At 35.5% G+C, this 123,569-nt stretch overlaps 1 protein-coding gene across 2 annotated transcripts; it reads left to right on the top strand.

Moving 5' to 3' along the window:
- The first annotated feature begins 1,923 nt into the window (after positions 1–1,923).
- LOC149531209 (Protease-associated (PA) RING/U-box zinc finger family protein) lies at positions 1,924–90,458 on the top strand. Of its 2 annotated transcripts, XM_089811959.1 has the most exons (5): positions 41,381–42,210; positions 42,615–42,778; positions 42,878–43,108; positions 88,893–89,285; positions 89,490–90,458. In XM_089811959.1, exons 3-5 carry the CDS (start codon positions 42,964–42,966, stop codon positions 90,014–90,016), a joined length of 1,065 nt encoding a protein of 354 aa, XP_089668085.1. In that variant the 5' UTR covers positions 41,381–42,210; positions 42,615–42,778; positions 42,878–42,963; the 3' UTR covers positions 90,017–90,458. The 2 variants fall into 2 exon arrangements, with proteins under 2 accessions (XP_089668084.1, XP_089668085.1); XM_089811958.1 differs by lacking the exons at positions 41,381–42,210; positions 42,615–42,778 and adding an exon at positions 1,924–2,218.
- Positions 90,459–123,569: the final 33,111 nt, after the last annotated feature.

The raw sequence follows: 123,569 nt of genomic DNA, 5'->3' as shown, positions 1-123,569 counted from the left end.
TCCTACTTATCAATTGATGAGCTTAAGGGGCTTTCTAATGAATGGTTCATAAGGCACAACACTTGGTGAAGGTTTTGCAAATGGGGTTGCAAGCTTTGGGTTTAACTGTGGAGGAAACTCTGTAGTTAAGTGCGCTTAGGCTGGAGTAGTACTGGGATGGGTGACCTCCCGGGAAGTCCCAGTGCTTCACCCCTGTGAGCATCACCTAGATCCAATGAGTGCTAAGTGTTCCATTTATTCTCATGAGAGATGGATTCATGTTGAATCACTACTCATGAAACATGGGTCATCGAGTTTGACTCAAAATCACACAGTTAAATCCTGATATTCACATCACAATTTGACTAGCTGTGGAAATCATCTCCTACTTATCAATTGATGAGCTTAAGGGGCTTTCTAATGAATGGTTCATAAGGCACAACACTTGGTGAAGGTTTTGCAAATGGGGTTGCAAGCTTTGGGTTTAACTATGGAGGAAACTCTGTAGTTAAGCGCGCTCAGGCTGGAGTAGTACTGGGATGGGTGACCTCCCGGGAAGTCCCAGTGCTTCACCCCTGTGAGCATCACCTAGATCCAATGAGTGCTAAGTGTTCCATTTATTCTCATGAGAGATGGATTCATGTTGAATCACTACTCATGAAACATGGGTCATCGAGTTTGACTCAAAATCACACAGTTAAATCCTGATATTCACATCACAATTTGACTAGCTGTGGAAATCATCTCCTACTTATCAATTGATGAGCTTAAGGGGCTTTCTAATGAATGGTTCATAAGGCACAACACTTGGTGAAGGTTTTGCAAATGGGGTTGCAAGCTTTGGGTTTAACTGTGGAGGAAACTCTGTAGTTAAGCGCACTCAGGCTGGAGTAGTACTGGGATGGGTGACCTCCCGGGAAGTCCCAGTGCTTCACCCCTCTGAGCATCACCTAGATCCAATGAGTGCTAAGTGTTCCATTTATTCTCATGAGAGATGGATTCATGTTGAATCACTACTCATGAAACATGGGTCATCGAGTTTGACTCAAAATCACACAGTTAAATCCTGATATTCACATCACAATTTGACTAGCTGTGGAAATCATCTCCTACTTATCAATTGATGAGCTTAAGGGGCTTTCTAATGAATGGTTCATAAGGCACAACACTTGGTGAAGGTTTTGCAAATGGGGTTGCAAGCTTTGGGTTTAACTGTGGAGGAAACTCTGTAGTTAAGCGCGCTCAGGCTGGAGTAGTACTGGGATGGGTGACCTCCCGGGAAGTCCCAGTGCTTCACCCCTGTGAGCATCACCTAGATCCAATGAGTGCTAAGTGTTCCATTTATTCTCATGAGAGATGGATTCATGTTGAATCACTACTCATGAAACATGGGACATCGAGTTTGACTCAAAATCACACAGTTAAATCCTGATATTCACATCACAATTTGACTAGCTGTGGAAATCATCTCCTACTTATCAATTGATGAGCTTAAAGGGCTTTCTAATGAATGGTTCATAAGGCACAACACTTGGTGAAGGTTTTGCAAATGGGGTTGCAAGCTTTGGGTTTAACTGTGGAGGAAACTCTGTAGTTAAGCGCGCTCAGGCTGGAGTAGTACTGGGATGGGTGACCTCCCGGAAAGTCCCAGTGCTTCACCCCTGTGAGCATCACCTAGATCCAATGAGTGCTAAGTGTTCCATTTATTCTCATGAGAGATGGATTCATGTTGAATCACTACTCATGAAACATGGGTCATCGAGTTTGACTCAAAATCACACAGTTAAATCCTGATATTCACATCACGAAAGGAATACTACTAACACCCTATAACAAGCCACGTGGGAGCTACCACTATAGCTATCGCAAAAAACAAGTCGGGATGCGGGCTCACCGTGTTGCAAGAAATAGGCTATACTAATAAAATAGCCCTGAAATAAATCCACAAGAAGATATTTGTATTATTAAAATTATTCCGACAGTCCCTTTTGCAGACAGTTTCTCAGCCCTGAAATAAAATGGCATGTAATGTGAAGGCCATTCTGAAAATCGATCTCTAACAATGAGGATTCGTCCCCAAGCGTGTGACTGATTTGCCCAGGGGTGCCAGCCATGCATCTGACTGTAGCTGCGGGAGTGCTGTTGACATTCCTTGCAATCACCACCCCATGCTCTGCAAATGTTCTTCTCATTGGGATCAATTTAACTCTGTCTTTCGAGGACAGGGAAGCAAATTTCGGTATGAACAAATTGGTTCTTCGAATACCGTTTTTCTGAGCTTTGAGTTCAAGTTAGCAGGGGATCACTGTGTGTTGCTGTTATTTGATTTGATGTATTTTGAACTTTTTAATTAGTGAATTAGGGTTACTAAATCAACCGAATGTATTTTGTAAATTTCACACAAATCTTGCACCCAGTTTTCTCCACCGAGTTATACCGTGCACAATCCCATTTGTTTTTCTCAGATTTCGATAGCCCTATGATAGTCACTAATATAGACTGACTTGGTTTTGGAGGATTTGAACCTGGGTTTTCGCATTGAAAAGACTGTCGATTTACTGGTGTATTGCATCCCGAGTTGGATACGACTCCTTAAGATTGGCGAGCCCAGTTTTGCCCAATTCGGGTTTGCTATGGTGCTCAGTATTACACATTTATGTGGCGTTCTTTGATTTGAACCCGGGTCATTTCTATGAATGTCTGAGCTTATTATTACCATTGACATTTTGCTTTGCGAAGATTTTTTCTCTTCTGAATCAATAAAATATATTATTGCTGGAAGAAGGAAACTAGTAAATTGCATATGCCCATGGGTCACATTGCGGCTCCAGTTAGAGTATCAGAAAATAAAAACAATAGAATACCCCATAGGAGGTCTCGTATAACAATATTTTGCCCTTCGAAACATTCAACTGTGGATCTGGTGTTTGCTCCTAAAGGTGAAAATTTGAAACAGGTCCATAGCACCAGATTAAAGCAAGAATTACGAAACATAGGGCTTAGGGTAGCCTTGTGAAGACTGATGCGAAAATGTCATTGGGTCAATTTGTGTTGTCCAATGTCCAACATACAGGTTGAATTTAAAAATCCGCATCGAGAAAATTCTTCAAAATAATATATCACCTTTTGGCATCTTACTTTCTTAGATGGTTTTTGTCGGCCCGACTATTGAAATTATATTAGTTGACGACCTTAGATCTCATGTAAACCTGGGAGACATTAAGCAATTCACTATTACGTGCTAAAGGAGCACCTTATGATTCATTGAAGTGCATGTTAGGGGGTGGCTGATTTAATTGTTTAGTTATTTAAAGCTTATCAAATCTCCATTTAAACCTGATAAAACATATAATCGTTTGGTGCTACTTCTTTTCACAGTGGAGAGGTACTGTACAGGGGAAACACTAGCTCTCAGAGATAATTTCCACACATATAAATCCATATATGAACATGTTAAAAATATGAACCAGAAAGATAACAAATTAAACTTCACAAATAGACAACCACAAGAAGATATTATCCTGTGAAAAACCCTCCTCACCGAGGCAAACAACCTGGCCCACTCAAACACATATCCTTTATTAGCTAGCTCAAAACTGATACAATATCTCTGCAAGTTTTTCAAACTCAACGATCATTAATTGATCAGAGCCACATTCATCTCATAAAGATAATAGAGTCCTTGTGACAAACAGAACAGGATTAATATAATGCATGAAACAAACAAAGAGTCTGAATAATTGAGTCACAATAACAAAATCTTTAACCCGATACAGTTCTCAAATACAGATACAAAAAACTTTATCACACATTGAGAATTTGAAGAACTCCTTGATCAAAATAGATAAGTGACTTACTGCTCTTAGATGTCTGCTGTATGATGGACTTCCCCATGACTATTCTGTTCCAGAAAGCGCACAACCGCACAAGTATATTATATGAATATTGATAACAAAAAATGAGACATCATGTCCAAATAGCAATCAACCAAGACTCTCAACTGATATCAGTTACTGATGGAGACACAACCCAAGAACAAAATGGACACAACAGAAAAGGGGAAAATCATATTGACTGAGAAAATAAGTTAGTACAAACAGTACAGGAAAATAAACTTCAAAACATGCCCTAAGGGCTTACAATAGCATAAATCTGGAGATAATTTCTCCTTTCAGTACCTCCTCTCAAACTCCACTCCGAACTGCCTTTTACAATGCTAGAAATCTCCTTAAATAGACCCCGGAGGGTTAAGGACTAGGAGTACATTCTAGAAAGTGCTAGTAGGCATCCACCGACCAAATAGAAGGTTCCAGAAGTTGCGTTAGAAGTCGTGCAAATCTAGAAGAATCCAGAAACGGTAACCGAACTTCCGGGAGGCATAACTTTTGAACCGTAGCTCCGATTAACGAACCGTTTACATTTTTGGAAAGCTCTCGAAGCGCTCTATAGCCCTATGGACAAGCTTCGCTCGTCCCCCATTTTTCGGTTCTTTTCGAGATCATTTAATGCCCCTAACCTGACTTTGAAGCATTCTTAGAAGGTCTTCAAAACCCGAAAGCTGCAATAACTTTCAAACCGTGGGGCCTTTTGACCTGATTCTTTTTCTGGAATGCTCTAAATCACAATTACATTCATCTAGACAATTCACACCTTCTAGGTCACCAAAATGATGGCCAAATTGCATGCTCCTATTTTTTCGGGATTTTCTAGCACACTGATAGTTGAACTGTGAGAGTTGGAACCTTTATTTGACCCAAATGAGTATCCAAAAATGAAAAGACATGAAACAAAAACTAAGTCTAAGTACATTTTTTTGGGTGACACAGGATTGCCCTTATACCTCTGGATGCTCCTGCATCAGTTACACACCAAGGAAGAATAGCCTGACAGTTTGAGAAGACAAATAGACACCAGTTCAAAAACAAACCATAACTGATAATAAATTAATAAGTACATGATTATAAATAATATTGCAAGCTCAAAAGGTAGTCACTGAATGCCATCTCACACTGACTGCCAAGTAATATGAATAACAACAAATAGGTTTCAACATCATCAATGCAACAGTCATGAACACACGGCAATAGGGCCTCCATAACTCGCTGACAGAAATGAACAAGCAGCAGAGATGATAGCAAAAAGAAGAAGAGGTACATGAGCAGCAGAGATACGTATAGCTCAAGAAGATACAGCACCAGAATTCAGAGGTAATCGAATTGGATCTCTATTTCAGCTATATTTTCAACACTCCCTCTTAGCAAGAGAGAGATCTTCAAAGGGCCATTTTACGACAAGTCCACATAGATGCAATCAAGAACAAATTGTCAATTCAGTTCTCATAATAAACAAATTGTTATCTCATCATAACAATTAAACATATTTTTATCTCATAAGAATCACCATAGCTGCTCCTTGAGGGTGAGAAACAATTTAAAGACAAAGAATCACACCGCCATGCTTACATGTAGAGGGTGGATTCACCATGCATACATGCAGAGGGTGAGCAAACTGATGGCTTGCACCTCAATCTTCTCCTAGAGAAGACTGCACTTCCACCATGCCTACTTGCAGCTGGAGGAACAAGGGCTTCAACCTTAATCTTCTCCCAAAGAAGAATGCACTTCCATCATGCCTACCTGTAGAGGATGGAACAAAAAGATCACCTTGGACTTCTCTCACAGAGAAGGACACATTATGAAATGAATCACTGAAGCTGAGACTCTTTCTCAGCAAGAACATCATTCTCCGCAATGCCAAGCTTATACCGAAAGTAGCAGAACTTCACCCTAGGAAGAGGCTTGCTGAGAATGTTAGCGATCTGTTCTTCAATAGAAATGTACTTAAGCTCAATAACCTTCCTTTGAACCATATCCCATAGATAAGGGTATTCAATTTCTACATGTTTAGATCTCTCATGAAGACCAGGATTGATTGAAGTCTTTGTACAACTCTAATTATCACACATAATCATAGTAGGATCAACAAGATGACCAAATAAACCAACGAGTAACTTGCGAAGTTGCATAGCTTCCTTTGCAGCCACACGTGCTGCAACATACTCTGCTTCAGCAGTGCTTTGAGCCACACAAGTATGCCTCCTGCTGCACCAAAAAATCATGACTGAATCCAAGCTGAAACAACAACCTGAAGTACTCTTCTTGTCAGTTACACACCATGCCCAATCTGAATCAGAGAAGCTTTCCAAAGTTAGCTCAACATTAGATGAACATTTTAATCCATAACCCACTGTGCCACAAATATATCTCAGAATATGTTTAGTAGCAACAGGATGGATCTGCCTTGGCTCACAGATGAATTGGCTCAACGTATTTACTAGAGAGCAAATATTAGGCCTTGTGTTGACTATATACATTAATAAACCAATTAGCTATCTATATATGGTAGGATCAACCAAATCTGGAACAACTGCATCCTCATGTAATTCTTTCAGATTTGCTTCCATAAGAGTGACCATGATTTACAAGATTTACAATCCAGCATACCGAATCTTTTGAGAATGTTTATTTGCATATATACCTTGACTTAGAATAATACCATTTGGATTTTGCCATATCTCAAACCCAAGAATGTAGTGTAATAATTCAAGATCTTTCATTTCAAATTCTAAAGAAAGTTTACTCTTACATTAAATGATCAAATCATTATCACCAATTACAAGTAAATCATCAACATAAACTACAAGAATCAACACTTAGTTATCATTTATTTGGAAGTACAAATTTGGATCAGTATCATTTTTTTCAAAACCCAATTTTAGAAGATAGTTATCAATTCTTACATAACAAGATCGAGGGGCTTGCTTAAGCCCATACAAAGCCTTTTTTAGCTTACATACATGTGATTCTTTATCATGAATTACGGATCCTTCAGGCTGTGATATGTAAACTTCTTCAACGATTTCATTTAAAAAAGCTGTTTTAACATCCATTTGATGAAGTTTCCAGCCCTTCACTGCTGTAATTGCTATACTTGTTCTAATAGAAGAATATCGAGCTACAAGTGCAAAGGTTTCCTAATAATCTATGCCTTCTTTATGAGGAAAACCTCTAGCAACAAATCTGGCTTTATGCTTCTCTATACGACCATCAACATGCTTAATTTCAAATAACCATTTAGAAGAACTCACAAATTTACCTTTTGGTCTTGGAACAACATCCCACACATTGTTTTAAGAATAGATTGTACTCTTCCATCATTGCATCCTTCCATACTTGCTGATTCGAAACTTCTTCAACACTAGCAGGTTTTGGTGCAATTATGTGACTCATTGATGCAACATAACCAACAAATTTTTAAGGTCTCTTACTTTCTCTTAAAGTACCACAAGGAGCTGCATAGTTTTCAGCTTCTTCCATAATTTGCATAGCCCATAAAGGTCTTTTTTTATTCACTGGAGAAGCACTAGGACCTGCTGAAAAATCAATGGGATCATGTAGATTAGATGGACCAGCATTAATATCTGAATCTGCAGTCCCCCTCTAAATTTCTGAATGTGATTTTGGATCAGCCATAACAAAATCTTGAGAATTTTCAACATTTTCTTCATCATGTACATATTTAGAATCTTTGGATGATTCGCAAGCTATAATTTTATCAAATGTGACATCCCTGCTTATCTCAATTTGCTTTTGTCTTGGAACATAAATCCTAAATGCTTTTGAGGAATCACTATAGCCAACAAACACTCCTTTCTTTCTAGAAGGTTCCAACTTTATAAATCAGATTCCCAACCAATAAAACAATGATGCACAGCAATAAGAAACCATGCTCCATAACACAATGATTTCGTTGACTAGGGAAACCCTTGATCATAGGGGAAACTTTGGTGGGGATGGTACCTATAAGATGGTGTACTAATACATAAATTCCTTGCGGAAGGATGTGACCGTGGTAGGAGTCAAATATAGTGCATTTAGTATACCAATCCTTGTTAGAGGGAAAGTCCCTATTAGGAGAACTTGAACTCTTGTTAGAAGGTTCCAACCCTATTAAAGGCTGATAGGAATCAAATAGACCCACTGCCTAAATGCTCCAACAAAGTCAACTGTAATATTGCGGGATAACATGTCCAATTACATGAACTGACTGATCTGCAACTTTCTTGCCAAAACAGTTCCTTTGAAGCTCAACTCAATCATCAAACTATAACGCTGCTCTGCTTTGATATCCAACATGAAGTTCGTATGCATGCACATTATTTCCACCGAATGCATCATTCTCGACCAAGGAAATTATCTTTCCTTTATACCCCTTACAATTAATTAATTAGGTCAGCTTGTTAAGGCTTCCCCAGTATACATGTAATTGCATATGTCCATGTTAAGGCATACACGCTTTCATAAGCATCATTACAATCATTACAATATCGTTTCCACACGTTATGACATAATTATCCCATTCTACAATGATAAAATAAACTCTTCCTCAACAGAGTTGGCGGCTAGTAAAATATACTACATGGTATACGACAACAACATATATCGAATGATCCAAATGCTTCCCAATCACGAACATGGATGCACATACAAGTCTTCGATCACATCCCAAACTCGTTGACATCAATTCCAGCTTGCCAATAAGAGACAACAAAAATGCTACCAAGTGTCTCTGTCATAATTATTTGTGGACTGGTTTGTTACCATCCTTCACCAAATGAACTGTAACTCATCCATAATTGGACGTAAAACCCAACAAACATAGATATGATGTCTACACTCATCCTGCTACACAAAAGTAAGCCGGCATACCAAAACTTGTCACATACCAACTTCAATGATCAAATAAATATCCCACGATATACATAATTTGTGTCTATCATGAACATATAAACATATCTTGTCATCAATGACAAGACTTGTCTTCAAAACAATACATATGAGACTCATCCACGTGCCAACAAGATCCCAACTCCTAACAATCTCCCCCTTTGACATTGATGGCAACGTATGGTGAAAACCCATCAATCCAAACACAGTTTGTAACTTGTAGAACACTTGATATAATTTTCTAAGTCCTCAACATATACAATTCTCAAGCTTCTAATACAATTTTTTGAATATCCCCAAGATATACAATTTTCCCTTACTGCTACTACTTCCCCTTTCACTTAGGATTTTTCATTGTGTAGGTTTTTCACTTGTACTCTCCTCCATTGACATCAATGGCAAAGGTGCCAATATGCCAAACAACTGTTCTTTTGAAATGCTTTCCCTTTGATGAACACCTCCATCAAAGTACCTATATTGGATCATGCCAATCTGCAACCAAAAATATGTCAAGTGCTAACAAACACTGTTATACCAAAATTCATTACCTAAGAGCTCTAGAAATAGCTCTGCTCAATGCGAGCTATACCAAGCATCACGTCCAAATGAATAAATATGTTCTAAATATATGGGCTGATGCAAATTTGCATCAATTACTCTGCACTAGGTAGGGCCATTACCCGAAGCATGCCTCTGAGGTACGCAAAGGCGTCCTTAGCCAATGGTTTAGTGAATATATCTGCTACCTGTTCTTTTATACTCACATATTCCAATCTTATTTTCTTCTCAATGACTTTCTCAGAAAATGATACTTAATTGCAAAATGCAGTCTTAGAATGTAAAACTAGATTCTTAAACATTATTTGTGCTTGTATTGTCACAATGCATGATAGTAGGTTTTGATAATTTAATTCCAAAATCCTTTAGCACCTGTTTCATCCGCATTATCTGATTACAATTGTTTTCTGCTGCAATATATTCTGCTTCTGGCAACAATAAAAAGGATATTCAAATATTTGAAAGGAACATTGGAATTTGGCTTATGATATGACAAATCTAATGATTTTACATTGCATGCCTATACTAGTGCTGATTGGGCAGGGAATGTAGATAACAAAAAGAGCACAAGTGGACGAGCATTTTTCCTTCGAGGAAGGCTAGCATTAGAGTCATACTTAACTGTTCTCTCATGTACTTGAAATACTTAACTCTAGGTGTATGTCCAAACTATGGGTCAGAGGGTGTTTTACCTGTTCCTTTTGTGATCTGAACTCTATTAATGGTGTATACTGCAGTATTAACTGCTTCTCTCCAATGGACATCTAATACCTTACCCTCAAGTAACATCGCTTTTGTTGCTTTACTCACTGTAATGTCCCCTCGTCTAGATCTTGGAAGGAATGTTGGATTCTACAACAAATCGTTAGTACAATAGAAAATGTATAAAATTATGTTAGAAATATTGAACTAATAGTATAAAGACTACCCCATCTAACCCTTCCTAATCCTTCCGAAGAAACTCTTCTCAAATCACCTAACCCTCTAGTGAGAATTGCTTCCCAATTAGGTAATCGTCATATAAAGAGCATCTTCCTAAGGCCTCTTTCAGGATCTTTGATTAATCACTTGGTAGAGATCCCACCTCTACCAAGTCTCTTGTCTCTGACATATGCATATGTTTAACCACTACAATACATATTGTCTCTAAGAGATTCTCTATAAATCTCTCTCTGGGTTAAAATTTGGAATCCCAACATTCAATTAAGAATGCCTTCTAATTCTTGAGTTCTCTTCAGAGAAACTCGACATTCAAATGAATGCCCTCTACCAATCTCTTACTTGGTCTTAGTAACTATGAGGTTCTGCTAATTTAAGAAATCCACATCAACTAGTAATAACACTCAGTATTACTCTTAAATCATTGATGATAAATAATCAAGATTGTATGTACCTTATTTTTGATATTTTTCTCATTCCCAGATAGGAAAGGCTGTATGGATAATATACTTCTTTTATTGTCCACCAGACTACCACTATTTAGTCAATCTGTGGTTGTCCAAGTCTCTTAATTTCCTTAGTTTTTCATGATGCCTTTGTGAACTGTGTTCTGCTGATGATCCTGTGCTCATTCCTGTTTATCTTGAAATAATCTTGTGCAGCGGCTTTGCATCAGTATTTCTCTGTCTCTCCTTCTTATTGCTATGGTAATGAATCTTCAATGCTTTCCCTTTCTATTCCTGGTTGGAACTATTGTTATCGTCTATTGCTTATATGGTCTTTATTCTAGCAAAGTGTTTGTCCCTTATGTAACTCTTGGTCTACTCTTGTATTTCAATTGACTTATTTGTGTGTAGCGTAGTCATCCATTTTTGTCTCATTCCCAAACTTTTTTAATTTATATCTCCCAATTATAAATGTATTTGATATACCTCATGACTGCGATGATGCTAGCTCTGTCTGCTTATTTCAGAGGTGATAGAACTCATTTTTCTCTATTCCTCAATGATGCCTTCTCCTTCAATTTGATTGGTTGATGCTTGATGGATATATGTATTTTGTTTGGTAATATTTTTTTTTATTGGATTGAGAAGGCTCACATACATGATATTTCATGTTCCTTCAATACTCAGTGATGACATATCTTGCTTGTATTTGGTAGATAAAACTTGACTTGGTGTCTCCTCGTTGACGATTCTTGGTGTGATTATGTTTGTAACACAATTTATCTTATTCCTGTCAAGTATGTTACAAACTCTAGGCGCTAATGTGTTGTTTGAATCATGCCCTTTGATGCCATGTCTGCCCTTCATGTTTGTTTTCCATTATCGTCATTACACATTCCATTTTATCTCTCTCTCATAACCTCAATCCTCTAATGGTCGATGCTGCCCAAGTCTCTTCATCAGGTCTCTAAATCAACGTTGGTAGGAGATGGGTTGTCTTTTTATCTGTTGAAGTAATGAAAGGAATAATTTGTTTATTTCCTTCCCCTCGTGAATCCATTCGTATCTTCCCCAAATTATATGAATATTTCTATAGTTCTGAAATTATCACTTCTGTTGCAGTATAATGACCTTTATATATATATATATATATATATATATATATATATATATATATATATATATATATATTTCTGAGGATCTTCCTCCCTTATATTGTTTGCTGACTGTATTGTACTGAACATATATGTGAACGTCTTCATTTATCTTCCTATTCTTTTCTCTGAGATTTTGCTCCATCTCCTCTTCTTCTCATATTCCTTTCCTGCCTGTATCGTCCTCTCCCTAGTTGTGTTCTGATATTTGTTTTCCCTTCCTTCCTAGCCAATCATAATATTTTCTCTTTTCTTATATATTGTTGACTCTATAGATTCAGCAGTCACAACCTTTAGTGACTAATCAATCAAGTTTGTATTATAATTCAATTTGTTATTAGTGTATGAATATATATTATAAATGTATAGGTTTATATAATTATTTAAATATTGGTCTTATATATATATATATATATATATGAAATCATATCTCAAATTTATTTAAATAATATCAGGTATTATCAATACATAATTATCCTATAATTATCATAGTCTCTTAATCAATCAATTTGTCATAAATATTATTTCTTCTGATTTCAAATTGTTTATAGATTTATATTATAATTAAATTTCATTATTAGGGAGGATATTACACTCACTGTTTTGTTTCTTCTCTTTGCTATACCATTTTGCTATGGGGTTTAGGTGTTGAATATTGTGTGCGAATTCCATCATCCTTGTAATGTCCCATTTTTTTTGGAGGAATTAATTGTAAAGTTATCAATTAAAAAAAAATATATTACAAGGTAACTTTATAAATTAAATTAAAAAAAAAGCTTTTAGAGGTTGCTGGAAGAAGTGGAGAAAAATTAAAAAAATGAGGCCGACCTATCAAAGAAAAAAGAATAAATAGGTATTGAGGGCTCATTGCCTATCATCGAGATTTATTATTGATTTTTGCTTATGTGCGTTGTGGAGCCTAGGGTTTCTGCAAATAGTCACAATTGACCATTGAGAACGAAAACTCTCAATTGGTACGCAATTTTGAGGGTGTGAGAGATCACCTGAATTATTGCAGTTGTGGGAAGGATATTTCAGTCCTTTCATTTGTGCTTAATTGCTGATTTGGAGTTTCAGTTGGAGTTGTACTTTCACCATATCATCTTCAGCATTCAGTCTCCACCATTTGATCAATCCAGGTTCTTCATTTCAATCTGTAGTTGCAACAAGTTCTCAATTGTATACAGCCAGTTAGGGTTTCTCTGTAAGGTGCTATGTCATAATGTTTTGGTGCTGAAATTTTCCATATCATTTGTAAAAACATTTGGTTTTCATTGAATGAATACATTGGCACTATTATTTCTTTTATTTCAGCAATATACTTTAGGCGTGCATTAAATTTAGGGTTTTGTTTAGTGGCCTATTGGTACGGGTCATTACAATCCTCACAAAATGCATTGAACTGATTAGAAGTAAACTCCACCTCTATCAGACCTCAAACATTTTATCCTCACTCCTGATTCATACCCAACTTTTGCCTTAAAAAATCTTGAACTAATTAAAAGCTTCAGATTTTTTTTCTCAAGAAAGCAGCCTGCTTCATCCTAGTGAAATCATCAATGAAGAGAATAAAATACCTCTCACCATAGAATGTTTTTGTCTTTGTAGGTCCAAATAAATCTGTGTGAACAATTTCCAACTTTTCTAAAGTAGTGAATACCGTGCTCTGAAATGTACTCCTTTTTAGTTTAGCCTTTGTACATTCCTTACACATCATGTTAGATGGTTTCACAATCTTAGTTAGATCTCTGACTGCATTAGAATTACTCACCTTTACTATATTATCAAAATCAATACGACAAAATCTTCTATGCCATAACAAATTGTCATCAACTTTTGTAACTAGACAACTTTTCTCAGTGGGGTTCAATTGAAATACTTTACCTTTGGACCTTGTTCCTGTGGCATTCTCTTTTCCATGGTTATCCTTGATTACACATGCTTGTTAGTGAATTGTAGATGATAACCCTTGTCAACAAGCTGTCCAATACTTAACAAGGTATGTTTCAATCCTTCAACAAAATATACATCTTCAATGTTTGTCTTACCATCTAGAGTAACAAATCCCTTTCCCTTTATAGGAAAAGATACATTCTTACCAACCCTAACAACACCTCCATCATAGCTCTTAATATCAACAGACTTATCTTTGTCACCTAACATGTGATGTGGACATCTAGTATCTATAATCCATTATGATCTTTTCTTCTTCTTTAATTTTTTTTTTTCTCTTTATTAGCAATAAAACCTATGTTCCCCCGAGTTTCCGGGAAGTGGATGACAGGGGACAGCAGAACGGTAAAAAAATTTGCCGAGTTTGGGGACGAGGGGGAACAACAAATGGGGAACGACTATATAACAATAGGGAAAATTAAAAAATATATAGAATTTTAAAACATTTATATGACAAGATGGATAAAGTATGTACTTATACATAATAGAACCTTAAAATATAAGAATCAACATAATTCATATGCCAAATTTGTGTTACTTTTAGAGTCAGAGTCTAATTTGTTCTAGAAGTCAAAGTCAAAGGCTCCTAGGTGTCTTCAAGTCTCTAAGACGTTTCCGAGACGAGGATGGCTGAAAATATATTGGGGACACGTCCCCAGGTAACACTGAATAAAACCAATATCATCTTCATCATCACTATCTAAGAATTTGATTTCTTTGACCTCAATCTCATCATCACTAACATAGAGACATTTTTTAGGAATTTTTGATTTGTAGGGTCTAGGTTTTACCTAGATTTTCTTGTAGGGCATCTACCAGAAAAATGACCAATCTTCTTACAATGCCAACAAACAAAAGGTGCCTTGTCCTTAAACATTCCCTTACCTTTAGGTTCTCTTCTTGCAATTAGGGATACAAATTCATCTATCTTTCTTTCTTCTTCTCGTAGTTCCCCCCAATAACTAGCATAATATCCAAGATTCCTCCTACTGGTGCTTGCACTTTTGGTTAGTGTTCGTCATTATGTGCCCTAGCTGTGAAAGCGGTTTTAACTCTATGCAAGGCATCTTTCAATCTACTAGTTTCAAAAGCTTGTAGTTTTCCAATTAGCATTTCTCTGTTAAAATCTTTAATAAGAGGAATAACTTCTTCAATTACATTTACCTTGTTCTCATGGTGTTAAGGATCTAAGAATCTTCTGAATAATTTCATCTTTTGATATGGTTCCTCTTGAACTTTTTATACTTGTAGCAATTGAGCAATTCTTTCCACATATACTGAAACAATCTCATCCTCTTGCATTCTGACATTTTCAAGCTTAGTTTTCCAATTTTGCAGCTTAGTTTTCTTTGTATACTCATCACCTTCATAAAACTTTTCTAATTTAATCCAGATTTCATGTGCTAGGTCAAGTTCTTTTATCGCAATGAATTCCGACTCAGATAGGGTGCCAATTAGTGTCTCCCTTGCAATCATGTTACACTGGAATATCTTCTTTTCCTCATTTGTGCTCGAGGATAGCTCATACTCTCTGTACTTGAGTCTTTAGTTAGTTGTTAGTTACTTGTTAGCTAGAATAGAATGTTCCTATTCTTGATGACTATTTCCTAAGGAAACATTGTCTATTCATTTGTATATATTTGATATTTTGATCTTTGCTAATTTGAATCAAATTTTTTATCAATTACTTCCCGTAATATGGTATTAGGGCATAAACTTTAAATTTTTTCAAAAAATAAATAATTTCCCACAAATTGTCCAAGAAAATTTTTCAAAATTATTTTTTGCAAATCGATCTAGAAGAATTATCTGTAATCAGCTATTTGTCCTGCAGTTTTTGGAGTTTTTTTTTGAACCATTTAGGTTTTTTCCTTCAAAATCCCTAATTTTTGTACCGGTTTCGATTTTTTTGCAATTTCTTGGTGGGTTTTCGAGAGCTCAACTGGGTTGTCATCCTCTTTTGGGTGCCTCGATTTTTGAGCCAGCAAATCTAGAATTTGATAGTAGATTCCTTCTGGGTTTTTTGAGCTCGAAATACATGCCTTCACAGATTTTCACATTTTCATTTAAAAACGTACCATGACATTATTGACAAATATTCTACTTGAGGGAAATCAGAAACTCAATGGTCGAAATTATGACACTTGGAAGCAACATATGCTAATCATCTTCGAATATCGCAACAACGATTAGGTGGCATTGGGCAGTGAAGCATAAATCACAGAGCACTTGCGATTAGTTGCCACTAATCTGCAGTCAGCCAAACTCTTGATTTTTCCTTGGTAATCGGTTGATCAACGATTTTTCACATCTATTTAATCACAATTAATATGGCGTTTATGGATGATATTTGCATCTTACGCAAGTATAATCGCATGGATAAAATTGTGTTGAAAACAACCTAAATGGCACTCAATAAAAACATAGACAATGCCAAACCCTTGTGTTTTTTTCCTATAGATCATTGATAAAAACGTAAACGGTGCAAACACTGCATTTTTTCCCGTAGACCAAATTAGAGTATTTCTCTTCTTGTGTGAGCGTTTCTCTACCCCCGTTAGAATTTCCCAGCCCGTGTAAGCATTTTCTAATCTCAGTCTCTAATATTTATCTTTGCTTTAAACATGCTTGACAAATTCTTCTAAAAATTCAAGAGTCGACATTGAATAAAGATAAATGAAAGCAGACAAATGATGAGTATGAAACTGATGTTCTTTCTCTATTTGAGCCTGCAATCATCTATGATTGATTATTTATTTGCAGGCTTTAGTTAAACTTGTGTTATTTATCATCATTATTTAGTTGCACACTCCATAGACGTTATTTGTCATAATTTACATCATCTTTATTTAGTTTGTAGTCTTCACTTTGACTATACATTATGTGATTCATGCTAAGTATATAAGATAATAAGCTATTTATAATAGTTAAACTTGTGTTTCATCCATATCTTATTATGTGATTCATCAAGCTTGACTTGTTGAGTTTCTCAGATCGTTGTAAATGTAATTGTATTGCCTCTTCGGTATATATTTTCCAAATGGCAGTGATCTCTTATTTATAAAGAGCATAGACCAAGAACAAACATGTCCCTTCATGGGTCATGTCTATTCGATTAATAGGAATTAATATAATAATATAATTATATAAGTTTTAATATATATATATATATATATATATATATATATATATATATATATATATATATATATATATAGGATTTCCAAGATATATTATTATATTAATTTCTCATACAATAATACTTTAGATATATATCTATATATTTATATCTCATTTTATATATATATATATATATATATATATATATATATATATATATATATATATATATATATATATATATATATATATATATATATATATATATATATATATATATAATAAGTTTATTTGATAGAAGCTACCAACCATCAACACTCCTTAGCTAGGGATGATAAACATATGACCATATGTTACCTCAATGTAATATAAGAATATCTTTGATTAGAAGATATCCAACATTTTGATATCACATTTGATATCATGAGTATTGGCCTCTAGAATATTAACATATAATATTCACCAAATTCTCTGAGTAATGGTGTCCAGAATATTAACACATGATATTCACCATTTTGAAATCACCTGAGTATTGGTCTCCAGGATAACAAATATATGATATTCACCAAATACTCTGAGTAATGGCCTCCATAATGAGATGCAAGATATTCACCAAGTACTGTGAGTAATGGCCTTCAGAACATCAAGTCATATGATATCCACCATGTGCTCTGTGTAATGGCCTCTAAAACATCAATTTGTGTAACATTCACTATATACTCAAAAAGTGTTTATAAGGTATGCGCACACACATTCTCATAATGCTTACCATATAAACATCCAACATGCAAAATATTGTAAGATATAAGTCTATTATGATCTACATAGATATCGTAAGATATCCATCATGATAGAAAATGAAGTTATTGTAAGATTGTCAACTTTCAATAACTTCTATAGATACAAGTGACATCATTTGGAAGTCATCACATAGTCACGAGGTATTTTCATGAATCACAGTCTTCTTGACTGCTACAACTTAATGATTAGTGGAGAATCCATCTCAACATGGTTTACTCCCTTCGAACCACCAAAGGTTGAATTATATCCTCTATTTGCTCCCTCTCTTTTAAGGTTGCTTGAAATGTCAGACTTCCTTTTTATCTTAATCTCCCTCTTCCTATAATAATATTCTCAAAGGAAAAGATCAAGGCACATAGCTCTTATAATAAAATAAAAATAAATTAAGAGAGAGAGTACTCAAAAATAATAATTTTGCATCAATCCAATATAAGATAGATAGATATCTAATTTAAATATATATTCTCCTAAAGAAGATTATGAGAGTTCTAATCTTTATAGATATTTATTAAATTAATCATTAAATTATCAATGAGGAACACCTACATTAGTTCCCATATATAATAATTGATCAATTTAAAACATCTATATTCATTGGTGAATATTTAAAATCATATTTATAGACGTATTCCATACCTTATAAGTTGGTGCTTGTATGTCTCCTTTAAAGCGTGCCTTCCAAGGCCCCTTTAATATCTTTTAGAATTATATAGTATGCGAATTTTTTTGATTCTTCCAAAGATATGAAAGTCTCTGATGCATAGTGGTAACCATATCCCATATCATAGATGAGAGATGCCTCTAATATTTTGATACCCCTCAAACATCGATGATCTTAGATTTAGGCTTTGGCCCCATCTTCTATGTTTCAATAAGGAAACCCCGCTACTCCCCTATTAATAAGGTTTGACCCAATCATGATTTCGGGCCCAAATCGCTTTATGCAGATCATAGTTTCCATGGTTTATACTTGTTATTTTATTTGTCAACTGCCGCTTGCAAGTCCACTTGGTTCTTTGATGTTAATTCTTTGATTTAAGTATTGGTTGTTTACTTTTCATTCAGTGGGTATGATGTTCAATGAACCATATGGACACGTGAATGCCACTTTGAATGTGCGCTCAGAATTCAAGTTGCTACACCATGTATGGATGGATTGAACCTTGTATCATGTTCAGTTTGTATATTCTTTTTGGTCCTTGTACTCCATTGTCAAAGTCCTTTCAACAGGCTGATTTATCACCCCTGATCTTGTGCATAACCCTTTCCTTCATTTCATCGTGCCTTGTTTATGTCTATCTGCCATTATAGAATTCTCATTCGAGCATGCAAGCAAAGAGTGCTCCATAGGTTGTTGAAGGTTTTACATGGGTCGATTTCACATGTGGTTTAAAGTTTCTAAAGCGTTTTCAACAGATAGTTGGGGCACATCTTAGTTTGAAGCCTCCCATCTAGCACAAATGACATGGCAGCAATAATTATAGAATTTGGCTTTATACCAGTAGAGTGTAATTATTCAAGGCTTTCCATAAGTTGGTTCAACGAATATTTTGTGCATTATTTTGCAATCACTTTCTTTCATTCCTTGAGATGACATATCTTAGAGGCTTTTTGTCAAGTGCTTTTGGTAGAGAGAGCAACATGCAAAATACGTATTGCTGTTCAATCTCAAATCTGCAACTTCTATTTTGTGTATACTAGACTATTCTTCTATACCATGCAATGACATCTCTATTCCATACTACATTCCAAAGCTTCCATTGTTGGTGCAGATAAGGATGGTATTGGCAAAATTTGTGGAATTGATTTGAAACTTAACAGATGTATTTGTTAAAAGATCAAATTCATATTCTACATATATTGATGCAGTTTTGAAGGTAGAATTTGGTTCAACAACTACTAATTGCATAAGCTTGAAAGTTGGTTAAGTCTGTCCATGAATCCATCACCTGTAAGTCCTTTGATACCTGCAAAATTTGACCATCCCTGTCAAATAATTCATAGCCGCATTCTCCCTCCACCTTTCCTTGTTCTCCGTAAGTGTCTTCCTAAATGTTCACATAAGAGTTTCTCGCAGATTGAGGTAACCATTTATGTTTGTTTCTTATTTTCCCTTTTGATTCTCTAAACTAGCGACTGTTATAAATCACTGTGATTTGAAGGGAAAATATTATGTTATAACATTGATAATAGTATATATTTTGCTGAGGATTTTTATTCAACCATTTTCCTACATTTGCAGTATGGCTCTGATACCATGTTGAGTTTCTCAGATTGCTGCAATGTAATTGTATTTACCTCTTTGGTATATATTCTCCAAATGGCAGTGTTCTCTTATTTATGAAGAGCATAGGCCAAGAAGAGACATGTCCCTTCATGGGACATGACTATTCGATTAATAGGAATTAATATAATAATAAATTTAAATATAGTTAATATATATAAATGATTTCCAAGATATATTATTATATTAATTTCTCATACAATAATACTTGAAATATATATATATATATATATATATATATATATATATATATATATATATATATCAAGTTACGGGACTCGGACTTGCCTTTTACTCGGAAAGGTCAAAATCGGACTCGGACTCGGACTTAGCGACCAGACTCGGCAATGACTCGGAAAATTGAAAAACCCATGAAATTCAAAGATTTTTAAGAATTTTAAGATTGTTTCATGTATCTTTTAGTCAATTAACATCAAATACATAGTAATTGAGATAAATAGAAGCTACTTAATACACATACACAATTTTGCATAGATCACATAAGTATAAAAGCGAATTTCTTAAGGAAAAAAACTGAATAACACAATATAAAGTTATAACTATAAAGTAATAAACATAGTGTCAAAGACTCAAATGTCTACAATATTCATGGATTACAAATTCCATGATATCAAATTCATAAGTTCAAAAAATATATCATAATCAAAATAACAACTAGAAGACTAAGGCTCATAGTAGTCTATGTCCTCCTATGAGTGCGCCTAAGATAAGTCATGGAAGACTCTAGAGCCATCCTCTCTCCCTGTGTCTGTGGCTAAGCCTAAACCTCATCCTCATCCTCACCCACATAATCCTCGTCATCAGACTGGGATCCATCACTCCTAGCCTCAGGGTCCTGCACTCTATCTCCTCGTGCTGTAGCCTCCTCAATTGCCATCGCTACTGCCTTAGCCTCTCGATCCACCTAATCTACCCACTCCACATCTTCATCACTAAAGATAGGATGAGCCATCTCTGTGTTCCACTCTACATGAGGATCAACATTCTCTAATACAATCGGTGATGTATCGGTGCCAAGGATCTGTCTATGGCGAAGGTTGTAGTGAATAAAGACAAGATCATTTAATTATTTCACTGCCAACCTATTGCGCTTCTTTGAGCGTATGTGCTCAAATAGGCTCCAATTACGTTCGCATCCTGATGCACTAGATGGCTGGCTCAAGATGCGAATCACAATCCTCTGTAAATTTGACACCTTTGTGCCAAACATCTCCCACCATGCATCTAAAACAAGAAAATTTTGAATCATATCAATAACTTTGAATTTATCAAATTAAAGTAGTAATACCGTAATAGAATTACTATTAGAAATTAGCAATCTAGGATGTAGAATCAAAGATTTTTAGTATTTACCAAGCTTCAATTCTGTCCTACTTTTCTTGCACAACTCTCGTGCAAATAAGTCCCCTTGAGCTTTCTTAAACAGCTCAATCTCACTGACTATATCTGTTCCAATTGCTGATTCAGGTGACATTCTCTCTATAACATCGTAGAGGCTGCTCCACACCTCATCATCAGTCTTGAAATGTCGGTTGAATTGGTATGCTGGATTAAGGAAGTAGGCCGCTGCATGTATAGGCCTGTGAAGTAGATTGTGCCAACGTCTATTAATGACATCCCATATAGGCCCATACCTATCTCGATTCCCTACAAAAAAAGAGCGAATGGCCTCCTTCACCCTATCCATGCCCTCATAAATGTAGCCCATTGAGGGCTTTTCTCCATCAGCAGTTCGTAGAACAACAAACGGCTTTACAAACTACAACCATTATGAAAGTTGGAGAAGAAATAATTAGCTTTAAGTTTTTCTTTAAAAAATGAACAATAGTTTATAACATAATTTCATAAACAAAATAAAGTTGAAATGAGGACAAAAAGGAAAATTACCGTCACAATATCAGCAATCAGTGTCTAAAAAGAAGCCTCATCAAAAACATAATCAGCTGTAGCAATCTCCGCAGTGGTCTTTGCATATGATGATGTAATTCACTCTTCACTAACAAACATGCGTCTCAAACCTCCCTTTGAATCGAGCAAAGATTTCAATGTGAGAAAATTGGTTGCAAATCTAGTGACCCTTGGACGAGACAACTCCTTTTGCCCATTGTGTTTCCTAATGAGGTTGAGGACCCATGTATGATTATATATGAATTTGCATACACTCCTTCCTCGCTCTATAACTGTTTTTATCGAAGGTATTTTAGCAAGATCCTCTAAGATGAAGTCAATGCAGTGAGCAGTGCAAGGGGTCCAAAATAAGTGAGGGTGTCTCTCCATAAGAAGTTTTCCTACAGCAACATAATTCGTTGCATTATTTGTAACTATCTGCACCACATTCTCCTTACCCACGTCCTTTATCACTTCATCCATTACCCCACAAAGATATTCAACATTCTTTGTTTTTTTCAAGGCATCAATTGATTTCAAAAAAACCGTGGCACATGAAGAAAAAGAAACAAATTAGTTTAATGATTAATGATGAATGATGAATCATAATTTATAAACTTAATCACTTAAGTATAAGTTCTACTTCTAAATTTATAATGTCTAAGACTCTAAGTACAATTACAGTTTACTTGATGAGGAGACAAGAAAGTTGAGGAGTGTTCTACTCCTTCTATCAGTCCAACCATCAGTCATGATGGTGCAACCCTTCCTCTTCCACGCGTCACGCTACTCTTTGATTTCAACTTCTACATCAGCCACCCTTTGGTTCAAAATAGGGCCTCCTAGCTCTTCAGCACTAGGGGCTTTGAACCCCGGACCACAAACAACAACAACATCGATTCCAATTTGCCAATAAGGGGACTTAAAACAAATAGAATAAAATTTAAAGTTAAACAAATTAGTATTTTATAAATAAATTTGAAACCAAAATACAAATTAAAATAAACAAAATAAGCATATTATTGTCTCTTGAAAGTTGAAGGTTGAAAGTTGAAACTTTGAAAACAAGAGAAGACATAAATTCAATTTTAAATAGATAAGTACCTTGCTGCATTGAATGAAATGTTGTTGTAGATGAAGAAGTCTCCAAGTGCCAATTTTGCATAATCATGTTTATCCTTGTTGCAACCCATGCCCTCAAGCGATGGTTATGCACCTAGAGCCGTGCGTGGAGCAAACATGGAATCAAGTGTCAATCTTTGCTTACGAATGTGAGGCCCAATGGTCCCACTTGTAGAAGTAGTGGCATCCATTGGTGGAGTAGGGGATAATGGAGAGCGAAAACTAGAAGATCCCTGTTGGGCGCCGGCTAGTTGTGCCATTTCTTCATGTTGCTTCTTTTTCAATTCTCTTTTCTCCATTTTTTCTTCTAGAAGAGTTTGCATGTCTTGCATAACATCTTGGGGTACATCTTTGCATTTTTTAGTATCACGTCTAGGTATATGTGCTAGGTGATACTTCAATCTATCTATTCCTCCCCCATTATACACTACACCGCAATGCTAACATGTAACAAATCCCTTTTTGTGCCCCGGGATGGCATGTTTCCAAGCCCTATCCCTTGCTATTGCACTTGGGTGTGCATTAGGGTTAAATAGAGGCCTAGTTCCACTTTCCTTACCTTGAGACATAATGTTAAAATTCAATGTGTTTGCTGCTAGCCTGCTGCAATATGAATGTAAACAAAATTAGAAGTAAAAAATAGTAGATAGTAGTAGAGAGTAGAGACCAAACAAATTTAAAACAAAATGAGCAGTAAAAATACTAAAAAATGCGAATGTTAAAGTTCAAAACATAGTACAAAACAAGTTAAACAACACAAAGAAATGCAACTTGTAGCTTACCTCTTCAAATTTGCACAAATAATGGAAATGCAAGTTTGTAAAAACCTCCTCCAAATGCTCCCTTAAGCTCCTTTCAATGCTTTAATGCAAGCTACAAAGATGCACAAACCATTAACAATCAATACGGGAGAGCCAATCGGTTTGCTGATTTCTCTCTCAAAACCCCAATATTCTTCTCTAACTCTTTCCTCTCTTGTGAGCACAAGCAAATGGTGGAATGGCCTTTTTAGGTCAATAAAATGTTATAAGAACCAAAAAAGTCAACATAAAACAAAGCATTTTTTATTTTTTTGCCTTTTTCCTTATTAGCCGCCGGCGAGAGTCCTGGGATTGGGACTCGATGAGTCCATGTGGACTCTGCCAGGACTTGGCCGAGTACGAGTCCGGAGGCAGATTGCCTCGAAAATCAGGACTCTGCCTCGGACTCGCAGAGTCCTGGTCTGACTCGGCGAGTCCCGTAACAATGATATACATATCTCATATATAACAAATATATATATGTATCTCATATAACCTATCTATCTATTTATTTATCTATCTATATAAAAAAGGTTTATTTGACAGAAGCTACCAAACATCAAAATGACTCCCAGAGAAATTTTCATCATCTTTGTTTAGTTTGCAGTCTTCACCCTGATTGTACATTATCCTGTCGAAATAAGTTGAAGGCTGTAAGTTTGTTTATGCACTCCAATTAATCCAACATGGCTACAATCACAATATAACTATGAGTCTTTTGAGCACTATTAGCTTTGATAGTTGTTCTAGATAAAATGATAGGTATTGATCTTAGTGGAACTTTTGTGAGCAATTTAATACTCTCTATAATGATCTAGCTATTTTTTGATCATCCCTCAAAAAGCTATTTTTTGTATCTTGCATCAATTCGATATCTCTTTATTTCGTCAATGGGCCCTTGGTCTACTGGTGAAGTTGAATGGCTCACAAAGAGCCCACCAGGGGTCAAGTCTTGTCGAGTGCAAGGTCTGAAGACTTCATAAGGGATGAGGCCGAGATCATGCTCTGAGCAAATTTGGCAACGTGGATGCTCCTTAGTCCTTGGCTCTTAGTTGAAGAGGTTTCAGGCACATGTGGGCCTGTATCGGGTACCTAAAACTTGTTTGTGGATGACCTCCATCAAAAAAAAAAATTCTCTTTATTTCTGTACAAATTACAACCTACTGGCTGAAATTTGAACTTCTTAGCATTTGATACTCAGTATCTCTGTTTTGCTCCTCCTTTGTTATGTAGGTTTGATACTCAATGACAATGCCATGCGAGAAAGACTTTGCATGGATGCATTGTACATTGATTGTCGGTAGCACAACAAAGGTTAAATGCAATTGGTGTTTGAATACTGAGTGGTGGAATTTACTGCTTCAAATGGCATCCGTCAAAAGAAAAGGGAAATAACATTACAATTTGCAAAAATTGCCCTACGAATGTTACATACCAGGCCTAAAATTCTCGTGATGGAATTGCTGAGAACAAGGCAAAAAAGGCAAGAACTGGAATTGAATTAGGTTCCTGTTCTACAAGAATTAGGAGGAATCAATTGAATGAAGATGATGATAAGGGAGAGGGTTTCAGGGAGGGAGAAAACCTACTAAGGCATGTGGCCCAAATACAAGTGGAGGGAACATGAATGATTTCTTTGCACCTCGTACTACCCCAAGATCACAAACCACTTTGGAGAGGACAGGGGTGGAAGAAAGTTGTTTATGATCAAGCACTGCAAGGGATTCAAAATTTTTGTTTCTCCTCTACCTTGGCATTCCATGCTTGTAGATCTCCATATTGGCAAGCTATGATGGAAGGCATTGCAGCTGTAGGGCGTGGGTGTTAGGCCCCATCTTACAATATGATGAGGGGTGGTATGCTTGATGATGCAGTAAAAAACATTGATCCCTAAGTCATGTTGTCTATTAGTGTCAAACACTTAATCATTCACAAGGCAGGGTTATTTGGTCATCACTGCGACCGAGTCATCCTATATAGGCTGAGCTAAGTATTGAAGACTTGTATATATTTCAACTTATGTGCCAAGCAGTAGTTACTGCCGAGCGAGCTAGAGTTGGCGGAGTACTCTAGTGATTGCCGAGTTTATCAGGGATAGTAGTTAACGGCGAGTGATACAGAGGTCGAGTAATCTAGTTTATGTCAAGCACAATTAAGGCCAAGGGACATCATGATGAAACAATTTATGTCGAGCGTCAATATGGTGTTAGTGCTGAGTAATACAATTTTACATATTTGTTTCAAATGACACTAAATCTCATGTTAGCCATTTTTATCGAGCTAGAAGCATGTTTTGAAGATCGAGAAGGTAATCAAGGAGGTGATTACGCATCTAATGGAAGATCATTAATCCATATGTGAGGCAATCCACCAATTAGAAAGTTGCAAGGACTAAGCGGCAAGAGAAATGAATTTGGATCGTTGATTTGGATCTAGAAGGTTCACCTAAACAACTATTTAAGGAGGGTCTATGACCTAGTTCGCGCGTGTGTGTATGAATGAAGAGTCTTGTTGCATGCGAAGTTTTGCAGGTGAATCAGAGTGGTAAGTCAGAAGAGACTGAGCAATGCTGTGAGCAGTTTCAAGTAGAGATAAAGAATATCAATCACAGTAAGGTGATTTTACATTGCATAGAGGAGATTTGTTATCAAGCATTGAAGTGCTAACCGAAGGATCAAGTACTAAACATTTTAATAGGTGTTTTAGGGCTTAAATCTCTTAACAGAGTAGCTTTAACAGCTTTTTGTAAATCTCCTAATAGAGTACTCACTTAGTTGTGATGTAAAAATCCTTTAACCAAGGTAGAACCTAGCAGTTCTTTAAGCCTTTAACAGGGTAGACCCCTCACAGTGTAGATCATCAGAAGTGATCAAACATTGTAGCGTTAACAGGCACAATGTTATTGCTGTAGTAGTGAAGATCTTGTGGGTGTCATCCCCACTGTAGTTTTATCTTCACCTTGGAGGGTTTTTGTGTTACCAAATCTGTGTGTTAATGTGTTGTGTTTATGAGTTTTCATTCATGCAGTTAGAAGGTAGATCTAATAGTATGTTGATATGAGTGCTTACATTGATATGAGATATATGTTCAAATGAGGGTTTGTGTGGTGATATCAAATATGTTTCATGTTTTAAGTGTGAAAAGTTTTATATAGATCCTAATTCACCCCCCTCTCTCAGTATCTCACCTTCCCTATTAGATTTGGAACAAAAAGTGTTCAACATATTGTTGACGAGCATTAATTAGAGTGGGCTAGTATAGGGTTCACCATTATGTCAGATGGGTGGACAGATAGGAGGAATCTGTCCCTCATCAAATTCTTCATTTCTTCTGATAAAGACACTACACTTGTAAAATCTGTAGATGCATCACATATTATGAAGACTACAGCCGCATTGTTCGAGATGTATGACTCAATAGTCATAGATGTGGAGCTAGATAATGTGATTCAATTTATTACAAACAATGTCGCTGCTTGTGTCGCTGTCAGGAGACTTCTGATAGACAAATACCCCTCTATGTTACCAAATGTGCAACACATTGCCTTGATTTAACCCTAGAGGATAGTGGAAAAATTGCATGGGTTGAGGCATTTGAAAAGGCTCACACAGTTACCAAATTTATCAACAATCACACGAGGGTATTGAGTTTGATGCGCCAATTCACAAGTGACAAGGAGCTGGTTTGTTCGGGGGTGACAAGGTTTGCAACACACTTCCTTGCATTACAGACTCTAGTTCAACAAAAATTGAACTTGAGACGCATGTTTGTTTTAGCCAAATGGATGGAATTATAATTTTCAAAGCGTGTAGATGACATAAGAGTTGGAGAGTACATGTATATTCCCAACTTTTGGGAGGCAATTGAGCAGGTGGTAGATTCTCAGTGCCTCTTGTAAAAGTTTTGAGACTAGTGGATGGGGATAAACCTCCAATGGGAAATTTATGAGGCCATGGATAGGGCCAAGGAGGTGATGAAGGCTAGGTTGGAAAATGACAAGACAAAATATCAACCATTGTGGGACATAATTGACAGGAGATGGGATATACAAATGCACTCTCCTTTGCATGTTGTAAGATACTTTCTGAATCCCTCATTGTTCTACAACAAAAGGTTCACAAATATTGATGTTGAGATCACACAAGGCTTGTTCAAATGCATGGAGAAAATGTTTCTAAACACACAAAAAATAAAAGATGCTATGTTAGAGTGCAAATGTATGAAAAGGGAAAGGGTTTTCTCTCTTCTAGGGCTGCCAAGGAAGGCAAAGCATCATTCCAACTAGGTAAACTCTTATTGTATGAACTTTTGATAGTTCTTCTTTTTTGGTTGACATGATCAACAATTTTTTTAAGATTTGAAGATATTCTTACATGTTACCATTTCCTTGTGATCTATTTTTCAGCTCAATGGTGGGAATGTTTTGGTCACGAGTGCAAAAATCTCGGGTGGATGACAATACACATTTTGACCCAGCCATGTAGCTCATCTACCTGAGTGTAATTGGAGTATTTTGAACACATACATTCCAAGAAACGTAACCGTCTAACACAAAAACGGATGAATTACTTGGTGCTTGTCCACTACAACATAAAATTGAAGTTGAAGAAAGCTCAAGGTAGGAGTTTTAGTATCTTGCATTAGATTGAAGATGTTTTCATTGTATTTTTAATTTATAGGCAAAGACTAATATCTGTATGGAAAATAATAGGAAGTATTGAGGATGAATGCCCAGTTGATATTGACAAGATAGATCTAGAGTCTGAGTAGATCATTGCGCATGATAGTGATGATAATGTTTTTGAATGTGTTGATGACGATGATGTTGCTGCTGTTGACGCTACAAATATTCAAATCTTGGAAGAGGCAAACTTTTCTCAAAGTTTTGTTAAAGGACTTAAGTTGAGGACTTCTCAAGGAGAAGCATCAACATGGCCTCCTACCCCCTAGCACGTCATTACCTACTTTTGAGTTTTTGGAAATTTGTATTTAGTTTATAGGTTGACTTTGTACAAAGTCACAAACTATATTGTAATTGACATTTGACATTTGTCTCCTAGTTATTTTTCATGCTATTGTGCTATGTTTTTTGCAATGAAATCAGTGACATCTATATGAAATTGTAAATAATGAAAATCTATTTTCTACAATCTACTAGATGGAATCTTTATTTTATTTACCCTCAATATATCTGTGATGTTGAAATGCTCCTTAATTTAAAAAAAGTATACTTTTTACCATTTTAGTACAAGTTTATTTTCTTTTTTGCACATACGCTTTTTTCCCGATTAATTCCAATTTTTTTCAAAAAATCTTACTCTTGATTTGCCGATTTTTTTCCAAAACGATTTTCACTTCTATGGTTATGGGGACTACAACTTGTCCTACTCAAGCTTGTCCTGATCGGACTGCCTATGATCAATATAATCAGGAGACAATGATGCTTTTTAAATTATAAGTAGTTGATGAAAAACTCCCTTAGATTCCATTTGACAAAGCAACTCTTGAGATATGGGAGCACCTAAAGAAACTACACGAGACTTCCGATAAAAGTAGAGGTTTCTCTTTCAAGAACACTCTGTTTTCTATTGTTATGGATGAGTAGAAATCGCTCTAGGAACACCTGAATAGGATTAAGGAAATCTGTGATTAATTGCTTGCCATTGGACGCAAGATGGAGGAAGAGAACATTGTGGTAATCACTCTCAAAAGCTTACCCAAGTCCCATGAGCATTTCATCAAGACTCTCAACATCACTTCTACTGGTGTTGATCTTAAGGTTGCAAATCTCTACACACTTCTGCTTCAACAAGATCGGTGGAGACAACAATTTGGTAGCAATTCCAACTCCACCTCCACAGAGCAAGCCTTTTCTACTACATCCTTTCAAAAGGATAGGGGCAAGTTTCATTTACAACAGTATTCTCAGCAGTAAAGTCCTCTGCTCCAGCATCAAAAGGCTCCAAGAAAAAGAACATTTAATGCAACTACTGCCACAAACATGGTCACATGAAGGCACAATGTCAGAAAGGCTTAGCTGCCTTTTCTAAGCAATTTGGTTCGCAACCCAAAGTGAACAGTGCAAACCATACTGGGCATACATAATTTGCCTTTTACACCTTAGTGGCTAGAAGACTTGCAGACCATGTCAACTTGTTTGCCTGGTACATTGCTTCAGGTGCCTCTTGTCATTTCACCCACTGCAAAGACTGGTTCACTGACTAACAACCTTATTCAGATTTAGTTATTATTTGTGGAGGGGAAGAGTACACTATTGTCGGCAAAGGCAACATTCATATTCGATTTAGGGATGGAACTAAATCTACTCTCAGTCAGTTAGTTGCTACAACATTCTCCATGCTTGGATGTCACCTTTAGTTCACATCAGTGCTCCATCACTGATAGGGAGACTTAGATTGTTGTTGCAGTTGGCCTTGAGGATCATGGTCTTTTCAGACTTATTGATTTTGGTGATTCTCAAGACTTAGCTATGTCTGCTCAACGGTCTTTAGTTCACTTTGGCATCAACGGTGTGGGAACTTAAATGTGCATTATCTCTCAACTTGCTCGGGAAGAGCTTGTCCTCAGATTACCAGAGATTCAGAGGCAAGAACTTCGAGTTTGTGATGCATCCCAGGTTGGGAAGCAACATCACACGCCTTTCAAAAGTGGCGATTCATGGTGGGCTTCTTAGGTACTTTAGCTTGTTCATGTCGATATTTGTGGCCTTATGGCCACTTCTATTCTTGGGTCCAAGTATATCTAGTTGTTTGTTGATAATTTTAGTAGAAAGATGTAGGTCTATTTTCTTAAAAAGAAATCAGAAGTGTTTACCATATTTTAGAAGTTTAAACCTCTAGTGGAAAAAGAGTCTGGGAAATCTATTATTGCTCTTAGGATAGATAATGGGGGGGAATTTTGTTCTAAAGAATTCTCTAGCTTTTGTGATATTGATGGCATCAAGTGCCAGTTAACCACACCACACACACCACAACAAAATAGTGTACTTGAATATCATAATATAACAATCACTGAGATGGCTAGATCCATGCTTGATCACAAACATGTTACGAAGAAGTTTTGAGTAGAAGCAGTTCACAATGTATTCTACCTTTTGAACTAGTCACCCACTGTAGCAATCATAGGCAAGACTTTAGAAGAGGCTTGGTCAAGCTGCAAGCCCAGAATTACTCACTTGAAGGTTTTTGACTCTCATGCCTATGTTTGGGTCCTTGATGCCAAGAGTCGGAAACTCATGTTTGTTGAATACAATAGTCTTCACAAAGCCTATTGCTTGAGACACTGAGACATCTCGCCTCCTGTTCAATCGTGATGTAGTCTTTGATGAGCAATGAGGACCGCTCATGCTCGTTTTTGCTATTCCTGATCCATGACATCAGCCTATGCAAGCGCATGATTTAGGAGTTCGACTTCCATTAGGTCTTCTTGATGGGAGGGCTCCAACAACTCTAGTAATACCAGTAATTCCTATACAAACACCTCTCTTTCTCTTGCAGGATCATTCAAATATGCAGATGCTTCACTTGATTTTGATCCTTATTCTTCTATGAGGAACCTGATCATAGAGAATTCAGTCAAATGGTTATTTGCAATGAATGGGGTGTATGGAAAGCTTCACATTCAGAGAGGGCCCTAAAGGTCAAGTCATTCTTCTTGGATGACAATTGGTGGGCTCGTGTGGAGTATGTATTGGTATTCATCGAGCTTATCATGACTATGCTCTGATTTGTTGAATTTGAAACAAATGCACCTTGTTTAGGGATGTCTATGAGGCATGGACACAATGGTAGAGAAAGTAAAATTGGCCATACAAAAACATGAGGAAGACCTTGTAGAATGTGAAACCTAATCCAATAAGGTGGAATCAATCATTCATCTTTGGGAAAAGATGACCACAACCTTGCACCTACTTGCATATGTCCCATCTCTGAGGTACTATATTAAGAATTTACTTTCTATGCTAGGGAGATTAGCACCATATAAAGAAGTTGCTAATGGGTACAAGTGGGCATTTACTACTCTTCCAAGGTGAAAAAGTGGGGAAATAAGTAACGAATAATTGATGGTGGTATGTCCATGGTCAAGGATTTGGGTACCCCCAACTTCTTGCAATCAAGATTCTCTCACAACTAAGTTTTTTTTGTTTTTGTTTACCACATGTATTCTTCAATTTAGTATTTAATATTCTTTAATTTACTTTGTATCTTAATTTTTAATTTTGTGAAAACAATCTAGGTTGCAAACTAAATAGAATCGGAGTACATACTCCTTTATCCACTCAGTGAAGCATAATCGGTTGGGTTCAATAAAAGCTTAAGACTTGGTTTATATTCATTCTAATTTGTGTCTTCTATTCACCTAAGGAGGAGCACTACAAAGATTGGCCAATGAGGCTTTAGTATGTAGCCTCAAAGTTTGCAAATTTGGTTGCAACCACTGAAGATCTCACTAGATTCACTATGGCTTATGATGATGATGATGATAATGATGATGACGATGATGATGATGATGACATCCCTACACATGGTGCACCTAGTGCATGAGGAATTGCTTTGTGTTCAAATGATCCTGAACTTGCAATAACTAAAGATGAAAATCCAATAGATGATTTCTTTCGATAATCCTTGAGGTGATTGATGAATCGTGAACTACATTTTGTAATTGTAATAGTTTTTGATTTTAATCGGAATTGTGAACATGATGTATATGATATGGCTTATTTGAATATTTGTGAACTATCAAATCACATTTAATATTTATCTTTGACATTTGACATTGATCAATGACGTAGTATCATCCTTTCAAATGGTTTAATTCTGTACGTTTCTTCAAATTTATAGATATATGTTTAGTGTATGACTGAAGCCTTAATTTTATTAATTTTACATTTTTTTCTTGTTACAAAGTGCAAGCACCATGGGAAAAAGAATGGGGGAAGAAAACCCTTTATCTTGCTTGGGATGAAAGCATCCTGAATACTCAAGTTCTATAGAATGCCCTTTGTATGTTTGGGTATTTGGATGGCATCCCTTTCTTTGTATTTCTTTAAGTACAATTGCCCTTTTTATAATCAGGGGACTTGGAGAAGGCATACCCTTCCTTACGAATAAAGGATCAAAGATCATCCCTCAATGCTTCATAGGGTAAATTATTACAAATGTGAAGTTATTCTTTTAATATTCACGTGGGACGGTTTCTAATAACTTGACATTGATTGTGATGTGCCTGGATACTTCTCTTGAATTGAAGTCATATTCTCTATAACTTTTGGTCTGCACACAAATGTCATTCAAATGGCTAAAGGTCCATATGAGTGCTTCATTTAGATGATAAACAAATGAAAATAGTAAATTAACTAAATATCCAAACCTTTATTTGCCACTTATATGTGTTATAAGATCAATTGATTGAGACCAATAAATAAAATTGATATATGATCGAGACTTCTGTAGGCCTTGCAACATTAGTTGTGTTGAGTACAAATTAATGAGACATACTATGCATGATCTATTGAAAAGCCTTATCACTTAAATGCCTTGAAAACAATTAAAATATGTGTAAGTTTATGGGTTAGTTGTGATCACCAAGTTTTGTGATCATATGTTAACCATGCAGGAGGGGAGCAGGAAAATAAACTTTGATGAAGATCAAGGCCCAAAAAAAGAGGAAGATGAACAAAGAAGCCAATTGAAAAAACAACCCCAAAACCAAAGCAAGCTAAGGAGAGACACTTGGAGGGGGAAAAAGAAAAGCCACATAGGAGAACAAAGAGAAGAAACCCAATGAGACCAACAAAATAAAAGAAAAAAAAGAAAAAGAAAAAGAAAAAAATGTGTATATATAAAAAAATTAAAAAAAAACCTAAAAATAAAAGAAAAAAGACTAAAAAATAAAATAACCAAAATAAATAAAATAAAAAGAAGCAGAAAATAAATTAACACAGAAGCCCAACTAGAGAATACACACGGTTGAACACCCAACAAAACATAGAAGCTGAAATCTCTGAGAGGAAGACACGCCAATCTCCAGAAGACAAACTAAGCAAAATAGAAAGGGCTTATGCCTATTGAGAACTAGCAACAACAAACAAAAAATCTGCTCCCTAAAGGAGCAAACAACCAAGAAAGAAACTTGCCAGAGCCGAAGAAGGAAAAGATGCAGTCAAGTAGAAAAACAACTAAAAGAACAAAAAAGCAAAGATGAACACACAAAACCCCAAGACAAAATCAACAAGAACTTGAAGCCGCCCAAAGGAAACCCAACAAATTCAATAGAGAAAAAAGAGAGAAAGAGAGCTCTACAAACATAAAAAAACAACCACCATCACTAATCAAAGGAGAAACCTTAGAGAATATAAACAAAGAAAGAAGCCAAAATAAGTCATGTCGAAATTTGAAGATCCTCAAGAAAGAATATTGAAGAAACAATATGTTGGTTAACAGTTTGTCTCCCTTAATTCTTTGGTTTATACCTTGACTCTTAAATGCCGAATGGCTAGTGGAGAATAATGAAGTTAACAATAGAATGGGTCAATGTAGTAATTTGTCACATACCCCTGAATTGAAAGGTACAACTCCCTTTAGGTGCAAGATTTGCAATGGATTTTGTTTTTAAGTTTTCAGGGGTATGCTCTTAACCAAAGAGTTGAAGAGGCCAATAACCAGATTGTTCAACACTTCAAACAATCTAGATAGTTTTAGAAATATGGACTAACTCATGAAATGCAGTATATTCTAACTCAAATGCAAGGATGGAAACATGTAAGAGTAGCTAGGACAACAAGAGAGTAGAAGGAACGACAGAATAAGCAATTTGTGGATTGCTGAGTTAATTGATATCCGACAATACCCAGATTGTCCCCTTTTCAGCTACTTCATTAGTCTAATTCCGCTCTCATACAATGAAATAAGCTACTCATACAAACTACAATGTATCACATAAAGAACAAAATAATGCTTATGCTGAAGAGAGTAAAGCTTACAATTCACTGAATGAAGGAGATAATACCAAGTTTACTTGTAATCATTCAATTTTCAACAACAACAGATTCATTCCACATATTATATGGTAATTAAATGAACAACACAATTAAAAATGGACTCAGAGTCACACACAGTAGTCCCAGCTACAGGGGTTCGCCCATAAATAATTTTCTGATCTTATTAACTTCTCAAAAAGTTACATATATAGGCCTCTTCAAAATGGCCAATTACATTTGATGATTGCAGTATAGAGCATCTCTAAACGAAATAAACTAAAAATAAGACATGATTGAATCATTGTCCGTTACAGAGACCAAGCTTACTAAGAGAATGCCATAAATGGCTACAAAAAGAGAGAGAAGAGAGGGAATGAAAAATGTCCGGAAGAATGTCAGAGCATCATGACCTCTTAGGAGTAACTACCTTAGCTCTATAAGCCTTCATTGCATCTGTTACTTTGTCTAGCTCCTCAACACTTGGGATGATGATATTATCAGCTTGAATCATCTAGTAGTCGTGCATCTCTGTCAACTCATCCAACTCTAGAGACTTTTGATTGGAACTTCTCCGATGCACACCTTAAGATTGAATCAATTGATGAAAGCTCCTAGATTTTTGACATCTGGAAATTGAGTGAATCAGCAACTTCATCAACAAGTGCCAGGAACTTGGTCTTCATCCTCTCAATATCTACCAAGTTGCCATTGGCAGACACATAGGACTCTGTGTGCAGCACTTTCAAGTATTCAAAGAGCTTCTCTATGACCTTTGCACCAGGTCATGGACATCCTTAAGCTCATTTGCAGATCTTGTAGAGATTTTTACTATAAATTCCAAAGATTGTTTCCAATGAAACAATGGCTCTTTACTTGTTTTAAGGATCCCATGGGAGATGGCAACATTGGTCTTCATATCGACCACTTCTTGCAATAGTTCCAATTGCTTTGTAAGTCTATCTACTGCGTTTTGCATGGTAATTTGATGACTAGAAGCTGCCTCCCTTAAATTGTGAGCATCTAGTAGTAGATTTCCCAAATTCTCAATGAGTGGGGGACCTTGTGCCTTTATTTGATCAACCCATGCTCGGCCAATTTGCCCAAATTGCCTTTCTTTCTGTAGCTTCATAAGCAAGTTCTTATTCTCTTTTGCATTTGGGTCAAATGCACTAGTTAAAGTGCTTCCAAGTGCAGATCTAATGTAGTCCATTAACTCTTTGTTTGAGGTCTTGAGCACCTCTTTCTCCACCCTTAACTCTTCTAGCCTGTCCTCAATCCTTTCATTAGTAGACTTCCATATATTTACCATGGAATCATGAACATGGACACCAAGGTCCAGTGTTCTGATTTGAAAGTCGTTTGCAATGAGCTCATGGAACTTGCCCTCCTTTTGAGGCTTTGTTATCTCCAACATGTGGCCAGTAGAAGGATTTGTAGCCAATGCTGCTACGGACTTTTGCTTCTTTGTTTTCTTCAATGGAAACTAAGAAGAAGTTGCCTATGTGATGAGGTCTTTTGATGGGGCAGCTTCGTACCTCCGCTTTTTTTGATCAATGGTTTCCTCCAACCATGAGTCGGTTGAAAGGACATTGAGTGTTAATTGTAGGGCAGGAGGATCAAAGAGTTTCCTTGGGACTAGGGGAGTTTGCTTGTTTTGAGAAACAACAGGAAAGACAACCACTTTGGTTACTAAAAGGGCCAAAGTATCCCCTTGCTGTGATGTATCCTGTTCTTGGCCATCCATGGGGTTGGTGTCACCATCCAAATTGATGACTTGGACAAGGGAGGTAGGCTTAGCTACTGACTTCTCTTGTTCTAGCTCCTTTTCCTTCCCCTTGTCCCCTTCCTTGTCCCCAACTCTTCCTGTATCTGGAAGAGATCCACCTCCACAAGTGGGGGTAATTGAATTTTTTTTCTTCGGGGGTTGTTCTCCTCCTTGTCTTATAGATTGAGTTGGGCTTGTAGATGTTGAAGTGGCAGTAGTGGTGGAGGTCATTGCACCTGATTGAGCAACTCCGAAAGTCACTCTAGCAGTGGATCCAGTGCTTCCCATTCTCTTCTTTCTTGCTTGAGTCCACTCTACCCACTTGCCCATTCTCTTGATGATTCTCTGCATCAAAACCTCCATGGTATCGATGATGGGACCTGCAGGCGGGGTAGACACAATGCGAGTGCCTTTAATTTGCTTGTAGGATGAGGGATGCATATAGGAGCCATCATCTGGAAGATTAGGAACATCAATAGAGTCATTAAATAATTTTACTTCAATTGTCAATCGGGACCAATACTTCTCCCGGGTTTGATACTCATTAAGACATCCAACCCAGAAATCTTCAATGTTCGGAACGTGTCTGTAGGCATATCCCAACTTCAAATGATCCTGCACAAAGTTTACTAGGTCATGCTGAGGCCTAAGTACCTCATAATCAATCAATTTGATTTTACTTTCAAAGCTCTTGATGAGATTTTGAGCATCGAATCTAGAGGCACATGAATAGGGTCCAACCACTATGGGGAAGAAAATCTCGATTATGTTCTTCACGTTTGAACACAAGGTGTTCACTTCAAGAATTTGCCGACACAATTCGACAAGAACAACCTTGTCTTTTAGGTGCCTAGGAAGTCTTTTGGGAAATCCATCAAAAGCACCTGTCCGTAGGTAGGAGAAGTATCCAAACTGGCTTATAGCTGAAATTGCTTTTGGGGAAAATCTTCTCTCAGGGCAGCCCTAAAATTCCCGACACAATTGCATTGTGAAAGTGTCATTGACTGTACATACTCCTCATAGCTTCTCTGCAGCTGAAGGTGCAGGTAGAACTCATACACCTTTGTATTTTCATCATAGACTTCAGTTTTGGGAAGATCCGACCATAGGTGATGCGTAGCCAAGGCCTAGATTAAGTACAAGACATGTAAAATTTCTTGAATCCCCTAGCTGAATTCAACCATGAGGCAATCTCGTTGCATATGATTTCGGCCTAGTCAATTTACAGACCTTTGACATAGATGGTTTGCACCGGGAAGAAGTGGTGCTCAATGAATTCCAGGATTTCCTCTCCTTTTAATCTGAGAAGCAGTGCCAGGATGTCAAATCTCCTTTTTTAAATTGGTTCCAAATAGGGTCTTCGACATCTTGCTCTTCTTTGAGCATAGCGTTTGGAACTAGTTCCTCTGCATATCCTCCCTTCTCAAGGTCTTCTTCTCGTTGAACAGGGATGTAGAGGAGCCGAAGTCAATGTCACAATATTCCTCCTTCATGGCATGCCGAATGCAGACTGCTTTAAAGCCTTGTTGATTGAGAGGAGGATAGATTGGTCAGGAAGTAGAATTTGCTTTGTCTTTGGATCATATCTCTCTATGCACTCCCTTACTAGCTTTGGAGCCTGTACAACAATGCGAAAACCAACAGCTTCCACCAATCTGCTTTCTTTCAACTTCTGAGTAATTGGGTGGATAGGCTGAGAGTTAAGTCTTGTGTGAAGATCACCTAAATCATAAACTTGAATGATGTATCTGTTAAATCTTTTAACTCACTCTCCAGGCCTATAAGCTTATCATAACCTGCAGCTCTGATTGCCATTTGCTATGATTTCAAAGGATGTGATTCTCGATAAATAGCTGTTTGAAATAGCGAGGAAACAAATTAGAGGCAATTCTGATGAAATAGATGCAAAAATCTGAACGTTGGCATCACATGAGCGAAGTTAAGTTCAGCCAATGATCATAACGGCAGAATTTGCAATAAATTTCATGATCAACAACTATTTAAAATTTTTTCGTTTCTATGCACATAAAAATTCATAATCCTGAAAGCCATATTACTTTACCTAAAGTAAAGTCATATTATTAAAAGCCACTTACTGAAACAAGGTTTTTAGTTTAGTGGAAAATGCCTTGTTTCCTTCAGAATCCAAAATGAAGATTCATTCGATAACTTACTATGTGTGGGGGAGAGCGCAGATCAGCTTTTCTGTAAGCCCAATTTTTCTTTGATTCGGAATCGCAGTGCAGGGAATGTCCTTTTAGTACCTCGGGCACTTCATTCTTTCATTATCCACATTAAGCACTTAACACTTGATTTGCATATACCGGGGTTGCACCTCTACAACTGACTTTATTGGAAGCATCTATTGGGCATTTCCGAAGAATATTCGCACATTAAAGTCACTTAGCTTTTTATGTTCCAAGCCTTCGGAGAAGTTGTCTTTTACATTTCTTAGGGATTGAAAACCCCTTTGAAAGTAGCATTTTCCGAAGAGAGGAAAAGTTTATGACATCTTCCCTTTGATCTCGATTTGATGGCTACGAGGTGAGATTTCGAGTGTGGATCTTTCATTACAGGCTCAAAATAATTCCTTTTAGCATCATGCTTGCCTTGCTTATGCACAAAGACTTTAGAATTGGGCACTAGCCAAGTTAGCATCGGAATTAAACAGAATACCTTTGTTTCCATTAGTGAGCAATTGGAAACCCGCAAACCTGTCCTTCTTCATAAAAGTAGATTTTTACCTTTGCAACTTGATTCGAGTGAGACCTACCTAGCTTCGACTTACACTTTCATGGACCTTTCCAAAATGACACAACCAAGTGTACTGTTTGTTAGCAGTGTCGTGACTTCGTTCCTCGGGTACATACTTGTTGAACTTCGCCAAGGGGGAAAACCAACCCAATCGTTCAAAATCCGTAGGAAATGGAATGCTGGTACAAGATGGCTGTTCGGAAACATTGGAGAATTACTTCTCATCGGGAAGACACTTGAAACACATCCCAACCCAACCTAAACTACCTAAAACCTAAATGCATTAAGACAACAAGAAACCTGCATGGAGGGATAAGGGGAAGGCAAAGCAAAGGATACCTAGAAAAGATACAAAGTGAGAGCCTTGGGAATTAATGAGAAGTAAGTCACCTAAAGACTACTTGATATGCAAACTTGGACAAAGACTCAATGAATACCAACAATTATAAGGGACAAAGGAAAAACTGAAAGTTGGCAACACAATACCATGAATGCAACAGACTGAGAGCGAGTAATAGAGAGGAAAACCTAAAAGCCCGCTAGAATAAAGAGACAAGCCTTAGATGTTGAAGATTGTAACTGCGATAGAGATCTTTATCTGGGATTTATAGAAAAATGATCGATATAACCATTATGGTCATCTTTAGTTGAAGAAGGCATTTGTAATAATAATTGAAATAATATTAAGTATAGAGACATGTGTCACGTGTTATGCATGGGGGCATGCATTTGGAAATATGAGGAGACTTGTTTTGAGAAATTGAAGAGACCTTCGGTTGTAATGTGATGAGTCTTTATTCTTTATATATATTTTTATCAAGCAAAAAATATTGTACATGAGAACATTATCTTTATCAATAGAAGTGATATTTTTGTTGTGTGGTTGAGTTTTTCCCTTCAAGTGGAAGGGTTTTCCTAGGATAATATTGTGTCTTTTTTTGCATTCTTCTCTCTCGTCTTATTGCTGTTTATCATTATTTCGGGGCAAAACCTTAACATTGGAAACATAGGATTGAGAGACATATATGTTAATAAAAGCATAAATAATATGCTAATGTCTTCACCTATACATTTGAGATACATAACTGAGAACAAAATATCTATGCTTGAATAAACATATATGTTGCTCAAACCATATTTAAAAAAGCTCATTGAAACCCAAAACAAAAGGAGCAAATAGTTTGAGAGGAAATAAACCCAAGACGAGATAAAAGTTCAGATTATGACATAAATAATAGAAGAGTTTAAGTCTTAACTGCTTCAGAGTTCTTAAAACGTTATCATAAATTGGTTCTATAATGCTATATGTAAATACAAATAAAAAATTGTTAGATATCTAGTTCAGATACTTATTCTCTTCAATAGATTATTCTAATATCTTCATCAGACTCTTCTTCCTTCTCAAAATTTCCTTCCATTAGCATGGATTTCTCTTCCCCTTCTTTATGCTTGGATCCAAAGCTCCTTTTAATGATAATTGGTAGGATGACATGAATTTTGTCAAGGTCCATGTTCTTTATTGCTTCCGATATTGAATAGCTTTATGCCCTTAGGTATTGGAAAAGCTACATCGTGTCAGAAGATGAAGTAATTTTCATGCATTGAAGGAGGAAATGGATGTTTCGCTTGATTTCGTCCCAATGGGTTTTAAAAATTGCTGTATCTTTGAAAACCACTTTGGGTTTCCTCACAATGTCTTCCAATTCTTTGAGCATTCCCACATTTGCTACTATGTAAAGTTCATGATGTGGGATTTTCTTTTTGTTGTTAGTACCATAAACAACATTTTCTAGACTTCATAAAATCTTTCCCACAAAAACCTTCCTACTCAAATTGATAACATCCTCCTTTCTTATATTTGCTAAGATCATACATGCAAAAAATGACCCTACAATGTCCCCATCCATTCTATAGGTAAAGCTGTAATCAAAGTGGGGTTCCCCTAAGACCAATTTGCTTGCCTGCCTTGCAAGATCATCAAGGGGGCTGAGAATACAGTTCCATCGCTCATGATAGATAGTACCGTAAAACCCCATCTATCTAGGTTGGAAGATATGGACGGTACGCATTTGTCTCGATAGGGTAATCCTAAGCAATTAAAAATAAAAACCCAACATATATTAAGTGAAGATACGAAAAGGACCCCAAAAAACAAAATATAAAAGACGCACTCATTGTTAAAGACCTTTTAGCTCCCATCCTTTAGCGACCTTATGGACCATGGATGGATTTATGCTCAATCACCTTTTTCTTTTGTTTTGCCCCATATCTTCCACTTTCACCAATGCAGTTTCTGAGACCTCAGAGCTGGTTCCCTGAGGGCCAACCCTGGAACAGGTCGAACTAGGTCAACTTCTTCCTTGGGGATTTTAAATCCCAAGGCTAGTTTTGTCTCCAGGTTATCAAATTTAATAATCAGGTAATCTTGTTTGCTTGCTTTGTTTTCATGCCTGAAAATTAGTATAAAAGGAAGTCTAGACACCTTATTTTCACATCCACAAGCTATCCACAATCATTATAGCAATCACATGTGCAAGTTCAAGCAGTCAAGCATTCGAGCAAGGAGATTCTCATCAAGCATTAAGACATTCAAAGATTCAAGGATACTTTGTGAGCATTTCCTCTTCAAGATGTAGTATTTGGTTGGCCATCAAGGGAGGAAATCTACATTGAGGCATTCATCATCTTCTTCATTGATGCACATTTACTTCTATGGCTGCATGATGTGGTTTTGGTAGATCCATTTCATTCGTGGAGATTTCCTACATCCTTCATTGTGAATTTGACATCTACGACATACAAGCATTGCAAATCCTTATTGACAAGGGTTTCTACACGCAAGGTGAATACTTACATTTGTCTTGCTTTCCTTAACATATTTACATTTCAATTCCAAGGTTGATTCCTCACTCTAGGGGTTGACTGAGGCAAGCCCTCAACCCACAGCAAAAAAAATAAGTTTTTCTATGTGTAGGAGCAGGATATTAAAATTGCGACCACAGATCTCAAAAACTTGTAGAGGCAGCTTGGACAGTAGATAATCACTTAAAATTATGCTAATTCTTGCATGTTTTGGTTAAAAAAATACCAACCTCTGGAATTGCAATCTAGGCTACTTTAATGTTTAGTGTAAGCTTGGGCCTGGACAAAGCAAACAGTAAATTTCTTTCTTTCTTCTTGTGTATTTTATTTATTCATATTCTTATTGAGGCCATATAATTTTCTTTGATTTGGATTGTACTACAGATGGGAAAAATACCTTATATGGTTGAGAACATGGTAGCAGAAGGCTTACCAGTTATTAGTTTTCTCCACTCGATGTTGAAAGCATAAGATGTTTCCTTTGTAATGATGTTATGAGGAGCCCCTCTTAATTAGTGCTTTGTTGTATGATACCATAAGAAGATTATGTAAGCCCTACTGTTTCTATTTTATTAACTGTACATACACACCTTTTTAGAAATATTTGCCACTATTTATGAAAACTCCTTTCATTTTTTGTTTTTCAGCTTCCTTTGTGACACAGTCAGGAGTTTGTGGAACTGTACAAGTGACAGAGCCTTTTGATGCATGCTCACCTCCTGTGAACAAGTCAATGCCAGGAGAAGATACAAGCACACAATTTGCACTTATTAAGAGAGGAAACTGCACATTTGACTTAAAAGTACGGAATGCACAGGCAGCTGGTTTTCGTGCAGCTATCATCTACAACAATGAGGGCGGTGATCATTTGATTGAAAGTACGTTATACTATCTAGTAGTGCTCTCTACTTTTGGTTTATGTTATTGTTTTAATTTATTCGGGTTTACTTTTCAAGAAGAGCTAAATTGGAAGTCAGCTGGATTGTCGGAAAAGATAATGCAAATGTTGTGTATTTCTTTATTTGATGGAATTGTACATGTTTTCTAAATTCAGGAGGCTTCAAAGATCCATGCATTTACTTTGCCAATCATTTCATAATGTGTTATGTCTAGTAACCTAGTTTCTATTAACTGTTATTTTTTGTACCAGAAAGTATGAGGTGTGTATGCTGTCATCTGCAAAGGCTTTTACTCTCATGCTTTCTCTTATCATGCATTGCATGATTTAGTTTTATTTTGATTGTATAATTTTTTCCTATAGATTCTGAATGGCATTAATGTCTTGAGGGAAACAAAAAAAGGGGAAAAGTAAGGTTAGCATCATGTAGTCATATTTGGATAATTTAATTTATTTACTACATACTTCCTTGTTTTTTAGGCAGCCTGTTCAATAAGGGAACTAGCCTGGGCTGGTCTTGCTTGCTTAATGTGATGCCTCTGACCTGCTGGCTCGGGCCTTTTTGGCTGCCTTGCCTGGCTGGGCTCAATTAGGTGAGATGGAAATCCTCTAAGCTTTTGAGAGAGTGCTTTCCTGTTGCTGGAAAATAAAATATACCTGTCTTCCAGTGTGGACAGCTCAATAGAAGGGAGATTTTGGTTTCCACTAAAAGAACAAAGCGGTGGAAAGAATACCTTAAGAACTATTCTTTCAAAATTCATTTCAGTTAGTCTGCTGTGGTCGCTTGTGGAAGAGGTTGATGAATTTCTTTTGCGACTTACTGTTGAAAGTGAGTAAGGTTCTCAATAACTGAACATAGTTGATGATGAGCCAGTGTTAGTGCTTACTGCCATGGGTGATGACCATGTTTTTCCCGAGTCAACATCATTATTCTTTCTAGGATTTTCATCACTGCAAGATTGAATCATATTATCAGAACTTTCATTGTTTTGTAGAATCCTGTCTGTGACAGAGATCTCTTAGTTAGGAAATAAATTCCATATTCCCATTTAAAGTTCTTGCATTAAAAGGATTCCCATTGGTAATCTCTTGGACCATGAGTTCCTTCTGTTCATATTACAATTGAATATGCCCGTTTTGCAACTGTAGTTAATCTCTAATTGTAACCAAGAGAATACTTGGTAACTTGGTTGCAATTGTAAATGACCAAAAACAAAAGATGTTTTTTCTTCTCACGGAGAACATGTTGAGTCCATATGGTAAGTCACAACTGCAGATGCATCACAAGGTGGTTCCCTCATGGTAAGAACCAGCATGACTTGAGAAGGTACAACAACATAGGAGTAATGAATCTATTGTATGGTGTTGGTATTAGAAACAACAGAAAAGGTGGTTCGAGAGTAGATTCAAGTGAAGTAGTTGTTTATTTGGTTGCAACCATCCAAGTTTAGGGCAAAAGGATGGGGTAATGCTGACACTTTGTGGAAAGCCAATTCCAGGTTCAATGGCGATTTCTAAATTTCTGGAGGCATATTATCAGTCTGTGACATGTTGATGCACTTGTGGGCAGCGGTTCTCACTTTCTGATTTTTAACTAAAAGTCTTTGCGTTTGTTGTATTTTCATTATGGGTGAGTGAAACATGTATACATGTTCTCTCTTCCTTGAGAAGCTCCCATTTGTTATTTAATTTTGTTCAAGAACATACATCTGAAAGGTTATGATCTTTGTCTAGTGTGCTTCCATATGTACCAGAATAGTGTGAGCTTTATTAATCAGAAGTTAGATGCTTGGGTTGTCTATGTTGGTGGTTGAGATGGTAATGTGGAGTGCTTTTGCATATATATATCGCTTGTTTTATTAGTAACGAGATATCGTACTGCTATTATCTGAGTAATCATTTTTTTGTTAATCGCTTCATCTTGTGTATTTATCAAATTTATCAGTGCTAGGGGAGCTTTTTTTGAGACAGTAATAATCAACCCTAGCTAGTTAATTGCACAACCATGCAAAAAAAAGTTGTTGAACATAGAGGGTGAACACGTAATATCAAAACCAAGTTAAGAGTGACCAAGAATGTGATTGGAATTTCGGGCATTAGACAGATGTCTGGTATAATTAGCATTCAAGAACAAGAGAAAGGCAACTTCTCTCTTTTCTTTAGGTTTACCCTAATTCACTGTTCTGGTTTTGGTTTGGTTTTTGGGTTCTTTCTAATTGTTGTTGGGGTTGGGTTTTGGGTTCATCAATACAAAAACATATAAAAATCATAAATTTATACATATTTGCAGTGCTAATAAAGTTCAAAATACCAGACATAGCATCATATGTCTTATAACAAAAAATATGCCATTAAAAATTAAAAATAGTACAATGCCAGTTCATCAAACTCTAATTGCATGATATTTATAATATATTTAAATTAAAAAGTAATAATGTCAAGTGTCAACAATCAACTATCACTGTTCAAGTATCATCTTATGGTTTTTCAAAAATATCATCACCATCCATATTAGATTTTTAAGTATTGGTAAATTAAAAGAACCACTAGCATTAGCTCCTCATCAACATCAAGTGCAAAAATATGTAAAGTGGAAGCATCCAAGTCAATATATTTTGGTTAGTTCATTGTGTCCCTACTCTTGTAGGCACATTGTGTGAGAGAAGCCTTAAGTTTGAATGGACATACTACCAAGTCCACTGCCTTTTTTGAGAGCAGTTGATTGAGCTTTACTAAGTGGACGGAGGAGTATATGCTTCAATTTCTCTTAGAGATGTTGATGTTTGGTAGCTTTAGTCGGATAAACCTATCAGATTAAACTATTGAAGATTATATATATATATATATATATATATATATATAGAGAGAGAGAGAGAGAGAGAGAGAGAGAGAGAGAGAGAGAGAGAGAGAGAGAGAGAGAGATTAATATAATAATGATCCATGGAAATTTTATATGTATATATAAAATTCTAAAATTATTATCACTATATTAAATTCATAAATAAACAAATATGTGTTAATGAATAGAGTCTCTCCATGTCTCATCCACAATATAAATAAGAGAAAGATTGCTGCCTTTGGAAAACACTTAAAAACAAGAAGTGCTATTACATTTGCAGTGATCATAAATTCAACATGGTATCAGAGTTGGGCTGCAAATGTAAGAAAAAGAAAGGGGTCAAGTACTTAAAATCGAGGATATATCTGGTCACCTATTTTGGAGTGTAAGAACATGCAAATGCAGCATATAAAACATTCAAATTGGTGGTATTCAAATGATAAGAAAAAGAGATCTATAAACTGCAAGTGCAATTAAAGGCATTCAGCAATCTGCTTACGATGTTATTACGAAGGGACAAGGAAATTATTTATTTTGTCTTGAATAATGTGATGGGGAAATCATGTGTTTAACATTCTTTGATTCAGAAATGTATTTGGAAATTGTGATTCACATGTGAAAAATTTCTCAGAGGTTAATTTCAGCTATTCTATTCATAGAAGATAAAAATGAGAATCAATGAACATTTCGTTTACCAATTATGATTCACATGCGGAAAGTTTCGTACAAGTTGACAATTGTTATATTGTTGATATAATAAACAACATATCTGTCGTTTACTTATGTGAATTGAAAACCCCTCATTCCATCTCATACAAGGCCAAAAATTTCCTATGAAGTTGAACTTGTTGAACATGATGGGTTCTTGTACAAGCCCATAATTCTGTGAGGAGTGATGAAAATGTACAAAGAGTTCAAAGCATGTGAAGACAATGTGTTTGTGTGCTCGGGAGTGAAAACAAGAAAGAATGCCAATAAGTGTTTTTGTTTGTGTGCCATTTGATGGAGATAATTAAATGACACGAAGGTAAGAAATGGAATTTAGGGGAGTAAGATACAAAATCAATCCTGTAAATTGGAGAAAGAGTGAGACAGACCTTCTACAAATAATACACAACAATCTTTCTTCCTTAACATGGTATATATAACCTTAACACATAGTGCCAAGTTATTCCATGCAATCTGCATATATCCTCTCTACTTGTGACGTGGAAAATTCAAAATGGTGTTTCGGTAGATGGCCATATTCCACAATCTTAGCCACGATTCTTTGTTGTGTGTACTTGACTGGAAGATTTGGGGCAGGTTAAACATTCATTAAAAGGTGAATACAAGGCATGCAAACTAGTGTGAAGTAGCACGAGTCACAATCACGTACCTTAACAAAATAATAATTTTCAGCATAGACATCAATAAGTTGGATCAAACTCAACACCGGGTCCTACTGTACGGACCAAGAGCTTCCCCCATTAAAAAACAAGCATTGATACACATTTCTAGCTTGTAGATATTGTTTCAATTAACATTGGGCATATTGTCCTAAAGTTTTGTGCTACTGCAAGAATATCAATTGCTGAGAGATTGCATCATCATAATTTCTCCTAAGGTTGTCAAGGACAGAAGTTGGAAAGGAACCTTGTCAATATTTATTTTGTGTAATGTTGAAGTGATTCCTAATGTTGAGTGTCCTCTCATGCTAAGGTCTTGTTGCTATCAATTGGATATCCCATATTTCATCAGCACATAGAAGAATGAAAGCGACTTTAGTGATAGTCCCTTAAGGTGAAACCTCCATTCCTTGTACAACAAACAAACCGGTTCGTGAAGGTTTGCAGGTTGGTCTTGAGTAGTATGGAGACAACTTACATCTAGAAGGATGTTGATGAAATTCTATTCTAGAATACTAAGCTACGTATTTTTTCTTGAGAATAGTTTTCAATTTGATCATTTATCATTATTTCTATACGTACTATAAAATCTATTTGCCTTGATCTTTTCCTTTCTCTCTAGGGATGCTTTTGCAAAAAAAAAGGAAGAAGATTGATATCAGATTTAGAGAGTCTGACACTTCATTAGAGGCAACCTCAAAAAGAGAGGGAGCAAGTAGAGGATATACTTTAGTCAACTTTTGATGATCTTGGTCGTATTGATTCAAAGAGAGTAGGCCATGTCGAGATGGATTCTCTAGTGATCAAGAAATTGTAGCAGTTAGAGGACTATGATTCATGAGTGTTATTTCATGACTATTTGGGCCTTGTGTACATTATGAGGAAGCAACGACTTCCAAATGATTATCACTTGTATTTGTTAAAGTTATTGGAAGGTGACAATCTTACAATAACTCAATCTTCTATAATGATGGATGTCTTATGATGATTAAGCAGATCATGATATTAATTAAGCTCCTTAAATAGACCATGAATGTTCATATGTTAAGTATTATTGAGGATACATGTGCACATACCTTATGAACATTTTGAGTATTTGGTGAATGTCATGCAACTGGATGTTTAGGAGGCTATTACTCAGAGTACGTGGTGAATATCTTCTGACTTGTTGTTCAATAGGCCATTACTTAGAGTACTTGGTAAATATCATGCATCTTGACGTTCAAGAGGCCATTATTCAAAGTACTTGGTGAATGTCATGTGACTTGACATTCAGGAGGCCAAACAATATCTAAATGGGATATCTTTTGATTAAAGATATCCTTGAAACTTGCCATTTCTGATTTTACATTGAGGTAATATTATATCTTGTGTTCATCCTCCTTAGCTAAGAGTGAGTGTTGATGTTTGGTAGCTTTAATCGGATAAACCTATGAGATTAAACTATCAAACATATATATATATATATATATATATATATATATATATATATATATATATAAAATTAATATCATGTGAGATATAACAAATAAATAAATAAATATACATATATATAATTAATATCATGTGTGATATAATAAATAAATAAAATGTATATATATATATATATATATATATATAGAGAGAGAGAGAGAGAGAGAGAGAGAGAGAGAGAGAGAGAGATAATAATAATTCATGGAAATTAGATATGTATAATAGACATTTTCCATGAAGGCACATGGCTTTCCTTGTCTCATACACAATATAAATAAGAGAGAGATCGCTGCCTTTGGAAAACACATAAAAACAACAAGTGGTGCTAATACATTTGCAGCGATCATAAACTCAATAGCAACCTATTAAGAAAAAAATTGTCTCTCGATATATATAAAGAATATGACTGAAACTTAAAAGATCTTTCTATAAAACCTACATTTAAGATTTTATTGAAAGAATTATGTGTGTGAATGATTGGCCGTGGAAGTTCCACCAACTATGAGCATTGATCTTATAATTGTCATGAAGAGTGTCAATGCTAAACCAGTTGGATCAATGATCTCAATCCTCATTGCACCTTGCATGTCAAGATCAATGAAGAGTTTACAAAATGTGCCTTTGTATCATTGACTGATTTCAATACCTCTTTTTGGTAAATTCTTGTTGACACACAAAGGAGCTTAACATTGTAATATTTGTAGCTCAATACAAAGGCAAGATGTAGTGGAGTGGCCAGTTTGTTCCATCTCTGTTCATTGTGTAGTTCGTGTACGTTCCTTAAAGGTCTTTCCCTTTTGCATTTAGGATGCCTTTCGTTTTCTCAATCATCGAGTCAATGCTATCACATATCTTTGCCAAAAAGACCCTTCTATGTCAGTTTAATGGATCATACTCAATACAAGCTTAGTGAAATCGAGGAGATATTAATATGATCCCATCAAATGTAATCTAGGATCATCTTCTTAATATTTTCTACTCTTTAACTACTAGATTACCTCCATTGGACCTATTTGGGTTGATGTTTATGTTAAAAAATGCCTCATGAACCTTCACAATTTATTTTTACTCAATTTTGTTTGAGGCAAAATGGGTATTAGTGACTTGTATGAAAATCAAAATAAGATCAAAATTTATGAGAACTAATTTTTTTTTTTAATAAGTGGAACATGTTTATTAGAAATAAACCTTATTGGTTCACTCATCTTCAACAATATTTGAGATTTTTTTTTGAATATGCCTTGTGACATATGGTGGTACTAATTGGTGATAAATACTGTCGTCATCAGCCTCAAGATGCACCTATTTTGATCCAATCAATTGCGATGCCTATTCTTTGTAGCATAAGGTAGAGTGAGTGGATAACATTGCCACCTAGTGTCCAAAAAATGTGTGAATAATGCTCCTCAACCAATAACCTAGCTGCTCTAGAATTTTTGGCATTGTTTGTTATTAGTTGAAAAATGTTTAGAGGGTCTACTTCCTCAAAGGCTATCATGAGATCATTAGCATGAAATTCAGCATCTTTCACCTCTCCTTTATACTCCATCATTCTCAAAATCATTGCTCTTTTAGGGGTCACTATATTAATAGTGATCAATGGTCGATTTCTTCCATTTTTCCAAATCTATGGAATTGATGGACATCCTTGTTCTGGTCTACGAATCCCTTATGGGCTTTAATGACTCTCCTACAAACTTTACCTCTATTGCTAATATGGTGAATGAACAACATTGAAGCCATTCCATTTGCATTGAGGCATCTTTTGGAGTCTAATTAGTTGCTTTCATGATTTGTTTCCAATATGATAAGAAAACAACACTGAAAGTCAATCCATTTGCATAGAGACATCTTAAAAGATCTTGTTGTAAAACCTACAATAAGATTTTATTGAAAGAATCATAGGTGTGTGAATGATTGGCCGTGGAAGTTCCACCAACTATGAGCATTGATCATCAATGCTAAACTAGTTGGATCTTATAAAATCCATGAACTCAATCCTCATTGCACCTTGCATGTCAAGATCAATGTAGAGTTTACAAAATGTGCCTTTGTATCATTGACTGATTTCAGTATCTCTTTATGGTAAATTCTTCTTGACACACAAAGGAGCTTAACACTGTAATATTTGTAGCTCAATGGAAAGGCAAGATGTAGTGGAGTGGTCATTTTGTTCCATTTCTATTCATTGTGTAGTTTGTGTAAGTTTCTTAAAGATCTTGCCCTTTTGCATTTAGGATACCTTTTGTTTTCTCAATCATTGAGTCAACGCTATCACATATCTTTGCAAAAAAAACCCATCTATGTCAGTTTAATAGATCATACTCAATACAAGCTTAGTAAATTTGAGAAGATATTAATATGATCCCATCAAATGTCCATCTAGGATCATCTTCTTAATGTTTTCTACTCGTTTAAGTGCTAGATTACCTCCATTGGACCTATTTGGGTTGATGTTTATGTTAAAAAATGCCACATGAACCTTCACAAAGTTATTTTTAGTCAATTTTGTTTGAGGCAAAATGGGTATTAGCGACTTGTATGAAAATCAAAATAAGAAGATCAAAATTTATGAGAAACTAACTTTTTTTTTTGATAAGTGGAACATGTTTATTAGAAATAAACCTTATTGGTTCACTCATCTTTAACAACTCCATATTTGAGATTTTTTTTGAACATGCCTTGTGGCATATGGTGTTACTAATTGGTGATGAATATTCTGATGTCATCAGCCTCAACAGACACCTATTTTGATCCAATCAGTTGTGATGCCTATTCTTTGTAGCATAAGTTAGAGTGAGTGGATAACACCACTGTTAGTTTTAGAGATCTCTGTAGATAAAACTATTATAACAGATTTGAACAATAATGAATATCCTTACTTGATCGATTGCAGAAACAGAGATGCAGATCTTGGTCTTTGAATGACAATCGATGTATCTTGATCTTCAGTCTATAACACCAATGGAGAATCAACAAATCTGAATGTATTAACCTGCAGAGAGAAGTAGGCAGATTGCTGGGACTTGTATTGCTGTGGATTGATATTTGTCCTGACGATTTGCTTGGCATATATATAATACTGTGGAGAGTCATGTCTCCGTAGAGTCATGCCTCTACGGATGCATGACTAAACATTAGTTTGTTTAATGAAACAACTTTCACACTGTTGGTACCCATATAGACCTAGTAATTAAAATTTTCAATTTATGGTCTTGAACTCCTTTGAACAATGGTTCAAAGTGGTTAGAAGTGGTTTGAAGTGGTTAAATTTTATCATGCTGGTTCAATGGCTTATTCTGATTCATCTTGCTTCAACAATTCAGAATTGAAGTCACAATTTGTTATTTCAGAGGAACATTTCAGATTGGGTTGGGGATGGCTTAATAAACTTTCCCCAAGTTCAGATTAGTTTGGGTATCTATATTGAAGTTAATCATGATTCCCATAGGTTTAGTTCAATTCAAGACTAGGTTCGTTAATTCAAAAGCGCAGCCTCGTTTTCAGAGAATCAAATTCAGAAGTTCAAAGCACAGGTTTAAGAGCACAAATGGTCGGTTAAAGTTCAAGGTTCAGTTCACCATTTCAAAAGTGCATCCAATAGTCTTGGTGTCCCACTTTGCCATAACACAACTTCCAGAAGAAGATTGAAAGGCAAGTTCGTTGGTTCAGAAGTTCAACCTCAAGGCTCAATACCAGAAATCAGTCTGGATCCAAGGTGCCAAATCCCTCTAGAATTCTTCAATTGAAGGTTTTATTTAGAATCAAAGAATCCCAGTTCAAAACTTTGTTTTGTCAAATAGTTATCAATGAGAACTATATAAGATGTGCATATGGTCAAATGCTAGTGGATAACAAGAAATCATCTTCAGATGCAAGAGATTTCAAATTTGACGACTCGCATGTGTGGTTGAAATGTTTTGGATTAAGCTCAAAAAACCCCAATGAATAAAAATAAGGGGTATAATTGTATCTAGTGCATAGCCTAACAATTTGAATATGTAGGTACTCCAAGTTTGGGTTATGCATATACCATTTGAAAATATCAGCTAGCATAGTTACGCAAATACCTAAATCCAAATGAAGCCGATAAACATATGTCATAATGATCACGAGTCATTCCATCATCAAATATTTAATGAAATTTTCCTGTGCAACATTTCGTGGTCCATGATTTTACAAATATCACATTTGACATAATGTTTTGAAGCAGGTATGTGTTGAGTGACCCACTATCTTGCTTTGAATAAGTATGGTGAAGCTCCTGACAGTTGTCCATGAAGAGCCACGGGTTGTGGAGATAATTTGATCCAAGGGCTTTAGATTTTGAAGATCGCATTTCATATATGCAAGGCATAAAGGAACTCAAACCCGACATGCATGTGAGCCGCAATCATAAAAGAATGAAGGCAAGGGTGAGCTTAGGTCTTTAGGGTAAAGGCTACGGATGAACACATGGAAATTGTACATGCAGATTTGAGGAGTTATTGGGCACTTCTCAGTTTAGATTGATAATGTTTGGGATTAAAAATATGTTCCTCACACGCTTGAGCCTAAGAAAGTAGTGTTGAAACATGGCATCATCTCAGATGTCCTCCCGTGATATGGTTTTGTATGACAAGCATGAACCAGTCATGAAAGAATATTTATTGCCAAAAATCATCTCGAAATTGCACATGGTTGATATACGTGAAGTGTTTGACAGAATACTTGATCCCTCGTCCCTTGAATCTATACACACACGATGAATGTGTAAGCGTCGATATAGAAGATGGAGGTTTTCCAAAGTTGACAAAAGGAAGATCGTATAAATGCAGTGGATTCATTGTAGAGGCATAAGTAAAGCACTATGAATTGCAGACCACGGTGGCTATGGATACGTGTGTCAACTTCATGGGTAAGTTGTGGAACTCCATTTGAGAGACACGTTAGGGCACCAAAGTTATCAAAGCGACATAGGAGGAGGAGCAACCAACAAAATGGTTGGTTATTGAATCATGCCTCAAGCATTTGTTTCATACCACACTTAGCTGAATATGGCGTCCATTATGGGAATAAGATATGATCAAGATAAACATTAAAAAAGCTCTATGTGCATGGAAATATAGCACCTATCTTGTGCAGTGACAACAAGGAGGAGACATAATGCATGATGAAATATTAGGAAGTTCATGCATCACCGAAGCACAAAAGGTATGTGTATCGGGTTAAGAATGGTAGTGTCTACAACAAGAGGAAGTCAGTCAATTAAAGACCTTGTGAAGCCATCTAGTGCCTTTTGTATATTTTAGAGGTCACAGAAACATTGCCTACACATATTTGACAGAATGCCAATCTAGTCCAACAATAGCTAAAACAAATTTGGGTGTATAGCTTGAGCATTATGGTCATGTACTTTGAAGTACCTACCGACCATCAAAGTGGGATGACAGGTATTATAGAGGGGCATATATGAATGGGAAATTATGAAATTTAGAGTAAAATAAGTCACTGACACTAAAGCCACGAAGCTAGACATGGGGGGTCATCATACAAAACATCTTATGCAAAATATTGAAGGCAATGTCTTGATGAGTATCGTGCCTTTGTGTATAGAATGGCAGTTATGTGGACTAAAGTAGTCCCCTCAAAAAAACACGAAGAATATTCACTAAGCCACTTGTCACTATATGTATGTGGAGAAAAAGAGATGACAAAACTGAAAGACTTGATTCGATTATCAATCCAAAATCATCCCTTTTCAAGAATTAGTTATATAATTGAATGGTTACGAGGATGGCTAACTGTTAAATAGACCACAGAAACATGGTCTTGGGGTTCTAGTTTTTTGCCAAGGGAGAGATTACCTTTTTCTGTAGACTTTGGGCTTCTGAGAGGGGGAGTTCTCTGCTCTTTTTTGTTCTGTTTATAATGTAGAGGAGGGGGATTGTATTTTTCTGTGGATTTAGTGCTACAGGAGGATATATAATTTTCTGAATGAATGATCAGTGTGTGTCAAGGGGTAGATTTTTCTTTGTTTTGTTACTTTTAGAGGAAGAGGGTTTTAGTATACCAGAACTTTGGGTTTGTGCATTAGCTTTCTAGTTAATGTTAATCTTTGAGTTAGCTTAATTGTCTCTAAATGCAGTTTTGATGCATACAGTTATTGCCACGATTATTATTAAGACTTTGGGCTTTGTTATTCGTGTGTTTGGAGAGAACAATTCCTCTTTATTTCTGCATTTCTTCTTTAATGTAATGAATGAGTAAATGAGCTTTGTATCATTTGCTTATTTTTTCCTTTTAGTTAATCAATTTCTTCACATCTACGTCATGTTTACGAGTGGATGTTTGTCTACCTTTTGCACTTTCTGGTTAAAAGCATCCATATTTGTATTTCTGTGAATTCATTGTAAATTATAGACGAGGAGCTATACTTGGATAAATTCAGAGGGCACTTACGTTTTCCAATAGCGAAGTGACCCGATTGTAAGTGCATATTTAGTCTTCTTATTTGGGCTTTTGGGGTTAATTTGTATGTATTTCTTTGGAGTACAATTTGTTCACTAACACACACATAACCTTTTTGTAATCGACGACAGACTATAGAGTCCCCTGATAATGATAATAGCCTTCTCATAACATCAGCCCAATAACTACACAGATTGTTACGTGAATAATTCAATATGTGTATATATATGTATTTTATCTGAAGAACAGGATTCACATAAAACATAAACATTAACATTACTTCAACTAATGCTATACATCAACAATCTCCATCTAGTTTCCAAAAAATGTGTGAATAATGCTCCTTAACCAATAACCTAGCTGCTCTACAATTTTTGGCATTGTTTGTTATTAGTTGAAAAATGTTAGAGGGTCTACTTCCTCAAAGGCTATCATGAGATCATTAGCATGAAATTCAACATCCTTCACCTGTCCTTTATACTCCATCATTCTCAAAATCATTGCTCTTTTAGTGGTCACTGTATTAATAGTGATCAGTGGCCGATTTCTTCCACTTTTCCAAATCTGTGGAATTGATAGACATCCCTGTTTTGGTCTACGAATCCCTTATGGGCTTTAAAGATTCCCCTACAAACTTTACCTCTATTTCTAATATGGTGAGTGAACAACATTGAAGCCATTCCATTTGCATTGAGGCATCTTTTGGAGCCTCATTAGTTGCTTTTATGATTTGATTCCAATATGATAAGCAAACAACATTGAAAGTCAATCCATTTGCATAGAGACATCTTGCTATTTGTTGATCGATAATCTCTCGAAACTTGTTTCAAAATGCATGTCCAAGGATCCCTTTGATCTTATATATATAAGGCCATGGGATGTTCTTCAGGATTGACAAAAATGGGTGGCTCGTTATAGGTTGAAGATTAAGTGGCGGAGGGGGCTTCATTCCTTTAGATCCTTTCTTTAACAAATGTTGATTTGATTTGTAGTTTGTTGCTTTATCTACTTTATTTACTCATTTTTATATGCCATGTTTGTGCTTATGGAATGGGTACACCTTTTTTTTAGGCAAGCTCTGATGCCTGGTCTAGGGATTTGGCAAAAACAACCTCTCACTCTATTTTGAGGTAGGCTCAACCAATGGAGCTAGAACCAATTGCGATTATAGTATCTATGCCAACAAGTTCAATAAACAACACAAGTTATACATCTTGCTATGTATTGATTGACAATCTCTCGAAACTTGTTTCAAAATGCATGTCCAAGGTTCCCTTTGATCTTGTATATATAAGGGCCATGGGATGTTCTTTAGGATTGACAAAAATGGGTGGCTCGTTATAGGTTGAAGATTAAGTGGCGAAGGGGGCTTCATTCCTTTAGATCCTTTCTTTAACAAATGTTGATTTGATTTGCAGTTTGTTGCTTTATTTGCTTTATTTACTCATTTTTATATGACATGTTTGTGCTTATGGAATGGGTACACCTTTTTTTTAGGCAAGCTCTGGTGCCTAGTCTAGGGATTTGGCAAAAGCAACCTCTCACTCTATTTTGAGGTAGGCTCAACCAATGGACCTAGAACCAATTGCGATTATAGTATCTATGCCAACAAGTTCAATAAATGACACACTTTGGGGCAATTTTTTTATTGAAGTTGGATCTTAGATTAGGTTATCACCAAATCTGAGTTCAAGGGAAAGATATTCCAAAACAACTTTTTGGACACGCAAAGGTCATTGAGTCCTTGGTGATGCCCTTTCGCTTGATCAATGCTCCCTCTTTCTTCTAGAGTTTAACGAATCAAGCTAAGTTGCCAGTATGGGTATGGGTATGAGATCTCGGTACATGGGTATGAGAGTTCTTTTTGCCCTCAGGTACGTGTGTATAGATACATATAAAAATAAAAATATATATACACATACATTTGTACACACACACATATATTAATTACATTGCCTTGGGAGATGTGGGGACAAGTTTTTGAGTAGGGGGTACACAGAGGCCTCAATTTGGGGACAGTAGGAGGGTGACAGGGGACAACAGCTGGGGACAGGAGGGGGAGGTCGAGGTGTATATACTAAATACTAAACATGTGGTACTTAAAATGCTAGTTATGAAAAAATATATAACAATATAAGAGATAAAGATGTAAAATTAAAAATACTATTTTTTTAAAATTTAAATAATTGAAGATTGCATTGTAGTTGAACACTGAACATTAAAGTAGAACATTGAACATTGAACATTGAACAATAATTATTTAAATTTTAAATACTCGATTCAACAATAATAATAATCATAGATATCAAATTTTTAGAATTATCTCATTAATCATTGTAAAGATGATTACATTGAGGAACATAAAGTCAATATGATTTTTAGTGTTCATATATCAAAACAAAGAAAAACTACATACAAAATGCCAAGGCCCAAAATGGAGTGAAGGAGGCCTCTAATCATCCTTCGCAAGACATTAAAAAATGTTACATTTTTTCAAACTTAATTTTTTAAAGTGGATGGGAGACGCCTAGCCGTCCCTTGGAGGGGTTAAGGGATGTATTCCTATCCCCTTGTTTCCTCAGGGGACGCCGAGATGTTCCCCCATCTCCGTCGGAACGACAGTGGACAGGTGGTGCCATTGGAGATGCCAAAATGATGTCCCTTTGTCCCCGGTGCATCCCCATCTTGGAGACGAGGTTTTTTTGAGGGGGGACGCGTCCTCATATTACTATGCTATATATATATATATATATCTATGTATATGTCTATAAGTAAAATATCTATAAAAATAAAATAATTTCATATTAAATTTAAAAAACATTATAATATAATATCTTTAAAATTTTAATCTAAATTCTATTAATATATATGTTAATGTTATAATTCTGTCTGATAAATTATATTATATATATGAGATATATAAATAATATATGGAAAATATTATATTTGAAATAATTAACTTATATATATATATATATATATATATATATATATATATATATATATATATATATATATATATATATATATATATATATATATATATATAACCATTATAATATATTGAGGATATATTACTTGTGTTATAACTATAACTAATGTAAAAGAGACATGTCTCTTCAAGAGACATGCCTCTTTATTACACATAAAATATCCACAAGTGCTATTACGAGTTACATAATAGATTAGTCGATCCCATTTCACTAACGATATATTTAATCAACATATTAAATATTTGATTTTAAAATATAAATATTTGGGTCATTATATTAAATATGCCCATTAATAAGGCTTCAACATATATTTGACATTTTATTTACATTTATGCAGCTTGACGTAAACGCTTTGCTCCAGGGCTTAGTAAAAACACTCACTTTGCTGATTTGTGTATGTGAATGGCGAGGGATTTCTACCTGAGGCTTACTCACCTATGGTTACTCTCTTCTCAATCTCTGACATCCCTACTAGAGGATTTCTTCGTCTGTCTTGGGCTTTGTTAAATTGGAAACACCACCTTTGGTTGTAGTGGGAAAAAGTGATATCTACATTAATCTTTATAAAAATATACTATTAATAGGTTTAGGTTCGCACCTAGAGTGAACCCAGCCTTGTGCACATTTACATGTGCACCTAGCCTCGTTTGAACCCATATTTGCACTTTGCTCCATGGGCACTCACAGCCGCACCTGCACCAAACCCTTGATCTACGTACTTGATAATGTAGGAATCAAGTGTTCAAAGGCTACCTTTGCACATCCATTATGACATGTGCTAAATTCTACCTCTTAGAATTTAGAGTTTTGCAAGTTTTGTTACCATGCAATAGGTGTAGTATTTGGGTCAAATTGCTTTACAAGTGGGTGTGAAATTGGATCCAAAAGAATATTACAGTGCAAGATAGGTCCAAATTCAAACTTCAAGAAATTCAGAGGTTTCTTTGTCTTGATAGGATATCATTGGAAATTTGTTGGGAATTATTGTAAATTTCAGAGCGTCTCACGTCGTTGCTTAGAGATATTCTTTTGTGTGGAATGAGGACATATAAAATTGCTTCTATGCCCTAAGTCATCCTATTCCATCCAAGTTTGAGCAATGCCATTTTTTTCGAAAATCATTTGCCCTAGAGTGTGAGGCCTTGCGGGTAGGTATAGGTTTTATCACGATGCAAGAGGGTTAACTACTTGCGTTTATTAGCAAGCAATTGACAAGGTGAAATTTTGCTAAATGTACTTATGAAAAGGAGACGATGAGAATTCTACAAGTCATTCAATGATGACATCCTTTGTTGGGCTAGAAATTCCAAATAATTAAATATTTCTTGTAGTAAAGAATGTTTTCACTGAACAATGTAAGTGGGTGTTTAAGATACTAGGTTCTAATTATGATATTTCTTATAAAACGGACATTGAAAATGTAGTGGCTATTGCACTTTCCTGTAAGTATGAAGATGGTTCACTATTCCATTTCTTAATTTTTGTACCAACTTGTATGGGGGCTATTCATTTAGAATGAGAAGTTGATACCTAGTTTTTTGAGTGTTAAACAATTAGAACAAGATCCTTTCACTATAGTGGCTAGGATGAGTGTTGAAACACAATGACTATATATTTATGCAATAACTCCCAACTCAAATATTAGTTAGGCCATGCAAAACTTCTTTAGGGACAAATGAAGGATGCCAAATCTCTTATGGTTGAGTGTGAAGAGAATTAGTACAATAAAGGGAGACAATCAAACTTCTGGGATCCCTACAATTGCTTCCTATTCTAAAAATGACTTGGGTATATATTTCTTTGGATTTTATCATTGGGGGCTTCCTAAGTTTAGTGGTAAACAACTTATTTTGGTGAATGACGATCATCTAACAAATGATGCCTTATTTTTTGCCAAAGTTCACCTTAGATAATATGTGTGGCACAACACATCTTGGACATAGTCTTCAAGGACATGCCATTGTCAATCATAAACAATCATTGTCATACCTTAATGAGCACCTTCTAGTAGGATTCACTCAAGTTGTAGGGCTCTCAATTCAACATGAGTACCATCTATCATCCTCTAATTGTTAATACATGCAGGTAAAGTTTCATGACAAGATCAAATGGTTTTGAAAATATTGGATTTTTTGTTTTGACGAGGTGGTACAAACCCTTCAAACTTGGTTTTGAAGGCTTTAGAGGCTCTAAAGGGAGGTCAAAACTTCTCCACAATGGTGCTTTGCAATCAAAGTTGTAGATTGCAATTGAGAGGTTTCCCTAAGATGGTTATAATAGAAAATTGGCTATACGGTTCACAAGATATGGCCTCTCAAAGTTGCGCTAATTTAGGTGAAAAAATAAAATCCCTTCAAATGCTCCAATGAGTGCAAAAACCCATTTGGTGGATATTCCCAACATATTCTTATTTAAAGGTGTTTGACCTCAAAAGAGGGAGGTTTTGCAATTTCTAGAAACTTTTAGTGTGGTTAAACTTCCAAATATAAAGAAGACAAATAGGACTTACTAGGGCAGTTTTAATTGTGCATAAGGTGGCTCTAGTTTGCAAATTGTTGCAATGTAAATGCCCTTGTGGCTGTAATATGTTCTTTTCTGAATATTGCAATATCATTTCATTGAAGATAATAGAAAGCATGTGTTTTTGTTTCTTGCAATTGTATTTCATGTGTTTGGGTTAGTAAGGGGAGTACCCTTCATCAAGTGGTATCAAAGCAGAAGTTCCGGTCTACAATTTTTTTGAATGTGAAACAATTTGCAGCAGGACCACGGTTGTGGGTCTTTGAGATAAGTGTGGAAAAATGCCTCCATGAAGGCACTGTGGTGGAAGAATCACTGTTGTGATAGAAGAGGGTTTTAGAGTCCTCTAGAGACAAAATATAAACACTGCAAGAGGAGTTGTGTTGAGGAGCCATATTAGGGAAAAAGATAACATGAGATGAATTTGAATGACAGTTTGAAGAAGAGAAGTAAACGTTCAAGGATCTTGATGAAGCCATGTTTTTGAGGGTCATTTCTAAGATTGGAAAGAGACTAAAAATTGAAGTTTCCACATTTTTCTGAAAATCTTAATCCACAAGAGTTGATTGATTGGATCAATGATATGGAATAGTATTTTGAGCATGAAATCGATCTTGAGGGGGTTTAGATTTGCAAAGGCCAAGACGAAAGGTCATGCTGAAATTTGGTGGAAAGAGGTTCAATTGGAGCGAAATAGAAGAGGGAAGGAGAAGATAACAAGATGGGATTGGATGGTGGAAAAATTGAAGAGATAGTTTATTTCTATTGACTATGAGTTTGATTTGCTGAAGAAAATGCATGGGTTGAAGCAAGCAGAACGATCTATCTAGGAGTACATAGAAGACTTCTATCGAGTCCTTATTAGAATGAGCTATTTTGAAGCCAACAATGAGAAAGTTGCCCATTACATAAATGGCTGGAGGCCATGTATTGGAGAAGAGTTGATAATGGTAAGAATTCCTACCATGGAAGATGCATATCAATTTGTTTTGAAGGTATAAGGAAAAATTGAACAAGAAGCTTGAGAGCAAGTGAAAAGGAAGAGGTCGTGGTTAAGGCCTAGTGGATGGTCTTATGGAGGCCAAAATGAGGATCAAGAGAAGAATGATGTTTCTAGTAGCAATCAAAATCAGAGGGGAAATAATTCTTATTGTCCTCATGACCAAAATAATGAAGATCAAAGAGGAAAAAGATCGAGAAGAGGAGGCTTTCATGGAATGTGTTTCCAGTGCAATGACATGGAGCTTATGAGTGTCCTCAACATCAAGGAAGGACAAAATAGGAGACCAGAGGGGGATGCACAAGTTGCACATGTAGAGGAGGATTCCGAGTCTTCACATTTTGAAGATGTTGAAAGACGAGAGGTCCTTGTCACTAGAGGGGCCTTGCTAAATGATGAGAAGGAACCCGAGCAAAGGAATAATTTGTTTCACAGAAGAAGTAAGTGTAATGGTAAAGTATGTAATGCCATTAATGATAGTGGTAGTATTGATAATCTTGTTTCAAAGGAAATGATTAATAAATTGAGGTTATAGTGAAGGAAGCATCCAAATCCCTACCAAATTACTTGATTGCAAAAGGATCCCAAGGCTTTGGTCAAAAAACAATGTCTGGTACAGTTCAAAATTGGAAACTATCATGATGGGTTATTATACCTATGGATGTTTGTCATTTGTTGTAAGGGAGACCACGACAATTTGATCATCATGCTGTACATGATAGGTATGCAATTACCTATTCTTGGAAAAAGGATGGAGTCAAACACAAGCTAAGGCCATTGAAGAAAACATATTCAAACTTATGTAGTAATACAAGAACATGTTTCGTTGATGGAAGGAAGTTTATAGAATGCATGAAGCATGAGCATATGTGTTTTGCTTCAATTCCAAAAGCTGACGAGGAAGTAGAAGATGTACCTTGAGAAGTTGCAAATTCGTTGGACGAGCTTTAAGATATTGTATTTGATAATGTACTTAATGAATTACCACCAATAAGTAATATAAATCATCAAATGGACTTGATTTGTGTAGCCAGTTTGCCAAAGAAGGCAACCCATAGAATGACTTCAATAGAGTGAAGAGTTAAACAAACAAGTGCAAGAGTTGTTGTTGAAGGGGTTGATTTGATAGAGTTTGAGTCTATGTACTATACCAGCAGTACTAGCACCAAAAAAAATGGAGAAAAATGGACATGCATAGATTTTTGGGCTATCAATTAGATTACTATCAAGTATAGGTTCCCCTTGCCAAGGATGGATGACATTATGGATTGTTTTAGTGGAGCTAAGTAATTCACGAAGAAAGATTTGAAGACTGGATACCACCATAGTTGGATTAGCGGCAACCTTACGACAAAGGAGGGTTTGTATGAGTGGTGAGTCAAGCCGTTTGAGCTAACTAATGCATTGAGCACATTCATGCGACTCATGAATGAGATATTGAAAGAATTTTTGATAAGTTTGTTATTGATTACTTGGATGATATTTTGATCTTTAGTAAGACATTGGAAGATCATATAATGCACATATGCGTAGGGTCTTTAAGAAGCTAAGGGAAGAAAAGTTGTTGATTAACTTGAGAAGTGCACATTGTGAAGGTGTTAGTTTACCTGGATTTGTTTCCTCACAGATACAATTAAAATGGACCTAGAAAAAGTGAAGGCTATCCTTGAATGGCATATTCCAAGGAGTTTACTAAGGTAAGATCTTTTCATGGCTTTGCTAGCTATTACAAAATGTTAATCATAAGTTTTAGTAGTAAATGTGTACCTTTAATTGAAGTAACGAGAGGGGATAAAAAAGAGTTTAAGTGGATTGTTAAAGCAACAAAGAGTTTTGATTTGTTGAAAAGAAGTGTTATAGAACGACATGTTTTGACATTTCTAGATTTAAATGAGGTATTTTAAGTGGACTGTGATGCTAATGGAAATACCATTGGAGTTGTTTTAAGTCAACAAGGTAAACCCATTACTTATTTTATTAAGAAGTTAAATGATGTTGATAGAAAATATTTTGTTTATGATTAGGAGTTTTATGCTATAGTTTATGCATTGAGAAAGTGGAGACATTATCTTTGCCTAAAGAGTTTTTTTGTTAATTGATTATCGAGCTATACAATTTTTCAATAACCAAGGAAAGTTGAATTAAAGAAATTTAAAATGAGTTGAGTTTTTACAAAGTTACACTTTTTCTTTGAAGCACATGAGTGGAAAGTCTAGTAAGGCTAGAGATGCCTGAAGCAAGAGGCAAAATTTGCTAATAGATATGTAGATTGAAGTTGTTGGGATTAAGGTACACAAGAGTTTTTATCTTGAGGATCTAGATTTTGGTGAGGTCTAGAGAGCTTGCATATAACTTGTTACTCTTGTTAGGACTAGGTGGTTGGGTTTTATAATCCAAGACATTTTATTATTCAAAGGTAGCCAATTGTGCATCCAAGGAGTTCCATGAGGGAGAACCTAATCAGAGAAAAGAATAGCAGAGGATTAGCTGGATACTTTGGTTGAGATAAAAGAATTGCTTTGGTTAGTGAGAACTATAATTGACTACAATTGCAAGAAGACATTAAGAAGTTTGTGCAAAATTATGGAATATGCTAGTTGGCAAAAGGAACCAAACAAAATATAGGGTTATAATCAGCCATTGCTTGTACCAGAGAGGTCACAAGAGGATATTAGTATGGACTTTGTTGTTGGCTTACTAATGACTCAAAGAAGACATGATTCTATTTTTGTGGTGGTTAACAAGTTCTCAAAGATGACACAGTTCATTCCTCGTAGAAAGACTAATGATGTTCATGTGGTAGAATTATTTTTCTGAGAAGTGGTGAGATTACACGGTCTTCTCAAAATCATAGCTTCAGATCGGGATAGTAAGTTTGTTGGATACGTCTGGAGGGCATTGTGGAAAAAGATTAAGATAGATTTGAAGTTCATCTTAGCACACCATCCACAAATTGATGCACAGACAAAAGTGGTGAACATGAGTTTGGGAAATCTATTTTACCAAGGGGTGGGATCTGATTTTACCATAGGTAGAATTTGCATATAATAATTCTGTCAATAGGAGGGCTAGTAAATCACCAGTTGAGATTGTCTATGGAAGAAGTCCTTGAAATGCTTTAGAATTAAGGAAGTAGGACCAAGGGAAAAAAACTAGTGGCATGTTGGCTAAACATTTTGTACCTCATTGACTACAACTTACAAAATTGTGATTTTAGGCAACATTTCATGAGATTTCTCTCTCCTCTCAGCAATAGGGGTGGCTCCCTTCTTAACGTAGGTGGCTCCAATAGAAACTTAATTGGAAATTAGAGCAGTTCTTTTAATCAATTCCTATATTTTTAGGAATGATTCGCAAGAAACTATGACTTTCAAACAAAAAAAGGTTCTATTGCTACGGTAAGGCTAACGGCTTGGGGGTTGAAGTAAGAACAACACCAAGGACAACAATTTACTTATATATCTTTGTACAAATACAATAACCCAATGTATCTTGCGCTTGTCTTGTGAGGATTCAAGCAGAATAGCTAGTAAGGTACAAAGTCTCTTACTGGATACTCTCAAATTTAATTAAAACACTTACTGAAGCCCAAAGTCTTCAACTCTAAGCAATTGTAGCCACTACTATCACAACTTGTCCTTCTCCAACACAAAGTCTTCAAAAGTTCAAATTGGCTCTGAATGCTACGTCCAACTCAAACTCTGCGCAATTGAATCCAAATCCCTCTCGAATCAAAGCATTAAAAATCACAACCAACTCAAGAAAATGTCATCACATAACAATTGGAATTGGCACAAAGTCTCAAAACAACCTGCCTCTTTTGTTGAAAGCAATCTGATTGACATCCAAGCACAAAGTCTAAGAGTGCACAATACAAAATGGTAGAATTTTTTTGCCTTGCCAAAAGATGATTATTTACAATGAACTCCCTTCTTTATATAGGAAAAAAAGAGAGAGAAAGTTGGAGAGAATAGAGGAAACCTTTAACCACCTTGACTTATTCAAAAACAAACTCCCAACTAACTTTGACTTATTCAAAGTTGCATGCCTAATTTTGTTGCAACTTGATTACATGTTAGAACTTTGCACAACTTTGCATGTGATACTATCACATGCAACTACATCTTGTTTTTCCATTACATGTAATATGGCAATTAAAAATACATGATGAAAATATTCTAAGTGCTTGACAAGACACAACTTCTATCAGATTATCCTTTTTGGTCTTCATCCTGCTACAGGAATGCATTGTGAATGACATGCTCAAGTTTTGTGAAACCATCTCAAACTAGAATATGAATATGCATCTTTGATTGTTTATATGACTATTTTTGTCTTAAAAGCATTCAATGCTTGTAGTCATTTTTTCACCTTTTTGCAGGCTCCATTGTGGGATCATACTTTTTTGCCTTGTGTCCTTTCTTTCTTGCATGCATTAAAATCAACTCTTTAAATCGGGGAGGAAAACTTAAAAATGGGGTTTTCTAGGAGCATTGATGTGGAGTATGGCTGGAAACTTATGGGGCAGCACATGGATACATGCATTTAAGCTCAAAATATGTGCTTATATGGTCGAAAAACCCTTAAACAGGTTTTTGGAGGGCAATGACATGTGTGGACAGAAAGCTTTACCTGTGGAAAATACATGGAAATATATCTACTTATAATGAGATTTTGTGTTTTCATCATAAGTAAACATGCACATGCTAATGTTGTAGCCTCAATCGGAATGAATTGACATAGAGACAATTCTTCTATGGTTATTGGTCAGTCATCAATTAGACAAACCCTCTTATGTCTAGTTATATTATATAGTATTATATATAATATATATAATATATTAATATTAATCGTGTCCAAGTAATGATTGATTAATTTATTACCCAAAAGACATGTCTCTTCATGAGACATGTCTCTTCTATGGATATTTATATAACCTTCAAAAATGCATTTGGAACACAGAAAAAAACAGCAGTGCTTAGTACATTTGCAGAGATCCTTTCACTTAACATGGTATCAGAGCTAAATTGCAAATGTATAGAAATGAAAACCAAAATTAAAAAATGATGAGGGCTATATATGTGTAGTGTATAAAATCAACCAAGAAAATTGACAAATTCCAGTTCAGAGTTTTGAACAATATGCATGAGGAATACACTTTGTGGACTTGGAAATTATTGAGACATTTAGTTGAGATTGCTTTTACGGAAGGATTAAAGATTTGAAATTGTAAATCTTGCAAAGGTGCGACATGAATGTCATCCTGCTTTGTAACCATTGATAAGCATTTGACAGTGAGAAATTTTTTTCATCCATGCTTTCCATGGGTAGATTGGCAACGAAATTCATCGTCAATTTCCAATTGAAAACAAAAATAACTTAATTTCATTTGAAGGGCATACATCTGAGATCGATCCCCTTGAGTTGTTTGGGAATTGGGTAGAGAATTTGATGAAGTGATCTTACTCTTTGTAATATAATGATGGAATTGTGAATTGCTAGTTATTCCACTGTTGGAAGAGAATGTTTGATCAATCTGAATTATTCTATCAAAATTTTGTTGGAAACATTGGTTTCAAGTTGAAAATGCGAAATTAGCCTTAATGAACAGCGGAATTTTTGGGCTTAGAATGGTGCAGCCATCACTAATTTCTGCAAAGCAATATTTAGTGCGAAATTTAGATAGTGATGTCTATGCAGCTGGTAGGTTGTGTTCGATCATTGTGTATTTCATGTATATATTTAGTGAAAGTGCATTGTGTATGGAGTCGTACCCTAAATCATATTATAGTCTATGATTCGTCAACCAACTTAGTTGGGTATAGAGGATTTAGTTTTACAAAGGAGAATCTTAGATACAAATCTGGTATAGACGATGAAATTAAGGTTTCTGGGCACGAAGTTAATGAAATGCTGGAGGATTTAAAAATCAGACGTGGCTAGTAAGTCTTTGTTTTCATCATAATACAACACCTCTACACAAAAGAAAAAGAAAGACGAGGTTCAAACCAATATTTCCACCCTGCAAGGAATGCATGTGTATATGTGGCTCGGGTTTTGAAATAATAGAAACAAATGCGATAAGATATTCCACCTTATATAGGAACATCATCTTTCGATGGGAAGGAACTGTAATTACATATCTGTCAAGTACATGGAGTAGTGGAGATCATTTCGGGAGTAAAGTGGAGCATCGTGAAATAAAATAGAGAATACAAAACAACAGACATGGGCAAACATATACAAAGGAGAAATCACATATCATAGGAATGTGAAATATTTATTTTGTCATGAAGGAAAATATCGTAGTTTGATAGCCCCATCGTTGATGAAAAATTGAATAATTAGTACCACAATTAAGATGATAATTGGAGTATAGTATTAGAACATGAATACTAGAATTTTTAATTGAAGAGGAATGTAAAGTTAGGATATAATAGTTATTGTGATTAGTAGCACTTCTAGTTGCATAAAATGGTTCAAAATCAAGCCTTGCATTGCAGAGGAGCTTGGTTCATTCATTCCACAATCATCTCATGGAATAAAAAATAGGACATGCAATTATCTTATCAATGTTCCAGAGAGGAACTGATCAACATCAAACGAAAATATACACTCTATTACCACCAGTTCTTGTCTATAGCATTGAACAAAGATTAAACGCGATGTTTGGAGGAAGCTCGATTAATATGAGGAGAAATACTTGTTCGCACGGGCTGAGTATAAGATCATTAAATTAGATTTTGAAGGATATCAAAGCTATATTCAATACTGCATAGGTATTACTCGGTTCACATCATTGAGAGACATAGAGCAAATTATTATTAAGAATATTATAAATGATATATTAAGATGAAAGCATTAAAGTATATAATAAGATGATATAAGGTGACTACTATGACATGTCTAAAGAAAAATAAAATTTAAGTTAGGGAGAATGCACAAAAAAGAACAAGAATATAATGTATAGACTTTTGTCAACCATGGAATGTTACGAGCACGTAGAAGAATTGTCGAAGAAGAGAATAGAGATATGGATTATGAACTAGAGCAGCAGCACAAGAACCATCCCACGAGGATTGAATGGGAATATAATTATGGATATTCATCTGCAATTGGAAGCGATTTTTTTTAAAGCTACTGAACTAGACCATTTGATGGTTCAAATTGATTTAAGTATGTGGGATTTTTACACTGTGGGGGGGGGTGAATAATTACCTTAACCAATGTTCATTCCCATTGGAGACATTTTCTGATTTGATGCATATGGACATTCATTGGAACAATTAGTATCAAGTATGTTGATGTACAGATAAGTATATTATTCTTAAGTATTAAATTTATCTATTCATTATAGTCTCTCTACTATTTTGTATTTTTATATGTACTATGTGAGCAATTTCCCTTGATCTTTTCCTTTGTATCTGAAGATGATCTTGCAGGAAAAGAATAATGGTACATTAAGCATATTGTATAGACTCAATCTTATGATAGCAGCTCCATAGAAGTTGTGATCTTGAATTCATTAGTCATCTGATGATCAAGCTGGATAAAGCATGTAGGAGCTCAGGAGATTGATACTCAGAGGGAGTCTTACCTTGTGTACATCATGAGGAAATAAGAACTTATCATCAGAAAGTCATAAGTTGGATATTAGATTCAGACGGAGTTCAAAAGGCATCCTTAGGCGAAGAGAGCTCTATGGGAGTAACTAGAGGACATGACTTTCCAAGATCATTGTTTATAGGGAGAATTTTGAAGTGTGATCTCTTCTCTTAAGGCAAAAGTTCAAAGTGAAATTCCTTGTAATGGATTCTTCTCTGTGAGAGAGAATTTGAGGTGAAAGCCCTTGTTCTACCCTCTGACTTGATTGATGGTGGTTACTATTTTGTATATGAGGATTATATCATGAAAGGTGACGATCTTTCATTGATATATATATTTGGAAGGTAGCTATTGTAAGGTGACGATCTTATGAATAGCTTGACTTGTTGTCATAACAGACTTCATTAATTTGTTGTCTCGGAGTACTGGAAGTCATGGTAACGAATGTATCATGATCAGACTTCATTAAGTTGTTGTCTTGGAGCGGGAAAAGATAATGATAGTTCTTACGATAGAGATCATGGCATTGTGATTTCTTGTTATATGATAAACTACATCAAGTTGTCCTAGAGTGCCGGAAATGAGATAACTCATATCCTAATAGGATATAACATATTCTTTTGGTAGGCATCAAGGATTTGATGCCAGTGCACATACCAAAAGAATATAAGTATGATGAATTACATATGATTGATATTTCGTGTTGAATCATACTTTGGATGATATTGAAAGATAACATCTAAATTGATGGATATATGTTGATATCCTTAAATATGTCATTCTAAGAATATCATATTGAGATGATATCTATCTATATGATTGAGAGTGTAATGTATTCTATAACAATCCTCCCTAGCTAAGAGGGAGTGTTAATGTAGTAGCTTCAGTCGGATTGAATTGACGTAGATACAATTCTTCTATGGTTATTGGTCAATCATCAACTAGACAAACCCTCTTATGTCTACTTATATTATATAGTATTATATATATATATATATATTTATAATATAATATATTAATATTAATATTGTCAAATAAATGATTGATTAATTTATTACCAAAGAGACATGTCTCTTCTATGGATATTTATATAACCTTCAAATCTGCAATTGGAGCACACAGAAAATAAATGACATTGCTTAGTACATTTGTAGAGATCCTTTCACTTAATAGCACACACATGCAAGCAATCACCACCACGTGTTTTTAAGTCATGTTGCAGCGGTATGCAAGGTATGAATGGAGTGTGTGCAAGCATGAAGGTGGGCTTTTTGGATGCAAAAGCTTGTTGTAAAATGAGCTTGCTTTCCTTGGTAGTTTCATTTGAGAATGGATTTTTTAAACTCGACTGTATATGCAAAGAAGATGAAGCATTTGCATACGCAACTTGGAGAATTCGATGGAAGATAAGAGCACATATTATATACAAAACAAATGCATATCTGAGAATGAAATAAAGATATATGCAAATAAAAACAAAAGAACACAACTTTGCCTCTATGAAATTCACAAGAAATTTTACCTCTTTCCACCCAAACAAGGGAAGTCTCTCCATATATTTTTATTTCAAAATTTGAAGCAAATCTAAGAGATTTTCGGATTTAGAAAAGATTGCAGAAAAGAAGCATATATAGACATCAAATCTTGACTCAATCCTTGCCCAATGAATATATTCTTAACTCAAAATTTGTTGCTTGACAAGTGTAGGAAGTAAGAGATTAAAATTGCACCATTTTAGCAACCGTTTTGACCAAGTAATGTGCAAAATGCAAAGCATATTGGAAATGGCATCCAAAGCATAATAAGTAACTTGAAAGAGTTGTATGCAAGCTAAGAAGGATAGGAATGTTTTAGAACTTACCTTGAACCAAATACTTGATAATTTGATGAAGACAAATGCTTAAATTTAAGGCATTTTTGGATAAGAACATGCCCTAGATAGGTTGTGAAATGAGCAAAACCCTCAATAAACTACACTTTTTGAGTAGCTAGATGTGATCCTTGCACGATTTCATGCAACAACAACCTAAAGACCTCCAAAAACTACCAAGTATTGCTCAAGTTCTGAACGATTCAATGCTTCAAATCACGTTTTTCATGAAAGCACCCAAAAAGGTGGGTTTAAATACCATATTATTGCCACTTCCCTTTAGGCAAACATAAAAGCCTTCAAAAAGAAGTAGAGGCACACTTTTTGGAGCTAAAAACATGTGTTTTTGCACCAAAAATTTCCACCTTTAAAAAATGCACATATTTGTGAGTAAAGAATTGTTTTTTCATTGTAAAAGCATGTGCTTTTGAGGGAAAAATTTCCACCATTGTGCTCGTTGGTCATAAAATCACCAAGGACACTTCATGGTGGACAAAGCATTTTCTTTTGACACAAAAATTGCCGCTCTTAAGCAATTTTAACACTAACATGAGTAATGATGCACTTTTTGAGATGAAAAGTATGTGTTTTAGATCCCAAAAAGCTCACTATATGCATAAACACATGTAAAACCTCTTATAGAAAATGTAAGTGTTTTTGGGGAAGAATAATACATGCTTTTGCAATTGCATGTGCTTTTGAGTTCAAATGCCCACCTATATGCATTTTGACACTAACTCAAGTTAATAAACACATAATAAACTTTAAAAACACAATAATACAAGCTTTTGGGTTCAAATTCCCCACTCATAAGCACTTAAATGATTAACATGTTATTGCCTTAAAAGAGTCCACTTTTATGCTTTTAGGACGCAGATTTATTGGTAGTGGGGTTTGAATAGGTGTTTAGCATGTTGATATATGCTTTGAGTGATAAAAACCCCACCATTATGTATTTTTAATGTCTCGTGTAATTAAATTTAATAAAATAAGTATAGTCTTCAATAAAGTAATATGAAACTAGATTTAAAAAGGCTATTTTTCATATAACATTAAAAACTATGGTCAAATCAAACTTAGAATGAGCTAAAATTTAAAATAGATGTCAAACTCCATTTTAAATATTAAATATAATCTTTATTTCGTTCATTTGTCAATAAAAAACTCCATTTTTGGAGGTCTTCTATGTTGAATATTGTAGCTGCGATAAAGACCTTTATCTTTTGAAATGTAGACATTATTATTGTTATGGTCACCTTTAGCTAAAGAGGACAGTTATAGAAATAATTGTAAAATTAAATATAAAGAGATTTGTCATACGACATGCGTTGAGGCTTGGAAATATGAAGAGTTGTGTATTTGAAAATGAAGGCTCATGTTTTGGGAACTTCAAGAGACCTTTGGATGAAATGTGAAGAGTATCTATTTGTTATAAATATCGCATCAAGTCAAGAACATTGTACACTTGAACATTTTATGATAAATAAAGTGATATTTTGTTGTGTGGTTGGGTTTTTCCCTTCAATTTTGGAAGGGTTTCCTAGTGTACATTTGTGTCTCTTGTATCTATTTTGGATATTCCTTATTGTTGTTTATCTAAAATTCTAGGTTAAACTTAACATAATCACAACTTGTTATTGACCTTAAAAAAACCCACCTTTTCCTTCATATCTTGAGCTAGACAAGTCTGTTTAAGGCCTAGTTAGCTTGCAACAAGCGAGATTGCAGGGGCTATTAACATAAGGCAAACGACACTCAAACTATTTACAATAAGAAGAAAAACAGACAAAAGACATGAAATTCTACAAAAAATCAAGCGTTTACAGTGAGAGAAGAACAACTTTTTCTTGCAATATTTGGGGATTAAACTTGATGTTAATCTTCACAAAAAACACACCAACAAAGTTTCATAGAGTACAATTTAGGGATAACGAATTACCTCAATGACACTTATCAGCACGTTAAAATGAAGAGGCTATATATATGAATTCATGAGAAAATTGCATAGGGTTGCCTCAATTTGTGATGTCAAAATTGAGGACAACATGTTGAAGCTGAAGTTTTTGCAAAACACTTGAAGAATTTGCATGAAGAGGTGAGAGTGATATTCATAAGATGAAGATTTAATACAAGGCTAAGGCAGATCAGAAGAGGTGATATAAGGAATTTCAAATTGGAGATGAAGTCATGGTTTATCTATAAAAAAGAGTTTTCCGATGGGAACATATAATAAGTTGAAGATGAAGAAATTTTGATTGTGCAATATTGAAGAAGCATGATTCAAGAAATGCTTGGGTAGTCTAGTTTCTTAGTGAACTCAATATTTCACTTTTGTTTAATGTCTTAGATTTGGCAGAGTATCTTGAAGGAAGTATTAAAGATGAGATAGCAAAAGTACAATGGAATATTCCAACACCTATATTAGATAAGAGTGGAGATAGAAGTCATCTTGGATAGTCGTGTTGGCAATAGCACAAAGAACAAGATATTTTAAGAGTACTTTGTCAAATGGAATGGAAGGTCTATTGAAGACTCTCGTGAATATCGAAGGACAAGGTTGACCACCTTGGTTTTCCTCTACACACTTGAGATGTGACAACTTCCCAAATTACCTTGGTTGTTTGGTGTGGGAGCATCTAGCGTGTAAGAGTAATCTTGCATCACCCAAAAATATTGTCTAGTATTTCAATAAGGACTATTTTGGGCTAGGTTTCTTTTTTTGGCAAGTTCACTATTTTTAGTAAGTTTTCATGTGAACATAGATAACCTCTATTACTTCCTTGGAGTTTCATTTTAGATATTTAAGCATATCGATAAAGTTTCATGATAAGATCAAGCTTGGTTTTGAAAATTTTGTTTTGACGGGGTGGTACAAGAACTTCAAACTTAGTTTTAAAGGCCTTACAAGGTTCAAAAGAGGGTCAAAACTTTTTCACAACAATGCTTCTCAATGTAACTTGTAGATCACTCTGAGAGGTTTCTGAAAAGTGGTTATAATAGAAAATTGGGTACATGGTTCACAAGATACGACCTCTAAAAGTTGCACTACTTTAGAAGAAAAAAAATAAAATCCCTTCAAATACTTGAATGAGTGCCGAAACCCATTTAGGGCATATTCTCGATATATTCCAATATCGGGAAAAATAATATTAAGGTGGCCAACTTCGAAAGGGGGAGGATTTACAATTTTTAGAACCATCTAGGGTAGTTAAACTTCCAAATATAAAAGACAAAGAAGGCTTATTGGGGCAGTTCTGATCATGCATATGGTGGCTTTGGCTTACATATTATTGTAATGAAAAAACCGATATGGCTGTAGCATGTTATTTTTTGAATACTGTAACGTCATTTCATTGAATTTAGTAGATAGAAAGTGTTTCTATATCTTGCAATTGTTTGATTCTTCCAAATTTCTATTTATTTCGCTATTGTGTTGTGTGTATTTGGGTAAGGGGAGAACCCATATCAATAATCCCCTCTTTAAACGTGCACTTGGTCATTCAAGTCTTTTGCCTCAAGAGAGTTATTGGGCAAGCCATGTGGTGCTAATGGACATTTGAGCATTAAATGAGGGGTCCATTGTTTTGGGACTAAAGGCAATCTTAGAGAAGTGTGAAGGTAGTACTTCACAATCATGCCATTGACGAGATTTTGGTGTAATGAAAAGGAATGTGATAGAAGCCTAATAACAATCTGTCCAAGGTTCTTCATGTCAAGTTTTGAGATCAATTTGTTTTTGAAGTGGGGGAAGGCAGTGTTATGAATGCCCATTATAATATATTTATTAGGTATTAGCTTGGATTGGCTTGGGTGCACATTCTTTGCAAGTCTTGCCTTATGCTAAATTGTCTATATGTAGAGTTCAATTTGATATAGGCTCAAAATATCGGAATGACTTAGCTAGCGAGAAGCTTATTGAGTAAATCATGGCTGGAGCTATTGCTCTATTGGAGGATTGCTTCCTTGAAGTGGTGCTTCAAACATTAGTATATTCTAATTTTTGATGTTGGATATTATATTCTAGAGGTCCTTGTTCATTTTTGCAACCTCCTTACATTCATGTTGGCCCCATGATATGTAAACTATGTTACCATGTTCCTTCTGAACCCTTCCATACTTGTATAAATTTGGTTTGGGTCTAGGTCTTTAGTTGGCTTCCTCTTGGACTCACGTGGTTTGGTAAAATTTTTTAAATCATTTTTTTGAAGGGGGAAGGCAATGTTATGAACCCCCATAATGATTTATGTATTAGGTATTTGTTTAGATTGGCAAGGGTTTACACTCTTTGCAAGTCTTCATTTATTCTTAATTAGAATAACGATATTATTTTTATCTATGGGGCAGTAATAGCTTTCTTTAGTTAGACTCTATATATTGTATTTATCCTACATGTGGGCTTATGTGGTTTTTATATAGACTCACAATATCGCAATGACTTAGCAAGTGCAAAGCTAATTGATTAAATTATTGTTCGATTTGTTGCTCTATTGGAGGATTGCTCCCTTGAAGTGGTGCTACAAACGTTAGTATATACTAATTTTCAATGTTGCATAGTATATTCTAGAGATTCTTGTTCATTTTTGCAAGGTCCTTGCATTCATGTTAGCCCCATATGTAAACTATGTTACTAGGTTCCTTTGGAACTAGACCATACTTGTATGAATTTGTTTTGGGTCTTGGTCTTGTGTTGGTTACTTTCTAGATTCACCCAAGGTTTGGACAAACTTAGGAAAACCTTGACAAACCTAAGGGATGCCCTTCAATTTATTAATTTACTTTTATTAATTTTATTTTTATTAAAATCATTCTTATAAACAAATAAGTGCCTATGGATGTAATTTCACCCTTAAATAATAACATTGTGAAAGCGACTTGTATCATGGAGGTTTGTATAGTTTTAAAGGCTTTAATCTGGGCTTGGTGGCAGACGCACCCCTTGAGCTTACATTTTATTGAGATAGGGAGCACATGATGGGCACCACCCTCACACCCCATGAGGAGTACTAGCCCCTTTTCTTGGTGGGAGCATTACTTGTAGACTCCCATGAAGGGTGGACTCTCTAAATCACAATTAGGGGTGTAGCCCTTCTACCCCATTGGGATCTCTATAGAACTTGATCACAATGAGGGGGTGATGAGGGATTGGGATCTAACTCTTGAGTATGTTGACTTAGATGTTAAAAGTTGCACAACTCACAAAAAATCTCTTTAGTTGAGGCAACTTGTATAATAATGGTTAGTGGAAGTGGCATTGTAACTCCTTGTCACTCGTGAAATTGAACCAAATTTTGACTTTGAATTGTAACTTTCATTCTGTCTTTTTTTTTTAAACCAAAAAGTGACAGAGCACTTGAATAATTAATTAATATAAACTAGTTTAGGGGGCACCTCAGAGAAAGAACTAGAAAAAAAAAAACTATGGTTCCCAGCCCCGTAAACAATAAATAACTCAAATGATGATACCCCAAGGGGCCCCTCCAAGTCGATCCTTCGCAAGCAGAAAACTTTCATTGTGTATTGACATTTGACAAATAATCAAATTATGAATTTATGATTATTTTCATTTTTGCAAATTATGAGGTATTTAAAAATTTCACTTATTGGCAATTATGAGCAGCACTCTATATACACATGTATGTGTATGTAATAATATATGTTTGCAAACTTTGAGGTATTTAAATATTGTCTATTGGCAATTATGAGTATCCCTACACCCACATACACATAGTTGAACCCATACCATTGTACTTGATACGTGTACCTGCACCCATATTAGTCTTAGTAACTTAGTAGACAAAGGCAAATCTACACAAATATACATCATAAGGTAGACCTTGAATTTTAGATCCCAAAGTATTCCAAACTTGCACCTAATTGGATTCATTATAATATGAGTCGAGGAATGAACACACTAATGTCTTGTGAGAAAACTTAAATTAAGGTTTGGAGAATTTGAATGATCACATGCAACCATTGATCTAGAAATTTGAACATATAGGACTAGATCATCCACAAATTTGAACCAACAACAAATCCATGCTCCAAATGGGAGATGGCTACTATTTATTAAAGTAGCATTCCTCTAAATTTGTCACACCTTGCCTATATTAGTTATCAAGGATAATGACTAGGTAGAGGCTTTGCTTTGTAACTAGAATAAAATAAATATAACAAATAATAAAAGGGGTTCTATTATGAGTAAAGATTGATTCATTTTTCTATGGACTATTCTAAGCATAGATGTTTGCTCCCAATTCCCAACCATCATGCCCGTTCTTGTTTGACTCCTATGTTTAGGCATTAGGAACAACTTTGATCTAGCCTAATTTTCTACACAGTCATTGCCAAACTTTGCTAGAGGAATTACAAGATAATATTACGTCATTAACACTTTCTTGCTCGTGTTCTTATTATGAACATCTACTAGGGCCTTCATACCCCATATTTTTAAATGGTAGGAATCTTATTTTGTAGTGATATCAAGAACAATCCTGCCTTAGGGAGATAGTTTTTGTCCCAACAAAGGTTTAAAGGGATATTAGTCTTTGGTCTTAGATGTTTTTTAACCAGAAACTTATAACCATCTTTTGTGTTGTATTCACCTATTTTCGACCCATCCTGAACTAGTCTATCCTCATCTTGACTTAAAGTGATGTTCCTATTGCTAAGGATACATACTAGTTCCTTTCTTTCTACCTCTGGGATATTACAATTGTCATCAACTTTTCGTTTTCATCCTTATATTAAGTCTCCATTCTTGATTTCTATATAATCCTTTACATTCTTACCCTACTGTGCTTCCAAAAGTCTTTCAGAATTCTCAAAGTTATATAGGTTGTCAATTGTAGCAAAGCCACCCTATGAATCCTTCCATAACCTAGTTGTTTCACCATTTCCAAGATCTTGTGTCAATTTTTCTAGGATGACATTCCTACATTCCAATTTGTTTTTCTAGATGCGAGAACTCTTAAAAGGGAAAGCAATTTGAAATATATCTATAGGATAATTCCCAAGTAGATATTTGTGGCTTAAGATCCTTAACCATTTTAAATTGGGGTTTTTATACATTCTCCATACTAGTTCAGCCCATAGGGTTTTGCTTCGGCTTTTTATATTCTTAATCCCTAAGCCATCTTCTTTTGATCTACATATTTTATCCTAGGCTATAAATGAGATCTTTTTCTTATCCTCCATCACTTGCCAAAATGACCTAAGACATCTTCTGATTTCTCCTCATTGATTTCCTATTCCGATCCGTTTTGCAAAAGAGTTGAAAATATTTTTGATATCCTTCCTGTTTCTTGCCTTCACCATAGAGCATAGTGTTGTCAACAAACTATTGATGGGTTATAGGATTGACAACATTAGTTATTTTAATACCTTTGATTTGGCCTTCCTCCCTAGCATTGGTAATTGTGCTACCTAATGCCTCTCCATGATAATGACTAGGAAGGGGGAGATACAATCTTCCAGTCTCGACTTTCTTGAGATGTTGAAGAAATCTTCAGGTGTGCCATTTACCAAGACTGAAATTTTTGGTGTGGAGATGCATTCAAAGATTCAGGTGATCCATTGTTTTGTAAAGCCAAAGGCTTTTAAACACTTACACAAGAAGCATAAATCCCCCTTATCATATGCTTTCATATATCCAACTTAACATACTTGGATTATGATTTCATTGGATGGAGTGAATTACTTCTTGAGCAATTATTGTTATTGTAAACTGATGTTGTTTTAGTTGTATTAAACAAAGGAGATGAGAGCTCTTTATATAGATTTACAAAAATGATGTTTTAGAAAGAAACAATCGTCAAAAATAGATACTATCTAATAAACTAAACACTGACATGACCTTTAAAGAAACATTATAATATTCTAGTACCCTACCTTAATGGTTATCGTCTAATTGTTGTCATTTGGTCACAAATTCTACAAAGCATTCTATTGCTATTGAGACCCTTCCTGGATCTACAAAATTTAAATGGCCAAGAGCAGCCAAAATCTGTCTAGAACAAAATAGAGAAGGCTGTTCCCTTCTTCAAAATGCTTTGCAACAAAAGACAAGAGCTTGCCGATAGCTCTGCCAACGAGATGAGTCTGCCACTAACCCTCCTAAAATCAGCAAAACATCTGACCATAAATCATCACAAAACATCTGACCAGAAATCATCACAAAACATCCAACCTGATGTTGGATATTGGAGTTGCTCTTCCTTGGAGGCAGAGACAAACATTGAGAATCACTAGCATGATTTTGAGGAAAAATCAACAAACCCTCTAAACTTATGCAGATGAGCATGATGCCCCAAAATAGACATGATTTTTTGGGAGAAAAATCATACATGATTGTTGTGCTAAAAAATTGATCAAAACAAGACAGCAGAATTCGAGACATGGATCAAAGAGTACAAAGCTTCATTTTTGAGGAAAAATGGTAAAACCCAACATATAATTTTTCTTAAACCTATTAGATAATTTTCGAGAAAAAAATTATAAACCCACAAAGGAATCCCACACAACTTTGCGAATTACAGAATCATAATTTTTTGATGGAAAAAATTATGGAAATTCATCAGAAAAATCTTCATGCAGCAAAATACAAAACTTGGCATGTTAAAACAACACATGCTCGCAACATGCAACCTTCAAAAATCAGAGACTTTTACCCAAATCAAGAATCGCTTAATCAAAACCCTCAACTAGACTTTGCAATTATCTACAGAAATCATGGAAGACAAACCACATTTCATAAAATACCTCCACAATTTTGTTTTGAAAAATCAAAAAACAATTTTTTGAAAAAAAAATTCAAAATTAAAAGAGGCTCAATTTGCCAATTTTTATGAAATCCCATTGGCTTGCTCGGTTGCAATGTTATGATAAATTGATGTTGTTGTAGTTGTGGTAAACAAAGGAGATGAAAGCTTCTTATATAGATTTACAAAAATGTCATTTCTAAAAGAAAAACAGTCATGAACTAAAGATGGAAATAGAAAGTACCTAATAAACTAAAGACAACTAAGATGGCCATTAAAGAAACATTATAATATTCTAGTAATTATTACTCCATCATAGATAGATCTCCAAGGAACAAAACCTATTTGCTCTTCAGTAGTTAAATTACAAAGAAGTTTATGAGATAGGTCTAAAGTCATCATAGTTCTCAGCTTTCTCCTTCTTTGGAATAAGAGTAAGAAGGTATTGTTTACTCCTTTGAGAAAATTCCCAGAGTTTCTCACCCCCTCAAGAGCCTTGACTACCTCATCACCTATAAAGTGCCATCATTTTTGAAAGAATGAAGCTGGAAATCCGTCTGGCCCTGGAGCCTTGTCTGGGTGCATTTTCATCACATATGTTTCTATCTCCAATTTCATAAATTTTGCTGCAAAGCCTTGTTTTGTTCTGCAGAAATAAGTTTGTTTAGAAGAATCTTCCCCTGATGTTCTAAATTGGAGCATTCCCAGTTATTTAGTGTTTCTTAACAGTGTTTAACTGATTCAGCAACAATTTGATCAGGGTTTTCAACCACATCTTAGTAACTAGACAGTATAATTTTGATCCTGATACATCAACATTCTTCAACCAATCTTCCATTGTCTTTACCAGTTTCTCATCTTTCAGCCACATATTTTTAATAAAAAGGACATCTCTTAGGGTGTGTATCCTCAGTAATATTCAATAAAACGGAGAAACGATCAGAACCAGAATGTGGTAGGATTTCAGCCAAGAGAATAAAAGGAAAATGGCTGAAACCTTGGCTGAAACCTATCTAGCTTCTGCAATATGGCTGAAACCTATCTAACTACTGCAATATGGCTGAAACCTTGCCTTCTATTATTCCATGTGAATGCTCCATTTTCGATTTTGATTTCTAGCAAATTGCTTTTGTGAGCCTACTTTTTGAAGTCAGTTTTTGATTGAGATTCTTTGGTGATACCATCTCATTTCTCCTTAGGGTCAAGAACCACATTGAAATCACCTCCTATAATATGCACCTGGTTTTGCCCAGTTTCTAAGTACCGTTCTATTTCTTTCCATACTATATTGTAATCTCTATTCTGTATTGGTCCATAAAAATGAATTAATAGGAATTGTATGTGTCTTCCTATGCTTCTAACTGATCCATTCATCCAGTTCTGGTGGAGTTCTTGTTTGGTAAAGGAGACTGATCTAGGATCCCAGATTGTTGTTTAGCCACCCAAGGCTCCATTTGCTGAGATTCCTTCAATCTCCCACATAACCAATTTCTTACCGAAAATTGCTGCCCTCCTAATTTAGTTTTGTCTCTTATAGCATTGTGATTTCATCTTTTGTTACAGAGATGCAGCGTTTCACAATTTGCTGCTACATTCCACGTTATGACATTCATGGTGCTGAGGGAAGGCCCTTTCTCTTCTCAGCATTAAACAGAGATGTGATCTTAGTCTAATTCTTAGCACGCCCATCTTTTATCCTCAACTTTGAAAGGAACTTTCTGCCCTTTCTCTTGTTACTATTTGCAGAAGTAGGAGTGTCTTTACATAAATCAGATTGCACAATTCCCATTATTTCATCAGCTGAATCCCTTCCGTCCTAGCTAACTCAATAATTTTCTCCTCCAATTCCTTTCTGCTTCGTCGAGCTCCATAATTCTGGAAATGAGAAGTTTTTCTTAGATGATCTCTTCTTCATTAAGGAAATCCTCAGCAATCCCCTCAAGGAGGTTCTAGGAGCTCATTACATAGGGATTCAAGACCTAAGTCTACATTTTCATTCCATCACAACCTTCCAATGGATACTCAAAAGTATCCTCCTCAGATTATGTCTTTGTTTCTCTTTTAGCCATCACACTGTTAGTGAGTTTGTGGGGCACTGAAAATAAATCTGGCTCACCAGGGAATAACTCCAAATTCTTTTTAATGACTTCCTTCTTTTCTGAACTCTCAATTCCCATTCTAGCCTCTCCAACCATAAAAGTGGCATTTTCCATCGTGGGGGCATCTATGATCCTTTTCTCAATTATTTCTCCCTCAGCATCGCACATCTTAGATTCCTGAGAGTTGTTTGCTATCCTTTGCTCTGAATTTTCCTTATAAGTCTGATCAACCAAGGTCAATTCCTTGTTTATCTCATTTTGAAGGGAGTTGTGAAGGTCTTCTTGATAGCCAGGGTGAGGGCAGAAATTTGAGGTTTATTCGGGCTGTCTATGATAAAGACTCCAATTTCCTCATCAAGCCAAATGTTAACTTCCTCCGTTTGTTTATTTACCTTTTTACTGTTAGTGCTACTACTGTTAGTCTTATCTTTTTGATGTGGTATACTCCTCATTTTAAAGACTACATTATTTTGAATTGGACCTTGATAAAATACAAGTCGGATGATATATGTTTTAATTTTTGTGACAACTCAACTGATTCGGGACATTTCAAATTAATATCAAGATCTATGCAGATTTTAACATTAAGCGAAGATAAATTTTTTTCCTCAAGCCCTACAGAGCCTCCCAAAAGATCTCCTACTCTTATTGGAATTTCATTATGTATTAATTCTACTGAAAGGTAGGCACACTAAACCATTTAAGGCTTTTTTATTTTTTTAAGATTGGCAAACGGCCGAAGCCTAGATTAATTATTTTTATTTATTATAATTAAATTATTTATATGTGTTAAGTGAATTCAAACCCAAGACCTCCCACATGAGAGGCTCACAAGTTACCGTTGTGTTGAAGGCTCTTGCCTCATTTAAGGCTTTTTTTATTGATGTTGTTTGGGATCAAATTTTGATTGCTACTCCATGAATTAAAATTAGATCCTTTATAAAAAACATGATTTCCATTTAGAAATTTTTTCTTTTAGGGTTACATCTTTATAATCAATGAACAAGAAATTCTCAGGAAGGATAGTAATACTTACCTGGTCTGCATAAGCTTCGTCAAATCAGTTCAAAATTCTTTCCACAGGGAGCTCATATCCACACTATCTTGCAAATAGATTATGAGTCTTACAATGACACCACATGCCATCTGTTAATAGTTTTAATCTCAGCAGTAATGACCCTTTCTTCCCGATTTGAAGATTGGGGGTTTTTACTCCAAGGTCTATTTTGCAGAGATTGAAATGGAGGCCTACAATTCCTCTCATGTTACCATTTCTCCGTTCAGGAGAGATATTCTAGCTGTTGTTAATTTCCAGGATGAGAAATCCTATTGCCATGAACCGACTTTAATACCTCCCAGGGGCTGAGATCTTTTAGATGGCAGGTTGCTAGGAGGAGCCAAGAGGCTGAACCTTGAATAACTCGGCTATGAAGATGTAGCTGGAATCTACCGTCTACCTAGTGTTGTTTGATTTGCTCTAGAGGCAAATCCTGGAGTTCTAAATGTAATGGGGTTTGCCCAGATTTTTAATAATGCCACTCATCCTAGGCCATTAGCTTCTTTCTTGTCCAAGGGGTTCAAGGCCCCCTTAGCCTTCTGACAACTTACAACCTTCCATTCCCTTTATTGCAAGTGATCTGCCCTTTGTTTTCCGTATTTGTCCTGGTAATAGGGTCTTTTTTGCCACCGCTCCTTCTCATTATTTTCCACAGTATAGACAGGCATCCCATTATTCCTTTTCGTAGGATTCATTTATTGCTTGAAGGAGGGTTTCTTAAAGCCCTTAATGATGGATCACATCCATTTTTGTTTCCTCCAGCTCTTCTTATCGTGAGGATGGATCACAGTGTGTGATCTGAAATGTTGATGCATGAATTATTTACACAATCAAATTCAGAAGGTTAAAAAAAACCCTAAACCTATTTAAGTATGCAAGGTGACTACTGTGATTACAGCAGAGTGCATTTGATGCAATGTCCTTCCTTTTACCTAGGACTTCTTTTTTCCTTTGCGAGAGGAGAGCCATTTTTTTAAACAATTTGTTGAGCATGTTACTAGTTTTCCTCATATGTAAATTAAATTAGAATGCATACCATAGACCAAAAATCAAGTTCAAATATAAATGAGCTGTAAATTACTAAATTAAAATTAGAGTTAAATGCATACCATAAATCAAAATTCAAGTTCAACTATAAATGAATGTAATGCCACTTTCACTAGCCATGTCATATTGTAGAAGATTTTTGGCAAGTTGTGCAATAATGTCTAAGCAGGCACATTCAAGATTTCCCTGTCACCCCTTCATTGTAATCACTTCATTTATTTGACAGATTCCACTAACTTATGGGTATTTGGGAGTGGAGACCTCAATGAGGTGTATTGCTTCTAGGGTCAAGGGGTAATGCCCCCAAAGGAGTCGATGTGCAGCCAGGCCTAAATTAAGTCATCTGAAAATTAACAACCAAAAGTCACATTTTTAAACCACAAGAAAGAAAACATAAATTATATGAATTTGGTGTTCTTTTTAATACAAAACTCACAAACTTTTGCACTTACTTCGGAATTTTATTGGACAAGTGACTCGCCTGCATTTGTACTCGGGATTACTCGTGAGTGAACAATTTTTGTAGATTCCTTCAACTATGGGTGAAACTATCACATACAACGATGTGGGTATGATAATAAACATGTTGGAATTGGCAAAAAATCTTGTATATCATGCACACAAAACCCATGTGGAGGTGCTTTATCACTATTGAAGTGTTGAAATTACTATGAGGCGCAACCATCAAATTCTCAACAAAAGCTACTTGGTCTAGGTAAGTTTGTAAGACCTCTTCGAGATTTATGGACGACAATCGTTTTGGCCTGGTCATGTTTTGTGATAACCCCATTTCGAATAAATATTTATATATGTTAATTGAATAAATATATATTTATTAGCAATTAAATATTAAGTATTGATTAATTAAATATACAATCAATTGAATATTTAATATACCAATTAAATATTAATTAATTAAATATACCATGAATTGAATAAATAATATATGAACCAAATAGAACTAATCATTATGGTGGTTAATTGCCCACGCAAGCAATAAACAGTCCACACAAGCAATGAATCCAAAGATACACGTGCAGGTATAAGGCACGATTTATACTAGAAACATGAATCTACGTGGTTGCCGAGTCATACATAATACAAACAAAAATACCAGCTCATCCGCACATGTTGGAAAGATATGACGGGATAACCAAGTAGTTTGTCAACATGCGACGACAATATTTGTGTCCGTAGTTAAGAACGAACACCATGAAACTATATGTATGCACAGAAATAACCCATGAAATGGATATAAAGGTAGCAAAGAATGGTCAAAGAATCATTAGAAGAAAACACAACAAAACTAGAATACAAGACAGACAAATCTGAATACAGATTAGTCAATAATGACTCACATATGCATTCAACCTGCATGACACATATAGCTGGTAATCTAGCAGATACTATAGCTTGGAAAGGATATTAAACCTTTAAGGAAACTCTGAAATCTACGTCTAATACAAACAGACATAAGGCACCAACATAGAAGGGAGGATATACTGTTAAGATTTATGCATCCCTAAAGTATGTATATTAGCTATTATATTAATTAGAATCAATTTACTTAAATAATATCTGTGTTCAATCCCATTATAAGTCTAAGCTAGATAGGTAAGGGTCAGTGTCCTTGAACACCTTGAGGATATGTCCAAAAGAGGCTTAAGGGCTTGGATCCACAAAAATCTTGAGGGAAACCATTGAGTTTGGTTTGAAAGCGACCTAGTGTATCTTAGCATTCTCTCTGAGCCAGAGTTATAATTGGAATAGCATGAATTTTCCTAGCTTTCCATATCTTACTCTTGATTTAATAATGTTATTAAGTTAAATAGAATACAATTATAATGAATTTATTCATATATAAATAGATGAATCACAAGGGGTCATTACAAATGGTATAAGAGCTATGATCTTGCCATCCTGTAGGGTAAATACAACTATACATATTCTTGCCAATAAAATATCAGACCATTGAATACAGACAATAAAGAAACCAAAAATATCATTAAACAAATGATAATTATATATTGATATATGCAAGGGGTTCCTATCGATCTGGGAGAGGTAGAGTAAACCCTCTCAAGATACGTGAATTCCAAGATGGGTAAGGACATGGTTTCCAATGCCTCAAGAGCCTATTGGTAGATGGTTGTTCAATGCCCTGCGACATTGAAATTCGCATCCTCTTTAGGAATGATTCAATTATACACATTCTTGCCAATAAAATATCAAACTATTCAATACATACAATAATGAAGAGCCAGAAATATCATTAAACAAATGATAAATATATATTGATATGTGCAAGGGATTTTTGTCGATCTGGGAGAGGTAGAGTAAATCCTCTCAAGATAGGTGAATTCCAAGATGGGTAAGGGCATGGTTTCAATGCCTTGAGGGAGCCTACTTGTAGATGAGTGTCCAATGCCCTGCGACATTGAAATTCCCATCCTCTTGAGGAGGGCATGTAAGAAGCAAAGAGGACTTGAGCTTGATATGCTAACTATTAAAGCTATTAAGCATTATTCAACATCGTCTTAAACAATTTCATTCTAAATGCATACCGGTGCACATTAATCTTTGGAAGTATACAGTCTCTGTGTCGGAGACAATCATCAACAAGACCATTAAATGAATTATCAACTACAACAAAAAGACATTGAGACTGTTTATTTTATGAAGATTAATGATAATATATATTTCAATTATGAAGTCATCAATCTAATTATGCTTGGAATCATTTGGGCAACCCGCCAACCTCGACATCATCAAATCTATCAATCTACATACAAATTGTCCTTGTATATCATCAAACACGAAATCAGTCATACATTCACCCGATCCAATCAAGGTTGAATCACTTTTATCATTCAATTTATCTTCAATTCATGTTCAAACTTAGTGGTGTAATAAGAACTAAAGATTCGTTGACATCTCACAAATCAAGTGAAAACTTAAGTTGCTTGAGGATAAGCAAATTTAGGAAGGGTGGAGTTTGAAAACCCCATTTTTAATAAATATTTATATAAATATATATGTTAATTGAATAAATGAACTTATTAGCAATTAAATATTAACTACTAATTAATTAAATATATATTCAATTGCATATTTAATATACCAATTGAATATTAATTAATTAAATATATGTTGAATCAAATAAATAATATATCAAACTAAATACTAACCACTGATAAATTACTATGAATCGAATAAATAACTTATGAAGGAAACAAAACTAATCATCACGATGAATAATTGCTGACATAACCAATAAACAGTCCACGCAAGCAATGAATCCAAAGACGCGCGCAGGTATAAGGCGTGATTCATACTGGAAACATGAATCTATGTGGCTGCTGAGTCATCCATATTACAGACAAAAATACCAGCTCATCCACACACAATGGCAAGACATGATGGGATAACCAAGTAGTTTTACAACAGGCGACAACTTTGCATCTGCAGTTAAGAACCATCACCATGAAACGATATGCATGCACAGACATAACCCATGAAATGGATATAAAGGTAGCAAACAACAGTCAAAGAATCATCAAAACAAAAAGACAACAAAACTGGAATATAAGACAGACAAAATTGAATACAGATTAGCCAATAACGACACACATGTACATTCAGCCTGCATGGCACATGTAGCTGGTAATTCAGAAGATACTATATCACACGTATTGCCCGGATTGGGTATTAAACCAATAAAAAATGGAACTCTGAAATCTACGTTTGATACAAACAGACATAAACCACCGACACAGAAGGGAGGATATACTTTAAGACTTATGCATATTAGCTGTTATAATAATTAGAATCAATTCACTTAAATAATATCCATGCTCAGTCCCATTATAAGCCTAAGCTAGAAGGAATAAGTAGGAATACAATATGGGAAAGGCTTGTATAAATCCAGCCAATAGGTTATCTCAAGATAGGTAAGGGTCAGTGTCTCCGAACGCCTTGAGGACATGTCCAAGATAAGTTTAAAGGTTTTGATCCGCAAAAACCTTGAGGGAGACCATTGAGTTTGGTCTCAAAGTGACCTATTGTATCTTAGCATTCCCTCTAAGCCAGAGTTATAATCGGAATAGCATGAATAGCTAAGTCTTGATTTAATTATATTATTAAGTTAAATCCAATACAATTGTAATGAATTTATTCATATATAAATAGATGACTCACAAGGGGTCATTACATGTTTATTTTTTTAACTTGTATATTTACATGTTTATTTTTTTTACTTTTATACTTCCATGCACATTGACTGAGTTTCTTTGGAAGTTTAATGTGCTTTCATTTCGTTTCAAATGCTGTAATTTTCTAAAATATTGTCTGACAAGTTTAATACAAACACTCTTATTCTCTTTTAGTATTAAGCTTGCTTCTCGTGGATTTTAGTTTTCTTTTTTTCTTCTCACTTCTTCTCTTGCAATCTTGATTCTATACGGGCCTGTTTCCAAGTATTACAATGGTTCTATATATTGTTAAAACACAATGAGACTTTGTGGAATGAGAGAAGGGCATGCATTCTAGCAAAAGAGAGGTCTAATAAAATTACACAAGTCGAATGCACAAGTCAATAACTATTTATGTAAAAAATGCGTTGGTATAGTTTTGTTTTGTTCAAAATACTTCTACTCTTTCATGTGCAGTGGGTGGGATCTCTGGAGGTATCACGATCCATGCAGTATTTATTTCAAAAGGATCAGGTGAAATGCTTCTAAAGTATAGTGGAAACAAGGATATTGAATGCTGTATAATCCCTTCAAGAGAGGATACAGCATGGACGGTGATACTAATTGCTTTTGTCTCACTACTCGCCTTATCTGCTGTGCTTGCAATTTGTGTGTGTTTAAGGAGTTACCGGTTACGCCGTCGAAGGCGTCGACCTCTGCGCCATATTATGAGTTCTCGAGAAGTAAAAGCTTTACCAAGCCTTATATTCACTTCTGTTGTTGATGACAACTGCACATCAGAGACGTGTGCTGTGTGTCTTGAAGACTACACAGCAGGAGAGAAACTTCGTGTTCTGCCATGTTGTCATAGTAAGTTGTCTCCTAAGCTTTTCTGTAGATTCACAGATAAGAGAGATTTTTTTTCACCTTATATGGAAAGTTGGTGTTTGATTTCAGTTGGGCATTGTTAAAACTAATAATGTATGTCAAAAACTAAATGATCTTTTTTGTTAAGGTTCATTGTTAATCTTATGATTGAGTGAGCTTATTGGTTGGGTCGTATTTTGATGGCAGAATTTCATGTACTCTGTATAGACTCTTGGCTCACCAGGTGGAGGACCTTTTGCCCTGTGTGCAAGCGTGATATTAAGGCCAGTATTAGACAGCCTCCAGCCTCAGAACACACCCCACTTTTATCTTCATCTCCCTTAATTTCTTCCTATGTTTCATCATTTCAGGGATCACCAAATGAGCATATATTCTCAACTTCTGTGCCCTCATATGCTTTTTCCTCTTTTCACAGTGTCACACTGAATACACCACAATCAGTTAGCTCTCTTCCATTTCTGGAAGGAAATCCTATTAATATTAGAAATGTATCCAGACACTCATCTCTCCACTCTCTCTATTCACATCAGAATTCTTTACATATACCAGGATCATTTATTTCTAGCTATGCCAGTTTTTCTATGCCCAGTGTACAAAATACATCAATGCAAAATGCTGGTTCTTTCAATCGAACCTTGTATATCTCATCTTCCAGCGACGACTCCACAAGTATCTCCCCTCTTACTTCTCACATTACCTTACCAGACAACTGAAGGTAGCAGAGAGTGGTTTTCCTCTTACTTCTCACATTACCTTACCAGACAACTGAAGGTAGCAGAGAGTGGTTTTCTGACGGAATTAACTTGTGCATGACATCAAAGCACTTACTGTAAATGTTTCAGGATATTTGCATAGTGGAAAATGCTACATCTCTTTAGGTATTGAATTGTAAAGTATCTTGTATCATTAGTTTGTATAAATTATGATTGAAGTAGAGTCAGTGTTTTAGTGAATCTGGTATATTTAAGTAGTGGATTGAACTGAATTGCTGCTTAGTCTCCTCTAGAAACTTGGTGATAAGGTCATCTGTGCTGTGAATAAGCACTAGACACCTCAATGACCAATAACATACCTTGACAGGTTTTCTTCGTTGCATATAATATGTAAACTGTGTTCTCCAGGACTATGTAAGATGATGATAGTATTTTGGAGGCATTTGTTGCTAATGTGTCTGTTTGCGGCCTTTCAGATGCCATAGAAAATGATATCCAATGTGCTGATGCATTTTCATGATTTTTTCCTGGAATGCTTGTATTTCTTCAACCTAATTAATTTGATTCTCCATTGATACACAATGTCTGACTAGTGAGAATTGAGTGAGATGTTATCATATTTCTAAAGTGTTTAAAAGAGCAGTTTGCCTGAGCAATATTATTGCTCGAGTAAGGAATACATATATAATTTTCAATTTCTATCATTACTCTTATGATACACAATGTCTGACTAGTGAGAATTGAGTGAGATGTTATCATATTTCTAAAGTGTTTAAAAGAGCAGTTTGCTTGAGCAATATTATTGCTCGCTCGAGTGAGGAATACATATATAATTTTCAATTTCTTTCATTACTCTTACAGGAGTGCCAATTTTCACAGAAATATCTTTTAAGTAGGATTTGCTATGTTGTTCATTTTTAGGTAATCAGGGATCTGAGATGCAAATTGTTTCATTCAGTGGCTATCCTGGGGGAAGTTCCCTTTGTCGGTATCAGTAGGGGAAATTATAATAAGTAATTATTCCTTGGGTTTTGAATTATTCGTCCCACTTCTTGGCATTGCTGTTGATCCTCTTATATTAATGATTTGTCTGACAAGGAATTAACAGTTTTATTTATTTTGCTAGGGAAGACAATTCTAGCAAGCCTGTTTGGGTAAGTGCTCAGTATACACTATAGGCCTAGGTTTTTCAAAGGGGCCATGGAATTATTCCCTTTGAATTTTGATGATAGCACTGTAATACTGAGTCTATGTCATTGGCAGTCAGGTAATTCAAGATTTGAGTTTCAGAAAAGTCACCTGTTTTTGTAAACACTCTTTATACAATATGATGTCCCTGAATTTTATGTGAAAGATCATGATTGTAAGAGAGTATGAAGCATTTAACCAGCGTGTTCTTTTAATTTGTTATTCTGTCACACAAACTGCTTCAATCTGTTGCTTTCAGATTTTCCTCAGCCATTAGATTGAATCCATTTTCCTACTAGGCCCCACCTGCCGGTTGTATGTTTCTTTCTAATAGCTAGTCTCAATGAATCAATTTAGCCCTCCTTTGACATTATTTGCTATGAGGATCATGTACAAAATGACATCCTTTTCTCAATTTTCATTACCCAAGTCCAGTGTCATCTTCATCTCCTTTTCTTGCATGGTTCATATAGCTCCGCTTTTATACACATGATAGCTCTGCATTTTCAAAAAATAGTTTGGTATCCTAGAGCCTTCTTTTAAAGTAAAAGATCTGGGAGGTACACATAAAAGAGTGACTTCCTCCCGTCTCCTATTTGGTATTGATTGTCTGATGTCTATGTTCAAACACAAATAATGTATGGTGTGGTGATGACAAGAAGCGGGAACTCAAAAATACTTGGACTAGCTGAGCTTTTCAACTGTTCCCAGTTCCCTTTGATAATTAACTTAGTTTCCGGTTTGGATTCTGGTATGGATGCGGGTTCGAATTTCATCCAATTTTTTTTGGGCTGGGTTTGGAGTTGTTCTGGGTTAGTCTGTATAAGATTTTCTCCAAAGGAAAAACATATATGTATACATATGCAGCAGCTAATAATAAATCAACACAAAAATACACTAGCACATATATTAATGTTTTAGTCCAAATGACATAACAAAATGCCAAAATACACCACCATATCAAGGTTTTGTTTCAAAATTTAAAAACAATATTGTCAAAATTACTTATCAGCCATCAGTTCTTCAACTGTGCTCGGTTCCCTTTGATTTTTAACTAAGTTGCCAGTTCGGATTCTGGTATGGATGTGGGCTCTAGATTGGCTTCTGGCTTCACAAATAACCTCCACCTGACATTAGCTGAACCATTTTTACATATTTCCATACTGGAGAGCATCTGTCTATTTGGAGGTGGGAGTTTCCAGTGCTAGAAACACTTGTAGCCACTCCTTGAATCTGCAAACAACACACAAGGCAAAACAAAAAAAAATGTCAAAAAAACCCAGATGAACTAAAGAGTACATTTCATTTTGTAAAACTGAACAGCAAAGGAAATTTTCTGAAAATGTTAAAAATATTACAAGCTGACTCTAGAATATGCATCTTCCAATGCATATTTGTTCTGCTTGATTATAATGATGAATATACATATGTTCTTTTACTGGCAGATGAATTTCATATCTATTTTCATCATTTCATTTTGTAAAACACTTTTGCCTCAACCTGTTGACAGTCTGAGAATGAGAAGACTGTGCCTGAAGACGCTACCAGAATGAGGAGCACCTGCGATGTGTGAGAACTCTGACTATGCCTGCTGTGAGTGTGAGAACTCATAATGCAATGATAAACATTAAAAACAAATGCCCCTTTTGCCGTGAGTGTATAGTAGTAATGCCTCTCTGCTGTGCTTGTGCTGTGTATTATAATGGAGTGTATTATTATCATTAATTAATTATGTTGTGTACGTGATTAGGTTTTTTCAAAACAAATGTTAAAAAACTTTATCAAAAAGTCAACAGCTGATTGATGAGGACCAATTCGCCCAAAGTCATTTCAAATTTGCTCTTGGGCTCGCGTGGGCTGAAGGAAACTTGATGAAATTTGCTTCAAATTCTCATCAGATTGTGTTAGACGAATTCCAAGCAAAGATGTCAACGAATTTGAGTTGATTTCGCACCAACATTGACGAGCATCATAATTAATGACGAGCATTTTTGTAAGAGGTTTGAAGAATAAATGAAAACAACGATGCCATCAATCATTATGGAGATGGGGATGAGATGCCCATTAATCCCAAACCCCTTTAAGGCAAGACTTCCTTCTTGGGAATTGCTGGGAAACCCAACCCAATAAACATAATTTGAATAGGAGAAGACAAATAACAAAGGAGCAAAATTAATCTACTTTCCTTTTATATGTGGAGGTAGAGAAATAGAGTTAAAGAGAGTAGAGAGAGAGATTGATACGGAGAGGGAGTAAATAAGAGATAGATATAGGGGAAGAGAGATAGAGGAGTTGATAGAGAAAAGTAATTGTGAGGGAGAGAGAGACCAAGAGATAAAGGTAGATGAAGATATAGGGAGGGAGAAAAAAGGTTTGCATGTGTGGGAGTGAGGGATATGAAGATAAAGATACATAAGGGAAGATAAGAAATTTGGCAGGAGTTTCCCATATAATTGTAAAAAGCCTATTGAGCTAAAGTTGGCTAGAGCCATAATAAAAAACCCCTAATGATCCAACAATTAATGCGGTATGACAGACGCAAAACCATAAGTAAATTTAGAAAAAAATGTTGTACAACATGCAAAACCCTATTAGAACGACTTCACATTTCCCATCTCAAGAGTTATATTTGACGGAAGTTTCTCTGACACTTACCTCCAGTATGTTCTTGCACAACAGTTTTTCCGCTCTTGGGGACGAAGAAGATATGCAAGAGTTTTCATGAATTTTCTCTCATGGAATGTGCGGGGTCTTACCGACCTCCTGCACAAATACTATGTGTGAGATACTAGACGTTGGATTGGTATTCTGAACATCCTTTGCTTCTAGGAAGTTAAAATTTCAGGGTTTTTGTTTAATGTTGCTTGCCATGTTATTTGGCTAGACAATGATGTTTTTTCTTCCCAGCATGGAGTTGGTCGAGGTGGTGTAGTTCTCTCCTCTCACCTTGTTTGATTTATTCTGTTAGTGCTCATATTTTTGACTCCATGCACAAGATTTTATGGATTTTGTTGTCTTTCCACAATCATTGTTTTGGGATTGTTAATGTTTATGCTCCAATTATGTTGCTGACAAATCCCAACTTTGACCTTGGATGGCAAATTCTTTGCCCCCTGCTACTTGGGTCGTGTGTGAGGACTTTAATATGGTTGAGTTGGCTTTTGATAAAGAAGGAGCTCTGCCATTTCATTGGATAGCTAGAGAATGAGAAGCTTGGTACATGCAAAATAAATTAGGCTTTTTTGATCGCAATGCCCATCGCCATTGTGTTGGTGGGACTTGGCATATTTGCTCTAATTTTAGAGTCTGTTGTGACAAGATTTTAGAAAGGATCAATTGTGCAATGATTTCTGCACAATCTTTTCTCTTTTTCTGAAGAAGGGGAATTACTTGTCATTCCTCTGTCAGATGTGACCTTGTTAGATCATTTCCCCATTCTCTTTACTATCACATGGTTAATAGCTCAGAGGCGTCCTAAAACTCAATTTTTTTTGAACACGTCATTGTTGAGTCATGAACCCACTATGGCTCTTATTTTGCGTGTCTAGAACTTAGAGCCTCGACCCCACATTCAATTTGGGTGGATACAGTGGAGGAACGACACCATCAACAATACAACAAGACTTCTTCGGGTCTATGGCAGGTAGCTTGCTCTGTACCATAGGCGCTTGTATGAAGCCACCACCAAAGATCTGTGTGCAACCTCTGATGCTTTGGCCTTGAATCCATTTGATTCTTCAGCTTGCCAATCTTTGCCGTCAAAAGCAAATTGCCGACAATTATGTTGCTAGGGGAGCCCAGATCAAATCTCGCTTTCACTAGCTCCAAGTTGGGGACCGGGCTTCAAAAGATTTTTTTCAAGCTCTTAGAGCTCGTCATACCTTTGTGGGGATTAAAAGAATCAAGGAAGGGCAATAGGTTTTTTCCAACCTTCCTAACATTCTTCAAGCCTTTGTTTGTCACTACGAGAAGGTCTTCACTGCTTAGGATTTTATGCTCGAGTGTGAGCAGGCCTTGAAGGAATGCATTTTTGTTACTCCTAACTGTCTCACGGTTGAGCAACATGCCTTCTATGAGCAATTCCTTACCCTCAGCGACCTCAAGGAGGTTGTCTTTTCCATGGCGGATGACAAAGCCCCTGGGTGCGATGGGTTCCCCTATGAATTTTATAAAGCCTTTTGGGACTCCATTGGGCATGATCTTTATAAGGTGTACCTAGAAGCATATTACTCTAAATCTTTAGGCAATATTATCAACAAAGGCAATATTAAGTTCATACCTAAAACTGGAGATCCAGAGGACATTTGTAATTGGAGTCCCATCATCCTATTAAATGTCTCCTATAAAATTATAGCCAAAGCCTCGACGCTCAAGATTTGTCATCTTTTGCCTTTGATTGTTCACCCAAAATAGATTGGTTTTTTCAAATCCCACTTTATCCTGGACAACATCATTGCTCTCTGGAAAGTTATGGAATGGGCTCGCCGATCTAAGCAACAAGCTTTTTTTCTCAAAATTGATTTTGTTAAAGCTTATGATTGCATAGAATGGTTTTTCATTTTGGCTATTCTTCGTGCCTTTGGCTTCAGAACAGTTTTTCCGAGTAGGTGGAGATGCTCTTTGGCAAAGCTTTTGTGTGTATCACTATCACTGGTAGGCAGTCCGAGGCCTTTGGCCTTTTTAGATCAATTCGTCAAGGGTGTCCTTTGGCTCCTCCACTGTATGTGCTGGCGGCTGAAGGGTTTGGTTACCTGTTGGCTCACTCCATCTCAGTTGATTGGGTTTGTGGTATTCCTTTGTTAGAGTCCCCATCTTAGTTGGTCAATGGACATTTTGCTGATGATTTGTTCCTCACCTTGATTAAGGATGAAGAGAACGTCATTAATGCACTTGAATGTCTGGTCACCTTTTGCTTGGCCTCTGGGTTTGCCATTTAGTGGCACACGACTCTTTACCATATACAATCCTTCCTTCGTGCTCTGTTGTGCGTTGCTCAATTCCAGTGGAGATGGATCCAGCATGGAGAATTTTTTTGGTTTTCAAGGATCCCCTTTGCTTTCCAGGGCTCGATGGTTGATCTCAAGAATGCCGTGCTTGAAAAAATTGCTAAAAAGCTGGATTATTTGCTTACTACGATTCTCTCGCTCGCTGACAAGTTTCAAATTTACTCCAAAGTTTTAGCAACCACCCATGTATATTACTCTTCCTGTTGTGCCCCTTCCAAAGCCTCATACGCTAAGTTGGAAAAGATCCTCAGAGATTTTCTCTGGGCCTTAGATGCAGAACACCATGGTTTCCACCAAGTTGCTTGGGAATATTGTTGCTTGCCCAAAAAGTTTGGTGGCACGGGCCTTATTTCCACCCAAAAACAAGGCATTGCCTGCTACATCAAGTGGGTTCCCAAGGCCCTTTCAGGGGATGAAGCTTGGAAAATCTTTCTTTGACATTACATCTCCTTTGGGTTTCCTGTCAATAGGTCAATGTGGAAGGGGGTAGGTTTTTAGACCCTTCTCATCACCTTAGAACTTGTTCACATTCAAGGCTCTTTTGTGGTCAAGAGCATTCAGAAAGCTTGGGAAGCTGTTACGCTGTGGCTTCATTGGGCCGACAAAGGATTCAAAGATGGGCTGTTCATGAATTAATGTAATTTGTGGTGGTTGCCCTTGTTTGCTCTTGAGGGTGTGCCACGTGCCAAGATTCAAGGTGAGTGCTCTACGTTTTTTCAAATGTGGTATCAGGACACCTAAAGATCTTTTCTCTAGAATCATCATGAGCTTGAGATCTTGGGAAGAGATGCAGGTCCAGTATCGTTGACTTGCCCAAATCGACATACTTTTGATTTACTGTCTCTACTATCCCCTTCATTTGCTTCACAAACTAGGTATTCAATCTGTCAAGCCTTGGTGGAAGGACCAAAAGTGGTATTTGTGCACTCCTCTCGTCAATTACAAGCCTATAGTGGGATACTTGTGGTTGGTGCTTCACCTGCCCATGGTCGAGTCTCTCAACCATCACTGACATCTTTAGTCCACACAACAAAATTGGAAATACAGGTTTAAGGTTGTTTGGAAAGCCATTACTGAGTCGAAGATTGCACACTTTGCCTAGTGTGTCTTTTTTCAAGGCTTGCCTTTGGGGCCTCGACTCAAGCATTTGGGTATTCTTAACCCGTGGTGTCCTTTTTGTAGACAACTCAAGTCTTTCTTACACATCTTTTGGTTTTGTCGTAGAGCTCAACACTATTGGCTCTAGATACATGACTTTTTCAAGCCCTTCAGGCCAGAGTCATTTTCTTGGCACATAGCCTTGCTTGGGAATTCCACCAGGACACCCTTCAAATTTTCTCATATTTGGCATGATTTCAGAGTGGAGAGATTGTTTTCTTAATGGGAAGATAGAAATGCAATGCTTTTTACTCATACTTTTCTTGATACTAACGTGTCTTTATATACTAAAGCTTGCATTTGTAATAATGTGTTGCTCCAGATTCAAGTGCAAGCCAACAAGGTTGTAATACCCCTCATTGTATGTGTACTTATTTAAATATGGATTCCTTTGTTAAATCCTTTATAGGAAATTTGAATGGATATATGAGCACGACAAGGCAATGGTATGGGAAAATGTTGTTCTTCTTGCTAGAAACCATGCAGAGGACATTATGATAAATTCTGGCTATCTTATGTATAATGATTTGATGATTGTTGCAATTAAATAATTTAATACTTACCCTCTTATGAATAATTGGAAATCTAAAGATAGTTTATCGCTCACTAGAAGTGCCATTAAGTAGCTTAATTTTAAATATTATAAGTACATTATGATGTGTTAAGGTTGTTACGGTATCATGTACAAGAGGTTATATTTCTATATTGGGATGAGTTATTCGATTACTTGAAATTATGGTTTAAATCATAAACATTGTGTGTGTTCACTAAGATACGTCTACATAACTAGGTGATAGAAAGTTATGGACTTAGATGACTATGATGATGTATATGAATTAAGGTTTTATGGTTTAGGCATTCTAATGGAAATTGAGATCAGTTGTTTAAGTTCATGTTTTGGTACCTGTGATTTGGGACTTGCTATATTATTTGACTATTTAAACATTGAATTTTACTAACAATGCTATGTGGTGTATTAGCTTATGATGATGATGTTATTTATGGTACTTTGATGATTATGTTATATGCATTCAGATAGTTTAGTATTTTAATTCGTATTGATGAGTATGTTATGGTATTTTGATCATGTTTTTGTAGAAATGGAAAGGAATTAAAATAAGAATGTAGAATGATTAGTCAATTGATTATGCAATTTGGTGTGTGTGTGTGTGTGTGGGGTGTGTGTGTGTGTGTGTGTGTGTGTGTGTGTGTGTGTGATTTTATCGAGCTACTGATATTCAAATTGAGAGGGTAGGAAAGTTACCATGGAAATTATTAGAGAAACATTAACCAACCATATGTGCAAACTGTAAAACCAAGGTTGAATCTAATGAAGAGATTTGAACCTTCTTGTTAAGTAATTTAATTCATGATCGTAATTTGTATGTATGCATTAGATGATTTCGTATGTAATTATTGACATGTTAGATGTGTAATGTGATTTTATAGTGTCACTCGACACTTGTCATGTGTACGTGTAACGACATGTCTACTAAGGTTGGTAGTGTAGTCCTAAACCTGATTGACTTATTAGGATCCTAATTAAACCCCTTTGATTTGGAGATACTTGTAAAGTCTCACCAATTGGTTTATTTGGATTCAAATTTTTCTAGTCGCTTCTAGATGCCAAAAAGTGTTCCTAGGGGTCAATTTTAGTAAAATTTGAGTACCTAAGTGTTAGGGTTATCGGTTAGGAACATTTTTGACACTACTAGAACCCCTTAGTGGCCTTGGTGACCCTTTTAATATCCCATTTACTACATGTTGTGATAATTGAGTGAACTCTTGACTTTCTCCAAAGCACACTACTTTCTTATCTTGCATTTGTGATGGGGGACATGATGATGGCCAAGGAATTAGGGTCAATTCTGAATTTATTACTAGTTGGCGGGTGGATTTTAAAAGTCTTTTTAGATGCCATTTTTGGAGTTAGAGGGTGTTCACCAACTCTCTACTTTTAGAGACATTAGAGTTTTGGATTTGGAGCAAGCAAAAGGGATTGAACTCTTCTCAAATATCATATTACCATAACACTCGTGAATGTTGGTCACCTCCATTGCCATGGAAATCTTATTCTTGTTTGCAAATAGATTAGTATGTGATTTTATTCTTTTGCATATGTGCTTCATGTATTTTGTGTTGTTGTAATATAAGAGGGTGAGATTTTGGTTTGATTCCATTCTTGTTTCGTTCATCCTTTGTTTTTGTATGAGAGATTTATGAAAGGTGTAATGACATTACTCACCATTGGATATGGGGAATAATTGGCCAAGTTTGGGGTAAAGGGCTTAGTTGGAGTCCATGGAAGTGTACAATCTCTTCTCATGGAGATAAGAGAGAAGAAATGCAAGGTGTGCGGGCCCTTGCATGCCAATGTTATTTGATCTTGTTTTGGGGGAGATAAGGAGAAGAAAGTATGGAAATTGAATGTGAATTCTAGCCTTGGAAAATGCATGTTTCTTGTATGTTTTACATTTGACAATCTTCTACATGGTAGTCCACCTTCACCCCTTTGTCATGGGTTCAAAGTGAATCCCATTGTGTAAGCCTTGGATGGGTGTTAGTGTTGTGTTTGTATTATTGTGGGTTGGACTTGATTATATCACCTGGTTGGTTATGAGTTCTTGCTCGGTGGGTGTTCTTAAGACCTAGGATGAGAGGTGAGCTCTCCATGATTGGTTTGATGTATATTTGCAGATTTTGGATAGGTTCTTATGATGAAGCAAACTTGGATTTGGAGCCTTGATGGTGTTCTTGAGTCATTTGTATTGGATACTTTTCCATTGTGATACCTCCTTTTTGCATCTTGTATTCATGTAATGAAGATAGAGTTGTATCTTGATGGAGATCTATGAAATGGATCAAATGTTGTAGACTTGAATATATTGATAATAGAAATGAAGTTTATGAAAAGGTATATATTATATGATAATACTTCAATTAATTTCAATTCAATTCTATATTAAAGTGCATTGATTTAACATAGTTAGTAAAAGTTAGTGTTCCATAAGTCATCTCTTGTAATATTGAATTCTAATAATGAAAGAGAGAAGATTTGATTTTTATAAAGTCATGGATAGTATGAAGAAATCAAAGTGTAATGTATATAGCCTTCCCTAAGTTCTTGATTAAGTTTAATGTTCAAAATTGATATATCTCCTATAGTTGCATCTTGAATTTGTTTAATAGACATAATGGTAATCAATGGATAAAAAAATTTCAAGTTAGTACACATGTTTATTGCCTCACAATTTACCCTAAAACTATACGAAATCAACCTAATATCATTACTAAGGAAGTTGGAAAGATACCCATAAAACCTTTTATCATTGGAATTTTTCACTAAAATCTCTTCCCAAATGAGACCCTACAGGTCTCTAGACATTGTATGGGAGGAAATTAAATTCCTCCCATACCAATATTCCATTTGTGACACTCAATATAATAATAGAATGTAATTACCCACTTGAGCATACATCTCCTTCTATTCAATATTCAAATTAAGTGCCTTTATGGCAACTTAGCGTAATCATTTAAAGAAATCAACTTGGCAGAGGGATGAGTGGCCTCACACCATCCATCCTTTCACCCTCCGTGAAATTCACGCAGGGCTTATGACTGTTTGAATATACAAAAAAATCTATACATAAATTTAAAACTATGTCCTAGCTACCCACTTTCCTAAGTCCCCACCTACTCGCCCCACTTGCTTACTCTTCTCCCCAAATTCCACCTCCTCTCCCATGCGTTGAAAACAATACTACACTCCACCTTACCATTTATTGGAAACTTGGGCATTAACTTGAGTGAAATAATTGGCAAGTTTAAAGTTCAAAACAATGTATGCAACATTAAATTTCAAATCCCCTCCCACCTTTTTGCTCTAACTTACCTTTTGTTGGGCCTTTCCACAAGAGTTCCACCTTGGGTAAACCTTGGGCAGTGCATGCTAGGTCTTGGGTAGTGCGCCCAGCCTTGGGGAGCGCCTAAACAGGCCTTGGGGGATGTGTAGCCACTTGACCAAGTGACCTTAGGAGCTTAGTAGGTGTTTAGAACAAAATTAGGGGTTAAGGAAATTTAATTAGTGTTTAGTTTTTATATTAATAAAATCTTATGATAGTAATTAAGTGAGTACAATAGCATGTAATTGTAAATTAGTAAAGTATTAAGGAGTTGTATTTCACAAGTGACAATGATAAAGGTTTTTAAGGATGTATAGCCTAATATGAGTATTAGTAGATAATGATTGTAGTGATCAACCATGTTTAGTAATTGATGTTGATGTATAAAATAACATTTATATAAGTTGAAATTTAAATTGTTAAAGTATTAGATTGCTATAGTTGGTTTTAGTTCTAGTTAGGGGGTTAAGCATAAGGTTTAAGGGTATTGGTTGTTTAGTGAATGCTATGTGTTTAGATTTTTTATTTGTGATAAAGTATTTGTGGGATTATATTTTATTAAGGAAAGTATTTTAGTATTGTCTTATAATAATATTATGTATTTAATTATGTGTTTAATTATTTCAAAATTGCTAATGTTAAAGGTTTGAAGGGATGTTGAAATGGTCTTGTATAGATGACTTGATAGTTGTGTAGGATTATGTTCAGAGTTTAGTTGTATGCCATAAATGAATTAATGACAAAAAATTAATGTTTTAATAAATTCTAATAGGTGATATTAATAATCAGGATCAAGTATTAAGGTATTGATAAGTTAACCTACAAGTGCAGATTTGTACACATAGGGGATTGAAGTAGTATAATGTATTTAGTGTAAAGGTATCAAAGAAAACCTAACGTAACTTATGATACTAATCAAATGTTCCTCAAACTTGATGTCATACCTTATTAAACATGAAGCTATGGTTTAATCAATCGACTTAATCAACTTGAACTCAATGTTCCTGTAGCACTATAACTTAGGGTTTCGTACCTGTGTAGTTGTTGGAATACCGACTTTGCATCCTCATGTAATGTAATCAAAACTCAATTGTTGCCTAGACCTTGTGACTTGAAACTAACCTTATCTTGTTATCATCCTCCCTCAACATATTCAGTGTTAGTATGTGTTTAATGTAATTGTTATTACTTTTTAAAAAGAAATTGTTTGTATGTTTTTGCCCTAGTTTTGGGCATGACATTTTGGTATCAGAGCCTAGGTTGGTAACACTTGGGCAAAAATGGGTCCATGTTAAGTGTAGAAGTTTAAATGTTACTATATGAAGTAGGGATTTCTCATTGCAAAATTTTAATAAGCTAGTGTATTTCTAAACTGTGACATTGATGAGTAAACCTAAGTAAAACTTGAAATTGGTATTAATGATTGTAAATGGTCAACCACAATAGATAACCCTATCTTAATAACTTGAAACAAATGATTAAATGCAAGAATATTCTATTTTTATTAAGGCAGATTATGATCTCATAAAGCATTCAAAAATTATATTGAACACTACCACCTTGGGGAAAACTAAGTTAAGAACCCTAAACATCTTTCAATCATATGATTGGAAATGTGTAAATAACCTAGTAATCAAAGATAAAGTGTTTAGCATAATCTTTAATAGAAGTCAAATTATGCCTGGCCATATCACTCGTGAAAGTATTGTGGTTCATATCAAGTATGAAAGTGGTCAAGTAGACTAGTATTGATTTAGACATTACAACATAAGTAAAGAAAACTTATGATCTTCGTAATTTAATTTTGTTCCTTAGGATTAAAATATTCTATAGATAAAATAAAATGGTGAGTGAATATGAATGTAACACTTTAAAAGTATACAATGTTATCAAGCTACTGAGATACCTCTAACCTATTACGGGTTAAAATATATTGTTTGAGTAATCATTGGAAAGCAAACAAGATTTCAATTGAAAACTGCTAGTAACCTTTGGGAACCTTGGACGATATGATAACAAGAGCTTTGGTTGAGCTAGAGTCCTTACCTTTTGACAAAAGCATATGGATATAATAAAAATACAAAAGTCCTAAGCTCAAGATGAAAGATCTTTGATCAATAACATTCCTATAATAATTTGATATTTATTATTAGTAATTTAGAATTTATTATCATTTAGTATAATTTACTATATATATGATTCTACAACATTTGTTATAAGTATTCATATATTAATTTAATATTTTAAAAATAAAATATACATTTAAACAAGATTATGTTTTTTAATAAATTTGAACTTTTTCCATGTATTACTATTAAAAAAAAAATTTATAACATAAGCACTAGTTGTTATATATTATATACAACAATGCATTTTTTGAAATAGTAATTGATTTTTTTAATTAAAAACAAAAATTACTTTAAGCATTAAGTTTGCACTTTTTTTTTCTCTTTAGATCGTAAACACAATAGAATATACTACCAACCAAACTAAATATAATTTCTAGATTGAATTATACAATTAATACAATTTTGGAGATTAAAAACTCCACTTGATTAAACAATGATTATGGATAGATATCCTAAATTTATGAAACATTGATTTTAATGTACAAGGATGCAAATAGTCACATTCATATTAACCATAAACTTATCATGCGCGGAAGTCTGTTATGCTCAGTTATATTAAACAGGAAAAGTAAACGAAGGAAGCTCATATATTAAAGCCACAATCCAAATCTTCTACTTTTTGAAACATTGTGAAGGGTCTCACCTTATTATTATGAATATTACAGTCACCACTCTCATCTTGTGCCGAGAATTTAGTGGTGCATTAGTCGACATGATTTCTTTTTCCTTTTTGTTATGACATTATTTTCCAAACATGATTTTTGTAGGCAATAGTGAAAGTTTTGGCTCTGAGAGGTAATAAACCTATGACGAAGCATTGAAGAATTGGTCGAGTAGGAGGAGATGGAAAAAATGAATGGTTATTTTGCCACAACACAACCACAAATATGTTGGAAAGAGAAGTAAACATGGAATAGTTTCCTGTTGGGGCCTCTGTAAAAATCAAAGGATTTTGTCCTAGTGGTACGAGAATTATCTAGAGGAACAAAAGCCTTCATGTCTTCAGAAAGCTATGGTTCTTGTCAAGGTCCCATCCATTGTCAAAATCTCAGCTAGTGAAACAGGTGTCTGCATTTGAATTGGGGATTTCTCACTATAATAAATCCGTCCTTATCTAATTTTTTTTTCTTCTTAATTTTTTAATTCAAAAATTAAAATAATCCCCAACAAAAATGGTTCTATCCAATAAGATAAAAGAAATTTTTTCTAGTAAATTGATTTTAAAAATATAATGATTAAAATCTTAGAATTAAAATTTAGATTTGTCATGTCAATTAATTGCTGGGAGGTCTAATGAAAACATTAGGTAGTAATCCAAGAAGCTATTTTGACAAGTGAGTTAGCTACGAACACACAAAGAGAAGGAGTATCTCAGTCTACTATGAGGAATAGAACCTTAATTGGGTAATAAATGTATATGAATATGATAGTAAGATTGTAACTAAATGGTGAGAAGTATGTAACATATAGTATTGAACCGATAAGATAGATAATACAAACTTCTAAGGGTTATGTGTGTTTGTTATGTTAGTAGGCTTATTGTATAAGCATGAGCAATACTAAATTATAACTATCAAGTGTATACTCTTAGACCTTAGTATTGAAAATTTTGGGTCAATTATAACCCTATAATATAGAGAAAATGAAGCCTCGATGAGATTATCGACCTAATATGAAATAAAGGTTCTAGTTTCAGAGTAGCCACGAAGCATGATAGAAAAAGTGATGATGACCTATACCTTGGTAAGGCAATTTGGATTATAACTACAACTTACAACTCTACTATCAGTAATGTCCCCACATGTTTAGATTCTTCAAAAGGAGACACTTGTAACAACAAGAGGAGGGAAGGAAACTCATTTTGGTTATCCTTGCATTCATACTATCAGGTGGGTCCTAGTCTAGACAAAACCCTTAGTATAGTAAAAATCATAACTATTGGGTTATATCAATGAAGAAAACTATTTTGTATGTACGTGGGATCAAGCACATTTTAGCAACATGGTCTTTATACATCCACCTAATTTCAATGCTAGGTCCATGTAATGTATTTTGATGAATAGTTGTTAAGTATTTTCGACTCTTCTGTATGAACTTTCGTGGGGTGATCCTGTATGCCCTTTTTTTGTGAATATGTAGCTTTAATATCTTATTAATAGAGAATGGACTATTCATCAAAAACATATATGTAATAATCAATCTTTCCCTTTTATATATTTTTTTGATAGGTAAAAGTCCATGAGGCTCAAGATTACGTTTAGATTTAAAAAACCATCTCAATAGGGCACCAAAGATCGGAGATGAATATGAATCCTTGGTATAGACCTTACATAAATATCTTGGAGTAATTTAACCAATTTTATTGTCTATTTTTTATTTCCAAATTTATAACTTTTCTCTTGATACTTCTTTATGAATATAACATGAACATTAAACTTGGCTATGATCAAGTTGTTAGAATGAAAAGAAGTATGCTTCATAATAAAAAATGGAACTTATCTCCTATTAATCTCAGTTTTAAATAAAATAGTATACAAGGAAAAGTTTTGAATAACCAAAAATATGCCACTTATTAACATTAAACTTCCATTATATCAACTAAATTTAACATGTTTATTTTGATAATAAAAGTTCTAAACCAAATTTGTTTCAAGAAGAAGTGTCTAACTTATGCTTATCATATTAGCTTGTCTTATTAGAATCTCTTCTCCATTTGCTTCTTTTGTTAATCTTAGATTGATTTTGACAAGACAGTGACAAAACACTTGTCATAATCTAGCAAGATTAAAGTGCAAGCCGAGCACATAGTGTATGCTGAGTGATCAGATTGAGCCGAACAATTAGTGCGAGCCGAGTGATCAAAGCACACCGAGCATAAGTTGCTAGCAAATACATGCCGAGTAGGTAGATAGTGCCTAGTCAATCAAGTGCCAAGTAGTCTATACATGTTGAGTGATTCAGGTGTTGAGTAAATAGAGAGTGCCAAGCTATTCAAAAGCCAAGTTACATCATTATGAGCATAGTGAAGGCTGAGCATCAGAGTCAGATGCTAAGTGAACAATTTTTCACATAGTTGTTTGTGATGGCACAAACTCCAATGTAAACCATTTTTGGGCTAACAATCATATTTTATTATTATGAATGATAAGTATGGAGGTATATTTTGAATCCCTATACAATACATGCAACCAATCAGAAAAAGGGAAGTTTAAGGTGACAATATGGATGAATCACAACCGTTGATTCTTACCTAATCCATCTCCACCAATGCTTATTTAACAAGGAAAACCCTAGAGAGTTTGTATGTGTGTGAGAGGATGAAAGCTAAGAGTTTAGAGAGCACTCATGATGGCTGAGATGGTTATAACAGAGCTATGCATTGAGAAATTAGTTTGAGAAGAACAACGTATAGAAGTGAAAGGATAAAGGAGACATATTTGATCAGGAGGATCAAGGTTTAATCAATAAGGAGAAGATTTGACATTGAGCCAAAATGCGCTAACCGAAGGATCATGGTGCTGAATCATTCTAATGGGTGATAAGAGCAAATCTCTTAATTGAGTAGTCCTAATAGGTTATTGTAAATCTTTTAATTGAGTGCTTTCTTTGTTGTAAGTTTAAATCCTTTAATAAGGTGAGACTTAACAATCTTTGTAAGCCTTTAACAGGGTAGATCATTGATTATGATCAAACACATTGTAGCCATAATAGGCCACACTTTACAACTGCAATAGTGAAGATGTGGGTGTCATCCCCACCCCAATTTTACCATCTCATTGGAGGGAATGGGTAACCAATTTACTATGTCATGTTTTATTTACTTTATGCTATGGATGTGATGCATGTTATGTTATTTCAGTTTACATGTTAAGTTATGAGATGGATGTTGGTGATATGTTTTGGAGGTAAAAGTTTTAAGTGTTGATTCATCCCCCACTCTTAGAACTTACTTTCCCATTGTTATTTCCAACAAATGACATTAGAGCTTTTTCTCTAAAAAGGAAAGCTTTACAGCTTTGGAGGTACGATCTTGAAAATGGAAGTCTACAAGTTGGAAAAAACTATTGAGAACGAGAAGATTGAAATACATCTTGCCTTACATCCAACTCAAGGAGACAAGAGATGAATTGCAATGTTCATTGAAGAGAAGAAAGGAACTAGCTATTCAACAAAATGACACTCAATACCAAGAAGAAGATATTACTGGATTTTTTGAGGATGGAAACTCAAGTGAATTTGATGCAACAATTATAGATCTGATGGAAAAGAACAATGCTGTAATTGAAGATGACAAAAATCTTAACATAGAACAAGAAGTTGAATTAGTACTGCTATGTGAGGCGACTGAATAGAAAAAGAAAGCTGAGGAAGACAAAGTCATGATTGAAGAGGACAAAAGAATATTGACTAACAAACTTAAATAGAAGACATCAAATGTGCAAAAGCTTGCTAACATGAAACTAGATACAATGAATCGATTGATGCTTGCAAACCATCAATTGAATGGAAAGGACATTGAGGTCATAACTCTAAAGTTACAAAATGATCAACTGAAAAATGAACTAAAAGAAGAAAAATAATTCTTTGAAAGATTCAACAAACCAAGTGAGGCCATCAAACACTTTGAGAAATTGATGAAATCTCCAAGACCCAATAATGATACTGCTAGATTGGGATACACTAATACTGAGGAAGGAGAATCATCTAAAAGTGGTGAGCAAAGGAATAACAAAGGTAAGAAATACAAAACTACTTTTCATAATTGTGAAAAATTGGGTCATACAACAAATGTTTGCAGGAGCAAATTTGTCAACTAGAACCCCAAGTAGAAATATAGAGGATACTGCTACAACTGCAACAAACAAGGACATTAGGAAAATGAATGCAATACCAAGACCATGATCACTCATAGATTTGAATGATACTGCTACAATTGTCAGAAGTATGGACATAAATCATGTGAATGTAGATCTAAGGTCAAGTGGACATCAAACGAACAGACAAATCTACACCAAAATGGAAAATCCTATGATTGGGATTAAAACACAAGGTATAATTTTCACTACTGTCAAGAATATGGACATGTTCCCAAGAATTGCGTTAGAACACATTTTAGAGGCAACTATAATAGATGGTTGAGTGAGACTACATGGTTTAGTTGTCTCAAGACTGGCCATGTCAGCAGAAACTATCTAGCTAGGTCACTAATGTTGAGTAATGAAACCAGCAAAGGAAAAGAAAAGGTCAATGTTGAGAAGGTAAAGGTGCAAATGAACAAGACATAGAAAAAGAAGGAAGAATGTAGTACATCAAGTTTAGATGAGATCACTTCATCCAATGGATCAGGTGATCACATCACCCCCAACTAGGCAATAAAATGTATGTGTGGGACTGATATTTGAAAAATTGTATTATGCACTAGTTCTAAGAATCTAAGATATGAAAAGATCATATATGCATGAATTAAGATGCAATAGAGTGATTAGAACCTAGAGGAAATTTATAGTTTTGTTTTTTTCTATGTTGGTGCCAAGCATAGAAGATTTCACTATTATTGCCTAGCAAGGAGAGGAATAGTAGTTATAGCCAAGTTAAGGAGACATGGTAGTAAGTGTCGAGCTCACTATTTTAGCTAAGTGTGTTGAAAGTCCTATGATAACCGAGCTTATAGTTGTGTAAGCACTGAGCATTTAAGGCTGAATATGAAGGGTTATATAGTCAAATTTTGACTCTTTTTCACTTACCAGAGTTTATAGAGTGCACGAAGAGCACGAAGGCGAATTGCAAAAAAAGATTCAAGTGTTTGAGAATTGGATTCAACCGCTACTGGACATTATTCATCAAATTTGAAAGGTATTTAGCTATTGCCGAGTTACACTGTTTTATTTCTTGCAAACCCTAGGTAATCAAAATGACAGCTAGCTCTTCTGCAACTATTAGAAAAGAAGGAAAATAAGTTTTCAATGTTCAATTGATAAGTAACGATGTTAGGCAACCCCCATTTTGAGCTATTCCTAAGATTGAATATAAGGGAGATTTGTCTGGTGCGCTATCTATGATACCACCAAAGGTTCTCATATGTTAGATGTTGCTATACTGGAAAGATTGGAGAGATAGAAGATATGGAAATAAGAGATGCCTATAGTAAACTATGTGATAATGGAGTTTTGAGGGAAGAGAATAAAATTGTTGAATGGAAAGGGTTAACACATGCCCTAGATTTTCCTCAAATGTTCAAGATTGAATGGATTCAAATTATTTTTAAGCCGCATACATGACAATTATATTTGGTTGGAAGGTGGATCAATTAAAATCACAAAGAGGATTATAAACAGAGTATCAAGGTACCTTGCCAAAGATTGACCTAAGAGTATGAGAAGTGATGCAAAGGAAACCATTGAAAATAATACATGTGACATGTGGAATAAGAGAGGGATGTCTATCAATGCTATTTCTGATCCCCTAGTTGCCTTTGTCGTTAGTGATAGCTCACAAGTTCTTCTAGTTTAGCCGACTGAATAGTGTTTCATGTATGGTAGTGGATTTTGGTTATAAGATAGTAAAGAGAGACCAATCCTATGACTTTGCTGAGTTACAACTGCAACAACTATAGGAAAACTTGGAGGCCATCAAGAAAGCTAAAAGTGCGTCATGCAAGTTTGGTTCTTTACTTGTTTGCATATCCTTTTATGTGCAAAACATGTTCCCCACCTTTGGACAAGTTGCTTGGAATACCAACAAGTCAATTGCACATCATATTTCATAATTTATTGAGCAACTTGGAGATAAATTTGAGTGAGTGATGAGTAGTTATTTTGAGGATTTTAAGAAATCCATGAAATAGAGATTAAGGATACTTGTATCCTTAGTGGAACAACATTATGATGATGTGTGTTTCCTAGTGGATGTAGACCACACATATGTGCAAGCAACAATACCTAGGGTTAGATGGTTGAAACCCTTGCCATATGAGATCAATGTGGATGAAGCCTTTGTAGCAATAACAACTTTATTAGTAGAAGATATTGACAAGAGTGCAACCTCATTTGGAAACTACGAGGAAGAAAAATTTAGGATAACAATTGATTTAAAGACAACTACAATTATTAGAAAGAAGAACAAATTGGTTAAGAAGCTAAAAGAGAGATTTGGTGAAGGTGGAGAAGAGGAAGAAGAAAAAGATGATGAAGAGGAAGAACAAAGCAAAGCCCCATTATATTTAACACATGGCCTAGGTGAAGATCAAGGTGAAGATGCAAAAGGTGATGAGGGAGAAGAAGCCAAGGAAGCACCTAAGGAGAAGATCAAGAAGAGGAAAGAAAAAGAGTAGACAGTGGAGAAAACTGAGAAGCCTGTGAAGAAGCCCCAACGTAAGCCAACTGTACCTATAACTAAGTCAAGCACAAGGGTAGCCACTATTCAGGCTACATAAGTGACAAAGCCCAAAGAAAAAAGAGCAGTTGACACAACAGATTCAAGTGAGCCAACTAAGAAGACCTACAAAAGACTAAGGAAGAAGAGAACACCTCAGAAGGGTTTAGACGAGGAGAAGACCGAGTTAGATGACTTGAGTCAATACAAGGTGGTAAGCCACAATCCCTCTTCTGATATTGATAATTTGTGTGAAAATATTACTACAAATACAGATTTATTTCGTTTCATACATGTAGATTTTGATAAGTTCGGAAAAGTTGATAAAAATAAAGTTGAGGAGGCCTTACATGACATGATGGCTACATTCAAGACAACTCCTCTAGAAATTTCCAACTCTCTCCCCAAAAGTATTTATAATAGAGTAGAGCAGAAATGACAATACAATTTACAAACTAAGAGACAAATCAGGGAAACAACACTAGCCCAAGTTATGCCTGAATTAGATAAAAGGATTATTGCTAAAGCTATGGAAAAGCATAAAAGTAAATTTTCCCCCAAATACATAGATTTCCATCTTTTGAAGAAGAATATAGAAGATGTGGTAACCAAAAGTACATCAATTTGGAAATCAATATATGGGTTATCCACTCCAACAATCATAGAGAAAGGTGAGCAAGAAAGACAAAAACCTGAGAAGAATGAGGAAGAGAGAAAAGGATAAAAACTCAGTCAAGGATGTTGTTGTGGAAGGTATTGAAGGAACAACAAAGAAGGCTACAACTGAAGGTGCGTAGTAGGATGTAGATGATGTACAAGTGCCAAGTACTAGTCCTCCACATACATATAAAGAGAGTCAACAGGACTCAATTTTTATTATCAAGGATATTTTTGATAATTGAACACAAAATGTGAATCCTTTGATTGATGATGACTTGATGAAAATCCTACAGGACTCTACCAATGTAGCAATGCTACACACAAATCCTATATTGGTGAGAGTTGATGAATTTCAAAAGGTAGAACTTGTATATGCAGGGGAGAAATCAAAAGACACATCAAATGTGCCCCCACCATCTACAGAGGTGAAAGAAAAGGAGTCATAGGATCTATCAAAAGATCAAAGTATAAATCATGACCAACAAGAGGTAGAAGCACAACATGTAGACACACTATTGCCAAGATTACATAGTTCAGGTTTATTAGCAATAGTAACTATTGAGAAGGATGGAACTGAAGTACACATAGGTTAGGACGCTAGTCCTGTACCTATACCACCACAATAGGGTGAAGTACTGAAGGAAGAAAACAATACTGAACAATGGGAATTGACTACTAAGCACGAGGAACAAATTGCTATATAGACATTGGTCACATTGCTAGTTTCTACATCTCCTCTTAGTAGGCAAACTCTTCAGAGGTCGAGTACCCAGAATACACCATTGCATATATCAAGGCCAAGTTCTAGCACACCCAAGAGTGCTGAAGTTACATCGTTTGAGGATGTAAGTTTAGATGAAGTGATTGAGATCCCAAAGTTTGATTGAAACACATCACTATGTAAGAAATGTGTATTCTACAAGAAGCTCTACAAAGGAAAAATAGGCAAGAAATATTGAGGGAATACAAGAAAAAGCAAGTCTTACATGACATTAAAGACACATTCTTTGATGCTTTCAAGCTCCCATAACCAAATGAAAATAAACCTATCATAGAGCAACTTGTCACTATTGTGGACAAGATAAAGGATAAAGACTCATATTCTAATGTCAAATTGTTAGAATGACCAGAAAAAAGGTTTCATACCAAGGTACTGGAAACAATATCTATTGCTATTGCACTTACATAGGTTGATCTAGCAATCAAGATGGAAAGTGTGAAGATAGTGTTAGAGAACATTTTTTCTCTATACACTAAGTTATGCAATGTTGAATTATTCACATAGGAGACCCAAAGGGCTATCGACTAGCTACAGGGAAATCTACAGCTCATAGGTAATACTATAAAGCTATCTCTTGGTCAAGGTTAGATACATTTCCAGAGGTTACCGACGACTTAGAGTAGGCTTTCCGAGCTGCAAGCACAAGATGATAATATTAGAACATAAGGAACTAGCCTATGCAAAAACTTTGATGAAGAAAGATTCTCATCTTTCAACACATGATGACATAGTTGACCTTGCTGCCCAGCTAGACATGCAGTTTCAATCTCTAGAGGTGGCATGCAATAATTGAGATGCAACATTGAAGATAATCATGGAGCTTCACAAATCATTTTGGACAAACACACAGTTAGTGTACAAACCAAATGACATAAGTGTCAAAAAAGGGGGGTTATGAAAATTTGAAGGGAAAATGTTTGTCAAGGCAAATATCTACTCAACAAGAGTATTAGAGAAGAAACAAACATGAAACATTTACTCAGGGGGGTAGTAAAGTATGGTAGAAACAACAATTTTGCAAATTTTGAAAATTTTGAAGTTTTGTATATGAGTTGAGTAACGAAGAATATATTATTTGACTTATGCATAATGTAAGAATGTATATGCCATGAAAAAATGTTTTTTCTACTCATGTCAAAGGGGGAGATTGTTAATCTTAGATTGGGTTTGAAAAGGAAGTGACAAAACACTTAGTCATAATTTGGTAGAATTACATTGCAAGCCAAGCACATAGTGTTTGCTGAGTGATCAGAGCGAGCTGAGCAATCAGTGCAAGTTGAGTGATCAAAGCATGCCAAGCATAAGTTGCCAACCAATACATGTCGAGTAGATAGTTAGTGCTGAGTCACTTAAGTGCCAAACAATCTATACATGCCGAGTGATTTAGGTGCGGCGTAAACATAGAATGCCAAGCTATTTAGAAGCTGGGTTACAACATTAGGAGCACAGTGAAGGTCGAGCATTAGAGTCTGTGTGCTAGAAAATGTGACCTGTTAGAAGCATAAGTTAACAAACAAACATTAGCTAAAAAACTTTAAAATTGCATCAAAGATTCATCAAAATGAAAGGAACAAACATTAACTAATGCTTGCTTGGGTTTTGCAACCCTAAGCAGCTAACAAATCCAATCTTCCAGCCACCTCTACAGCTCAACAAAGACACCCATGAGAGGCCTTGTTGGTGTGTTAAGATGGGGGTATGTTTGGTGTGCTCTCCCAAACACAACAATAAACGAATCTCTTGAGTGTGTGAGTGCAAGTGTGAATGCAAAATGTGAATGAAAATGCACTAAGATCCTAAACTATGTGGAATGAAGAACACTTCAAGAAATGGCTATGGAGAAAGCCATTCTTGAAAGCATTCAAGAATGAAGATGATATGCAATAAAGGAAACTAACTAAGAATATAAGCTATGGAATGAAAATGCAAATGCATGAAGAAAACTAAATGAACAATGTAAGATGGAAACTAAATCAGCTACCAAATGATTAGTATGATCTTAGAAATCTCTATGCAAATCAAGGTACAAGGAAAAATCTTAAGCATGAAAACTCAAAAGTCAAAATGGCATGGTAGCAATGCAAAAATGGGAGATGCAAATGCTTGAGACAAGCCCTCTATTTATAGGCTTGAGGGACGGCTTGGTGAGGTGGCATCCATGTAGATGCCACATAAGGTGACATGCAAGCCATGCAAATGGTCAATAATTAAAAGTTTGCTCACACATGTGTGAGCAAACTTGTAATGGGCACCCTTGAATGTCCCAAAAACTAAACCAAACTGTTGAAAGGAATTATGTCAAATAGTTTGCATTCAACCTCTTATTTCTTCGTTTAATGTTTTAAACCCCTTATAACTACATAAATCAAATGTTTATTTGTTTGTTGTGTTTTGTGCATGGAATTGGTATCATACAACATAAACAAGAAAGAAACTACTATAATATGCAAAGTGGAAATGAACTGTTGCCAATAAAATGTTATTTTCAGAATTCATAAAACCAAATACATGGCAGATTTATCAACTCACTAATTACTTTAGCAGTATTGACATAATACTCCAGCCCATGATTTTGAACTTGCTGCTACAGTACTTTGTCCTTCAATCAGTCCACTACCTTGGTAATATCATTCCCTCAAAGCAGCATAAGCGTCGGACAAGTAGTGAAGAAGATATGAGCAAAATACCAAATCTGCCTATAGCCGGAAATGCAACTAAATTGCTTGATAATGAAGCCGATAACAAAGAATTCCAAAGGCCAAACCCCAAGGGAATGACGTCTAGAATGTTACAAGAAAGGATAAACGTCCTCAAATGCCAAGAACGGAGCTGCAACTCACACACCAATTTCTTCTCATATTCAACCTGGCTAATGAAGCCACAAATGCTTCTTTTTATTCTATTTCCAAGGGTCTGCTCAACTCATATGGGCAATGTGGGATAAAAGATGTGTAGTATATAAAACATATATTAAAATACCCCTTATGTCTCCCTTGGGTACACATCCCCATAAAATAAATATTAAAGTAACACTTTAATATTTTACAATTAAATTAGACGTTACTTTAATAAAACTTCAGGCATTAAAATGTATTAGCAATCGGACTCCGAATAATGCGAGTGATAGCTCATCGGAAAACTCTCACCAAGGAGTATCAAATCCAATCACCAAAATTGACCTGCACTGTGTCCTGCCGGCTTACTAAAAATAGTAAGTATGCCTGAAACTGAGTAAATCAACTTCGTTTTGGCCCAAACTAGAAATGACTAGGCCAAAACCTTCCAGGATCCCATTAAACCCTTTGTTAGCCCTCGGGACCATGTAGAACAAGGCTAATGCACACACACTTGGTCAACTGCTAAAATGGGGACATTACAGTCCGCCCCCCTTGAAATTGGTTGTCCTCAAGCAATCTCAGTCCAGCCTGCTAAATAACCTGCTCACTCTCCCATGTAGAATCTTCCTCCGGCAGGTCTCTCCATCTGACCAAATACTCCTTCACTATCCTGTTTCTAAGCTTCCTCTCTCTGGTGTCCAGAATAGCCTCGGGTACTAATACAAGCTTCCCCTCCTCATCCAAAGGGGGTAAATATGTAGAAGGCACTACATTCTGAAAAATGGTTTTCTTAAGCTTAGACACATGAAACACATTGTGCACTCGATTTCCCTCTGGAAGCTCAAGCTCATAGGCGACTTTGCCCACTTTGCGAATCACCCTGTAGGGACCATAAAATCTAGGTTTCAACTTTTCGGCTCCACTCTTCTTGAGCGATGACTGTTTATATGGTTGCAACCTCAAGTAAACCATATCCCCTACCTCGAAGCTACGCTCTATTCGATGCTGATCAACATACAATTTTTGTTGATTCTGGGCCTGTTGTATATTCTCTTTGAGCACTTTCAGGATGTCTTGACTATCCTGCAATAAGTTTTTGGCTTTGGGCACTCTACTGTCCCCCAAAACTAAATCCATGAAGCTAGGTGCTTCATAAGCATAGAGTGCCATGAAAGGAGTCATCTTGATGGACATATGATAAGTGGTGTTATAACAATACTCTCCCATATGCAACCATCTGACCCAAGCCTTTTGTTGTTCAGTTACATAGTTCCTCAAATATCCTTCCACCCATTTATTCACAATCTGTGTTTGCTCATCTATTTGTGGATGATAACTAGTGCTAGGTGTAAGATCTGTACCACACAACCTAAACAACTCTTGCCAAAAAACACTCATAAACTTACTATCTCGGTCACTGACAATGAATCTGGGCAGCCCATGTAACCTGAATATCTCTCTAAAGAAAAGATCTGCCACCTGTGCTGCTGTGTAAGTGGATGGAATAGCAAAGAAGTGAGAAAACTTCGTTAAGTGGTCCACCACCACATAGATGCAATCCCTTCCTCGCACTCGTGGTAAACCAGTGATGAAGTCCATCGAAATACTTTCCCATTTCCTATCAAGAATGGGCAAGGGCTCTAATAAACCTGCAGGAAATGTGTGCTCTCCCTTATTCTGTTGACAAACCACACATTCCCTGACATACCTCAGAACATCATCCTTGAGTCCTTTCCATGAAAATCGCTCTCGGATCTGCCTGTAGGTCTTGAAGACTCCCGAATGTCCAGCTGTGGGTGCATCATGAAATGCCTTCAGTATCGCCTCTCTCAAATGTGATGACGTAATCAAATAAACCCTGTCCTGAACTCTGATCAATCCATCTATCACCTCATAGTGATCATCCTGTATGGTACCTGAAATCAATCCAGAAGCCCAAGCATCTCTAACATACTTTGCTATAGTCCGATCTCTCCGATCTCCTAAAATCTCTGCCAGAGCACATAAGTGAGGTCTCCGAGATAAGGCATCAGCCACCACATTTTTCTTACCTTTGACAAACTCTATGTCAAAGTCATAAGCCTGCAATTTAGTCACCCATTTTTGTTGCCGGTCATTAAGATCACGCTGGCTCATGAAGTATTTAATATTGTTGTGATCAGTCTTAATCACAAAACGTCCACCTACCAAATATGATCGAAATTTGGCCAATGCATGCATTATGGCCAACATCTCCCGGTCATAGACAAAATAACTCTTCTCAACTCCCCAGAGCTTCCTACTCTCGAATGCAATGGGATGCTTCTCCTACATCAATACTGCTCCAATCCCATCACCTGATGTATCACAGTGAAGCTCAAAAGGCTTCGTGAAATCCGGTAGAGCTAGAACTGGACATGAAGACATTACCTGCTTGAAATGCTCAAAACACCTCTATGCTACCCCTATCCACACGAAGGCTCCTTTCCTGGTAAGATTTGTCAAGGGTGTAGCAATCTGTGAGAATCCCTCAACAAACCTCCTATAAAAACCACATAAACCAAAGAATCCCTTAAGCTTTGTAAGGTTTGTGGGAGTAGGCCACTCTACAATAGCACTAATCTTTTCGGGATCAACCCGAACGCCATTTGCACTAATGATATGCCCAAGGTAAAGGAGATCAGTCATGCCAAACTCACATTTAGATTCCTTGGCATACAATGACTCTCTCTCCAGAATAGATAACACCTCCTCCAGATGATGTAAGTGCTCTTCTCAGGTCTTACTGAAGACCAAGATGTCATCAAAGAAGATCAAAACAAATCTCCTCAGCTGCTTCCTGAATACCTGGTTCATACAACTTTGAAATGTAGCGGGTGCATTGGTTAGACCAAATGGCATAACCATGAACTCAAAGTGGCCATAGTGACATCGGAAGACTATTTTCTCAATGTCTTTTGCTCTCATCCTGATTTGATGGTATCCGAATCGCAAATCAATTTTGGTGAAGAAGCATGCCCCATGCAACTCATCAATCAACTCATCAATCCTAGGAATGGGATACCTATTTTTAATTGTTTTCTTATTCAGTGCCCTATAATCGATGCACATGCGCATCGTCCCATCCTTCTTCTTTACCAATACTACTGCTGAAGCAAAGGGGCTCTTACTGGGCCTGATATGCCCCATCTCCAACAAATCCTTAATCGCCTTCCCTATCTCATCCTTGTGTTTCTTAGGATGACGATAGGGAGTAATCATAACTGGTTTGGCTCCCTCCTCGAGCTCAATAAAATGTTCCATCCCTCTGTCAGGAGGAACCCCATGAGGAATATCGCTAAATACTTTAGAGTGTCTATCATCTCGATCACCCATATTGTTGTCCTGATCAAAGAATATCTCCTCTATGTCTGTATGGCTGGATTCAATGTCCCCCTGCACGGATGTACTAGACTGTTTGCTTTGCAAGTTTGAAATCCTATTTTGTCTTGCTCTGGTATCATGGAAATTATAAGGCCCCTGTCACATGCTCAAACATAAATGCTTAGCCTGTGTTTTTTTAATTTATTTTTGATTTTAGTGTTTTGACATTTTGTCAAACACTTTTCCCTCTATCCGGCTGTTCCAAATTCCCTATAAGACGTCCATAGGATGGCAGGACTTATAGCTCTGATACCACTGTAATGGGCACCCTTGAATGTCCCAAAAACTAAACCAAACTGCTGAAAGGAATTATGTCAAACAGTTTGCATTCAACCTCTTATTTCTCCGTTTAATGTTTTAAACCCCTTATAGCTCCAGAAATCAAATGTTTATTTGTTTGTTGTGTTTTGTGCATGGAATTGGTATCATACAACATAAACAAGAAAAAAACTACTATAATATGCAAAGTGGAAATGAACTGCTGCCAATAAAATGTTATTTTCAGAATTCATAAAACCAAATACATGGCAGATTTATCAACTCACTAATTACTTCAGCAGTATTGACATAATACTCTAGCCCATGCTTTCAAACTTGCTGCTACAATACTTTGTCCTTCAATCAGTCCACTACCTTGGTAATATCATTCCCTCAAAGCGGCATAAGCGTCGGACAAGTAGTGAAGAAGATATGAGCAAAATACCAAATCTGCCTGTAGCCGGAAATGCAACTAAACTGCCTGATAATGAAGCCGATAACAAAGAATTCCAAAGGCCAAACCCCAAGGGAATGACGTCTAGAATGTTACAAGAGAGGATAAATGTCCTCAAATGCCAAGAACGGAGCTGCAACTCACACACCAATATCTTCTCATATTCAACCTGGCTAATGAAGCCACAAATGCTTCCTTTTATTCTATTTCCAAGGGTCCGCTCAACTCATATGGGCAATGTGGGATAAAAGATGTGTAGTATATAAAACATATATTAAAATACCCCTTATGTCTCCCTTGGGTACACATCCCCATAAAATAAATATTAAAGTAACACTTTAATATTTTACAATTAAATTAGACATTACTTTAATAAAACTTTAGGCATTAAAATGTATTAGCAATCGGACTCCGAATAATGCGAGTGATAGCTCATCGGAAAGCTCTCACCAAGGAGTATCAAATCCAATCACCAAAATTGACCTGCACTATGTCTTGTTGACTTACTAAAAATAGTAAGTATGCTTGAAACTGAGTAAATCAACTTCGTTTTGGCCCAAACTGAAAATGACTAGGCCAAAACCTTCTAGGATCCCATTAAACCCTTCTTTAGCCCTCGGGACCATGTAGAACAAGGCTAACACACACACACACTTGGTCAACTGCTAAAATGGGGACATTACAAAAGTTGAGAAGAAGAGTGGGAGACAAGAGTGTGTAGGCATGCCATCTCACACGTGTGAGCACACTCTTAGGCTGATGAGGGGGATTAGGGAGATGATTAGGAATGATTAAGTGGGATTAGAGAAGAAATAGGCTTAAGAGGATGAAAATGATGGTTATAGGCTAGGCTCTAGGTTAGGCTTAAGATTAACTTAAATGAGATTTAATTTAATGATGGGTTTAAAGGAATTAATGGGATGTGAGAGTTTAAATAAATAAAATTTATTTAAAAAGGTGGAAACATGGAGGATCATGTGTTAAATTAATTTAACACATTAAGGCTAGAAGTATTTAGATTAGATTTAAATACTTAAGAGAATGAACTCATTTAATTAATTAATTAAATTAAATAAGTAGAAGAATGTGAGCAATATAATTAATTAATTAATAATTAATTACAATGTCACGGGCAATATTAATAAATTAATATAGTCTTTAGGGATGATTTTAAGTGTCTACAGAGTCTTCCAATGTAGAGTGAATAATTTTTGGCATAGTTTATTGTAATAACACAAACTTCTATGTAAACCATTTTTGGGCTAACATAATCATATTTTATGATTATGAATGATAAGTATGGAGGTATATTGTAAATCAATATGCAGTACATGTAACCAATCAGAAAAAGGGAAGCTTAAGGTGGTAATATGGATAACAACAACCGTTGATTCTTATCTAATCCATCCCAACCAATGCTTATTTATCAAGGAAAAACCTAGAGAGTTTGTATGTGTGTGATGGGATGAATGCTAAGAGTTCAGAGACCATTCATGGTGGCTGAGATGGCTATGACATAGCTATGCATTGAAGAATCAATTTGAGAAGAACAAAGTATAGAAATGAAAGGATAGAGGAGACATATCTAATAATGAGGAGCAAGGTTTAATCAGTAAGGAGAATATCTGACATCAAGCAGAAAGGTGCTAACCAAAGGATCATGGTGTCCAATCATTCTAACAAGTGATACCGAGAAAATATCTTAATTGAATAGTCCTAATAGGTTGTTGTAAATCTCTTAACCGAGTGCTTTCTTTATTGTAAATTTAAATCCTTTAACAAGGTGAGACCTAACAGTCTTTGTAAGCCTTTAACATGGTATATGATTGATTATGATCAAACACATTATAGCCATAATAGGCAACACTTTACAGCTACAGTAGTGAATATTTGTGAGTGTCATCCCCACCCCAGTTTTACCTTCTCATTGGAGGGTTTGTGGGTATCCAATTTACTATGTCATGTGTTATTTACTTTATGTTATGGATGTGATGCATGTTATGTTATTTTCGTTTACATGTTAAGCTATGGGATGAATGTTGGTGATATGTTTTAGAGACAAAAGTTTTAAGTGCTGTTTCACCACCCCCCCTTCTCAGAAATTACTTTCCCATTGTTATTTCCAACACTTTTGTTAGTGAGATTATTTTCTTCTCTATTACCTTCCCTATAAATATATTTTATGATTATTTCTTTGAATTGGTCAACGATGACTAGGGCATATTCAAGTTTATAATTAAGGATACAATTTGAGGTCTCTTTTTTTCAATGCATTTAGGATAATTTGTGAGTCTCCTTTGATAACTAATTTGTTAATACCTATCTTTCTAGTTACAGTTAAGCCTTCTATCATGGCCTCTAATTTGGCTAAGTTTTTAGACATTACTCCTAAATTTTTGGTGTGTTTAGTTAGGCATGAACCATTATCTATACAAACAATACATCCTAAGCCTGCTAATCTTGGATTACCTCTAGAGGCCCTGTCAAAATTTAACCATTTACATTCTTTCCTAGTGATCTTGTTGGATTTTGAGTATATCATTGGTATCTCATTTGATTTTTCAATTACCCTTCTTGAATTGTCCTTTATTTTTGTTATTATATTGATATTTGTCCTGATGATAGTACTATTATGATTTTTTTGTATTTCTATCACCTTCTAACAACCATGTTTCTCTTGATTTTTGTTTTCAAAATTATTATATTTTTATGTTTAGCTAGAAGTTATTTTTCTTTGGTATATTATTTTATTCATTCCTAACCTAATGATTTCTTCGTTTTAAGTTTTTCAATTCTTCATTATCTATTTTCTCTTTAAATATGTTATTAAAATGATCTTTATTTCATTTATTTATTCTTTCTTTTAATGATTTCAATTTGGTCATGAAACAAAACATCCTTGATCCTTCAAATTTATCTTCATTCCACCATTGATGTATATTAATAAGAAATTCTTTATTTAGAAACTATATTTTTAACACTTAAATGAATTTCTTGATAGCTTTTGTGATTCACCTATTTCTGGTCTAAAAGGATACTGATCAGATCCCACAATAGGTAGAATGACTGTATTGAAAGGATGATTAAGAGAGATTAAATTTCCTTTAAATATAAATCTTTCCAATCTTTCTACTATATTACAGAATCCATCTCCTCTATTATTCCATGTGAAGGACTCATTAGATTTTGGAATTTCATTAAGGTTATATTTTGCGAACCATGATTTGAAATCTAACATAACTTGGTTAATGGACCCACCTTGTTTTTCTCTTGAATCTAGAATTGCATTAAAATCTCCCCCAATGAAAATATTTTCTTGTATATTTAACTCTAAATATTTGCTAATCTCATTCCAAAGTTCTTTCTTTTCATTGTTGGTGTTGGCCCATACACATTAATAAGTATGATTTGGATTTCATTTTTGAAGCTTTTTAACTGCTGCTCCCACTCCCCCAATCCAATTATTATTGGATATAAGTAGGGTGAAATGTACCCTCCTTGGGTCCCATATTATACCAGTCCCACCTGAGGCTCCTATTGAGTCAACTAGTTCTGTTTTCCAAGAACCTAGTTTTCTTCTTAAAATTTCCCCTTCTTCTTTGTTAAGTTTTGATTTTTGTATTAATACTATATTTTCTTCAAATAATCTTAAATTACGCTTGAGTAAGTGTTTTTTGTTAGGGAAATTTAAGTCCCTAAGATTCCATGTTCTTAGCTTCATGACTTAGTGGGAAAGATCTTCCCCTTCCCTACATTCATATGAATGTTAATCTTTACTATTGCTAGGTGTTTCTATAGCTACTCTAAGTTCAGCTAAAGATTTCCTTCCTCCTTTTCTGCTTTATTTTCCACATATTGGATGTTCTAAATGTTGAGTTTTAAAGATCATTTTCTGCTAATGTAATAACATATCCATTTTTATTGGTATGTTCCAAATGTAGATTTGAATAACTTATAAATATGAGAGGAGACACGTCTCATGAAGAGGTATATATATATATATATATATATATATATATATATATGAGTATTTTTCTAAATGATGATTTACCAATAACTAGTAAAGAATTATCTCCAGGTCAATTCAATCCAACTAAAGCTACAATCTTAACACTCCCTCTTAACTAGGGAGGATTTTTATATAACACATTATGCTCTCAAGTATATGGAGAGATATCACCTCAATATGACATTCTTGGAATGACATATTGAAGGATATCAACATATATCTATCAAATAAAATATAATCTGACTAATGCTATATATAATATAATATATACACATATATTATAAAATATATATGTAGAGATAGGAGTATTTGTCTAAATGATGATTTATCAATAACTATAAAAGGATTATCTCCAAGTCAATTCAATCCAACTGAAGCTACAATCTTAACACTCCTTA

This window comes from Cupressus sempervirens, chromosome 11, assembly GCF_028749045.1.
Source record: "Cupressus sempervirens isolate cs-2001-9-10 chromosome 11, ASM2874904v1, whole genome shotgun sequence".
Classification (NCBI taxonomy): Eukaryota; Viridiplantae; Streptophyta; class Pinopsida; order Cupressales; family Cupressaceae; genus Cupressus; species Cupressus sempervirens.
This window is presented reverse-complemented; position numbering and strand designations above follow the sequence as displayed.

Excerpts from the sequence above, each read along its gene's own strand:
- LOC149531209 (XM_089811958.1), top strand. The coding sequence starts at position 2,092 with ATGCATCTGACTGTAGCTGCGGGAGTGCTGTTGACATTCCTTGCAATC. Across the intron at positions 2,219-42,877 it reads GGACAGGGAAGCAAATTTCG|CTTCCTTTGTGACACAGTCA; the intron begins GTATGAACAAAT and ends TTTGTTTTTCAG. Across the intron at positions 89,286-89,489 it reads TGTTCTGCCATGTTGTCATA|AATTTCATGTACTCTGTATA; the intron begins GTAAGTTGTCTC and ends TTTTGATGGCAG.